The sequence below is a fragment of the Rhinoderma darwinii genome, chromosome 13 (genome assembly GCF_050947455.1).
Source record: "Rhinoderma darwinii isolate aRhiDar2 chromosome 13, aRhiDar2.hap1, whole genome shotgun sequence".
NCBI classification, from domain to species: domain Eukaryota; kingdom Metazoa; phylum Chordata; class Amphibia; order Anura; family Rhinodermatidae; genus Rhinoderma; species Rhinoderma darwinii.
The window spans coordinates 24,189,315-24,312,263 of NC_134699.1; the positions used below are offsets into that span (position 1 = coordinate 24,189,315).

A 122,949-nucleotide genomic window follows, 5' to 3' on the forward strand; every position below is an offset into this window, starting at 1 on the left:
AGTGCCACAGTGCCTATGTAGATAGCGCTACCCCCCCCCCCCCAGATAGCCCATTGGGCTCCCTCTAGGAGCATAAACCCCAGCCAGAGTGCCGGGAATTCCGCTCGAGGAGCCCCTGATGTCAATGTCCATATATGGATACTAACGTCAGGGGCTCCCTCTAGAAACTGAATCCACGGGCAGAGCATCCATATATGGCCAATGACATCAGGGGCTGCCTCTAGGCAATGCTCTGGCTGGGAATTCCGCTCCAGGAGGCTACCCTGACATCACTATCCATATAAGAACAGTGATGTTACGGGTTTGAACATGTCAGAATCTCCAGCTACAGCAATATTCTGGCCGGGGACTCCACTCCTGGATGAGCCACTGACGTTTCATCCGATGTGACCACTGCAGCCTGTGATTGGCTGCAGCAAATGGGATGAAACATCATCCCTGGAGGCTGGGCTGGACAGAGGAACAGAGAGGTCTGGGTAAGTATGAGAGCTTTTTTTTTTTTTCCCCGAGTTGCGATTTTAACGGCGGAATCACAGCTTTTCCACCACAAAAATCGCAACGTCTGCTATTTGTTGTGGGTTTTACCTTACCATTGAATTCAATGAGAAAAACACACAACAGAAAACACTTGATTTCGCTGCATCAATGGACAGGCTGCAGATTAAACAAAAACACACCACAGGTTAATTTATGAGCGGTTTTTCTGCTGTTTTTTTACGCAGTGTGTGTATGAGATTTGTTAAAATGCGGATTTTCCACAATGTTATCAGTTGTGGAAAATTCTCAGTATTTACGCTACGCGTGAACCCAGCCTTAGTTCAGAACCCAGCCTCAGTACGTGTGAATCCAGGCCACATTTATGGTGGTGTTTTCATTGGAGTCTTGGTTTGTAACATTTGTTAAATTTTTGGGGTCAGTTATTTTTTTCAAAAATACAGCCTGCTCTGATTCAAACTTTTTTACTCTTGTATTTTTCCCATAGGCTTCTTTATAGGACTTGGAGCCTGTTCACATCACACGTCGGGCTTCCATAAAAAAAAAATGTTTCCGCGAAACCAATAGTGTAGTTGAGTACGCTACGGTTTCCGCAAAAAAAAAAAAAGTTAACTTTACAGAATAGAAACCAACTGCAACGGGAGCATTACCATTGAAAGCAACAGTAATGCAAACGGAAGCTATGGTTTCCGTTTGGCTTTCCGTTCATCGGCTCCTCCAATGTAAAGATCTAACTGAACCGATGAACGGAAGCCCAACGCTGACGTGAATAGGCCCTAAAAATAAAAAAACTGAAAAAAAAAATGCATGTACAAAACGTGAATACAAAAACGCCAAAAAACGCTTACAAATTTATGGCGTTTCAAACACGCAGGAAAAAAAAAATAATGTGTGAAGGAGAACAAAAGGCCCTTTTACACGGGCAGATGATCAGCTGAATGAGCGCTCATACCCAGTCATTACCACGTATAAACAGGGCAATCAGCCGACAAACGAGCAAACATTCGTTTGCTGGCTGATCACATATTTATGGCCAAATATTGTTTGTCGTCAGCACATCTCCTGTGTAAACAAGCCGACAATATGCAAACTGGGGACAAATGACCCTATTAAGATTGTTTGTACCCATGCTCCCAATCATTGCTCCATGTAAAAGGAGTAAACGGGTGCCAATCTACATGCTGATATCGATTGGCGCTCTGGTTACTGGGCAGAAAACCTGTCTGTGTACAACTATCCTTATTACATGGGCCAACGATTGGGCAAATGAACGCTCATTGCACTGTGTAATAAGGGCAACGATCAGACGATGAACGAGCAGACGCTCGTTCATCGTCTGATCTGCTCTTTTATGCAGAATTAAAAATCATCATTGTCGGCAGATCTCCCTGTGTAAACTATCGTAGTAACGAGCGCTCGTCCCTATACACATCCAATCATTGCCATGTGATAGGACTGGAGCAGATAAGCGGTCTCGTTGATAAGCGCTCGTTTACACAGCCCACGTAATGGTACCTTAAAGAGACTCTGTCACCACATTATAAGTGGCCTATCTCCTACATAATGAGATCGGCGCTATAATGTAGGTGACAGCAGTGCTTTTTATTTAATAAAACGATCTGTTTTCACCAGTTTATTAGCGATTTTAGCTTTATGCTAATGAGTTGCTTAATGCCCAAGTGGGCGTGTTTTTACGTTAGACCAAGTGGGCGTTGTACAGAGGAGTGTATGACGCTGACCAATGAGCGTCATGCACTCCTCTCCATTCATTTAGACAGCGCATAGGGATCCTTTTAGATCGCTATGTGGTGTCTTATACTAACACATTAACAATACTGAAGTGTTTAGACAGTGAATAGACATTCCACGGGATGTCTATTCACAATCCCTGCACTTCGTTACTCTGTCTGTGGTAGTTACAGCGGAGGAAGCGTGATCTCGGGAGATCTCGCTGTAAATGACAGGTTACAACGAGATTACGCCTCCTCTGCTGTAACTACCATAGAAACAGTAACGAAGTGCAGGGATTGTGAATAGACATCCCGTGGAATGTCTATTCACTGTCTAAACACTTCAGTATTATTAATGTGTTCGTATAAGACAGCACATAGCGATCTAAAAGGATCCCTATGCGCTGTCTAAATGAATGGAGAGGAGTGCATGACGCTGATTGGTCAGCGTCATACACTCCTCTGTACAACGCCCACTTGGTCTAAAGTAAACACACGCCCACTTGGGCATTAAGCAACTCATTAGCATAAATGTAAAATCGCTAATAAAGTGGTGAAAATAGATCGTTTTATTAAATAAAAAGCATTACTGTCACCTACATTATAGCGCCGATCTCCTTATGTAGGAGACAGGACACTCATAATGTGGTGACAGAGCCTCTTTAAGAGAGACAACTAAAACATAACTTATACAGCACCAACATTTTCTGTAGCATTAACCATACAAAATAGCAGGTAATGAAAACAAGTCAGCAAACAAAGACGAAAGAGATGACCTTGTCCTAAAGAGCTTACCATCTAAAGCCATTGCGGATGCCAGAACATTCCTTGACTGGAGAGGAACGATATTAGAGTTGGGCAGACATAATTCCAGGACTCTCACCACAACTCTGGGGAGGGCGCTATTTAATCTTTTGCCTCGAGCAGCAAATTGGCGAGAAACATGTATCTCTTGTGCAGATACTGAACAAGTAGGAAGCTGCAGTACCATATGAGGCCCTGTAGCCTAAAACCTTAACATCTGTGATCCAAAAATGTTGTATTTTTTATGTAGCGAATGGTCACTGCAAGTGGGGTGTATAAACCTAAGATATGGACTATACACAGTGTAGCATGACAGTGGAAACCCACAAGAATACAAGATATCAAATCCTTAATGTACATGTAACGATCAGAAGACTGTCATGTGATAATTATAAGAAGGGGCGCCTGCAAATGGCAATGCGGTGTGGATGGACCCTATACAGCAGTGCACGGAGTACAACCAGGTCCATATTAAGGAGGGAGTCACTCCATGAGACACCTCCCTAATACAGTACAGAATGCTGCATGGCACGGGTTTCGTATTCAGATGTGCAAAATATGGACCCATTGCTTTCAACGGGCGTAGGGTTTTATTGCTATCACTTTATGAGCCACATTAGAAGATTTTTGAGACACTTACCTTACAAGGTTCCTCTGATGTAGATTAGAAGATGCGAAGACCTTTAATTTAATTACCTGAATAGTTATTTCGGCAGCTTCAATGATCATGTGAATGGTCCTTTAGGGATTCATTGGATGCGGTACTAAAGAATATAGTGAAACGGTAATATATTATGTTCACAATGACAGCAGTAAGTTTAAGGGCCCATTCACACGAATGTGAACGTTCGCGTGCTGCGCATGGAAATCACGCACAGCACACGGAACCATTGAATTCAATGGGGCCGTTCACACATGCGTGAGGTTTCACGCAGCGAGAGTCCGCTGTGTGACACTCACTGCATGTGCTATAGTGGAGCGTTTTCACACACCTATTGAAGTCAACGGCTGCGTAAAAACCACACACCGCACGCGGACGCACATTTCGATTGAAAAACAAAAAAACACAACTGTGCTTTGCGAGGGCGTGAATAACGCGTGCCACTCGCAAAGCACACTGACACATAACGAAACACATACGGACCAGATTCATGCGCGTGAATCTAATACGCTCGTGTGAATGTAGCCTTAGACCGAATTAAAGGGGTATTTCCATCATAGAATGTTATATTGCTAGAATAGGCGTTTTCTGTCCTGTGGGACCCCTGCTGATCTGGAAAACAAAGGGATTTTGGTCCCTATGGCTTATCCCCTGCACAGCGACACAGGTCTGCTGTAACGTGACAAGGTACTGGTGTTTAGATAGTAATATGAAGGCATTCCCAACATGTAAACATCCGCATTGCTATGGAATTCGCCTGACATTTAAAGTGACACTCCGAGCAAAACTGTTACACCATGTTGTGCCAGGTTCAAAGCATGAGGGGCAATGCATAATTCTCTCTAGAGTCCTCTGAATCCTTGTGGCATGCACTGCACCCTTAGGCCCCGTACTAGCTAGTTTTGCATAATCTTTTAAACTGTCAGTGCGCCAAAACAATACATTTAGAATTCATTTTTACCTCTTCCAGTTACACTTATGTCATAATACGGCTGCGTTTTGTAATAGGGCAGCCGTTACGAATACCTCCAACATAAAGCACCCAATGGAGCACTATATAGAAGCACGGAGAGTCCCTTAGTCTGCACTATGGAGTCACGGGGGACTCCGCATACTGCCATACAGGCTGCTGCACACTGCTTTGCCGTATGGATGAGGCCTGAAAGGGTTTGTCCAGGATTTAAAACAAAAAAAAACAGACATCGCCACAAGACTTGAACTCAACTGCAATACCAGAAACAGCCTATGTGCAGCCTATGTGCAGCCTATGTGCAGCCTATGTGCAGCCTATGTGCAGCCTATGTGCAGCCTATGTGCAGCCTATGTGCAGCCTATGTGCAGCCTATGTGCAGCCTATGTGCAGCCGTTTCGGGGAAAAATCCTGCCCTACACCTTTAAGGTGAGCTTTCAAGTCTTTATTGGATATTATTATGTAGATACTTGTGTAACCTCACAAGGGACAGGCCCATGATGCAAAAAAAATGCCACTCCAGCGCAAACAATTCATAGCATGACAACAGTAAAGCAGACAACAATCATACTCGAGGATGTAGTTATATCTAAATTGTTTATTTTAAACCCACTTCTGCACCCGTCTTGAAGTATTTAACATGGCAGGAAAAAAAATAAAAAAATTCTTCTGAATCAGAGACAGGAGCTGAAATCAAGACATATGTGAATGCTTTAATGTCTTGGGGTGGGAAGGGAGAGACAAAATAGATAGACTGATCACTAACACAAAACAATTTTTGCAGTTATCTCCTATTCAACGTCTACAAAGAAATAATTCTTGGGGGTTCCAAAAAAAATATGCTTAAAAAATAAAAAATTTAATTGGGAAGAACGTGTCCCTCTCATGCCTATAACACAGTATATATACAAACAGGGCTTGAAGGACACCTTAAACTTTTGTTTTTTTCTGACATCCCAATTTCGCACACAGGGCCAGTTCTGCAGCAGTTTTCATATATTAAAATCCAACAAGGAAGAAAAAGAGTCAAAAGACAATAAAATAAATTACACACAGACTATTTTCAATAAATTAAGCGCAGAAACAAAAATATACACAAAATTCAGTGAATTTAAGGAGGGGGGGGGGGGAGGGGCGGTTTACGGTTGTGCTGGAGATAATTTTCATAAGTTTCCTCCATGAGATTAATTTACATTTTCCCTGTTAAGGGCAAAAACTTTTTTTAAAAAAATCCTTATCCCTCAGGATAAATAATAATTACAATTTTTTTTAAATAAAATGAAAAAAAAAAAAAAAAAAAAAAAAAAGGAGAAACAGTTGCGGTTCCACAATCAATTCTGCGTGGGCTTATGGGTTGGCTACGACAGTCAGGTGGCACTCATCGTGGGTGCAACAATTACCGCTCTAGTTAACCTGTGTACCAGGCAGCCATAACCATCCTGTTAGAGATGTATGGATTATCTCCAGTGGTAACCTATTTCCAGTGTTATAAAGACCTGCGTTGAGACCAAAATGTGAGAAATCACACGACAGGACGGAAGGATATTCAGCACTCAAAAAGTAGAATTTCTCTTTTCCATCAGCAGTAAATTTCAATTGCGTCCTCCATTCAGCCGGTTCAGGGCGTTTCGTGGTTTATGGTCTGTCCACATTGTGACAATGGCCCAAGAGGACTTCCAGTTCTGTCCATGAGATGTATGGTCTCTGCAGACCTTTGCTAATAAAATAAATAACTGTCCATTCTGAAGGAATATCAAATGGTGCTCAACACACCGGAAGCCCCGTCCACAATTCAGTAGAGGGCGGCCCGTTGTTCAGTAGCTATGCCGGGGGCACGTACCCCCTGTTCAATTTCGTTTACGAGGAAATTTCATCAAAATACAATACTGTAACATAGTAAAGATGCTGGGAGAACCGTGTGACCAGCAACTTACATTCCAGTGGGGGCTCTTGGAAATCAGGGGGTACGTCAGCGTCCTGGCAGTTTGACAACCAATTCCAAGATGTATTATCACCCCTTAAGTCTTTATTGGGGGAAATGTGGAGGGAGACTTCGAAGTGGTCCACTGAAGGTCCGTCCCCCCATCATATTCCTCCATCCCCCAGGGTGGGTCCAGTGTACTCATACCAGCACAAAGTTTCCTAACAAGAGACCGGATGTAAATTAGTCCAGTGTGAGAAGGCATCCTGTAATGTTAAATGACATAAACCCAACACTTCACAGTATACAAGCTAGATTTAGGTCAGCCGAACCCACCGATTTCAGCCGACCATCTAATGTGTATGGTGTTGTCCCGACTCTCCCCCAACGGCAGATGCCAGAGAGAAGGAGTGGGCATGTGGAATTTCAACATGCCGGATCCTAAGATAAGCGGACGAGTGACAGCTGCTTTTTCCCTGAGCAAAGTGTGCATTTGTATGTGGGAGTGGGCAGGAATAGTCGTCACCTAAACAAGCATTCTGCCGACAGCTATCTAAAATGTATGGCCAGCTAACCGCTGCTCTGTGTAAAAGGAGTCTGGGAAGGAGTGCAGCAGGACATGGGTTGGGGGGAGAATGGTTGCGGTCTGGCTACTTCAAGGAAGAATTGCAATTTCAACAATTCGTCCTAGATTTTATATCAGTGATGTAAACATCGACTTCGATGCCAAGGACCCGAGCGGTCAAATGACGTCACGTTGTCTCTAATCAAATTTGCACAGGACCTTTACGGAAAGTGCTTAGGATTACGTCTCAATTTCTCCCCATACAACTACTAACAAACAGTATGTATACGCTTACCCCAAAATACATTTCTTCACTTTGGTCTTCCAAATACACTCAAAACAATTGTGTTATTAATCAATGGAGACACCTTTTAAAGGAGTTGTATGATGAAGACAATCCCTCTAACTGGATGCTGTCGTCTCTAACTTCCAATGATCAGCTGCTATCGCCAAGATAAGCCGCGTCTGACCAGGCACTAACCCCGCTGCGGTAGCTACAGGGAAAATTAAGCCTTACATGACGGCCATTCAAATGAAAGGCTGACCACATGATACATGGACAGGCAGGGTCCTCCAAAGGTGGATCTCTGTTATGGCTCATAGAGGTGAATCCTTAGCAAGGGGACCCCCCCCCTCTATTACATTCATACGTCCTAAGCTCTTAATGTTATAAAGATACATTGAAAAACTAATCCAGAGAGAATGTTGGGCCTAAATCAATCATGGTATTAAAAGATGGACATTCATTTTAAGCCCATGAACGTGGTTTTCTATTTTGAACTGTACTAGGGTTGTCACGATGCCAGAATTTAGACTTAGATACCGATACTTTGTGTAGTATTGCGACTTCGATACCAAAACGATACTTTGCCAACAGTAATAATAATAATAATAATAATAATAATAAAGTTCTTCCCTTTTCTGATGTGAGGCGCGAGGTGTGATGATGAATTTTGAATGTGCCTCACATCAATAGTAATTAACCCCATCATGTTTCTCAGTCATAATGGACAACTTTGGGTTAATGTGTAAGGTACATGATGGGGTTAATTACTATTAATGTGAGGCACATGGAGGTTAAATTCATCACACCTTGTGCCTCACAATAATAAGTGAAAGCAGTTTTTATTTTTTTATTTTTACAGCGTACACATCATAAATGACGCAAAAAAATTGTTGTGCAAGTTATTACGGCCGCGCCAAAACCGAATGTGTATATCTTATGTATTGAGACTTATTTTAAAAAAGGTGTATGTGTATTTGTTTTTAATTTAACATTACTTTATGTTTTTGCTTTATTTTTAAACTTTAACGTACTGGCATATATTTATATACTGATAGTAATGTACTGGCATATATTTATATACTGATAGTAATGTACTGGCATATATCTATATACTGATAGTAATGTACTGGCATATATCTATATACTGATAGTAATGCACTGGCATATATCTATATACTGATAGTAATGTACTGGCATATATCTATATACTGATAGTAATGTACTGGCATATATCTATATACTGATAGTAATGTACTGGCATATATCTATATACTGATAGTAATGTACTGGCATATATCTATATACTGATAGTAATGCACTGGCATATATCTATATACTGATAGTAATGTACTGGCATATATCTATATACTGATAGTAATGTACTGGCATATATCTATATACTGATAGTAATGTACTGGCATATATCTATATACTGATAGTAATGTACTGGCATATATCTATATACTGATAGTAATGTACTGGAATATATCTATATACTGATAGTAATGTACTGGCATATATCTATATACTGATAGTAATGTACTGGCATATATCTATATACTGATAGTAATGTACTGGCATATATCTATATACTGATAGTAATGCACTGGCATATATCTATATACTGATAGTAATGCACTGGCATATATCTATATACTGATAGTAATGCACTGGCATATATCTATATACTGATAGTAATGCACTGGCATATAGCTATATACTGATAGTAATGTACTGGCATATATCTATATACTGATAGTAATGTACTGGCATATATCTATATTACAGTATATTAGCCTGTGTAATGATAGTACACAGGCAGTTGTTAAGACATACCCGAGTATACTCTAACAGGAAATATGGCAAGACAGCCCTGGGGTCCTTCAATGGACCCTGGGCTGTCTGCCCATATATGGTATGTCCCTCAATCGCGTCCCAGGGATTCCCTGTGACACGATCCAAGGGGCATGCCCCCTTATCATTTTAGCCTTGAATGCTGCGGTCAGCTTTGATGGCAGCATTCAGGGGAATAGCGGCGGAGATGAGGTTTCTCTCATCTCTGCCGTTAGAGCGGTTCTGCGGTTGAGTAACACAGCCATTGCCCCGATCCTGACAACAAGTGTGTGCGCGGTCAGCATGAGGTGATGCGGCCGACGCTGCACTAACGAGAGGTGGTTCAGGCACGGAGAACAGAACATGGGGGTGTTTTGCAGTGCGCTTGCCATGTTCTGTCTTCAGTGCTGCCGCTCATTAGTGCAGCGCCGGCCGCATCGCATCATCCTGACCCCGTGCACATGTCAGGACTCAGGAGCGGGGCAATGACTGTATCACACAGCCGCAGTCCCGCTCTCATACACTCACGTGTTACAATGCTAAGCTGTGCGGCCGCACAGTTTAGGATCGAACCGTTTGAGGGTGCAGAGCATCGAAACAGTATCGACGTTTCGATGCATCCCTATACTGTGCTATCTGAGTATTAATACTACTGCAAGATAAAATAAAGATGTCCCCTACTATAAACCACGTAAAATTGTTATCACCCTTCAAGCGAAGACGAGGATTGTATTCTTAATTACCTGGTTCCAAGACAATAAGTTACATGTAGGAGCCTTGCTACGTGGAGCTCTCTGTCCCAGACTCCATTTTGGGGACATGACGGGACTCCTTTAAACACAGGTATATTTCCTCTTGTGGGTCATAGTAATAGAACTTGCGCAGGTATGAGATGAGAGGCCTGAAGAAGAAGAAAACGGGAAACCAGTAGAGCTTTAGTGTTTGTAAGAAGGTTGTCCAGGAATTTAGGTGAAATGTTACCACAAAATATCAGATTAACTAGAGAGGAGACATCTTCATTTTTAAAAGGTACTTTATTATGGGCACCTCAAACAAAGTAAATGGGATATAAAATAATCCATGTTCTTGTAAATTAACTATTTATAGTCCAGGACAAAGTAGTACAGTCTTAGGCCGGGTTCACACACAGCATGAATACTGTTGATTTTCCTTTAACGGATTTAGGATTTAGTTGTGGAAAATCCGCAGCATAATACAGTAGCAGCAAAGTGAATGAGATATGAACAATGATGAGAGGAAAAAACGCTCAGAAATGGACCTGCGGTGCGTTATTTTAAATCCGCAACATGACTATTGTATTTGTATAATCGCGGCTTTTTTGTTGAATTCAATGTGAGGTAAAACCCGCAACAAAGAGCAGATGTTGCTATTTTTGCATAGGAGAAGCTACGATTCTCAGGCTGCTGCAGTCACATGGGAGGAAACATCATCCCAGGAGGCCAGGCTGCAGGAAGCGTCGTCATGGCTACGGGTAAGTATAATTATTTTTTTACGTGCAGTTTTCCGCAGTGTATCTGCCTTGTGTGAACATAGCCTTACAGAACCAGAACACGTCTCCTGGGGTATTAAGACCAAGGTTGTATAATCTTGAATGATTACGCGGTAAAGTGATTTTAATGAGCCATTTCCATTACAAGCGTGCACAAACTATATACATATAAACCCAAAGCTTCAAAGAACCAGGATTCTGTTTTTCCCCCCAGAAATGGCACCTCTCTTGCCAATGGACTGTCTGGCATTGCAGCCCATCCCCTTTTTTTCAAACAGGGATTGTCCCAAAATTGACCATTATCAGCTATCCATAGTTTAGGTGATAATTGTCTCAATAATGGGACCCCCACCGATTGTGTGAACGGGGTCCCCGAACCCCCAGGTCGTCCTCACTGCACCACCCACAAACTTTGAATGGAGTAGCACTGCACATACTGGACCACTGCTCAATTCAATGTCGTTCTCACGGAGGAGAAACAGAGAGTTCGAGACCCCCGTTCTCACAACCGGCGGTGGTCCCAGCGTTTACACAATAGTCCCCTATCCCGTGGATAAGTGATAATTGTCAATTCTGATAAATTCCTTCAATATTTTATTCTGCTGTGAATTGGTTATATCTTTTTTGGATGAGCTGGGTGTACACCATTACCGTTCCCACAGGACAGTGGTCTCCAACATGTGGCTCTCCAGCTGATGTGTAACTACAACTCCCAGCATACCGTGACAGCCACAAGCTATTGTCGCATTCATGAAAGCGGGAGAACAAATTGAAGACCACTGTCCTAAAAAGGGGGTATTACACAGCTTTTCCCCAGATTTCTGCTTAGATGTGCAGCAATATAGACATAGGGAATCACTGTATAGATCTGCACATTGATCATTCAAATGTCCGCTTATAGAAGAGGACTTTTTCTAGTGACAATGAATTTTAGGGGTGAAATATTGTAATGATGTGACGCCACAAATCTCTGAGCAGTTTACATTTAATGTCATCTCTTCTCTAATTTTGCAAAAAAAATAAAAAAAATGAAGAAGAGGAATCTTGACTTAAAGCCAATAATTTCATTTCAATCATGGTAAATACAGAGCGGTATCTGTATATAGAAGTCCTTAGACTCCCATTCTATAATGTGGGTCACACGGCATTACACAAGAACACCGTAGTGCAATCAGCAATGTGGTCTATGTTCTGACAGGGGGTGAACAAGCCGTGAGACGGCAGCAGACGACAGCACAGCCCCCAGACCTCCCAGTGCAACATAAACAGCACTTAGCAGGGGCTCTGACTAATAATTAGTGTTGACGCTGGAAATGGTAATTATATAGGATGGAGAATTGTATTTACACACACAGAGTTCTGCACAGTAGATGGGAAGAGACGGCATGCCAGGCAGGGTTTCTGCATGTATATACATCTACACACACACACATATTATATATATATATATATATATATATATATATATATATATATATATATATATATATATATATATATATTACATACACACACGCACGTAGGATATGGAATAAGACGGAGAAAGACAAAGATGGATGAATTTGATGTAAAAAAGCAAAATGCACCACGGCTATTCTCCATAATGTGGGCTTCCCAGTGATCAACATATACATAATCCAACTACAACTGTAGGGATCGTTAAAGAAAAAGATTTTAATAGTGAACTCTCCTCTCCCCCTAGCCATGTAGAACCGTGCCTGCAATCCTACATAGTGAGGCGATGATCACTCGCTCCTAAGCCAGTCAGATGTACATTATGTTACTTGTCCTTTTCATGCCATTTCGTCCTCATAATCCCTATATAAATATTTCTATAAATTGTGTTTCCGAAAATTATTCACCTTTGAACACAGGATGAAAAGTGGCCATGCGTTACAATATAATCTATTCTAAAATTTGCAACGAGAGACTGTAAAAAAAAACAAAACACTATTTGAATATAGGAAAACATAAGATTAAAAATACTTAAAAAAATAATTTTTGGATTTAATTTTTTGAACGTTAATTGTGCCAATTGGCAAATCGGCCACAACAATTAGATCCAGTTTGCTATTCTTAATGTATAGCATGGTGCAGCCTGGGGCCACGAGACCTCAATACTCACTTGGGTAGAGGGAGCTCAGGAATGTGGTCTATCCGGACCAGTTGTCTAATACGGAAGCGACATAAATGTTGCAGAGATTTCACATTACTGAAGCGGGAAACAGGGTATAATAGTTGTACTGGGGTAGGTGGAAGACCTGAAAGAGAAAGGCGTCTGATGAATAAAATTCTATAAACCAAGTAAAACGACTGGCAGCGAAGGATAACAGCAGACAGCCTGAGAAGCCCTTATACAAGAAAGGAAGGGAGGAAGCATAAGAGAGTGGCACAGCACAATAAACGAAAGCAGCAAGGGAGGCAGAGGGATCATAAATGCAGGGACCGCTCAGGCAGTCAACCACAGCTTGTATAGCGATATACATGTATTCAGGTACTTACCCGGTACCCGTGAACGCAGGAAATACAGGAACTTTCCATTTTTGGAGTGCATGATGGCTCGTTTTATGAACTCCACTACAGACTGGCAACGATCTTCAAACTTAGGATGGCACCATAGACTGAATGTGCCTGAGAGGACAGAGAAACAAGGGTAAATATAACAGTCTGGTAAACACTTATATTATATAAACTGAAAACTCAAGTGACTCTGCTCATTTTCACACATGACGTATTTGTTGAGGATTTTCATTGAAAATTCAGAGCAAATTACATTGCAATGCTAGTGAGTTTGTAGCGAAAAAAAATTGGCGAAATCTCCGGTCATGCTGTGGCTTTTCATATCTGCAGCACGCATATTATGTTGTGGATTGCTGTGAAGTTTTCGTTGTAAGGGTTGAAATCTGCAGCAGAACTCACCTGTAACACGAGCAGAATTTGGTGGAGAAGTTCTGCTCCATCTGAAGTTACCCCTAAGGCTATATTCACACCACATAAACACAGTGCAATGAGATCGACGTGTGCAAGAGCGTCCCTTTCCCCGTGCGCTCACCTCGATAGTGCTCCATGCGCGTGTGGTGGGTGATGCCTTGTGAGCGGAAGCTGAGGCTCAGTATATAGCGGGGATCAGAGCTATCTCGTACAAGGAATGAACCATCTGGCTTCCCTTTCAGTTTCATTTCTGCGTCCTCCCAGTTCATGGGACCCCAGTACCAACCACACTGCAGGGAGAAAGGTATGCCAAGTAAAACCAAAAGCTCAAAAGACAGAAAAAAGTAGGATCTATATAAGTCAGTATTAACCTTTTCCAGTTCTCTCAAACTTGCAGCAAAACTACTGGGATCCTGCCGGAGAATGGGGCATTGTAAGGGCTGTACCAGTGGGACTGGCACACACTCAGGCGGCCGAAGGGGTACCACTCGAGGCAGGGGATCTGCAATAAGATTAAAGAGAAGCATTTTAGCATTTAGTCGATTTTAGTTGAAATCCTCCCTCCAGCTTTTCACTGCACTACGTTTCTATTTGCACACAGTAATATTCAAGTTCTGCAAGCTGCAATGTACTTGTAAAGCCTCCTACCTACTGTACTTTCAATTGCTCTATACCCCTATGCTTTACACTGCAGCTCTGCTAGGTCAGCTTGAATGCTGTGTATAACTACAGCCCACTAGGAAGTAACAGCAAGAAAGGTCTGATTTCCGTTATTGAATGAATAGACTTATAGGCGGCAAGTAACTAATCCATGATTGAAAATACAGAGGAAAGGCCAAGTATCTGGTAACGGCCATGCGTATACCGAGTCTATTCAGCATGAATATAGGGATTTCCTGGAGTTCTGCTTGACTATTAAGATATACAATACTTGCACAGTAATGTAAACCAAAAAAATAAGAAATTAAATGGTGCATTTCAAGATGTATAGTAAAGTCAATAAAATGGAAAATTGGATAACGTACTATATAGTAGTAAAGACTGACCCGGAGCATGTGGCGGGGGTGGTGGGGGCAGCGGGAATGACTGTAGTGAGGACCCCATAGGACCTACTAGAACAGACGCTGGTTGTATACCTCCAATATCATCTGGAAGAAAAAAATATTCACATTACCTAAAATCTGAGAAAAACAGACTAAAAAAAAAAAAAAAAAAAAAAAAAAAAAGTCAAAAATGTCTATACTATATATCAATACAAACAAAGGTCAGAGAGGAAAAAGTGGCATTGTTGCTCACAGGAACGCGTACGTTTCAATGATTTGAACATTTATTCTTTTTTTCAAATTTTTGATAAATGAGTGCACAAAATGGGACAATGGGAAGAGAATTACCTAGAAGGCTCAGACTCCTGCGAGGAGGTGGAGGAGGGGTAGGGGGGTGGGTAGAGCATGAACCTCGGTGAGATATGTCCACATCCACAAGAGATACGGTTTCACCTGCCATAAAGGAAAACACATTAGAAAATGTAGTGGGACCACCCAACATCAGGACCATTTATTGGACCACTTACCAGTAAAGAGGGGACTGAAGGAGACTGGAGAGAAGGCACTTTGAGTTCTGGTCAAACGGGGCTTCCTGGGAAAAGAAACACATTGATAAGTGAAATTATGGTGACGCAGAATACAGAACAGTTTTTGTTATACAGCATAAACAGACAACCCCTAAGGCTTCATGCACACGACTGTGCCTGTAATTACGGGCACGGCCGGCCATGGACAGCCGGCCATTTTTACGGGCCGTGCTCCCATTATAAATTATAGGAGCACGGTCCGTAAAATTAAAAAATAGGACATGTCCTATTTTTTTCGGCAGGATTCTACGGCACGGACACCCTCCCGTAGACATACGGAAGGTGTCCGGCGGCCCTAGAACTGAATGGGCCCGTAATACCAGTCCGTAATTACGGGTGATTTTACGGTCGTGTGCATATGGGGGCCTTACCCTGCCATCTCTACATTCTCTGCAGACAAGAAACACCAACATAGAGGGCAAAATGCTGGTTTAGCAGGTACCGCCATGAAAGGAAAACAGTGAAAGGGACAGAAGTCTAAACCAGAGCTGCGGCCCCTATATTTTCAGGACCCCCGCCGATTACAAAGTAATGAGATACCCTAGGATATGCTATCACTTTATTAGGTGGGAATGTCCTTTTAATTGCAAACTTGAATCATGGTTTATATATCAGGTACAGAAAATAAAAAATATATCAAATATATCCATCATTTATAGCGGAGTGACATATATCTCTATTGTTTAAAATACTCCGTGGCCCATTATAATGTCGTTAATATAATGACCAAAAAGTAGCATTTATTACATCATACAGTCCCATGGATTGAACAGGACCCAGGACTGCAATAATACCCAAAACCAGCTAACCAGAATACCACGTGGCTGAAACGGTCAAAACTGTGCCCACTACTTGTTTCATTTTAAACCCCCCCCCCCCCCCCAGTTGAATCTACTCAACATCCTGTGTGTCAAAATCCAAAGAAAACACAGAAAGTCTGCAGAGCTATGTGATGCCACCTAAACTGTGTACAGAGGATCCGAAGGAGGGCCTGGCACAATGTCACGAATCATGCAAGAAAATACAGAGTTCCCATGGCAAAGAAACTCAAAAACATCAAAACCTAAAGCAGTCATAACACTGCCCCCACGAATGACCTAGTGCTAGCGCCTCCCAGCCTCACGGATCAGAGCTTACAGTATAGTCACATATATCCACTGCTCCACAAGACGACATTACTCATAGATATAGATTTTATCTACAATGTCATCAATCAATTCACAATTGTTTCCATTCTTAAAGCTGCCAATAAGAGAAATCTCTGCTCTCTTGTTCGGCCAGCAGGTATGACCCCCAAAAAATACGGAAGTGCATGTTATTTCTATGGAGAGGAGGAGGAAGCGTGAGCAGCTGCCTGACATCTTTGATGCCGCTTATTTCAGGAGAAAACAAAAAGGGTAGAGCAAATTTAAAAAAAAAAAAAAAAAATCCAACTAGCTTCCTTACCACCTGAACCCAACCAAAAACAAATCGCCAATGGGGTCAGTACCAGAGATTCCGCCCAGCTTCACCGATGTGCAGGATCTGCCAGCAAAAATGACTATGCCTGGTATACCATTAGGGTGCATTGGTAAGGGTATGTTCACATGCAGAGTCTTCAGGCATATATTTTGTGAGGAGGTGGGGGGACGCTAAACGCCTACAAACATCTGCCCATTTAATTCAATGGGAAAAAACGCTGCGTAAGAACGAGGAGCGTGTCATTTCTTCAGACGTGTTTGAAGCTGTTCTCATTGCGTCAATGGAAAAACAGCTAAAAAAAAAAAAAAAAAACGCCTCAAAAAACATTTTTGGCTTAAAAAACGGCTGAAGATCAGAGGCTGTTTTCCCTTGAAAACAGCTCCGTCATTTTCAGCCATTTTTGATTTTGCGTGTGAACATACCCTAAGGCTGTGTTCACACTGAGTTTTATGCAGGAGGAAAATTCTGTTTGGGATTTTGAGGCAGATTTTGTCCTCCTTGCACGTCGTTCGCCGCGATTTTCGTGGCGTTTTTCACCCGCAGCCATTGAGAGGTCAGAGGTCAGAGGCGTAAACGCGCGAAGATAGGGCATGTCCCTTCTTTCTCCCGTGAGGCAGTTTTACCACTGGCGGGAGAAAACCGCCCCCGCCTCCCATTGAAATCGCGGTTTCCGCTCCAAAAAGCTCGTCAAAATCCTCCGTGTGAACAGGCCCTAACAAGTTGACAACGTAAAAACATCCAGGTAATATGTGCAAGTCGTCAAGTTGATGGCTGGATAAATATTTTATATTATATTTTTATTCATTATTTTAATTAGCCAAATTGCTCCAATTACAAGCAAATAGAGGAGGTCCAACCCCCGGTAACCCCATGCATGAATAGAACGGAGGAGTCAGGGCACCCCTTCACTGCAGTACCCAACAAAGGACAGGCCATCACGCTATATCATGTGGCCGGCCCGTGCTGCCGTTTTGTAGCGGAATCCTCTAATCAAATTATTAAGAAAAATTACTATTTTGCAAAGTCCTGCACAATAATAGTTTTTAATATCTAACTGGAGCTACAAACACCTTTCATATAAACTTGAAATGACTAACTATCCTCTATGTGGCTCACTCTAGATCAGGGGTGCACAACCTGTGGCCCGGGGGTCACATGTGGCCCACAATGCAGTTTCGCGGCCCTCAACCAATAAGGATACAGGAAGGATTGTCTGTGTTTCAATGGTTCTGAAACGACAGGGCTGTCCAGAGACCGCCACATCCTTCCAACGCAGAGAACCGTTCCGTCATTAGACAGCATGTCTGTTCTGCCCCAAATACCCCTTTAAGTTTTACTGCAGCCCTTGGGAGTGGTACATACTGGCAATTTGGCCTCGAACCAGAAAAGGTTGTGCACCCCTTGTAGTCATGTAGCCAAACTGGTTTTAATTTTAAAGTTTCCAGGAGACAACCTTATAGTCGCAGCAAGGAAAATGAAGGATTGCATGTCACCCATGGAAATCAATGACCACGCTACATAAGGGACAGCAGTGCTCCAGGGCAGGGCCATGTTTGCTGTCATTTTTGGCTGTACCCAATAGATGGCGTCATCTTGGTCTTTGTGGACTTGCTACAGTGATGACGTGCTGTTCTTGCTGGCATCACCATTGAGGTCAGTGTTTAGCTGCAGCGGTCACGTGTATGAACGAAAAGTTATTAAAGAAGGGAAGTCAACAAAAAACGGTGGAAACCGCTGAAGGATTGGGGGATAGAACAGGTGAGTATCTGTATTATTATTACATCCACTTTCCTACTTTCCAGATGAGTCCTGTGTACGTATCTTCATAGGGAACATATCAATACTGTATTTCCAATGGTACCTATGCAGGGCTCAGCTAGACGGGACCAGGTTGTTCTGCACAGGCAGAGGCTACTCCAGTATAAAGCCTCAGATAGACAATGGGCCACATTTATCTATACGAGGCGAGTTCTCCGGCATAATTGCATTGAATAATGCGGACCACCATATTTATCAAGTCCTCCACCGCTTTTTCCAACACCTACAAAATGTGCATTTTTTTTTTTTTTAAGGCTGGGTTCACACGACCTATTTTCAGAGGTAAACGAGGCGTATTATGCCTCGTTTTACGTCTGAAAATAGGGCTACAATACGTCGGCAAACATCTGCCCATTCATTTGAATGGGTTTGCCGACGTACTGTGCCGACAACCTGTCATTTACGCGTCGTCGTTTGACAGCTGTCAAACGACGACGCGTAAAAATACAGCCTCGTCAAAAGAAGTGCAGGACACTTGTACATTATATGCAGGACACTTCTTTCGGGCGTAATTTGAGCCGTTCTTCATTGAACTCAATGAAGCACGGCTCAAAATTTACGGCTGTCAGAGAAGCCTCGCAAAATGCGAGGAGGAGCATTTACGTGTGAAACGAGGCAGCTGTTTTCTCCTGAAAACAGTCTGTCTTTTCAGACGTAAATGCCTCTCATCGTGTGCACATACCCTTAGGAAAAAACATACAGATTTCTTGACGCACTGAAAGCCATCTATTGGGTACAGCTGAAAAGGACAACAAACACGGCCCTGTCCTGGAGATCTGCTGTCCATAAGGAAACCTGTTCATTCATTTCGATGAGTGCTATGTAAGGGCCTGTTCACATCTGCATCAGTGTTTTTGGTGCTTTGACATGTCAGAGGAGCAGAACAACAAAAATACCGGTAGCGCCATTTCCGTTGCATAACAGACACCTCCAAAGGAACCCATTGACTTTAATAGGTTCCATCGGGATTCCGCCATGGTATCAGTCGTTTTACCGAAAACAAGCGTGCTGCGTTATTGTTTTTGTGATTTTGGGTTGAATCTGTGACAGAGGCCTCTAGCTGAGCCTCCAACGCAGATGTGAACAGGCCCTAATCCTACGTGTGAGAAGATGACATTTGTGTAGTGTTTGATCACCACTGATTTCCAGAATGAGAGGGATCTAGAGGGAGAAAACCCCTTCGGCACTGCTTAGAGATTTGTCGCTGGAAATCTGACCCAACTCCAATACAAATATCCATTAAAATCTGCAGCCTTTTGCTTACAATGAGCAGTGCCAAAAGGGTTTGCTCTCTCTATAGAGCCCTTTTATTCTGGGTCAGTAGAAGTCTGAGATCACAGACTTCACTAATGTAATCTTACATGTATCCATGACACATCAAAAGAGGACTGTCTGGATTTTCCCTTTGAAGCAGATTTCTCCTGCTACACTATTCCTAGAATGGACACATCGCCTATCCTGCCGATAGGTGAGAAGTGTCTGATCACTGGGGGGCCCACTGCTAGGACCCCCACCACGCACTAGAACAGGGTCTCGAGGAGTGAGGAGCTTGAATGGTGCAGAATTTGAGCATGCGTGCTGCCGCTCCATTCAATGTCTATAGGACTGACGGAGACAGCCAAGCGCTGTACTCGGAGGTCACCATCAGTCTCATAGACTCAATGGAGGGAGCGACAGCGCACGTGCTCGTTCTGCACTCCATTCAAGGTTCTCGGGACCCACGTTCTAGTGATCTTTGGGGGGGGACCAGCGGTGGGGCAACTAGTGATTACACACTGATCACCTGTCCTGTGGATAGCCGATTCTGGAAATACCACTTTAAGGACAACATAGAATGGGGACGGGTCTGCAGCACTATTAGAAAAATTGGCAAAACAAAGTAATAAAATACGGTGTTGTTTGTCTAATAGCAATGAGCATAAAATACAATAAACTTTGTTATTTGAGTCCACTGTATTAATGGTGGCGCACTCTGCAGAAGGGATTCATGGCTGCCATGTATACATGCAGGTACACGGCCGCCTGTCACTCACTGGCGAGAGAGTTCGGAGGGAGCGCTGCTCTCGTGAATACAGCGGACTCTTAACTAATAGTCCACTGTATTCTTTGCGCAAAATGGCCCAATAATTTATTTATTTTTAAGTGCATCCAGCCTGTCCCCATACTACTGTGTGCTGCCTTTAAAGAGGACCTGTCACCTCTGACATATCTGTTTTAGTAAATACTTGTATTCCCCATGAAACAACAATTCTGAAGCATCTTTACTTAGAACTTTACATTGTGCTGTTCCTCAGTTATTACTCCTAGAAATGTATTAATAAATTGACAACTGGGTGTTACCATTCCCCTTGTCATAGTTGTGTGTTTCATTGTCAGTGCTGATTAGAGTGTCAGCCCGTGTAAGGACACCCCCCCCCCCAACTGGTATCACCCAATTATCAATTTATTCATCCATTTCTAGGAGGAATAACAGAGGAACGGCACAATGTAGAGTTCTAAGAAAAAATGCTCCAGAATCTTTATTTCATGCGGAATACAAATATTTACTATAGCAGACATGTCAGGAGAGGTGACCGGTACTCATTAAATAAAGTAGCATATCACAGGGACAGATCTGCTTTACAACCCTCTGATGTTGTAGGACAATTCACAAATATTTCAGTCAGGTACAGCGAACAAACCAGATGGATTTTCACCAGATCATAAAAACTCATATGTGAACCTTTGCAGCCATTCTTTTTTTCACATGACTGCAGGATCAGACTACACAGGGTTTGTTTGTAGTCTGTAACCATGGAGACACATAGGAACTACATACACAAAATTGTAGGAGATTTTTATTCAAGTCTATTTGCAAAATTGCTTCATTTTCTTTTAGCTGAAGTAGAGCAATAAAAACAATGGTTGTAAACGTGGACGTGGCTGTGTCTCACAGCTTTCTCTGACTCCAGAATGTCAAGCTTTGCAGCATTAGCAACCTTGTAAGTCAGGAGCCTGGGAAAGCTGGGGGACAGCACCTGTGATTTTGACTATAGGGACCAGACACTCACCTGCCCAGCTCCAGCTCCTTGTCCCTGGACATGTCAGTCAGGCTTCCCCCGGACCCCCCCAGCTCTCCGGCTCCTCTTCTGTCAGCAGCCCCCGCGGTGCCGGCGCAGCTCTTGGTGCGGAAGATTCTGGAGAGACGAATCCTCAGCGACCCCTTCCTCCCCGCACTCCTCCGGGCCGCCGCTCCGGCATGTCCGTCCCCTGCACCCTCACCGTCCTCTTCCTCCTCCAACCTCCGGGCCTCGGGGGCCTCCAGCACCAGTAGAGCATCACTGGTCTCCTCACACGGACAGCCGGCCCCCCGCAGCCCCAGCGCTCCCAGCTGCAGCTCCAGGCCTTCCCCAGGCTGCGTTGCTTTACGGTGACGGTTGCACAGCTCTGCCGGCTGTGGAGCCCCTTCTGCAGGCACCGCTTCTACTCCTGCCCCCGGCTCCTTGGAGGCCTCTGCATCCTCCACCTCTTCCCCTCGTAGCATATTCCGGAAAACCATGAGCCTGGGTCTGGCTGCCTCTTCCCCGGCCTCAGCTCCGCAGCCCAGCAGCCGGCTCAGCACCCGGTAGGACGCGGCCTCCTCCTCTGCCGCTGCGCCTCGCATGTCCCCGGTGGCTGTGCAGGCCCCGGCCCGAGCCTCGGCCTCTCCCAGCTCCGCTTCCCGAGCTCCGACAGCTCCCTCATCGGAGCCCGCCCTCCGTATCCGATACAGGACGACGTCACTTCCGGTTTTCTGACTGACAGTTGCCGGGCCTGTTTCCATGCAGGAGAATAACGCCCCGCCCAAGGACCTGTCAAATGCACAGATTTCGAGAAAAGTGTCGCAGGGCAGGCGAGCAGCCATTTTCTTGGTGGATAAGCTTGTGCGTTTAGAGAAACATGTTAAAGGAGGAGTATAACATCTGGTGCAAAGGAGCTGTCCAAAGCAACCAATCAGATAACTGCTTTCATTTTCTAACCTTTTTGTAGGAAATTAAACCTGTGATTTCATTGGTTGCTATGGGCAATACCAGTATTTTTATTTGCACCAGCTATAGCCTTTTGTATACCTTGTTTGTTTTTTTAAAGGGTATTTAAAGCCGATTCATATGAAGTCATTGTATTATGAAATGGTCTGCAAGTTTCTAATATACTGTGTTTATTATGTTTTATTTTTCAAGATATCTGCTTGCAGTTAGTGAACAAGATCCTTCATTGCTTGCTGCCGGAAGCTGACAATCTGTCAGGTTCGTCGTGTGATGATCCTTGTTATGAGAGAGAGCTCTGGTGACTGTATTATATCTGTAACAAGCACCAAGGCCTGGTTTCCTTCCTTCAGGTGGCAAACTGGGCAATTGCTTAGGGCCTCCGTTTTCTAGGGGGACCCTGGGGATGTGAATCTCAGGGAAAAAAATAAAGCCACCCAGTATTATTTAGCATTGTACGGTGGTATTATGGTATTATTAACCTTTTTCAAATTTGCCCCAAAAGCAATGTAAATAAATGAACATTCGTATTGTCCCGCAGAATAAAGTTAACATGTCCTTTATTACTGCACGGTGAATGCCGTAAAAACTACTAAACTCCAAAAACAATGGAGGAATCACACATTTTTTATCATTCTTCCCCACAAATATTTTTTTTCCAGTTTTCTAGTACATTATATGGTACAATAAGTTTTGCCATGAAAAACTACAACTCACCCCGCATAAAACAACCCCTCATACGGCTATATTGACAAGAATATGTAAAAAAAAGTAGTGGCTTTTGGAAGGTGGGGTGGAAAAAGTGGAAAAAAATCCAAAATGAAAAACAGCTGCGGCGGAAAGGGGTTAATATACAAGCTGCAGTGTTTACGCAGCAGTTTCGGTAAGAGTGACTTGAGACTTTTTCTCTTGAGACTCCGCTTGTTAATGATGGTTGTGAACTGTTTTACGGTAACATTTCTTATGTTCTTGCTCAAGACATTGTCTCATTCTTGCATCATGTGTGTTGAATATGTCGCTCTGAGTTTTCTACACCTAAGTGGACATTTCTTAACATTTTCTACCAGTGTGTACACTAATAACAATGACGTATATCGGCATTGATCCATCTCACTTAATATATGTAATATAAGATATTGTAAAAAGTGTTCTAAGATGAGATCACAAAAATACACTATGTTGGGTGAACAATTACTCACTCACTATGGTGGGCGGCCATGGCACGACCTGGTATTACATGATTGACCATTTATTTGATTGGGTGCCATGAATAATTGCCATATAATAACAGGTAAAATGTGTGGCAGCCTCCACCTTGCCTTGGCAATATGTCCTGATAACTGGGGATATTAGCAGCCATGTTTTATACGGAGAGGGGTTTTCCATTCGGGACAGCGCCTTTAATTAAACATTATGTCACGATAGTACAGCACACCTTAGCTAAACCAGAACAGGTACCTCAGAAAAATCATGTAGATGTAACCTGGGCTCTATTCACACCGTTATGTGGCTACGTTTGGCACATACATCTGGGAAATCTCCAGACATGTCATGTCATAGGCACTCATGCAAAAAAAATAACTGCTTGTGCTTGGTATATGTTTTTTGCAGTGGGTTTCCTATACAGTTTTTTTTAAAAAGATATGCCAATGTAAATCCACCCAGTGGATGCCATAAGGACATTCTTTTGCCATCTGTCAGGTCTATAGGGGTCTATGGAGCCATTTAGCATTTGTGCCGAGAGTATCCGCACACCGAATACGGCGTGAACATAACCTCAGACAAACATACTTGCCAACAGTCCCACAAACCGGCAGATTCCCTTAAAGCGTGCCTCGTCTTTCAGGTGACTTTTCAGAATAAGCTGTCATATGAGTGTACATGAGGATTAACACTATATCTGGCCGTTATATGACTTGTATGGTGCATTATTTAGCAGTTTTCCCTTCTGCAGGCTCTATCTCTAATTTTGAGTTTTCCAGAGCTATTGGGCTAACTGCTACCATGTTTTCTTTAACAAGCACACATAGAGAAGAGGAGAGCCTGCTCTCCTATCTCTATATATCACATATATTTATAGAAACAGCTGTATGGAGGACATCATACAGCAGTAATGAGCAGTGTAGCTGTGGGGTCAGATAGAATACTCACTAGAAGCTTCAGCAGCGTCTCTGTGTGTCTCTCTGCCTTTCTCTCACTCTGCTCCTGCTCACTGCTCCCCTCTCCATAGACCTCTATGGGCAACATGTAACCTGATCCCACAGTGAGCTGATGTGGAGAAAACATGTGATTTGAAGTAACCCCATAAATGATGTAACTTACACCCACTGTACCCTGTACCCATAAATCTGTGATCAAATATTAAATTTTATCTTGTTTTGTTTTTTGTAAAAATGACAAACAAATATGTTTTTCCTGTATTAAAAAAAACAAAAAAACAAAAAACAAAAACAGCACATATGAACAAAGGCGTAAAAGCCTTTTAGTGTAATCATCTGAATGTCTAAACTGGAACTTCAATGCCGCTCAGTGTGGACCCCTGGTTTATATTTGGAGGAAGTCCCTTCCATCTATTCACATCCACAGATTAGTCAATACCCTCTAATGGAGCAGCGGAACAGACGGCACAGACACTATCTCATCAGATCTTTCTTGTAATACCTCACATTATAATTTCACAAGCAATTACTCAATACCACACATTTTCCTGGTATTATAATTACAAGTCGAATGTCAGCAGCCTGGATGTTTCCATTATGTTAGTGATCTCTTACACAATTTGTTGTGGCCTATTTTTTTTGCATTTTCGAAGGCTACATTATTTACTACAATACATGGCAATAGACGTAACGATGTCACCTCGATCCGTCCAAAACTCCTTTTTTTTTTAACGGAACATTTGTCAGCAAGGGGTGACAAATAAAAATATATTTGCCACTATATGGTTGTTCGTATATCATGGAATTCATGTCTATTACGCTAATGCCTTTCCGCCGGCGATCAGTGATTGGCTCGGCTATCTCCGACAGCACCATAGAAAGTAAATGTAGAAGTGGCCGGTCATGCGCAGTCTCGCTCCATTCACGTAGGGCACTCCCGGACCCCTTTCTCTGTATAGGTGAAAAAATATCATAATGAAAAAACCCCTTTAAATGCAATATGAATTCCATTATATTTATAGAGTAGAGCCCCGATATTGACTATTTTTTAAGTAGTGAAACATTGAAGTCTTTTTGGTTTGCTGGTACAAAAAACCAAAAAAAATTTTCTCAAACCACTCTCCACCCAGGTATTTGTTCTGAATATCCATGCTCCACAAATGGAGGTATTCACATGGTGCGGTATTGCTGCATTTTTGTGCGTTTCCATGCTAACTACAAAACAGAAAAGAAATTGGTAAAAAACACATCCGTTTTTGCAGTGCGGTTTCCTTCTATGCAAAACCGCACCATATGAAGACACCCAAACTGAGACTTAAATGCTAGAAGTGAACTTGCAGGAAAACTTGATCTTCAACTTCAATCAGCCCAACAACCTCTTCTACTAAAGAAAACATATTTAGGCCTCCTTCTCACACATGTTTTTTACGTGACGTTTTTTATTTATATTTTTGGACATACATTTTTTTCCTGCCATCTTTGAAGTCCTAATTATAAGCCTATGAAAAAAAATGGCAGAAAAAGCGCCATACCCAGAGTATACTACATTTTGATAAAAACACCAATGACCCCAAAAATGCTCCAAAAACTGCACAATCCCGTGTTGTGTATGTAGGCATTCTCATATTTTACTACAGACTTTAAAGTCACATCTGGCCACAGCGTTTTTGGGCAAAACAACACTGCAAAGCCCTGAGGAAACCACAGCACGTGGATCTCTTGCCACTTTTTCCCATTAACGGTAATATTGTTCATGGATTTATTATTTTCTGTCTACTCTCATTTGGCATGAATGTTTTGTATTAGCCCAGGATCACACACACAGTTTTGATGTAGTTTTTAGCACCGTCACCCGGCCCCGCACCGATAAGCTGCCCCCGGGCGCCGGATGTTTTGAACGGTATGCAGTAGTTGGAGCCGGAAACAGATTGCTCCGACCACTGCGTAGCGGCCGTTCTGCAGAACTGCAGCAATGCTCCTATTCACTTGAATATTATAAACCAATCCAAAAGAGATCACGACCAAGTATTGAAAAAATAAAAAAAATACTTTATTGATGTACCATAAAAATACACATAGACATGAATTAAAAACAAGGACTCTGTTCAATCATCTGATCATCCGCTGCTTCATTGTTCTGACTCCATTTAAAACCTGCGAGGGTTTTTGTATTCCTTGTTTTTAATTCATGTCTATGTGTATTTTTATGGTACATCAATAAAGTATTTTTTGTATCTTTTCAATACGGTCGTGATCTCATTTGGGTTGGTTTATAATATACAGTCACGAGGACCACGTTACTATATAGGGCTGTTGCTCGGTTTTTCTATTCACTTGAATAGGAGCAGAGCTGCAGTTCTGCAGCTCGGTAGCTATGCCGTGACCGGAGCCATCTGCTTCCGGCATGGACGTCTGGTACCCGGAGACAGCCAGAGCAGCTGATCGGTGCAGGGTTCAGGTGTCGGACCCCCACCGATCTTATACTGATAACCTATCCTGGGGATAGGTCATCCGTTGTCACGTAGTGGACAACACCTTGAAGGACACTTACTAAGAGTTAATTCGATGAGTGCTTATTTGCCGCTTCTTATGTGTATAGTTGCAAAAACCGCTGCAAAAAACGCCACTGAAAACGTAAGGAAACGCTGTGGGTGCATCCAGTCTTACCCTTGAAAAACCCACCATCTTGGCCTACAACTCGTCATGGTCCTGTAGAAAACCCTTGCACCCTTGGTTGTGATGTCATCAACCACTGTTTATACTGATTGTAGATTATATTTTGAGATGACATAGAGTATAGGGAAAGGGTTCGTGTGTTTGACACTTTCTCCACACATCTGTGACACATCCACAACTCCCCAGGCTCACTACAGCCATCTGTCCTTCTGCTCTCTCCATTCACACAACACTAATTGGAAGTGACACAGGCAGAGAATCCATTATATATAGAGCCTTTGGGAGGGGGGGTGGATAGACATATGATTATCGCTAGGTGTCACCCTGTCCACTATATATACTGCATACCAGAGGAGAACAGGGGCAGGATGTGACTATCACCTCATTCTTGCTGTCCTTTGTGCCATGTGTCAAGCTGTCCACTTCCCTATGTAATATAATTATTATTTATAGCTGTTCTTACATAATACTGTTCCACTTATGTTTTATGCCTATATGTGATGAAAGAAATGATCTGTTACTATGTCTACAGCTTGCCATCATCATGACAATTCATCCCTTAGGCTGGATTCTTAGGGCTTGTCCACACGTAACGGTATACTTCCCAACTGATTGGTAGCTACGGGCAACAAGGCCAGATTTTCTATTAGAAAATTTTGATAATACCCATTGTGTCGATGGCTTTGTCTTTATATCTATTTCTTATGTCGGTATTTTGCTATTTGTCAAAATACCCTTGAGTGGTGTCGTCCATGAAACCTTGTGCCAGCTGTCACTGCCACCCTGTGTCAGCTTATTGCCCTCACCATCACACTTGTGGAAGACCTGTTGTCCTTGTACTAGAAATTGAGAATCATGTAGCTCAAAGAAATGATGTGTGCAGCAAAAGAAATGAAAATGATAGACATCTGAAACACACACTCATGTGACAGCTGTTTACCATCAAAGAATTACATAGAGCTGTCTGCCCATTAATCTACCTCCCCATCAATCTGTTCAGTAATATTATGTTATCATGTATTATATATATATATATATATATATATACACATATATATTTCTTCATGTTATCTGCATGTCTCTTCTGTTCATCTGTCTCGATTACAATTTTTACTCAATCTCTCGTCTATCAAAGGGAAGCCCCATGTTCATCTACTAGATCCTTTTTCACAGTAGACTGTCTGATGCCGCTGATGATGGGGGCAGAACTCAGCCTCAGTTGCCATGGAGTTTTAGCCAGGGTGTGACGACACATCTACCGTCTCCTAGCATAGGGAAAAGACAGAACAAACCCCCCTTTTCCCACAAGACTATCACCACAAAAACTGTCTGCATCCTACACAATCCCTCTACCATCTGCATCATAAAGTCATGCCATCATTTATACCATATCTCTATTTGACCTTTAAGTTGGTGGTATCTCCGTACCTCGGGTACTCTGCACTGGGCAACTGCAGCTGCCATTTCCTGCAAAATAGGGCAGTACACTGTTCATCCATATGCCAACTTGTTTTCTGTATTCCCCACAGAATGCAAAAAGGATGACTACCACAATAATTCATGCAAAAACAATTCTCTTCTTTTCCCCACGGCCATGCCTCTAAAACATCAGTCCTTTCCAGCGAGTCTGATAATATTGCCCCTAAATATAATGCCATCCTAATAAAAATGACCGATCATCTTTCTACACCACCGTCTCTGCCCACACTTCATATTCAGCATTTTGTCTAGATGAGGCACAGTACCCATGATAATCTGCCAGTTTTCCCCTAACATCTGCATCTCCCAGACTCTCCTCCCTCGCATTTGAGCCTTTTGATCGTCCCCCAGCATTCCTTGCACTCACACCTCCATCTATTAGCAAGCACAGGGATTAGGCAGCCCTGTCATGGGAAGCGGGCACAGGGCAGGGGGCAGTGCCAGGCACAGATTGGGGAACGAAGTGACGTACATATAACCGGAGCAAAATAGAAAGGGAGGGGGTACCAGGAGAGAGAGAGATAGAGGATAGAGAGAAGAGAGGCAGAATAGCAGGGAATAGATAATATAACAGAGAAGACCGATAAGAGAGAGAAAGAGTCTGAGGGAGAAAAAGTGGTGAGAGGATGTAACAGGATAGAGATATAGAGATACAGAGGGAGGGGTGAGATAGGAGGGAGTGGGAAGGAAGCATGGGAATCTTAGTGCAATAGAGAAGACTAGATACGTCCACAGTGCACGTGAGACCGGAGCAGATATCTGTTGCTCAGAGGTTCCTCTGTAGATGGCATCAGACAATTGGCGATTCATGCCCTGACCAGAATTTGGTCTTTCTGTGCGATGGGGTGTCCGTGTTCGCAAGAGAACTGGCCAAGACTCCTCCAACGATTGGCAAGGATGGGATCCCTGGCATGATTTCTTCCTCACGGAGAGATGGCGGTGCTATGGTGGGCACTGTTATGGTGCCATCATGCCCAGCATTTTCTCCATGCCAACGAGGATTTTCAAAGCCCTTCTTGGAATAATGCCATTGAAGAGTGGACACCGACTCCAACCCCACCTCCAACACCAACATCTTCATCACCGCTGCCAACTCCCTTAGTTCCTGTCTCTGTTTCCTTTTTTCCGGACTCTTCTCCCACTCCTCCGGTTTTATATTCCCTTCCATTTTCACTTTCTCCTACAACGCCAACTCAAACAACCCAATTTGAGCGCTCCACACCGGATCCAGACCAGCCTGATGAGGAGGGCAAGAAGGCAGCTGTACAGTTCCTACACTCAGGTGACCTTCTTTCTCTATCAGAAGCCAACTGCTCAAGGAGATTTGAGCTAACAGACCTGCAAGGATCTCCACCTGAGACACTACTCCATAATGTCAGAAGGCCACTGGACTTCTTGCTGCATGCTACCAACTTCCTTAACATGATATTCCAGGCTAGTGACATGCGAGAATCCAGCATAAGGGACGATATGGAATGGTATCATGCTTTGGTCCGAAGTCTGGCTGGAGGGGACCCACATATACACCGGGCCATGCTCTCCTTCACTGCACACCCCATGTCCTCCAAACCTCAGCTGCTTCTTCAAGCCACCAAGGTGGGTCATGAAATTCTTCTTGAGGACCTCTCTTTTTCCCTTCATCGTGTCAGACACAGAATAAACCTTGGTAACTGGAGCACATTTCAAACCAACCCCTCTCTTACCAAAGCAATTCTACTAAATGACCTCCAGAGCCTAGAAACTCCCAAGTGGAGCCGAGGTGACAGCTACATTGTGGACCCAAGCCATGTTCAGTGGTCTAAGCCATTTTTGGAGTGTGAGGGCAGTCGATTTGTACAAGGATGGATGATCTCACTGTCTACTGCATTTTATGGGCTGAAGCCTGATCTGAGTCCAGAGTTTAAGTAAGTGAACCTCCATATTAATGTGTGGGAAGAGGACAGATGGGATCTTTGAGGAGCTTGGAACATGGAGGAGGGAGAGAAAAGGGATGGGAGGGGGAAGAGAGTCTGACTGAAAATGTATCTGTAATGTCTCTGTTGATGATACAATATGATTATTATTCTCAGGGGAATGATACTTACTGGGTCATACTATAATGTGCTGGTTATTTATGCACAGTTGACATAATTATGACATTCTTTATTTTGCTTGCTATTTGGCTACTATTTTGCCTCTCACCTGTCCTTGTATTCTCCCTCCCCCCCCCCAGATTAGATCCCCCCCAGATTAGACTCTCACACACGCTGATTTCTGTATCACTCACATCCGCCCTCAAACTGAGCAGCTGTTAATCTGCAAATCTCCCATCCGCCAGCTCTCAGAGAGCAGATGGCCCAAGAATGGCAGGTTCTATCTGCCTGTGTATCCCCTGCCTTTCCATCCCAGTGTCCCATTATTCAGAAGTAAATCCATATAATAGTTTCCCTACCCATAGAATGCTAGTTTTAGGGCCCAAAACCAATATTCCACCTTCACCCATCATAATAAATGCTCACAAACTTATGTCTGTTAACCATTTTAGCTGTTTTTTGGGGGTTTTTCCACAGCTTTTTCTTTTTTTTCTTACTTTTTATTTTGCTGACATAACTTCATATATCATATTACCCATTTTTATTGTTTGTCCAATTCGTGGCCTCTCCATTGATAAAACCATGGCCCAACTGTGATGCCCCAGCGATATCTAGTTAAAGTTACTAGCTTAAAGGGGTATTCTGATTTCAGTAAATAAAGGTTATTTTTTGTATAATGAAAAGTTTTACAATTTTCCAATATACTTTCTGTATCAAATCCTCATGTTTTTTTAAATCTCATCTTGCTGGCATTCAACTTTTATTACTTTTTCCAGTGGATAAAAAAAAATCTGTCCTGGCCACATGATGAAATCAGAGGTGCACTGCCCATTACAAGACACAGCTCTGATAACTGTACTGTAAATGTAACGAGCCGTGCAGCTGTGTATCCATCACGTAACCAGAACTGATTTTCATCCACTAAATGATTAATTGACGAAAAAAGTTTTGTATTTGCATTCAAAGTATATTATTGTTTACTTAAAGGGGTTGCCTAGTTTATAAAAACCCATTTTCATATATCCTATTAGGAAATTCTGAGTTAATAGCGGAAGGTCCCCAATTCCGGATCCCCATATCTAGGCCATACAGGAGAGTGGTTACTAAGAGCGTCTCTCGATTTGAAGGACCTGCCTTGCACTGCACATACAACCTATTGATTTGAATGACCCCTGTGTAATGCTTAATTTCCCCTGTGGTGGCGCTGCAGTAAAATAGAACACTTAGGCTAGATTCAGACGGGCGTTGTGCATCTCGTATGTGAAAAACTAGCGTTTTTCACATCCAAGGTGCATCCGTGATCTGTGCTGCGGGACGCGATATCACGCATCCCCCATAGCCTATGGAGGGATGCGAGAAGCGTGAAAAATAGGACATGTCCATATTTCTCACAGACCCTTCACATGGTCCGTTGAAACAATCGCTGTGTGAATGGCCACATTGAATTATATAGATCCGTGTCACGGCCGTTGTTTCAACGTTCGGGTGAATAAGGTCTTACTGCCAAGTTTCCCTATAGATTACAGTTGATGGCTGGTGTTCCTAGAAGGGGACTTTTTGGGATTATTGTCAATGGACCCTTCTAACAAATAGGAATTGCCCAAAGCTGAGAACCCCTTTAAGTTGGCCATACACATAAGATTGCGTTCGTCTAAACACTCCTTCATCATCTGTTTACATGAAGAGCCTATTGTTACTCATTAGGTTCTTTGTTTAAATAGTAAACCTATTAGGACTTCTTAAAATGTTTGCTATACTTTGCCGTACCCTTTATAATTCTCATTTTATGCACTTACTAGTTAATACCTCTAGCTCCTGTACTTCTCTTTAAAGGGGCATTCTAGTTACTCTCTTATATAATGTTTCAATTTCTGTTTTCAAAATGTCTGCTTGCTGCCAGCAAATGGAATCATTCTTGTTAATATTCAGAGGCTGTCATAAACCACTGACACACCTCACTCTGAGGCCTTATTCCCACGAATGTGTAATACGTCAGTGTGACGGCTGTTAATGCACCGGCCGACACACGGACCTATGCAATTCAATGGGGCCATTCAGACATTCAGTGTTTTTCACGCAGCGTGTTTCCGTTGCGTGAAACTCACTGCATGTCCTATTCTTGTGCGTTTTTAGCGCATCACGCACCCATTGAAGTGAATGGGTGCGTGAAAATCACAAACAGCACACGGACGCACATCGATGAGAAATTTCTGCAACAAATTTGCTGTGTGTGAATATACAACAATGAGCCATGTTCCAATCAGGACAGATTTTCGGGCTTTAAAGAAGAATGCTTCAATTCACCTGGTAATTAAAGGGGTTATGCGGGAAGTATTTTTTATTAGGAGCTGCAAATGAAATAAATAAACCAAAAAATATCCTATCCTCGCCCCCGGCGATCCAGCGCTGATGCTCCGGCGGCACTTCAGGTGGTTGTTTACATACGTGTAGCATGTGACCGCTGCGGCCAATCAAAGGGCTCAGCGCCATATGTTGTACTTCTGGCATTATGCCAGAAATACGATTCATCATCACAGAGCCCCGCTGAGCGATTTGATTGGCTGCAGTGGTTACATGCTATGGTTGTTATTGAGGTGTTAATGTTAATATTCCTGGAGGTCTAGGGTGGTGAAGGAGTTAATGATGCAAAATAATACTTCCATACAGAGCCCATACTGTGGTTGTCTATGGCAGTGAAAGGGTTAAGCATTAACCCCTGGTGGTCTAGGGCAGTTAAGGGGTTAATGAAAAACATCCCTGGTGGTTTACGACAGTGAAGGGGCTAATGAATAAATCCATAGTGGTCTCGGGCAATGAAGGGATTAATGATCACATCCATGTTGGTATAGAGCATTGAAGGCATTAATGATTAAATCCCTGGTGATCTAGGGTAGTGAAGGGGTTACTGATACCTCAGATGAGGCTCCACTGATGTCCTGCTATAACAGGAAGCTGAAAGAGGTCAGCGTGAATCAGGATGATTGTTCAGTTTTTTGCCCTGGTCATACAGACAGACAGCGAGGATGGTGCAGATGTAATTTACCAGTCACACGGCTTTCTCTATAGTTGTCCAGAGCGTTCAGACCAACTACTTAAGCTGTCAGGGGAGCAAAATTATGCTCAGGGTCTTGTCCTTGGGGGCCCCTAAAAAAATAGAGGCCCTGGGCAATTGCCCAGTTTGCCATCTCCTAACACTGGCCCTTAGAAGGACCTGCAGAAATCATGTGTTATTGCTATATGTATCATAACCATCATCTATCAATATCACATACTCCATGTTTGCTATTAACTTTTCAGTAGTTATACACTGTGACAACCTGGGGACCACTTAGCTCACAGGATCGCCATCTCCCGGGTGAGATGGTTGGCACACATAGAAAGTTCATTCCAACTCCTTGTATAAAAGGTTTAAACCAGCCGCAGCTAGCTTTATTGTCTTTACCACAGCAGTCAGTGTTACAACAATAAACATACAAAATAAACCCTAGGCCATCCAGCCTCTAACTAACACATTCAGTGTCCCTCACTATGAGACACTGAGCCTTGTGCCCAGCACCTCAAAACCTTCACAGTTTTACCTCACACGGTGGTGACTCTCACAGGCTAGCATGCCTGTCTTCCCCAGACTGAGAGCCCTGTGTGAACTGCACACCCCTGAATTAAAGAGCCGTCTCAGGTGAAGCCTAACTAAGCTCATCAGACAGCCCAAGACATGGACTGTCTGTATGGAGTGGAAGCCCGCCCTTCTCCTTCACACTCCAGCAAACCAGGCCCTATTCCAGGCTTTACACCCAAGCAACAGCAGAGAAAACCCTCTCTGCTGTACATGCTCCCTGGTTGCTTAAAACCTGAGTTTCTGCACTGTCCAGTAGCTGCACTGCTACAACACTTAGTTCAATGTATGTTTCTTCAAAATTGATATAAACATTCAGTAATATTAATATTATATTGTAATAGTAGTACATTCTATTATAGTAGTAGTAGTAGTAGTAGTAGTAATAGTGTAGTAGTAGTAGTAGTAGTAGTAGTAGTAGTAGTAGTAGTAGTAGTAGTAGTATTAGTGTAGTAGTAGTGGTAGTAGTAGTAGTGAATTAGTGGCCTCACATCATATCAATTGGGTAAGCATAACATGGTATTTTAGTTGAAACATTTGACTAACTTTTATAAAACTTCTGACATGTCACAGTGACATGTCAGAAGTCTTGATAGGAGGGGGTCTGAGTAATGAGACCACCACCAATCGCTAAAACGAAGTGGCAGAAGCGCTCGGGTGAGTGCTGTGCAGAGCCGCTTTATTTCTGATTGGCTTTCCTAGGAGCGGTGTACGGGCTCAATAGAAAGTCTATGAGACCGTACACTGTTTCTGAGGAAAGCAGATCAGAAACAAAGCAGCATAGCGCTCATCCGAGCCCTTCTGCAGCTTCGTTTTAATGCTCGGACCGACCAATCAAAACTTCTGACATGTCAAAAGATTTTTAAAAGTTTAGTTACCCTTAAAAGAGGCTATCCCATAAAAAAAGATTACTAATCAATGGACAGAACATGTAAAATAAATCAATTTGCAATTTAATTAAAATATTGTATATTCTTCCTCTCTAAAATAATCTAGGGGGCTGTATCCCTGGCACCAATGTAAGTTACGTCAAAACACACAAATTATTGTTTTCAGGGGCGGATTAAGGGTACCATGGGCCCCGGGCACTTTTTCAGGTCTGCCCCCCCCCCCCCGAACTCTGAAGACAGAGCTTTGAAGACGCTGTAACGTATATATTTGCAGATTTCTGTTTAGGCGGCCACAGATCTGGAACGGTTTTGAATTAGCTGTAAAAGCAGAATGAGCCATAGAGAAGAGAACAAGCAGAATACTTTGAGACACTGAAGTGGTCAGGAGCTTTATAACTTTTTTATTTTTATGTCAATGGAGTGGTGTGTGAAGGATTATTTTTTTGCGGGAGGAGTTGTAGTTTTTATTGCCACCATGTAAAGTACCATATAATGGGTGAATTGGAAAAAACTGAGATTCCTCCATGGTTTTTTAGGTTTAGTTTTTACTGTATATATTTATCTTCTCTTAAGGTAAAAGTAGATTTTAACATCTACTTTTACCTTAAGAGAATGTAAATATATACAGCCCCAGAACCAAGCTCAGTACATATATAACACAACAGAACCAAGCTCAGTACATATATACCACAACAGAACCAAGCTCAGTACATATATACAGCCCCAAAACCAAGCTCAGTACATATATACAGCCCCAAAACCAAGCTCAGTACATATATACAGCCCCAGAACCAAGCTGAATACAAATATACAGACCCAGAACCAAGCACAGTACATATATGCAGCAACAGAACCGAGCTCAGTACATATATACAGCATCAGAACAAATACAGTTCAGTACAGAGATCATTTACAAATTCAGTTTAACCCCTGCTGTACAAATTTGTACGACATAAATCAACAGCTCCCAGTATAGCCTGAACAATGGTTAGGTTATACTGGGAGTTGCTATTTAACATAAAAGAATGGTACCATCCGTCATCTTGCTGCAGATCATACAGTGACTACAGTACTGATCAGTCACAGGGAAAATAAATATTTACATTGAGTGACTCACAGGTGATGTCTCAGATTCCTTTTCAATCTTTTTTCTCTTTTTTTCTCCATCCGGTCCAGACTTCTTCCGGGCACGGACCATTTCTTCAGCTCCTCACTTTTCCAGCATTTCCGCAGCTATAAATGAAGATAAAATTTCTCATGATGCCACACTCTATGCTTCTAAATATAATAGTATCATAAACTGTGCCCCTGAATATAATAGTACTATACACTGTACTCCTGAATATAATAGTACTATACACTGTGCTCCTGAATATAATAGTACTATACACTGTACTCCTGAATATAATAGTACTATACACTGTGCTCCTGAATATAATAGTATACACTGTGCCCCTGAATATAATAGTACTATACACTGTACTCCTGAATATAATAGTATACACTGTGCTGAATATAATAGTACTATACACTGCACTCCTGAATATAATAGTACTATACACTGTGCTCCTGAATATAATAGTACTATACACTGTGCTCCTGAATATAATAGTACTATACACTGCACTCCTGAAAATAATAGTACTATACACCGTGCTCCTGAATATAATAGTACTATTCACTGTGCTCCTGAATATAATAGTACTATACACTGCACTCCTGAATATAATAGTACTATACACTGTGCTCCTGAATATAATAGTATCATACACTGTGCTCCTGAATATAATAGTACTATACACTGTGCTCCTGAATATAATAGTACTATACACTGCACTCCTGAATATAATAGTACTATACACCGTGCTCCTGAATATAATAGTACTATTCACTGTGCTCCTGAATATAATAGTACTATACACTGCACTCCTGAATATAATCGTACCACACACTGCGCCCCTGAATATAATAGCACTATACACTGTGCCCCTGAATATAATACTACCTTACACTGCACCCCTGAATATACTACCATACACTGCGCCCCTGAATATAATACTACCTTACACTGCACCCCTGAATATACTACCATACACTGCGCCCCTGAATATAATAGTACTATACACTGCACCCCTGAATATAATAGTACTATACACTGCGCCCCTGAATATAATAGTACTATACACTGTGCTCCTGAATATAATAGTACTATACACTGTGCTCCTGAATATAATAGTACTATACACTGTGCTCCTGAATATAATAGTACTATACACTGCACTCCTGAATATAATAGTACTATACACCGTGCTCCTGAATATAATAGTACTATTCACTGTGCTCCTGAATATAATAGTACTATACACTGCACTCCTGAATATAATCGTACCACACACTGCGCCCCTGAATATAATAGCACTATACACTGTGCCCCTGAATATAATACTACCTTACACTGCACCCCTGAATATACTACCATACACTGCGCCCCTGAATATAATACTACCTTACACTGCACCCCTGAATATACTACCATACACTGCGCCCCTGAATATAATAGTACTATATACTGCACCCCTGAATATAATAGTACTATACACTGCGCCCCTGAATATAATAGTACTATACACTGCACTCCTGAATATAATAGTACTATACACTGTGCTCAAGAATATAATAGTACTATACACTGCACCCCTGAATATAATAGTACTATACACTGCGCCCCTGAATATAATAGTACTATACACTGCACCCCTAAATATAATAGTACTATACACGGCGCCCCTGAATATAATAGTACTATACACTGCACTCCTGAATATAATAGTACTATACACTGTGCTCCTGAATAAAATAGTACTATACACTGCACTCCTGAATATAATAGTATCATACACTGCGCCCCTGAATATAATAATACTATACACTGTGCTCCTGAATATAATAGTACTATACACTGCACTCCTGAATATAATAGTACTATACACCGTGCTCCTGAATATAATAGTACTATTCACTGTGCTCCTGAATATAATAGTACTATACACTGCACTCCTGAATATAATCGTACCACACACTGCGCCCCTGAATATAATAGCACTATACACTGTGCCCCTGAATATAATACTACCTTACACTGCACCCCTGAATATACTACCATACACTGCGCCCCAGAATATAATACTACCTTACACTGCACCCCTGAATATACTACCATACACTGCGCCCCTGAATATAATAGTACTATACACTGCACCCCTGAATATAATAGTACTATACACTGCGCCCCTGAATATAATAGTACTATACACTGCGCCCCTGAATATAATAGTACTATACACTGCACTCCTGAATATAATAGTACTATACACTGTGCTCAAGAATATAATAGTACTATACACTGCACCCCTGAATATAATAGTACTATACACTGCGCCCCTGAATATAATAGTACTATACACTGCACCCCTAAATATAATAGTACTATACACGGCGCCCCTGAATATAATAGTACTATACACTGCACTCCTGAATATAATAGTACTATACACTGTGCTCCTGAATAAAATAGTACTATACACTGCACTCCTGAATATAATAGTATCATACACTGCGCCCCTGAATATAATAATACTATACACTGTGCCCCTGAATATAATAGTACTATACAATGCGCCCCTGAATTAAATTGTGTCAAACACTGTAAATGAAAACACCACACACACTAACAATGCCCCCTGTAGATAGCGACAGTCACAATGCCCCCTGTAGATTGTACCAGTTACAATGCCCTCTGTAGAAAATGTAGCATGTATTATAGACCAGAGCTGCATTCACAATTCTGCTGGCTTCAAAACTGCAGTTTGCTCTGGTGATTTGTGTTCTGGTACTTTACACCAGACACTGTACAGTTATCAGATTAAAGAAAAACTAAAGCTGGGCATTTGCATTTGAGATTTGAAGTGGCTGACAGATGGACGTCAAGGATTGCTCGTCTGATTGTACTTTTGGCCACTGCAAGCACAGACATACATGAAAAGATTGTGACATTCTGCAGGAAAATACAGGACAATTGATGGCCGATAATATAGGGAATATAGGGAAAAGTGAAATTTATCTTGCGTATATGGTCATCTTAAGGCCTTATTCAGACTAGCGTATATTTCACGTCTGTGTGCTGTCAGTTTTTTTCACGGACAGCACACGGACCTATGAAATTTAATGGGGCTATTCAGACATGCGTTGTTTTTCACGCAGTGTTTGTCCGTTGCGTGAAACTGTTAGGAAACGTCCATTCCTTTACTACTAGTCTAGCTTCAGGGCGGCTCTGGTTTTAGTTGCAGAGCCTATCTCACTTCTCTGTCTTTCTTCAGATTGAAGGGTGGAGTATTTAAATCTGGGTTAGTTCTGTCTTCTTTGCTTGTGATTCTCCTTGTTTGCATGTGTTTGATCAAGCTTCTGATTATAGCCTGTACCTATTTGGACTTTTGGATCTGGACATTGGCTTGTCTCTGGATTTACCCCATGGCTTACTGATTTGGAAATTCTTCTCCCAGCTGGTTTTGACATCTGCACTTCCTGATATCCTCTAGCTTTGTGATTTGGGCTTTCTGATTTCCCTCTGGCTGTCTTGTTATCTGTTCTGGTATTGCCTGCATTGCACCTCTTGTCTAACACCTTACACTGTTAAAGCAACCTGAGTTCTATGCAGCCAATTCCAACCTGCCTTGCGGTGGGCTCTGGTGAAGACCATGGAGTAGCCTTAGACTCTGCTGATCAGAATTGTGATGGATTTGAGGTAGCGGATTTACTTGCACTCTTGTTCCGGACAGTCTCCAGCTGCCTTTGAGGTATCGCTCACATAGCAATTCCATCGACTTTCACTCTGGTAATTGCTCAACTAGTGATTCCATAACAGAATCTCACTGCATGTCCTACTTTGGTGCGTTTTTGCGCACCAGGCACCCATTGAAGTCAATAGGTGCGTGAAAATCACGGACAGCAGACGGACGTCTTCCGTGTACTGTCCGTGATTCACGCACCAGTTGCTAAAGAAATGCAGACAAAAAAATACATTTTATTAAAAAATGTGCACCAACACTGCTACCAAACGGAACACACACTGATGGCACACGGAGCTGCAAAGCAGGAAAAACGCTGTGTTTTCTACGTGCACAAAACGGACATGCTCCTGTGAATCTAGCCTAACTGTCCCTAGTTTCCATTAGGCACAAGAGGCCCGTGCCTAGGAGTGGCACCTGCAGGAAGGAAGGGCACCTACTATTCCGTGTCTTTGCCATATTATAGATAATGAAGTGGTAGTTGGTGCAGTTTTCTCCATTCAATACAAGTGATGAAGCTCTGATGGTTCATGATCAATAGTATCGATTTATTTCAGATCAATTTATTCCAGATCAAATGCACTTGTTGATTTACACAAGGGTTGTGGTTTTCGATATAATCTGGTTGTGACTGCCCCACTATATTATAGCAGGTCAGCTAAATAACAAGCTTGTTGACTGTTTCCAATGACGACCAGCAGAACTTCGAATGCAGCTCCAGGCTCTAATACAGGTTGTAATTCAGGATTAGTGCAAACTAACTAATGCAATGCATTTACAAAGTTACTTATATTTTCAAATATAGAATATATCTATATATAATCTGTAAATTTGTGAACATACCCTTTTAAAATTCTAAGTTTAAGTAACATTCATGCTTTTCTGCCTTTCACAGGGGAACATTGCATGTGGATATCCGATTATTGAGTCTGGGGATAGACCAGTGCTCCCAAGACTCGGCCTGGTTTGCCAACACTCACAGCTGTGATGAGAACAGCACACAGGTAATGGTGTATACCACTGGGGACTGGAGATTTTAATTACGTAGGCATAGTACTACCAGAATATTTAATGCATTTTGCTATATTAGAGGGGAAAATGTTAATAGAATTAAAGGGGTTGTAGAGGATTAAAAACACATGGCTGCTTTTTCCCCCAAAACAGTGCCACACTTGTTCAAAGTTTGTATGTGGTATTGCAACTCAGCCCTATTAACAGACACAACCGTGTGTGCTGTTTTTTGAGGAAAAAAACATATATGTTTCTAATCCTAGACAATCCCTTTAAGTAATGTGTTCCTTCCGCTTGATATGTTATATAAAAACATTTAGCAAAAGACAAGTTCATTATGCCTTTTGTCAGATATTTTAGTATGTCAGTCAGTTTGGTAGGTCAATGTAGTCCACTGTGCTATTGAATTATTAAAGGAGTTGTCCAGGATTAGAAAAACATGGCTGAGCTCTTCCAGAAACAGTGCCATGCCTTGGATTGTGTCTGGTTTTGCAGTTCAGCTCCATTTAGGTGATTTTGGCTAAATTGCAATACCTATCACAACCTGTGGACAGGTGTGGCACTGTTTTTGGAAAAAAAAATTCTAATCCTGGACAACTCCTTTAAGGTATGCATGCATTTTTAAGATTCCAATTAGATATTGACACTAGGGTCAAGATACGAGTTTTCATTGGCTGTTAATGTATGGATTATTAATCCCTTGGATTGGATGAATACTAAAAATGACCAGTATTCATAGTATTATATAGTTGGCATGTTCTGAGCTGCATATCGCCCCCTTAGTGCGTGTCGGATGAAAGAGACGGCTCCATCTTGGGCAGGTACCGATGCGTGTGCCAGTCTGGCTATTACAGGAGACAGCCTGAGGGTAATGTAACACTGTGTGCAACTATGTGTATACGTACATAGATGTGTATTCTTAAATATAGACTTAGGCCTTATTCGCACGAATTTGTGTCAAATCGGCCATGAAAAACTGCCCTTTTTTCACGGCTGATTTGCATCCGTGCTGACCCGTTCTCACAGATCCCTCATAGACTTAAGTCTGTTGAGGGATCTGTGAAAATAGGCAGAAATAGGACATGTCCTATTTAATCACGGGCCGATCTCACAGTCCGTATAAGAAACGGTTGCGTGATTAGCCCCATAGAAATGCATTGATTTTTATGCAGCTGTGTGACGGCCTTTAAAAAAGACGACGGCCGGTTTTAACGTTTGTGTGAATAAGGCCTTATAGCGGTCTACGAAGGCTTCGTTCACATCTGCGTCAGGACTCCGTTCTGTCGCAACGGAGCCTTGACTGACACAAACGGAAACCATAGGTTTCCATAACCATCGATTTCAATGGTGACGGATCCAGTGCCAATGGTTTCCCTTTTTTTTCCGTTGTGCAAGGGTTCCGTAGTTTTGACGGAATCAATAGCGTAGTCGACAACGGAAAGCTCAGACGGAACGGAGCCCTGACGCAGATGTGAACGAAGCCTTATAGTTTCTGTCTTATCTTGTGGGTGTAACAATAAGTGTTTACAAACAAAAGTACTTGATGTGTGTCCATATCACTCCATATATATATATATACCCTGCAGGTCCAGACAATTCTTACCTTGGGGCCACTTCCTGTCTACCTTGTAGTAAAGGCTGTGCCACTTGTGTGGATAGCTCACCCTGCATGGTAAAAGAAGACTGGGCTCTGCGTGTTACTGTGTTATCATTACAAGCTACTGGGATGTTGGGAGTCTTCTTAAGTATGTTGGTGTCCTACAGTTACCGAGAGAGCAAAGTGAGTATGTAAATAACGGACTGAAAATGTGTTTCCATCATCATAAAATTGTGACATTTTATTAAAAAGAACAGAATTAATTGCATGACGAAAATCACCACGCCCGACGGAAACATTGACTTTAATGGGTTCTGTCAGGTTTCTGTCATGGTGTCCAGCAAAAATGACAAAATCTGCAAAGGACGCCACTAACGGAGATGGCGAACAGAGCCTAAAGTTATGACGTAACTGTACGACACAGCCAGGAATGTGGAATATGGAGCAGGCTCACGGCCTGAGCTTGCTCCGTACCCAATGGGTGTTGGCTGTACAGTACAGCCAACATCTCACTGTAATTGCTAGGATCGGAGATAACTCCGAACCCTGACATTTAACCACTTAGATGCCACTGTCAATAGCAACCACAATTTCTAGACCTTAAGAAAGAGGGGTGCCTCCTCCGTCACCCCATCAGCGATGTAATTTCAGGGTGCCGAAGGTCGTCCTCATATTATGCCCTGCCTCTGGAGAGCGGTAAAAGTACAATAAACGTAAAAAGTATTGCATTGTATTGTACAAGCGATTGTCCTTGTGGAACTATAAAAAGTGTAGAAATTAGTTAAAGTTTTTACATGGATAGGGAAAAAAAAATTTTCCCTTTTTTACCCTAAAATAATGTAAAAAATCACCATAATTGGTATCACTGCGTTCATAAAAGTATAAAATCTAGCTCGCCCTTCAAAAATCAAGTCCTTACACAGAGATTCATCAATAAAAACATAAAATGGTTATGCCTCTCAGAATATGGAAACACAATTTTTATTTTATTTTTTTTAAACAAAAGCTTTTTTTGTAAAAGTAGTAAAACATAAATTGCACTATATACACTTTGTATCGCTGTAATCGTATCGACCCTCAGAATAAAGTTAGCATGTCATTTTTACCGCACGGTGAACGCCATAAAAGCAAAACCCAAAATAGTTGCTGTATTTTTTTTCCGCTTACCTATTTTTTTTTAGGACATTATATGGTACATTAAAAACGACAACTCGTCCCACGAAAAACAAGCCCTCATACAGATATGTCAAGGTAAAAATAAAAAAAGTCATGGCTCTTCGAGTGCGAAGAGGAAAAAACAAAAGCGAAAAAACTAAAAATGTCTGCGGTGGAAGGGGTTAAACATGGCTACAATCCTATTATTAAAGCATATCCTCACCATAGCTGACGGCTAAATGTTGATTATAATTAGTACTGAAGGGGTTTTCATTTTGGACTATGGATCGTCATACGTAGAATGTTGTTAAGGAACAGCTGGATTGCCAAAAGGTTGCTCATCCATGTCCTAAGACATCTTCTTCCTGCGTAACACCTGCATCTTGTCTCTTCCCATTCAGAGGATTCGAGCCTCAGGTCTTCTACTCCTGGAGACGATCCTTTTCGGATCACTGCTGCTCTACTTTCCAGTGAGTTCAAAACAAATGTTCGATCTGCCACAATACATAAGCCCATGGAGATTTCTTGTCTTTCCTAAAAAATACTTTCGTATTGCAGGTATTTATCGTGTATTTTAAACCAGGTGTGTTCCGTTGTATGGCTCTTCGCTGGGTCCGTCTACTTGGTTTCTCTATTGTATATGGGACCATTGTATTGAAATTGTACAGGTAAGATTGTAGATGATATTCCTCCAGTTGGGCATGTATGGTTTCATGGACTAATATAATATCATTTATAATACAGGGTAATGAAAATTTTCTTGTCGAGGACTGCCCAGCGTGTGCCCTACATGACAAGTGTGCGATTATTACGTATGTTGTGTATCATCTTGGCGGTTTGTATCTGGTTCCTGGTGGGGTGGACTGTAGGGACACTGGAGAATTTCCAAAGAGGTGTTCCTGTGTTCATCCGCACACAAACACAAGAAGGGCTGATCTTTTACACATGTGATTATGATCGTTGGGACTACATGATGTCTCTGGGTGAGTCCTTAATACTGGAGCATATTTTAATTTTAGATTGCAATATGTGACAACGGGCAATAATCCAGAAGATCGAAGAGGGCACTTATGAAAAAAGAAGTGCGATGTGATATAAAGTGCTCAGACCTCGATAATTGACTCAATGCGACGCTGTTCTCTCTTTGCAGCCGAGTTGCTCTTTCTCTGTTGGGGCAGTTACCTGTGTTATGGAGCTCGTTCAGTGCCCTCTGCTTTCCACGAGCCACGTTATATGGGACTGGCAATACATAATGAGATGCTTATATCAGCTGCATTCCATATTCTCAGGTAAGGTGAACACCAAAGTGCAAGTAAATGTGGTTGTTTTGGAAGATGATCCTTGTTAGAACTAAAAGGTAGTTTTGGTTGTGTATCCAGAATGCATGTTTTGTTTGGCAAAAGTTAAACCGTTAGAATTATGCACTCCATTAGCACCATCCAACTCCAAATTTGTCTCGTAGCATGATATACAATGTAAAATTCCCAACCCTGTGAGAGTCTGTCACACTGTCTTCTTCACTCTAGGTTTGTTATGGTCCCATCACTTCATCCGGATTGGACACTGCTTCTCTTCTTCATTCACACACATGGAACAGTCACCATGACACTCACCTTGATGTTTGTGCCCAAGGTAATTCATATTTTTTGTGTTCATCCATTTATGTAGATGTTCTCTCGCCAGATCCCAATGTAAGCGGCTGTGTTAGTTCTTGCATGCAGGAGGTCCTCCGAGAGAAGAGATCGCTGAGGTTTATGAAGATGAATTGGACCTTAGACGTTCTAGATCCAACCTAAATAGCAGCATCACATCAGCCTGGAGTGAGCACAGCCTGGACCCTGATGACATCAGAGTGAGTGAGACCTGGATTAATATCTATGGACGTTAGGCGTTAGAATAAAAGTTTGGATCCATAGCTTTTTACAGAGAAAAGATTGCTGTGTGCAGTACATTTTAACATTGGGTTCTGGGGATTAGGAAAATTCTATCATAAAGTAAATCTCATGCACAGGATAGAAAACGAATGTATTCCTCAATATTTGTTCCGCCAATTTATACAGCTTTCAGTTCGGATACATAACAAAGCAATTGGAGGGCAACAATATCAATACATAACTTTCACTAAGTCTATTAACCCCTTAGTGACCAGCCCATTTTAGGCCCTAATGACCAAGCTATTTTATTCGTTTTTCTATAGTCGCATTCAAAGAGCTATAACTTTTTTATTTTTTCGTCTACATAGCTGTATGAGGACTTGTTTTTTGCGGGATTAGTTGTGCTTTTTAATAGCACCATTTTTGGGTACATATAATTTTTAGATTAACTTTTATTAACCTTTTTTGGGGGGATTATAAAAAAAACCTGAAATTCCGCCATTGTTCTATGCGTTTTTAAATTGACGCCGTTCACTGTGCGACGTAAATAACATGTTACCTTTATTCTATGGGTCGGTACGATTACGGCGATACCACATATGTAGAGGTTTTTTTATGTTTTACGACTTTTGCACAATAAAAACACTTTTGAACTAAAATTATTTGCTTTTGCATCGTCGCTTTCCAAGAGCCGTAATTTTTTTATTTTTCCATCAATGTAGTGATTTTTTGGGCTTGTTTTCTGCGGGACAAGACATAGTTTTGAATGGTACTGTTTTGGGGTGCATGGGACTTATTGATTCATTTTTATTATGACTTTTTGGGGGGGCAATGGAAAAAAATTGCAATTTTGCCATGTTTTTTTTGCGTTTTTTTTTTACGGTGTTCACTTTGCGGTTTAAATTACATATTAACTTTATTAATGGAGTCATTACGGTCGCAGCGATACCAGATATGTGTACTTTTATTTATTTTTTTACTGTACTTTTTATTAATAATCTTTATTTCACTTTGATGACTGATTTTATTAGTCCCACTAGGGGACTTTACTGTGCGATATTCCGATCGCTGCTATAATGCTCTGGTATACTTCGTATACCAGAGCATTATTGCCTGTCAGTGTAAATCTGACAGGCAATCTGTTAGGACGTGCCTCCGGCGCGTCCTAACAGGCATATGTCCAAGGCAGACCTGGGGGCTTTTATCAGGCCCCTGGCTGCCATGACACCCCATCGGAGACCCGCGATTGCATTCGCGGGCCGCCGATGGGTGACAGAGGGAGCGCACTCCCTCTGTAAACAAAGTTAAATGCCGCGGTCGCTATTGACGGCGGCATTTAACGGGTTAAACGGCCGCGATCGAAGTAAACTTCGATCGCGGGCGTTGGAGCAGGAGCTCAGCTGTCATCAGACAGCAGAGCCCCGGCTCCTGCCTGCACGGGAGACCCGTGCAGGACTTAGCCTAGCCTAAAGCCCATTAGTGACCGACGTAAAAAGGCGTATTAGTGGTCACTAAGGGGTTAAGATACATTCAAAGTGGCAACAAAGTGTAGATACACACGATAACAATTAATATCTAAAAGATTCTCCGCTAGTCATCTTGTGGCTGTGCCTATAATCATGACTCAGTTGCCATATGTTCATCAACACATATATAGCTCCGGCTGAGTAGCACATATACATGTAACTTGTCAAGTGCAAGGCCATAGACCAGTGCTCAGCCAGTAAAAAAGAAATGCCCTCCTGGTCAGATGGCTATAGAGTTGTTTTGGTACTTGATGATGAATCCATGAGTATAAACCGACAGGGACACGCAGGGATGTTAGTAACCCTATTTCCTAGTGTTGGGCTAGACGTCCCTAATGGCCTAACCTCAGCGTCACAGAGCTGTACTTAGCCATTTCCGTCAATTCCATAAAGAATGAATGGAGCGGTAGCGCGCACACGTATCCACCGCTCCATTCAAACGGGGCATATGGGACTTCATACTTGTGATTGCTGGGGGTCCCAGTGGTTGGACCCGCAGCATACATACATTTATTACCTATCCTGTGGATAAGTGATAAATTATTTTCACTGGACAACCCCTTTAAGTGACCAAGACCCAACATTACTAGGTAAATATAGATTTCTACATGTTGTGTACTGCTTAGAACAGAACTTCAATCCAGAAACCTGCCGATGAAGGTGTCAAGCAACTCAGAAGATCATTGTGCAAATATCACTTCATAATTCCATTAAAACATGGAGAAACATAATCCTGCTGCTTTGTGATGCCTCTTAATTTACGATCCGTATAAAATGCAGGACACACTTAGACAATGTATTGTATAAGTAGAAAATACTGAATAATAATGTCACATATTTGTGATTAACAATTTGTCACCTCTCATATCCCTGTCTGCAGGATGAGCTGAAGAAACTTTACGCTCAATTGGAAGTCCACAAAACAAAGAAGATGACTCTAAACAATCCCCACTTGCAGAAGAAACGCAGCTCCCGAAGGGGACTTGGTCGATCCATTATTCGACGCATCACTGAAATCCCAGATTCTGTTTCAAAGCAAAGTGGACGTGAGGAACGTGAGGGATCACCAGGTTCAGCCGGCGGACAGAGGCGAAAGCAACAGGATAGTGGAAGTGTTAAATTACGTGAGGAGACTTTAAGGCAGAGAGTTCTTTCCTTAAGAAAGTCACACAGCACTTATGACCACATGCAAGAAACCAAGGATGCGGGAGCTACCTCCCCACGTTTGGAAAGCTCAGCTCGGGATGCCTCCTTGCGAGACTCCCTGATGAGACGTAATCTTGCTCGGAATGTATCACTACGTTCACGTGGTGATTCACTTCGTCAGGCACCTTTAGTTTGTAAATCTCTTAGTGCCCACAATCTACTAGCTGATAAAAAGCCATTGAGTGTACAGCCTGGGACTCTACAGAAATCCCATAGCATGATGGGATGTGCTATAGGAAAGGGACCGCTATCAGACATTCCCACTGAGCGAACAATGGAAGGAAGCCGAAACCCTTTATTGGGTGGCAGCTTTGATAAAGCAGAAGTATGTCCTTGGGAAGTCCAAGAACTACCAACACAATCTGAAAATCGGTTACAGAAGCATGTCACCTATGCACCAGGAAAATGCAGCAGCTTGGACAGCTCTCATTCATCAGGAAAGCCACATTTGTCACATGTAAAGAAGGAAGAGGTAGGAGTGAAGCACCGCAGTTTGGAGAGTAGTGAAGAACCCAAGAGTCCAGAGGAGGGTCAGCGATGTGGGACACAAAATGAAAATTGGTGCTCTACTCTAACCATTAAGCCTGGAACAGTTCAAATTGAGGAAGGGGGAGCATCCAAAGGAACGGGCAGGGAGACAACAGGTACAGTGGTGAAGAAAACAGATCCAGTAGACACCACAAGACCACCATACAAGAGTACACTAAAAAGTTTGGTTTTTGCTGTTAGAGCATTTAAAGGAGCAGCTGCGTTAAGAGAGAACAAGGAAAGGATGAAACAAGGTGCGGAGGGAACAGTGGATACGGATAAACATTTGCTTGAAGAGGTTTGCCCTTGGGAAACGGAATCCAATTATACAGTGGACAAGAAACAAAACACCCCAGCTCTCAACATAGTGGATAATAGAGGGCCGATTTGCTCCCCTCCACAGCCAGGTAAAAATATAGAGACCACAATGGAACAACAGGAGACATACTCTACTCCAAAAGCCTCCAAACATACTCCTCAAGCCAGCAGGTTAGAAAGAATGAGCCAGCTAAGAGAAGCAGTTTGTCCCTGGGAAAGCATGGATGATCCGAGGGGTGTTCCCCAAAAATCAAATAGTGTCGAAAGTAGAAGAAGTGAAATTTGCCCATGGGAGAGTACAGACAGTGAGGGTCCAGGGGGTGCACTTAGTCAGTCAGGTAGCAACCTTTCTTTCCACAGCCCTTTAGCAGAAGCAAAAATGGGTCATAATGATAATGTATGGGAAGGCGAGGAGAAAAATATAAAAATAGGGATCTGTCCCTGGGAAGGGAAGGACACAGGACGAGCAAGACCAGATATATGTCCATGGGAAACAAATGATGAAGTATTGGAAATGGGTGGTTTAAGTGGTAACAAACTAGCCATGAAGCTTGAAGTTCTTGGAAAGCAAAGAGATGCAGTGTGTCCTTGGGAGAGTGAAGAATCTGGAGGTTCCCCTGGTGTCATCAGCCAGTCACAGAGCAAGACATTTGATGGGTGTCCTGTTCAGTCTAAAACCTCAGATAGTTTAGATTTGGAAGCCAGGAGGGGTGATATATGTCCTTGGGAAAGCCTAGACTCTGAAGGAACTCCTGCAACCATGAGTCAATCCCAAAGTCACAGCTGGGAACCCCCTTCAAAGGCAATGGATGAAACATCTACCTGGGAGTCATCCCAAACTAGCAGGCCTTCTAAGAGTCCACTAGTGAAGTCACAAAGTAAACAGGATTCCTTGAGCAGCTGGACAAGTGAGGATCATCGACCACTGACCAAAATCATGAGCAAGAGTGAGAGCCGAATTGGTGAGCTTTATGCCTCAGAAACCAATGCAAAGCATGGTAGGCGTTGTCACTACTCTCTGGTGGAAAAAAGTAAGAGGTGTTCTGATGAGCAGGAGAGCAGTGAAAACAACACACTCGATACAAGTCAACAAAATGCAGGGGCTGTAGGGGTCGAAAAGTCAAACAAACTGGCACAGATCTGTCCTTGGGAGGTGTGTGAAGAGCCTACTGAAATCAAAGAGACCGAGATCCCAGTCAAAGCGGACGTGTGCCCATGGGACTATCAGTAAAATTAGAGATGTCCCACACCAGCTCGGATATAAAACGAAATAGCCTAGGTTATGAACGTGAAAGTTTCAATAGGGACAAACTGTGTGAGAGGTAGACTTTAAAGATGAGAGCGATGAAGCAGAATTAAGCACGGCAGTTTTTCTCAGAAACACATGTGTGAGTATAGGAGTAATGGATAATATTACTATAAACTTTTGATTTTAAAATATCAGCAAAATGTAAATTGTTCTGCCCGACAAAGTTATGTCGTAAATTTTATCCTTTGTCTGTGCCCAACTCTACAAATAAAAAGTCTTTCTTTTCTTTCCTAGCCTCCTGGTTTGTATATACAGTAATTTATTTACAAGCATATAGCTGGGAAAAAAAAATATTTCATACATCTTTTTGTTAAAGTGGAGCGGTCATCTGGCCTTGTATTAGATGAGGCTGTTACTAATGTGTGATCCTATTCATATGTGACGAGATTGCCTTATCCTCCATAGAATGATGGATTCTATAGCAAATTGCATTTGGGAAGCAAATCTTTGAGCCATGCCTAATAGATTTATCAGCATCAGTGGCAGGGAAGATAGCTCCACCCTGTTGGCTAACTACAGTAAATAGGGAGTCATCACAACAGTGGGCTATATCTCTGGAACAGCCGGGGGGGGTCTGAAAAAAACAAAACACAGAACTGGAATCAGGGAGACAGAACTATTCAGGTCAATTAACCAGTTCAACTTCTGTGAATTAGAGACAGGTCATAAAACGTACCAGAATTTGTAATACCGTGCACCATTTTTTTGGGCACAAAGCATTGGTGTAAATTAAGCCAAGCAGAGGGTGACGCAAGCATAAGGAAGATGCTCCAAATTCATGACACAGCATGCGCCGCTGTGATAAATTGGGCACAGTTTCTGCCCATCTCGTCTAGTTTTATGCTGTATAATTTTAAGACCGTATTAATAATTCTGCCCCACAGTGTATTGCCTAATGCAGTGTCTAAGGGGTCGTTGCATAATAAAGCAATTATCCCAGAGTGTTTCTTTAATGTATTCATATAAACAGAATAGAGCATCAGTCCCTCTATTTAAAAAAAAATTAAAAGGGGATCGGTCGGTGCTTGTGATGCTGAGTAAACACCACAACCCTTTCAGCTCTGTAGTGTGAACCCATCAGATTTCTGCTCTTGTTGCTAGTTTCCCAATTAGCACACTGCCTAAAAAGCATAGTACTTGCATGAAATTCATTCAAGAGTCCTTAGGACACTGTAGAGGGGTATTTCCTTCTCAGACATATCCTGTGGTTTTCCAATAGATGCGGGACCCACACTTATATCTTGAACGGGGTCACCTGACCCCGGTCCTACTTTCTGTCGTTGACTGAAGAGGTGGATAGGTTTTGCGGAAACAGTCCAGAGCGTTTTGCTACACTACTTCTGGAAATTTACTATGGGAGTTCCCAAAACAGAGTAGCAAAAGACTCTTGGCTGTTTCCGGACTCGTCAGTCAGTGGCCAGAGTTCAGTGACAGCAGGTAGGACCGGGGTCAGGGAACCCTGTACTAGAGACAGCAGCAGGTCCCCTTATCAAGTGGACAATCATGGCATATCCACCATAACCCCATCCACCACATCGTCTATCAAGCTCTGGACTTCTTATATTATATATATTAGTATATTGTACTTATTTCCCTGCAATCCAGTGTCCTGTATGCTTTTGATCAAATACAATCTTGGATTTTATTCTGATTTATTTTCCTCTGTGCTCCTCAATAAGATAAAAGATTATAAGTACAGCACCAAGGAGACTAAGCTGTGATCTTCTTCATTATACCGGACAGGAGCATGTCTAATCAGGAACTGTGATAGGAGTTTTGTGTCTCCTTCCCTCCTTATGGCGAGCCTGCGTGGAACATTCAGTGCAAATTCATCCAACAGGAAGTTCTGGTGCCTGTATGAGTGACACCGGCTTATCCCTGTTGACACAAGTGTAAAAAAAAAAAAGTGGGTCGCATACCGGATTCAGTATATTTCGTGAAATTCCTTAACGCCTTCCCTCCGTAGCCATTTTTTCATTTTCGTTTTTTTCCTTCCTACCTTCTAAAAAGCCATATCTTTCTTATTTTTCCGTCAATATAGCCGTATCAGGACTTGTTTTGTGCGGACAAGTGGTAGTTTTTCACAAGTGATTTTGTTTTTTTTATTTGTTTCGTTCTTACCATGCGGTAAAAACGACATGTTAACTTTATTCTGCGGTTCAATATGCTTATGTGTTTTTACAAGTAAAGAAAGAAGTGTTAAAAATAAAATTTGTTTTGTGTCACCATATTCTGAGAGCCATAGCTGTTTGTTTTTCGGTCGATGGAGCGGCGTGAGGGCTTGGTTTTTGCAGAGCAAGCTGTCGTTTTTGGGGTACATGAGACCAAAAACAGCGATTCTGGCGGTTTACAATTTTTTTTTTACTCAGTTTCTCTTTCATGTCCAATGCTTAAGGCCATATTACAGCTCCATACGGTACGGAGCTGTAATAGGGCTCCCATTCAAGTGCATTGTTCCTCCGTATGCTTCCATTTTCATCCAGGTTACTTGTCAGATTTTGCTGCAAAAAAATATTGTGGCATGCTCCATTATATGCCGTATCTATAGATCTTATCTCCTATAGAAGGATTGCATAGCTTCTAGGGGAAAGGATCACTCCTTACATTCAGCATCAGACAGAGCCCATACAGTGGAACACAGTATGGGCCCCCATACAAAGTATGGGGGCACGGCCCATAAAAAACAAAATATAGGACATGTCCTATCTTTCTACAGCCTGGACACCTTCCCGTAAATATTAGAAGGAACACCAATTCAACAGTATCCAGGTATAGAATAAATGCCCCTCAAAACTTGCCAAATCAAAGGAGTGCCTCAAAAATATTGTGATGCATCTCTCCAACTTTATTCGCAGCATACAATAATTTTGCATTAATATTACCCGCTTCTTATCAATTCCTGCAAAATCTGTGTGAGGTGAACATACTCACTGAGTAAAAAACACAAAAAACATACCAAGCACTCTGAGGTAAGTCTCGAAATAAGGCAAAACTTTATTTTACTACAAAAGTACCAGATACCAGGGCATATACTCTTGTACACAGCACGGGGGTCACAAATGACAGTACATTGTACATGAGCCAAGGCGGCTTCTGCAATATTGTCCTTGGTAGAAAGTCCTAGATTCGAGAATGTGACCGCTTCAATGAGTAAGACAGGAAGGTGCGTATGTCTTATTTATACCACTGTGGTGGTGCGAGGTCCTGTTTCTCCACTGCTACATCTTCTAGCTCCTGCCAGGGCTTTAATGCTGGACCTGGTAACATCACAGTCTACAAAACAAGAACAGGCACAATGGTACATGTGATATAGCAATGGCTCCTGAAACACGATGAGGCAAGATATGGTTTTGGACCACTTACCTTAACAATGGGCTCTTTTGGTGGTGCCCAGGAAGGCACTATCTTGCCGTGCAACCTCCATGACCCATATGGGTTCACCAAGTGACGCTCAAATACCAAGTACTCTAAAACATCCCGTGGCTCTTCACTCCCACATACCATTCGACCAAAGCGATCATAGATGATTAAGGTCTGTAAGCAATTGATACACACAGTGACTACACGGTGAAAAGGGTATGTCTCACAATGGATTCCAAAGTAAAATGTTGGTGACGCAAGCTATATGACAAAATTCTGCTATGCCCAGAACATAGGGCTGGGCAATTTCACAGTACAATGCCCCCATAGCTGCCCCCCCCCCCCCACACAGTATAATACCCCTATAGGTCCCCCCGCACAGTCTAATGCCCCAATGGTGCCTACTAAAAATAAAATAAATACTCACCTATTCTAGTACCCATGATTAGTGGAGGAGATCCGTCTTCTCCTTAGGCCTGTGCAGCTCGGCGCAGACAGGCGCCATGACGTCATTACATCACACCTGTCTGCACCGAGCCTCTTGCTCTGGCAGACCAGAAAGACATTTGAATGGCCAGTATGTAATACTACATTTTACCGCAGTGATAAGCTAATCATTGAGCAAGCTTTGATTTAAAAAAGGAGTTAACCCCTTTAAGTCCAAAAGTATAGTGGATTACTGAACCTTTATCCATGCTAAAATGTACTAAGAAGAATGAAAAATAAAAGGGCAGCCACGGTGCATGTATGTGGCCCTGGCCATTTCTGTGCAGAAGACGAAAGAAACCTCCTAGATTTGGCCATCAGTGTTGATGACTAAATCTGCAATGGATCATGTCACCCCATGCTGAGAGAATGAGGTTGGGGGCATCCTATCGTGTGTATGACCACATGTAGTCGGAGAGGGCAAACTATACTAAACGTATGACACTTATTAAGAAGTTGGAGGAAAGCTTGGTATATCAGTACCCTACAATAACGGGAATGCATGGATTCTTTTCTGGCCCTCACCTGTTTGCTGTGCATGCGAACAGTCACTTGCCCATACAGGTTTCCTTTCGTAACCATTTCTGGACACCGGACCTGCACAATTCTGGGTGGCTCTAAAGACTCCACAAAAGACCAGCGTATTGTACGATACCTGTTACCCCGCACCATTTCCTACAACATAAAAATTAGAAAATAAGAGTAATGTTCTGATAAGAACAACATACATCTGAGACATACAGGCGAACTGGATACTTACGGGATAGCACCGCTCTGTCACCAGTAAGTGTAACTTATGACGATTAAACCTTGAATAGAAGAAAGTTTTCACTAATAGATCAGGTCAGCCAAAAATGTGCTTTAAAAGGGTTATCCGGCCATTAGGTTGCCTGGTTTCAGCAAATTAAGGTTATTTTTTTGCATAATTTAAAGTAACACTAGTTTCCAATATATTTTCTGAATTAATTCCTCACGGTTTTTAAGATCTCTGCTTGTTGTTATTTAGTGGAAACATTCATTGTTTACATCCAGTGTATAAAATTCTGTCCATAGAGCGATGACGTTCTTTACCGGCTCCAGCCAATCATTGGCCATTGGCTATGCTCACTGAGATGACCGCTGTGGCCAATGTCTGGCTGGAGCGGTCACTTCCGATTTTGAATTTCACAGCTCCAACTAATGTAAACAAAGACCGGCAGGGACCACTTATCACTATCACAGCTAAATCATACTGGGGAAAAAATTGGGTACTGGAGTATGTCAGACTAATACCCCCCTCCTCAAGCAATGGCATCAGTTACTGTCAAATAGTGACAGGGAGTAGGTTGTCACCCTGAACGCTTTCCTCTACCACTTTATTTAAGTGTAACTAAACTTTTAAAAAACTTTTGACATGTCAAGTGTATTGATCAGTGGGGGTCCAAGCACTAAGACCCCCATCGATCGCTAAAACAAAGTGGCAGAAGCGCTCCGGAGAGCACTGTGCAGCTTAGTTTATGATCGGATAGGAAGACCGATCAGAAACAAAGCGGCAAAGCGCTCATCCGCGCACATCTACCGCTTCATTTTAGCGATCGAAACTTCTGACATGTCATTATGACCTGTCAAAAGTTTTTTAAAAGTTTAGTCACCCTTTAAGTAAAAAAAATAACCAGTTCTTTAGAATCAGAAGACTTCTCCGTATCTCACACTTTCCCCCATCAGATCATGGTCAGCTAAAAAAAATTCAGGCTAAAAGAAATGCAAAGCTCCTTACTGCGTCAGGCAGCTGTGTGCTTCAATGAAGATTTCCTGAGCTTTCTCTGAAAATGTCTTGGTGCTAAAATCTTCATCATAATTTTTGACCTTTCGAATCCTGGATAAAAAAAAACAAAAACATAACAAAACTGGCTACTAATATATTGGACAAGATGTGTATGCAATATCTGGGAACCATTCATGGGTACGATGAAAAGAACAGAAAGGAAAAACCATACATCACTCCTAAAACTTCTGCAGCAATACAGCACCATGTAAATGGACACCATATCCCATATACAACTAGTTCTAATATGCAATCATGGAGGAATGTGACTGGACTGCATTAGGAAGATCAGAAGAGAAAGGGCAGTAATTGTCATAGGGGGTTTTATGATGCTGGGCAAGAAAGACAATTTTGCCATGATTTTAATGTCAGGACATACGCCAACTGGGAGGTTGCGGTCTGTTTTAGTTGCTCTGCTCTCTGCTTCAAACCATCCTTGGAAAGAGTGGACAGACGGGCATCACCTTCTGGGGGCACATATGGATCAAGTATTGCAGCTAGGGCCAAAGAAGAGAAGAGTGAACGGGAGAATTAATCTTAACGTGTAAAACACATACTGCTGAATATAACAAAGACAGTGATATCTTATGCCGATACATTTTATAATGCTGTGGCTACTAGGGTCACTGCTCTATTTAACCCTCATGACAGATGCCCAGGCTCAGGGTCATGATCAGAGATGGCATTAGGGGGTGCAAACTGGGCAATTACCCAGGGCCCCCATTCTCTTAGGGCCCCCTGCCGACTAAAGCAGCCATAGTGGCTGCTATGGAGACCCGAGGCATGAGGGGGCCCGCGCCGCCCAGCACATAACATTTATGGGCCAGGCGGCATGGGCCCCCTTATGCCTGGTGGCTTCGTATTCACAGGGGGGTGGCCTTGGTGTTAGCGACAGCCACATTACATTTTATCTGCGTCCTCAGGACGCAGGTACAATTCAATACTATAGGCTGCAGGCCCCGTTAGGCCTGCAGCCTATAAGGCGCTGGGAAGTATCCCTGCGAAGGCTGGCTTGATGAAGTCACTGCATCACGCTGGCCTATGCAAGGGTCCCGCCCGGAGGCTGCGAAACACCCCATCCATTATGAGAACAGGGCAAGGTAAGTACAATTTTAACAAAAAATATTGATTTGGGTCTGCGTGGCACTATACACAAGGGGGAGGGCTGTGTGGCACTATACACAAGGGGAGGGCTGCGTGGCACTATACACAAGGGGAGGGCTGTGTGGCACTATACACAAGGGGGAGGGCTGCGTGGCACTATACACAAGGGGAGGGCTGCGTGGCACTATACACAAGGGGGAGGGCTGCGTGGCACTATACACAAGGGGAGGGCTGCGTGGCACTATACACAAGGGGGAGGGCTGCGTGGCACTATACACAAGGGGAGGGCTGTGTGGCACTATACACAAGGGGGAGGGCTGCGTGGCACTATACACAAGGGGGAGGGCTGCGTGGCACTATACACAACGGGGAGGGCTGTGTGGCATTATACACAAGGAGGGAGGGCTGTGTGGCACTAGAAACAAGGGGGGGGTTTGGGATGTCCCAGCAGGGGCCGTATTTTCATACCGATGACCTATCCACCAGATAGGTCATCAGTATATGATCGTGGGGGCCCGACACCCGGACCCAATACCGATCAGTTGTTCCGGCTGCCTCCAGAAGCTATGCAGGGTCGGTGCCGGAAACAGAAGGCTCCAACCACTGTATAGAAGTGTGTGCTGCAGTATTGTGGCTCTGATCCTATTGAAGAAGTGATAAGAAGCAGAGCTGCAGTAACGCAGCAGAGCTACTAAACAGTATACAGAGCTATCTGCTTCCAGCTAAAAAACGCTGTATAACTCCCGGTGCCAGAGGCAGCTGATCGGTGCAAGGTCCAGGTGTCGGACCCCCATCACTCCTACTGATGATTTCTGTGGATAGCTCATCCGTATGAAAAACAGATCCCTTGCTTGAACAACCCCTTCAAAGAACCAGTGTATGGAAAAAAAATATTTATACTGTGTTCCTTTAACATACATTTTTGAAATACAGAGACAATGACGGTCTTTGAGTTCCCCTTTAAACATGTACTGCACGGAGTGTCACTACAGGAGCAGTGTCCTCACCTGTACACGAGACATTAATTGGACGTTCCAAGATTTCTTGCGGCACCACAATCCCAGCAGCCTTTGCTTTCTTCATCATCTCATCCACAGTATTCTTATGTCCCAAATATGGCGGCATAAATATTCTCTTCTTGGTTCGTACAGGTATAACTGTGATAGGTGAAAGCAACCGTGTAGGACTGAGAATGGCAGCCAGTCCCTAAAAGATAACAGACGATACTGAAGTCAAACTGGAAAACGTGTCTAATCTGTGTCTTCTATTAAATAAGAAGTCGGCCTGGTGATCTGCTGATCGCTGCAGATCAAGATTTAGAAACCTGGCAAACATTATGGTAATGTAGGGGAATGCATGCAAGTTATTAAAATAAAACAGCTATCTATGATACATGGATGGACCAGGTCTTCCAGATCAAGAGTTAGACCTCATGCACACGACCGTAGTGGTGCATACCGGCCGTGATTTGCGGCTCGTACGGCCACGGAGTGCCACCCACGGGTCGTGCATATTGCCACGTGCATTAACTTCAACGAGGCTGGACCGCAAAATGTGGCCGCAGTAAGACATGTCCTATCTTTTTGCGGTCAAAGCTCCGGAGCAATGCACAATCCGTGGATACCATGGTCGTGTGCCTGGGCACATTGAAATGAATGGGGCCGCATTTCAACCGCAGATTTGCGGCCGCAAAAATGTTTGTGTGAGTGGGGCCTTACGGTCTGCCGCTGCTCGGGCTCATATAGGGGGGCTACCACAATTTACCTACGCTGAGACATTGCTGCTGAGGATTGCCTAGACCGGAATAGGTGCAAGACCAAGGATGAGACAACTTCCTACCATCCTCTGCATGCCCTCACAAAGTCAAGTCGCTTATTAAACCACTGAGCGGCCCCCTAAACTCCTGTTCAGGTTGTTGCTGTAAGGGTATATTCAGACGAGGCAGATTTTTTGCAGAAATGTCTGAGACTGGAAATCTATTCTATTCATCTGAATGGGGTTGTTTCTGGAGGAGGTGCCTGGATTTTTGCAGTTTCCGTTCAGAAGTTTGGACAAACGCAAATTTCTGCATCAATTCTGCCGATTGGGCATAAACCCTCAAGTGCCCCTGTATGGTAACTGGCCCCTTCACATATGAACGGGACATGGATGCCGCCGCATGGTCCTGCTCATTCATACAGCTCTATTACTATTCCAGGGACAGGATCCCTATAATCATTGCATAATAAAAAGCTATGCAACTATCCATGTTAGTTTGTAATTTGATTTGACACTATTTTTGGGATCTCTGCTTGGTGTCATTCATTGGAATAATTTCTGCTTACATTCAGAGGCTGGAAACCTGTCACAAATAGTTTGTTACAGTGTATCAGTTAAGAGGTAATCAGACTTTAGTGCAGGACAGATAGATTTGCGCCACTGCTGTGTTTAGATTCTATACAGTAGAGTATTAATTAGATTGATACATTGTAACAAACCATCACCTGTACGAGCAGGAGATTAGAATATGAGCTCAACCAGTGAAAGTGAACATGAATGGCCAATTCAGTGACATAAAGCAGACCTTGGAAATGGTGAGGAACTGAAGTAGAGTATATTAGAAAGTTATCTGTATCTCTAGCTGTGAATACAACGCCCAGCATGCTGGGAGTTGTAGCTCCACAACACCAGGGAGTCATAGAGCGCTTGACTGTGGTAGAACTACAAGCTCCAGCAGTAAGTCCTCAGTATCGAGGAACTTATAGCGCCCATTCACTCACAGTCACCTTCGCCGCTGCGTATGTACCAGTCACCCTGTACCCAGCGAGCCGTGCTCTGTAATGATTCCCCCGTACGTATCACACTGTAATTGTCACTTCTCATGTACTTACAGGCTCACCCAGCGCCCTTACAACCCTCATGGAGGCCGCCATTTTGAGCTCGCACGGAACGCTGGGAAACATCACACTCACATGACCGGAGCTGTCACCGCGGGCCGCAGTGTGGGCGGGGCTTCCAGCAGACCTCTGGCGACATGTGATTGGCTGTTATATTAGATAGATAGATAGATAGATTAGATAGATAGATAGATAGATAGATAGATAGATAGATAGATAGATAGATAGATAGATAGATAGATAGATAGATAGATAGATTAGATCTGTATTTATACACATTCGTTATATTGATTAGGTCACAGGTTGATTTGCACTAATATCCTATTATCTATTCTAGTCCTATTATTCTGTGATGTTAAAATCTCGGCATTTGGGCTCAAACTGTAAAAATATCAAACAGTGCAATATACTTACATTACTACATTACGAGACATGGTGTGCGTGCGGCGGGCAATCACTGCAGAACATTTGCGCGCATTGAAAAATCCCAGAAAATCCCTTTACATCTTTTACTTGCGTTTTCTGTGTTATGTTCTGCAGCGGTCCGTGGTGTAGTGGTAAGGCTATGTCCACACCTCTGGTGCTCCTCTTCCATCAGGTTTCCATTGCTCTATGATGGTATGCAGCGTGCAGCACTATTCTATTTAGTAAAAAAGACTGAAATCGGTTGAATAAGTCAATGGGTATATGTCATGGCTCCTGTAAAAATGGAACACATGATGCCAATGTGAACAGGACCAAAGTAATTCTGGAGCTGTTAATGCAGTCAGCTTCCTATCCCCTGCCATAGCACGTACACGGTCTCTGCTGATGAAGTCACTACTATACGGGGTATGTCCACATGGGTCAGATTTGTTGCAGAAACACCCCCACCCCATTAGCTTAAAATACATTTTGGCCGCTACGAAGTTGTTGGAGCCATCTGCTTCCAGCTCCAACTCCTGCATACTGTTCAAAACATCTGGTGCATGGGGGCAGCAAGAACAGATGATCGGTGCGGGGTCCGGGTGTCAGACCTGCACCGATCATATACTGATGACCTATCCTGTGGATAGGTCATCAGTTGTCTGGTCGTTGACAACCCCTTTAAGGACATTTCAAATGGGACAATTGTCATGGTCTGTGGACACACTAGGCCGCACCGCCGTAGCGGGGAGGCAGCTGGCCAAACAACAGAGCACCCAATCAATACAATGTCCCGCTCTAGGGTACCTGAATAGTCCAGACAGTGGCCGTGGCTTTAGCACGGATGGAAATGGGGGCAGCAGGTTACACCAGACGCGGCGGATAACACTGGATGTGGTAGATAACACTGGACATGGCAGATGACACTGGACATGGCAGATGACACTGGACATGGCAGATGACACTGGACATGGCAGATGACACTGGACATGGCAGATGACAGCAGGTGCAATAGGACACGACTCCAACACTAACAGGCTCAGGAACGAGGGGACAGCACGGGATACAGGTAGTAGGGCACGGGAAACAACGGGAACAGGATAATACTAAGGGTCCATTTGCAAGACTGACATAGGAATACTAACAACGCTCAGGCAATGAGCAAAGGGGCAGGGCCCTTCTTATAGTCCAGGGAATCATGGGCTAATTAGTGATGATGATTCCCATGTGCACGCACTGGCCCTTTAAGGCCGGGCATGAGCGTGCGCGCGCACCCTACAGGTCTGAGCGGACCGGAGCGGAAGTGAGCGCTGGCGTCTCCTGGGAAGGAGATGCGAGCCCGTGCTCACAGATCCATGGCTGTGGCCGCCGGGGGATGAGTAAACCGGGCGGTCTGCGGCCATGGACGCTACAACAATTATCACATTAAAAAATTGTAATATCAAGTAAAAGTTTGCAATCATTAGCCAGTGTAAATATCTGCAGCAATTGCGTGATCAGGGAGAAATTGCTTGTTTGTTGTTGATCGAATCTTTTATGATGGCCTAAAAATTATTGTTTGTCGGCGGTACATTTCCTGGTGCAAACAGCATCGACTAGTCGTTTGCAGAGGAGACAGGAGGGGGGAATTGTTGGATGGATAGACAAGCGATTTCAAAAGAGATCAAATTAACGCAAAAAACATAATTTTTCTTACAAATAAATGCATATCTTTTCAACGTTAATAACTCGCTATATCGTCGATTGGCGCTAGTTTTTACAATTTTATCTTTAGATGTAAAAGGACCCTTAGGCCACATGCACACGATGCGTATTACGTATGAATTTGCCGCACAAATTTTCCTGCAGCAAATCCGCAGCATAATAGAGAACCAGCAAAGTAAACGAGTCTTCAAATAATCTCGTCTACACATTCTATAGAATTTCTTTGGATGCAAATTAACCTGAGGTGCGGATGTTAAAATCTGCAGCATGTCAATATATCTTGCGTTTCCGTCTCAGAATTGTATCTGACGAGTTTATAGAAAAAGGCACCAAAATCGGCAGCATAAAACCCAACCGCTTTCTGCATCAAAATGTAAAATCCACATCTAAAAACAAATAAAAAAAATGCCCACCAGCTCCTAACATCCAATTATCATATATTACCGTTAGGCTGCATCTATGCTGTTTCCAGCGCTATTTATCTTTTTGTTCTTCTCCTCCCCATTCCTGAGTAATGATGCTCTGTACTTTAGGCGCCCGATATGAGAATTCACTATAGTTAGCCAACTGAGCGTGAACTACAGAGATGGAATGGATGGAACCATCTTAACTGCCTCTGACACTGTCCAATCCTTTTTTAAGTGCGTATTTCACCTACGGAATTACCTGCACTGAGCTACGTTCTCTCCATAACTCCCATAGAAGTGAATGGCAGTTACGGAAGCAGCGTAACATGCGAGCTACGCTGTTTCTGTAACTACCATTCAGTTCTATGGGACTTACGAAAACAGTGTAGCTCAGCGAGATACGCTGTTTCCGTAATTCATGGTCGGGAATCACACACGTCAGCCACAACACAGGGCAGTACAACGCAGTTTAGGGGGCCACATTCTAGAGATAGGTGTGGGTCCCAGAGGTGGGACCTGATATCTCTGATGGGAAAACCCCTTTAAGGCTACATGCACACGTTGCGGAATTTCATGCAGAAAATCTGCATTAAAACCACAGATAAACGCAGGTAATTCCGCAGATAAAATCCGCACTTAATATTGAATTTTAGATACTTTTTTAGGTGCAGATTTTATATTTTGATGCAGAAACATGATGCATATTTTGGTGCATTTTTTTTAAAGAATCTTGTTAGATACAATTCTGAGACGGAAACGCAAGATACGATTTACGTGTGAAAAAAATCGGCATTGTGTAGATGAAATTACTTGAAATCGCAATTATTTAGCTAAACTGTATTACGCTGCGGATTTTCCGCAAGAGATCTGCGCGAAAAATCCACACGTAATATGAATCGTGGGCATCTGGCCTAAGGCTAAGTCCTTCCCCAGCAACTCCCTAAAAATGGCCAAGGGGAAATGGACTCCTGGTTTGTCTGATTTTTGCAGAACTATTTTGGCAGGTTACGCAATGTCTATCAGACTGACAGGTAAGTGTTTGCTGCCATTGACTTAGTCACTTCTAGCTTCTGTGTCCTTTTAATATCTGCACTTTCTATGAATCCCAACTGCTGTTATCTTAGTATTTATGTAAGTACATATTTTGATAATGGACAACATAGACAAGAGAATGACCAGAAGATATACTGCAGAAAACACAGGGTTCATCATACCACATTCCGCTAACGTGACATCATATGATTTAAGAAAGACCAAAAGTTAGATGTAACACAGACTCCTCCATGTGTCCAGCAATAGCCACAAAGGCCAATCACCCTACACAGTCAACAGTCAAAGCCGACTGTGCTACAGTAACTATGTCATATAATAAACAGCCGTATACCAACATTTAATAAGGCTGCAGCTATACTGTAACATCTGCAGAACTGTCACATTGTGCCAGTATATTCCAAGACATACCCATTCTATCTTCGGCAGGCTCATAGAAATGAATGAAGCATGCGCAGTACCACTCTATTCCTATGGGGCTCCCAGGTCCAGCAAAGTAAGCCCATTCTTGTGATCGGTGGAGGTCTCAGCGGTCGGAGCCCCGCCGATCACATATTTATCACCTATCCTGTGGTTAGGTGATAAATAATGATTATGGCAAAACCTCTTTAAGTGATAACCAAAGGTGTGAATAACACAAAGAAGCTATGGAGCTTATGTAGGGGGGAAAGTCTAGCTGTGGTGGTCCCATCCCTGTTCCCTGTGGGCATTGTAAGAGTGTTTTGTGTATACGTACACATCAATATTAGCAAACAAAAAAAACAGCCAAGGATTATGCCTCTGTTCCGAAGTAAGGAGAGTGATGTGGCAGCACGATCCAGGGTTGGAAAAAGGGGAGCATTTTGACTTTTTCCATAGGGAACCCTCTATGTACAGTATGTTGTCATTGTTTATACCCATATTTAATGCAATGCAATGCAGGAATAATATGATGGAGATGATGGTGCGATAATATGGGTATACAATATATGTGCTTTGACTTCAGAAGATCTCATAAATCTATGTACTGGCAGCATAGCATCGCAGATAGTTGCCTCTTTGATGCAGAACATCTCACAGATAAGCAACTTTCTAATTACAGAACCCCAAATATCTGTATTGTGGCTGTAAAGCTTTCAACCTCTCCTTCATTACATGGGGGGGGCACCGTTGGCCACAGGCCATCCACCGACCCTTTTCTAAAGTCCATGACCTAGCGGTCATCGTTACATTCTGACACTCGTAATACTAACATCCTGTCATTTCCTCTGAAGTAAGAAGAAGGGAGGGATGCAGGGTGCCAGAATGGAAAAAAAATGAAAGGATGGAGACCGATATTTGACATCTGACGAAGTTATTAGTAAAAACAGAGGAAGTGTGAAGAGCAGCGACTGAGCGCGAGGAGACGTGAAGCAGCATAGAACAGAAGGACGGGATGGTAGGTCCTTGAAGGAACAAGCTATTCTATAGACTGACCACACTTACATTCTGTTTTATCATACGAAGATATTCCTGACAGACTAAGAAGGCAGCAAGAGGAAAAATATTGCAGCTGACTGTATACACTAAGGATGAATCCTGCAAAAAGCCAATGAACAGAGAGGAAGGAGCTGGAAAACCGCAAGAAAAATATCATAAGGATGAACAAAGCTAAGCATGCCTCCTCTTTGATCTATGAACCACAATAACCATTGACCTCCACATATGCGTAAGCCAAACCTAACCGAGATCTAAGGGACATACCCCTATTAGATTTCTCTATGCACTCCCACCTTATTGAAGGCTTTACTTTTAATGTAACTACTGTTAGACGTGAACTTGGCGCACCAATGCCCCCCGTGACTGAAACCCCTGAGACACCTGTCAAGCTCGGTGTTTGTGCCAAGTCTTTAGTGTCTTTGGCCTACATTCTTCTTCTTTTGGCTGGAATATTGGGGAATACTTTGGTTATAAAGGTACTGAGCAGCCTCCGTGATGGACGAAGCGTTCAGGCTTCTCTTAGTCACCACATGCGTAGCCTGGCATGCTGTGACATTTTGCAGCTGGTACTGGGCATACCCACTGAGTTGTATGCCAGTATCTGGAGTCCTTTTCCTTGGCCGTTGGGAGCTGCTGGATGCAGTGGCTACTATTACCTATGGGAAGTGCTTTGCTATGCTGCCATTTTTAATGTATTGTCGTTGAGCTATGATAGACACCGTGCCACCTGTCAGCCTTTGAGTCTTCACGTACGTCAGTCCTCAGGGGTGCGCTTACGGATTTGTTTGCTGTGGATAGCTTCGCTGCTTGCTGGTCTCCCAGTGCTTTTTTCCATAGGTCTGGAAAACATCAGTGTTAAGGCTGTTGAGGATAAGTACTTATTGGTGTGTACACCACTTAGCCCATGGATATGGCTGTTTAAGGCCAGTGTCTGGGCATCCTTCCTTACATACCTGGGTGTGTTGTTGGCGGTTGCCATAACCTGCTGGAACATCAGGAGAACTCTGCGGGGAAACAGAAATAACAGTTTGGAAATTAGAACACCTAATGGATCTATACAGTTATTGGGCAGGTTCTGTGGTGGACATGTGGCTGTACGCAGGCAAAATGCCAGGCTATTGGGTAAGTTTAGAGCTACTAAAACATTGTAAGCCATTTTTTTTTATTTCAATAAGTATTAACTAATAGCCAATGTTGAAGGAGTTATCTGATGATGTAAAAAAAAAATCATATTAAAGTATTTTATAAGGGAAAAAGTGGGTTTTTCGTTTTTTTAGTTTGGGATTTTTATTTATTTACTATTAACTTTATTAAAAAATTTTGATCACTTTATTTATAGTCCCACTGGGGGACTTCACTATGTGATCTTCTGATCGCTTTTATAATACACTGCAATAATTCTGTATTGCAGCATATTATTGCCTGTCAGTGTAAAACGGACAGGCATCTGTTAGGTCATTCCTCAGGCATGGCCTAGCAGGTATCCACTACAGGCAGACCTGGGGGCCTTTGTTAGACCCCCGGCCGCCATGGTAGCCATCGGCACCCTGCGATTGCAATTGTAGGGTGCCGATGGGGTGAGTGAGAGAGCACCCTCCCTCCAAAACCACTTGGATGCAGCGCTCGCTATTGAGCGCCTCATCTAAGGGGTTAAACGGGTGAGATCGATGTTGATATCGATCCCGCCCGTTAGAGCAGGTGCCCGGCTGTCTATAGACCGCCCAACACCTGCCCAACACCTGCTTTAACCGGCACAGGACACCCGTGCCGGGCTTATGTCAGAGCGCCGAGAAAAGGCTGCGCTCTCGCATAAATACCCTTAACGGCCACCATGAAAAGGCGTATTGGCGGTCGTTAAGGGGTTAAATATTTTTCATATATATATATATATCTCCCTACCCCAATGTGTTCAAAGGTATAGAAATGGGCTGATGTAAATATAGGCTCATATCAAATTCCATATTTTTCATGCATTAAGAACATTATATAAAGCATTCACGGATCTATGTAAGCAACAAGTCTAAATTCAATTCCTGGTACCAGAAACCAACACAATTATAGCAGACATGAATGTTTATCTTGCATTTTTGTGTGTCTGGATTGCATTTTCAATACTATATTTCTTGATTGTTACTTAACCCCTTCCCTCCGCAGCCATTTTTCGGATTTTCACATTTGTTTTTTCCTCCCCACCTTCCAAAAGCCATAACTTTTTATTTTTCCATCAATATTGCCGTATGGCTTGTTTTTTGCAGACGAGTTGTAGATTTTCACAGCACCATTTTTTGTACCATATAATGTAGTGGGAAACGAGCAAAAAAATATATGTGGGGTGGAATAGGAAAAAAACTGTGACTCCTCAATATTATGGGTGGTTTTCTTTTTACGGCGTCCACCGTGTGGTAAAAACGGCATGTTAACTTTATTCTGCGGGTCAATACGATTACAGCGATACCAAATTTATATAGTTTTCTTTATGTTTTACTACTTTTACAACGAAAAAACTGATTGTTAAAAATAAAAACTGAGTTTGATCGCCATCATTTTTTTATTTTTCTGTCGATTTAGCGGTATGAGGGCTTATTTTTTGTGGGGCGAGCCTTAGTTTATACTGGTACTATTTTGGGGTACATGAGACTTTTTGATCACTTTTTCTTTAATTTTTTTGTGGGAGATGAAGTGACCAAAAAACAGCAATTCCGATGTTTTTAATTTTTTATTTTTTACAACGTTCACTGGACTAAATAATAATATATATTGTAATAGTTCAGACTTTTACGGACTCGTCGATACCAGTTATGTTAACTTTTTATTTTCTTTACATTGCGCTTATGGTAAAAGTTTTTTTTTTAACTTTTAATTTTTTATTTTTTTTTAATTTATTAAAAAAAACTTTTGTTTACTGTTTTTTACTTTTTTTTTACTTGTCCCCCTAGGGTACTTTAACCAGCGATCGTTAGATCGTTTGCACTATATACTGCAATACTAATGTATTGCAGTATATCGTGATTCTGATAGGAGTACAAAGATGGCAGACCTCCAGGCTGCCATGCCAACCAACGGCACCCCCTGATCTCGCCGAGGGGGTGCCGTTGGAACGTTACAGGGGGTCGCCCCCCTGTTTTTAGTCATTTAAATGCCGCGGTCGCTATTGACAGCGGCATTTAACGGGTTAAACAAGCGGGATCGCTCTCAAGTGGAATCCTGCTCGTTACCCGGAAGTGTCGTCTGTAACACACAGCCGACACACTCGCTCTATAGAGCGGGCTCAGCCCGTGAGAACGCTCCATACTCCCCCACCCGGCGTGCGCTGTATATAGTGGATGTCGGGAAGGGGTTAAAGAAGCACTTCCATGCAAATTTGTATTGCTTTGCCTGTTTGTAAGGGGCATCTTGTACATGTATATGATAATTATTTGCTCGCCGAGTTTCTATTTTTCAAAACACAGGCTCCGTTCGGCTGCCCCGTGTGGTCACATGATCTCTAATCTGACTCGTCGATTCACACAGCGTCTGTGTGGACCAGAAGCCGGTTTCTCTATGTAAGCCGAGTATGCGGCGTACGGGCTCATAGACTTTCTATTAAGTCCGTACACTGCTTGCTCGGCTTTCCTAAAAAAGCAGATCAGAAACAAAGAGGCACAGCGCTCACCCGAACGCTTCCTCTGCTTGGTTTTAGTGATTGGTGGGGGGTCTCAGTGCCCGGACCCCACCAATCAAAACTTATGACATGTCAAAAAATTTGAATAAATAAATAATTTTAAATAATGTATTACATGCACATTGTCCTAGGTTCATTTTTCATCTGTATGGTCACATTTGGTAGGGGAACAATGGTGAATCCTAAGGTCATGTGACACATACCCCAAAGTCTTACGATATATAATAAATCCTTTTGTCAGAACTGCTCCCAAAATTTCAGTAAGAAGTGGGTATCTGCATGTATTTCTGTTTACAAAAAAAAAAGGGAGCACCCCCCATCATCACACAGGGTCCTGCTGCTTCCGGTAATGTGTTTGCTATAAATAAACCCAAACCTTCTCTTAACCTTCCATTTTTACCCTGCACAGCAGCTCTCTGGTCCACCCGCCGTGCAGGGACCTGCATCACAGCTCTATTTAAGCGCTGTGGTCCTTTTTTTCTGAGGATCAGTGGGGGTCCCGGAAGTCAGACACTTTTTGTAGTGGAAAACCCCTTTGAGCATTGTTCTATCAGCACTTACCTCATAAAGCTTCATTGTATGCGTAAGGCCAGGGCTACACCGCTACTTTGGCCACAACACAGTCGCACTGCCAAAGATCGCTGTGTGACGCAGGCTGTTATGCAGTAATGAAAGTGAATGTGGCCGCGTTGCGAACCGCAGGTTCCATCAACTTTGAGGTTTTTTTGTGACTGATGTGTCGCGGCAACTCATGGCTCGCAATGCGACCACATTCACTTTCATGAATTGCGATGCAGGTAGGCGACACTACGATCTTTGGCCGTGTGACCTGAGTTGTCCTGTAGCCCTAGTCTAAAATTATTGAACGGATACTACCGCATCTCCCACTACATGAGCTATAATCCGGCCCAAAACCTCTGGACCGTGCACCCTTCCCACGTCCATGGTCCATTTTATGCCGAATGTAAAATTTGTCATTGTTTCTCATCGTTTTTATTTTTATATATTTGTGTGTTTAGTTGTCTAGTGGTTTTGTACATGAAAAAACAGGAACCTTGCATAGAGAACATTTTTGGACATCTGTTGTAATAAAACCTCTCTCATTCCAGGCTGCATTGTGGGCGTGCTAGCTGTGTGCTGGCTACCATTCCAATCGCGGAGGCTCATGACTGTATTGCGGAGTAAAGATCAATGGACATCGACCTATTACCGCTCTTATATCACCTTGCAACCTATCACAAATTGTTTCTACTACCTCAGTTCTTGTCTCACCCCTCTGCTATACAACCTGACATCCCGCAACTTTCGCAGAGCTTTTCTGCATAGCATCGCACCCTGCACAAAAGGGCCTGAATCCTGGGAGACACAAGCAAGAGATCAAGGAATCAGGCTTTCTACAATAGGACAAGAATGAAGTCATCTTATAGATTCACATTTTGTCCTATGAATCAGGACGGGTCTTGTTTCTTTTTTATTGCTGCCATTGACAATACCTCTTTCTTATATGTGCCCGATTTGTTTTAATATCAGCCATAACTATTGTATTAGGGGATATATTGACCAATGGGAAAAAAAAATTTGTGATCACTCCTTCTCGTGGTGCTCCTGTAGTCCTTATTTCAAACTCATGATGTTCCTTTCATTTAAGAGGAAATACTCCATAGTCCTGTCCTCTGATTCCTCTATTGCCGCTGACTGGAGGATTCCATATCTTGCTTCTCTTCCCTTATAGACACTTTTTTGTCAAACGTAAGCCATACATTTCGAATTGTCTGAAGTGTCCGTTGCTATATGTGGTGTGACAGAAAGGAACATTATGAGTTTGAAATAAGGACTACAGGAGCGCCACGAGAAGGAGTGATAAGACATTTTTTTCCCATTGGTCACTATTTTTCACCGGACATCTTGGTGGCTACCGGTCACCGGTGCACACTCCAGAGGCTTGCACACTGTTACAATACGAAGCAATCAAGTTGAGTTGTGCCGACCTTTCTGCACAACCCTAGAGGGTGAGTACGACTCAATACCATTGACTCACCCATATCCAAAAGTCCTATACAACACCTTCTGCATTACTTTGTTCATGCAATATTGCCTATGGGGTGCGCCTGGTTCTTTTTGTCTTTCCCTCTCTGCATCCCTTTTCCCCGTCCCCGTTTTTTTCAAGGAAACATTAGGGGATATATAACAAGGTATCGGGTACAAAGCAACTCCAACAATGAAAACTCAATAACTGATCAAGCAAACCAAATGTTTAATGCAATAATACTAAGTGTGTACCATAGCCATATCTGTTGCCCCATGTCCTTTTGCCATAGTTCACCTATTTGTGAGAATATTAAACTCCCAGAACAAGACTTAGATGATGCCAGTGTGCACAGGGTCCTTAGCAGTGATACCCAACTGGCAGGCCGGGAGCCTCATGTGGTTTTCATTCACCTGATGTGTGGCCCCCGGAGAAGGCAAATACATATGGTTCAGCTACAATCCCCAGAATAATGGTCAGGCATGAGCGCTCCTGTAAGCCAAACATAAAAAATAGAATAGCTACTGTGTTTTCTCCTCTGTTATGGTGGCACTGTGGTATTTTCATCTTTAAAAGTTGTAATTTGTTTTTGTTTGGCTTTTTAATTGCTTGTGTTCTTTCCTATCTTGCCAAAAACAGATAAGATTTTAAAAAAATTATTTCTTTTTTCTGTCCAACCAGTTTTAACATATAAATATATAGAAAAGCTGTGTAGAACAATCATACGTGTGTGTCTACCGCCGGCCCCGAATTAATGTGATGTTCGGCCCTTTTGAAGAGGTCAAGGGCCACAATAGAGGCAACCACACTAGGCAGAGTTGACCACTACTGTTGTACAGAAATAAAGTCATGGAGACGTTGGCTTATCATTATGTTATGTTGCAAAATAATATGAGTATTACTTCTTTAACTGTTTCTTATTTCAAATTCTTCTTTGTTTTATCCTCCTTAATCCTTACATTAATGACTAATAAACCTTTAAATAATAAATTTAATTATATTTTAATGTATTTAAATCACATGTAACAGTGGTATGTAGGTTTTGACCACAGTCTGCAATGTTAATAGGAATTTTAGACAACTACTGAAACAAAATAGAAAATAATACAAAAAATTACCCCTCATCCTCAATTTTCAGCTATGTTGAAAAAAAATCTGATAATTTGAAAAGCTGGTCATAGCCTGTACTACCACATTGTGGGCCGCTTATCTCTGTTTCACGGAATTCAATGTTTCAAGGAGCAGAAGCGTAGCTAGGTTCTCCAGCACCCTAGGGGGAAAGATTAAGTTTGGTGGCCCCACCCCCGAACCTCTTTCCAGACATCTCCTTCCCCCTCGCCATGTTTGTTTTCTCTACCAATCAATGAGGTGTCATTTTTTCCCCACATTTTTTTATGTAGCTTTAGCATAAAGCCATTTGTACATTGTACAAGCAATATAGTTCTATATGCAGCACCAGAATCAAGCTCATTACATATATACAGAACAAAGCTCATTACATATATACAACACCAGAACCAAGCTCATTACATATATACAATACCAGAACAAAACTCAGTACATATATACAGCACCAGACAAAGATCATTATATATATACAGCACCAGAACAAAGCTTAGTACATAAATACAGAACCAGAACAAAGCTCAGTGCATAAATACAGCACCAGAACAAAGCTTAATACATATATACAAACACCACAACCAAGCTCAGTACATATATACAACACCATAACAAAGCTCATTACATATATACAACACCAGAACAAAACTCAGTATATATATACAGCACCAGAACAAAGATCATTACATATATACAGCACCAAAACAAAGCTCAGTACTTATATACAGCACAGGAACAAAGCTCAGTACATATATACAACATCAGAACAAAGATCAGTACATATATACAATGCCAGAACCAAGCTCAGTACATATATACAGCACCACAACCAAGCTCAGTGCATATATACCGCATCAGAACGAAGATCAGTACACATATACAGCACCAGAACCAAGCTCAATACATATATACAGCACCAGAACAAAGCTTAGTACATAAATACAGCACCAGAACAAAGCTGAGTGCATAAATACAGCACAAGAACAAAGCTCAATACATATATACAAACACCAGAACCAAGCTCAGTACATATATACAAACACCAGAACCAAGCTCAGCACATAAATACAGCACCAGAACAAAGCTCAGTACATAAATACAACACTAGGACAAATACAGCTCAATTTAGTGCAACCCCTCCCATATAGGTTTGCACTAAATTGTATACAGCTCCCAGCATGACCCGAACAGTGGTAAGGATATACTGGGAGTTGCTGTTTCACAAAAAACAATTATAGCACACATCATCTCGCTGCAGATCATATAGTGACAACAGTGCTGATTAGAGGCAGAATAAACATTTACGTTAAGTTACTCACAGGTGACGTCAGATTCTAGTTGTTATTTTTCTCTTTTCTTCTCCATCCGGTCCAGACCTCTATGATGGCTTCTCTCGGCCACAGCCCATTTCTACAGTTTGCAACTCAGATGTCTTCAGCTTCTCGCTTTTCAAACATTTCTGCACCTATAAACAAAGATAAAGTTCTCATGGTGCCAGACACTGTGCCCCTAAATATAAAAGCAAATACACTGCACCTCTAACTATAATAGCACCGTACGCTGTGTCCCACCCACACACACACACGGAGCCCCCTGTAGATAGTGCCCCCCATAGAGCTGATTATAGGCAGAATAAACATTTACGTTAGGTTGCTGATTAGAGGCAGAATAAACATTTACGTTAAGTTACTCACAGGTGATGTCAGATTCTAGTTGTTCTTTTTCTCTTTTTCTTCTCCATCCGGTCCAAACCTCTATGACGGCTTCTCTCGGCCACAGCCCATTTCTGCAGTTTGCAATTCAGATGCCTTCAGTTTCTTGCTTTTCAAACATTTCTGCACCTATAAACAAAGATAAAGTTCTCATGGTGCCAGACACTGTGTCCATAATAGCACATACACTGCACCTCTAACTATAATAGCATTGTACACTGTGTCCCACACACACACACCGAGCCCCCTGTAGATAGTGCCCCTCATAGAGCCCCATGTAGATAGTGCCCTACATAGATTCCCCTGTAGATAGTGACTCTCATAGAGCCCCTGTAGATAGTGTCCCACATACAGCCCCCTGTAGATAGTGTCCCACATATAGCCACCCCTGTAGATGTTTCCCACATATAGCCATCCCTGTAGATAGTGCCCTACATATAGTCCCCCTGTATATAGTGCCCCACATGTAGCCCCCCTGTAGATAGTGCTCCACATATAGCCCACCCCTGTATATAGTTTCCAACATATAGCCCACCCCTGTAGATAGTGCCCTACATATTTTGCTCCCTATAAATAGTGCTCCATATATAGCTCAACCCCGTATATAGTGCCTCACATATAGCTCCACCTATAGTGCTTCATATATAGCCAACCCCTGTATATAGCCCCCTGTATATATGGTCCATCCCTGTATATAGTGTCCAATATATAGCCCACCCCTGTAGATAGTGCCCTGCATATATCTCCCCCTATAAATACCGCTCCACATATAGCCCACCCCTGTATATAGTGCCTCCACGGTATATAGAGCTGACGCCTGTATATAGAGCCGCCCCTGTAGATAATGTCACTCACATTTTTATTAATCGCCTATAGTGCAGGAGGGGGTGACGGCTGCTGGTTTCAGTGGCACCGCCACCACTCTCAGAGAGGCAGCAGGCCGCCGTCATGGACGGTGCGGCCCTGGTGCCCCCCACCTTACCTCTTAGATGCGTCCGTTGCACATGCCCCATCTGCCCTCCCCTAGCTACACCCCTGTCTAGGGGAGAACTCGGTCGATTATACCTAATGTAAGAGGGCATCCAGACATTTTTTATTTTTTTTCAATGTGGACTGCAGGCCTTTACCAATATCTTTTTTATCAATTGTATAGATGACCCCATTGAAATTCAGAAACACCATATTCAGGATTCGTGTGCTACGAATCTAAAGTATGAGTGTGTGCATAAGTCCTAACACTGAACCGCACAATGTATTCTGCTCTTGAATGGGTCATGGAAATGGTAAAAGTGCTCCATGTCCCTCGTGTGGTGCCCAGGGGTGAATATCTCTGTAATACACCATCTGATGCAACATTGCATTCCTTTTGAATCTGAGAGACTCGAATGCTGGAGCTTGTATTTGTATGAGAAGCTGGCTCAAAGGGGTTGTCCCACAAGAATGATTTATCACCTATCCACAGTCACCTATCCAGCGATCCGGAGGGTCAGGTATCCCCTTGGAATGGGGCGGTGGAGGTGCATGAACACTATTGCTCCATTTAGTCTATATGGGACTGACAGAAATTGCCAAGCTCGGCTATCCCAGTCAGGGCCACAGAGAATTCATGAGGCTATAGTGCGCACACAAGTCCATTGCTCCATCAAACGGGGGACATGGAACCCGTAAACACTTTCTATTCATGGGACAATCCCTTTAATTTTTTTTTAAAAAAGGGACAACTCCTTTAATGAAGACATGTCAGCAAAACAAACATCTCCAACGTGTTTTTTTTACCTGATTTAGGCCTTCTTCACACACACAATTTTTCTGGTAGTTTTAACTGCAGTAAAAAAAAGGGCTCCTAAAAACGCTAGCATTAATAAAATCTTAAATGGGTTTTTTAAGGTGTTTTTAGTGGCTTTTTTTATGGTTTCTTTTTTTGTGTCATCTTCCACATGCTTTGTTTTAATGTTTTTAAGTTCTATAGATAAGCCTAAAGGAAAAACGACTTAAAAAAAACGCCATACCCAGAGCATCATGTTTGGGGGAAAAAAAAAACACTGACTGCAAAATTGCCTCAAAAACACCCCAAACCAAAACGCAGTTGCGTGTAGTGCATTTATGCAGATTAGGAAGAAAAAGCTGCTCCTCTGAACGGGCGCTCAGGTGTGGTTTGTACTGGTATCTTCACAAAATCGTCAGGGTGTATTTTCAACGATTTTATTATTAAAAAAGAACAATATAAAATTTGATTGCTGCAACGCGTTTCAACCACGCACTGTGGTCTTCATCAGGCATATAAATTTGGTTACAATACATCATCTTATATACTTGTATCATATGCTTCACTTCCAGGTTAAACTGGCAAGGTGAAGGTTCATCATGGGTGTTTCAGCACAGGTGTGTGTATGTTTTTTCCTCAGACTGATTTTCTCTTAATTGCTATTTCTCCTCTTTTCTACCTTTTAACCAACTATTTTCTGCCAAATGGTAGATATTCTTAGCTTTAGTGTAAAAGAGGATTGATTTTTTGTATACATATATATATATATATATATATACACACACATATATATATATATATATATATATACACATGTCCACATGCAGGTGACCGTATATTTCAAAGAAATCATCATCGTCCGCGTATTCTCGCCGCTGACAGACAGTGTGAGTACTCTTAGTTTCTTTGATAATTGTGTTTATTCTTTTTGATAGTTTTGATGCTATCCTTTATTCTAACTAAGATTATTGTATTACTGGTAAAAAATACTTCTAGTTTCATTGCTGTTCGTTTGAATCTAATTGTCGGGAGCCAGGCGCTCCTGTTTTTTATGTATATATATATATATTTAATTTTAAGAAGAGAAATATTCCCATTATTATTTATTCTTTGTAGGTGTATCACACTCAATCTTATCCTATCATTTTTAATACAGATGTCATTGTATTTTAATAGATCGTTCAAACTACACTTGATCAATTTTTTCATTGAGTCCGTTTGGGCTCAAGGTCCCAAATTTAAATATCCAGAAGGACTCCCTTTTATTCAGGGTAGAGATTCTGTTGTGTGTTTTAACATTTACTTGTTCGATTGGGGAAATTTTTATTTTAGAAAAATCAGATGAATGGTTATATAGTAAATGCCTTGATAAGCTATGTTTGAGAAAACCGTTTTTTGCATTAAAGCGGTGACCATTTAATCTCTTTCTTAGTGTCTGGGTTGTTCTTCCAATATATTGCAATCCGCACTCACATTCAATCATATAAATTACATAATCAGTTTCACAGTTCATATAAGTATTAATTTCAAATATTTCTTGTGTTACATTTGATGTAACTTGAGTTTTTCCTTTGTTAATATTAAAACAACACAAACAGTTTCTTTTTCCACATTTATGGATCCCTGCCGGTTTATAATAATGATCTTGGGTAGAGGTGGGGATATTCGTTTTCAACCTACTAGGTGCTAATATATTTTTAATAGTTCTCCCCCGACGGAATGTTATCCCTGGTTTTATAGGGATAATTTTATTTAAAATCGGATCGTTTAAAAGTACATTCCAGTGTTTTTGCAATGCACTTCTAATAACATTATGATCTTTATTAAATGTTGTAATAAAATTGTTTGAATGTCTTTTCTTTAAAATATCTTTGTTATGTGCTATATGTACTTTTTCTACAAGGCATGCTTCTTGAGATGTATCTAAATTTTTTTGATACGCATGTTTAAGGAGATCTTGAGGATATTTTTTCTCCTCAAACTTTGCTTTGAGGATTTTGGATTGTTCTTTGTATCCATTCACTGAGGAGCAATTTTTTCTTATTCTCCTATACTGACTGTGTGGGATATTTGTTATCCATTTTTTATAGTGTGCACTTTTGAAATTTAAAAAACTATTTTTATCTGTGTCTTTAAAATGTGTTTTTGTTAAAAATTTATTATCAGAATGACTGATTTCTAAATCTAAAAATATTATTTTTTCTTTTGATATATTTTGTGTAAATTGTATTCCCCACGTATTCTTATTTAAAATATTTATGAAGCTGTTCGCTTCCTCCCTAGTACCAGACCAGATTAAAAAAAGATCGTCAATATACCTTTTATAATAGACAATTTTATTCCGATATATATGAGCATTCTCTATATGTATTGATTCAAAATGCCCCATGAATAGGTTGGCATAGCTAGGGGCAACTCGTGTCCCCATAGCTGTGCCCCTTATCTGTTTATATAATTTAGAATTATGTTTAAAAATATTGTGGGTGAGAATAAAATGTAATCCTTCTAATAGAAAATCATTTTGTTTTTTCGGGAGTATACCTCCATGTTCTAAAAAAAAATGTATGGCCTTTAATCCAAGAGTATGATCGATATTCGAATATAAGGAAGTCACATCCAATGTTATCAATACGTAATTTTCATTCCAGCTGTATCCTTGTAATTCTCTGATCAGACTCGTAGAGTCTTTCAGATACGATGGTAATTTTTTCACTAGATTTTGCAAATGTAAATCTATATAATGTGAAAGCTGACTTGTCAGGGAATTGATACCAGATATTATTGGTCTACCTGGAGGATTCGTTTGATTTTTATGAATTTTAGGTAGATGGTAAAAAAAAGGGGTTTCCGGATTTGCTGTCATTAAAAATGATTTTTCTTTTTTATTTATAATGCCCTCTTCGAAGTTAATTTTTATAAAATCTGAAAATTCTTTTTCATATTGATCTGATGGATCAGAGGTTATTGTTTCGTAATATTTTTTATCAGAAAGTATTCTCTCAGCTTCTTGGATATAAGTTTCTCTATCTTGTATTATAATTCCTCCTCCTTTATCCGCTGATCTTATTACAATATTTTTATTATTTTGAAGGTCTTTGAGTGATTTTTTCTCTCTTTTATTAAGATTACATTGGCTAGGTACGCTTTTTTTCTTATTGATTATTTTCAATTCATTTGACACTAATATATAAAAAGTTTCTAAAAAATTGCCCTTATGATGCAGTGGGTAGAAGCTCGATTTTCCATTGACTTCAAGATGTGTATATGGGTCTTCTACACTATTATCTTTTTCCGTTTGTTTGGATTTCCCTGTTTCTATAGAAAAATGACGTTGCAATGTGAGTTTTCTAATAAAATTATTTAAATCTAAAAAAAGTTGAAATTCATCAGCTGATTGTGTGGGACAAAACGACAAGCCTTTAGATAGTAACTCTATTTCTCCTTTTTTGAGTATATATTGTGATAAATTAAACACATTACTGGATTTTTCATGTATATTCTCAATTTCAATAGATTCTTGCAAGTCGGTTTCTAATCCTCCCTGCTTTTTTTGTGGGTTTCTTTTTTTCCCCCCTCTGCATCCTCTGATCTTTCTTTTCTTTTCGTAGATCTGGATAGATGCATTTGATTTGGGAGGGCTTGAAAATATTTTGTGATTACATGATTCCCTATAGGGGGTGATGTCTTGGATTTTTGTGTTTGAGGACTGATGTTCGAACTTGGGGGGAACTCTAAAAAAGATATATTGGTTAGTGTGCTATTTATTGTAGAGTTCGATGTCTCTATTTCAGGAGTGATAGGATCTGCGGTGGGTCTATCCATGTCATTGAGATATAGTATCAAAGGTGATGAAAAAGTCGGTTCTGGGCGACTACCTGTGTGGACCGGAGTGCCTATCCAACGGAAAGTGGTATTTATACCGTCAGGTGAGTCATGTGTGGTAAAAAATGTGTTATCTATTGAATTAGAATGATGTGACATATCTATATGCGCTGTTTCCATAGTAGCTTTAGGAAATAGTGGGGGTAAATTAATATTGGGTGGAATCCATGGTTCCGTATTCTTTATTGTTTGGTGATGATCTGTTTGCCTTACTATGTTCTGATGACTATAATCCTTCATTTTGTTTTCATTATATTTTTTATAGATTCTATTGGTCTCTACATTTTCCTGTTGAGGTGTATTAGTATTTCTTCTGTAGGTGTACCTACTATATCTTTTTGTATTTGTACTTATGTTTTTATTAATCCTAGGATTTCCATATGGTCGATTATGATGATATAGAGTTGACTGTTTGTTTTGTTCTTTGTCTAGGGATTCTGTTGTGGGTTTGTCAATTGATTGACATGCAAAATCCTGTCTATCACGTTTAAATTTAGTTGCTTTTTTTTCGATTACATCTCTCTCCAATTTCAACAATCTATTCTTAATAGATAATTCTATTTTTTGGAAATCTTGGTGTTTTTTGTATAATTCTAACTTGACCCACGTGATATTGAGAAGTTTGGAAAAATGGTCAGATAGCGATGTTCTTTTATTATATAGTCGCTCCATCATACCTCTAGAGCATGTGGACATGTATTCTTTCCATTCTAAGGAAAAGAGTGTATCATCAGGGAATGCTGATAAAAAGGGTAATCTTAAACCTCTAGGGGTGAGATTCTCTGTGATATACATTTTTAAAAAAGTGGCATCTAGATTATGCATCAGTTCCGCTTTACTAAAATCTTCAAATTCTAAAAATAAGTCAGTCATGTATTTCGTTTCTTCAGTAGTATATATTTTTGTTGCGATCCTCCTTGTAGGGCTTCTTTTCTCAGTTGGAATGGTATTAGTAAGTAATAAGATCAATTTGTTACGATTGTCTAAACGATGTTGATAATATTCCATTTTGTTGAATGAAGAGTGGTTGGGCTGAACTTTTAACCACCTCTAGTATGCTTGCCGTACTCTTGAGGACGTATTTTTTCCTGGAATGGAATCGTCCACCTATTGAATCCGGTATATCCTGGTTGACAACCGTATTGAAGATTCTTAAGATAAAAAGGGGGGATAAAAAAGAGAAAAAAAAACGGCGCTCCTCTAAGGTGATATCGTTCTGGTATTTGTAAGATATTGAGTAACTTAATGAATGGAGCTCACCTTGGTGAGTTGTGCAATGTCGCCAGCACAACTTAACTTTGTAGCTTGTACACGCTTGATCACACTGTGCTTGCCTCTGGAGCCATAACCGCATGGGGTGAATTCGTGTCAGGAACTCCTCTCCTTGCGGTTTTGAAGTAATGCAGATTAGGAAGAAAAAGCTGCTCCTCTGAACGGGCGCTCAGGTGTGGTTTGTACTGGTATCTTCACAAAATCGTCAGGGTGTATTTTCAACGATTTTATTATTAAAAAAGAACAATATAAAATTTGATTGCTGCAACGCGTTTCAACTTTTCTTCTCCATCCGGTCCAGACCTCTATGATGGCTTCTCTCGGCCACAGCCCATTTCTACAGTTTGCAACTCAGATGTCTTCAGCTTCTCGCTTTTCAAACATTTCTGCACCTATAAACAAAGATAAAGTTCTCATGGTGCCAGACACTGTGCCCCTAAATATAAAAGCAAATACACTGCACCTCTAACTATAATAGCACCGTACGCTGTGTCCCACCCACACACACACACGGAGCCCCCTGTAGATAGTGCCCCCCATAGAGCTGATTATAGGCAGAATAAACATTTACGTTAGGTTGCTGATTAGAGGCAGAATAAACATTTACGTTAAGTTACTCACAGGTGATGTCAGATTCTAGTTGTTCTTTTTCTCTTTTTCTTCTCCATCCGGTCCAAACCTCTATGACGGCTTCTCTCGACCACAGCCCATTTCTGCAGTTTGCAATTCAGATGCCTTCAGTTTCTTGCTTTTCAAACATTTCTGCACCTATAAACAAAGATAAAGTTCTCATGGTGCCAGACACTGTGTCCATAATAGCACATACACTGCACCTCTAACTATAATAGCATTGTACACTGTGTCCCACACACACACCGAGCCCCCTGTAGATAGTGCCCCTCATAGAGCCCCATGTAGATAGTGCCCTACATAGATTCCCCTGTAGATAGTGACTCTCATAGAGCCCCTGTAGATAGTGTCCCACATACAGCCCCCTGTAGATAGTGTCCCACATATAGCCACCCCTGTAGATGTTTCCCACATATAGCCATCCCTGTAGATAGTGCCCTACATATAGTCCCCCTGTATATAGTGCCCCACATGTAGCCCCCCTGTAGATAGTGCTCCACATATAGCCCACCCCTGTATATAGTTTCCAACATATAGCCCACCCCTGTAGATAGTGCCCTACATATTTTGCTCCCTATAAATAGTGCTCCATATATAGCTCAACCCCGTATATAGTGCCTCACATATAGCTCCACCTATAGTGCTTCATATATAGCCAACCCCTGTATATAGCCCCCTGTATATATGGTCCATCCCTGTATATAGTGTCCAATATATAGCCCACCCCTGTAGATAGTGCCCTGCATATATCTCCCCCTATAAATACCGCTCCACATATAGCCCACCCCTGTATATAGTGCCTCCACGGTATATAGAGCTGACGCCTGTATATAGAGCCGCCCCTGTAGATAATGTCACTCACATTTTTATTAATCGCCTATAGTGCAGGAGGGGGTGACGGCTGCTGGTTTCAGTGGCACCGCCACCACTCTCAGAGAGGCAGCAGGCCGCCGTCATGGACGGTGCGGCCCTGGTGCCCCCCACCTTACCTCTTAGATGCGTCCGTTGCACATGCCCCATCTGCCCTCCCCTAGCTACACCCCTGTCTAGGGGAGAACTCGGTCGATTATACCTAATGTAAGAGGGCATCCAGACATTTTTTTTTTTTTTTCAATGTGGACTGCAGGCCTTTACCAATATCTTTTTTATCAATTGTATAGATGACCCCATTGAAATTCAGAAACACCATATTCAGGATTCGTGTGCTACGAATCTAAAGTATGAGTGTGTGCATAAGTCCTAACACTGAACCGCACAATGTATTCTGCTCTTGAATGGGTCATGGAAATGGTAAAAGTGCTCCATGTCCCTCGTGTGGTGCCCAGGGGTGAATATCTCTGTAATACACCATCTGATGCAACATTGCATTCCTTTTGAATCTGAGAGACTCGAATGCTGGAGCTTGTATTTGTATGAGAAGCTGGCTCAAAGGGGTTGTCCCACAAGAATGATTTATCACCTATCCACAGTCACCTATCCAGCGATCCGGAGGGTCAGGTATCCCCTTGGAATGGGGCGGTGGAGGTGCATGAACACTATTGCTCCATTTAGTCTATATGGGACTGACAGAAATTGCCAAGCTCGGCTATCCCAGTCAGGGCCACAGAGAATTCATGAGGCTATAGTGCGCACACAAGTCCATTGCTCCATCAAACGGGGGACATGGAACCCGTAAACACTTTCTATTCATGGGACAATCCCTTTAATTTTTTTTTAAAAAAGGGACAACTCCTTTAATGAAGACATGTCAGCAAAACAAACATCTCCAACGTGTTTTTTTTACCTGATTTAGGCCTTCTTCACACACACAATTTTTCTGGTAGTTTTAACTGCAGTAAAAAAAAGGGCTCCTAAAAACGCTAGCATTAATAAAATCTTAAATGGGTTTTTTAAGGTGTTTTTAGTGGCTTTTTTTATGGTTTCTTTTTTTGTGTCATCTTCCACATGCTTTGTTTTAATGTTTTTAAGTTCTATAGATAAGCCTAAAGGAAAAACGACTTAAAAAAAACGCCATACCCAGAGCATCATGTTTGGGGGAAAAAAAAAACACTGACTGCAAAATTGCCTCAAAAACACCCCAAACCAAAACGCAGTTGCGTGTAGTGCATTTGATATTTTACTGTAGACTTTAATATAATATGTAACTGCACTGAAAAAAATTCAACAAAAAACGCCTGAAAAATTCTATAAAACGCACAAAAATGCAGTAAAACTCTGTGCGTCAATTCAGCCTTATGGTGCATGATCCTTACAGTTTTAAACAGCACCTGAAACGCTCAGCGATGTGTGAACGAGGCCTCAAGGCTTTATGACACCAACAAAAAAATCATATAGACCAAAAGAAAGTGTCTCTCCCGTCACATGTTGCTGAGCTTAATCTGAACTCCCTGCTGTCTGCCTCTTCTCACTCTCTCCTAGAATAACATGTAATTTACACAGTGAGATACCACCTCTGACTAAAATACATACACCCCCCGGGAGACAGCCAAGCCAGTGCTAAGCACCACGTACAATGTCATTGAGATACACTGTGACAGGAGAAAGGGTAATGATGGACTGGACAATTGGATACTAAGGATATCCTTTTATCAGTCAGTTGTCTCAATGGAAACTTGTTTAGGGTATATTCACACAGTGCAGTTTTGGTGCAGTGTTTTGGTGCAGTTTCAGAAGCCACAAGTGGGAGTGGATTAAAAGAAGAGGAGAGTAGAATCTTTCCTATATACTTACCCTTTTACGAGCCACTAATGTTTGTAGCTTCAAAAATTGCATGAAAAAATTGCACAAAAACGGCAGTGTGTGAATATACCCTTAGGCCTCCTTCACATAATTTTTTTCTGCCAATTTAGGCTATGTTCACACGGAGTATTTTGGGGGAGGAATATCTGCCTCAAAATTCCGTTTGGAACTTTGAGGCAGATATTCCTCTCCCTGCACGCCGATTTTCGCGGCAATTATCGTGCCGTTTTTCGCCCGCGGCCATTGAGCGCCGCGGGCATAAAACAGCGAGAAATACGCTTTCTCCTGCCTCCCATTGAAGTCAATGGGAGGTTAGAGGCGGAAGCGCCCGAAGATAGGGCATGTCGCTTCTTTTTCCCGCGAGGCAGTTTTACTGCTCGCGGGAAAAAGACGCCGACGCCTCCCATTGAAATCAATGGGAGGCGTTCTCGGGCCGTTTTTGCCGAGTTTTGCGACGCGGTTTCCGCGTCAAAAAACTCGGCAAAATACCCCGTGTGAACATAGCCTTAAACTGCATCAAAAAACACTACTTAAAACGCTGGCATTATTAAAATGTAACATGCTTTTTTATGGCGTTTTTAATGTAGTGTCATTTTGTACGTTCTGCCTGTTCTTCTATAGAGAAGCCTATGTCAAAAACGGCTGAAAAAAACACCATACCCAAAGCATGCTGCATTTGAGAAAGAACGCCACAAACACCACAATGGCCCTTACACCTTCAGCAGAACTAAATGTATTGAGGCCATGGGCTGCAGTCTTCATTATCAAAGGGATTATCCAACCCCAAAATTCTGTCGGCAATCTAAAAATAAAAAAATGATACTAATTCAGTCCTTGTCCCCTGCTACGGGGCGCCGGTCTTCCACCTCTGGCCTACTGTTTTGGATAAAAAGCAGTGATGTGAAGCTCCATAGTACGGCTGGGTTCACACGAGCACGTTACGTCCGTAAAGGACGGAACGTATTTCGGCCGCAAGTCCCGGACCGAACACACTGCAGGGAGCCGGGCTCCTAGCATCATAGTTATGTATGACGCTAGGAGTCCCTGCCTCTCCGTGGAACTACTGTCCCGTACTGAAAACATGATTACAGTACGGGACAGTTGTCCCGCAGCGAGGCAGGGACTCCGAGCGTCGTACATAACTATGATGCTAGGAGCCCGGCTCCCTGCACTGTGTTCGGTCCAGGACTTGCGGCCGAAATACGTTCCGTCCTTTACGGACGTAACATGCTCGTGTGAACCCAGCCTAACATTTAACGAGTGCCAATCGCAGTACACCATGTGATGTTTCGTCCACCACGTCGTGCAGCGATTGTCCTACACTATGGATGTCATGCCACTGTTTTTCAATCAAAACATAGCATTGGTGCTGAGTGTAAAGTTGCTGCTTGTGTGGGGGAGGTTTGACTGTTATTTATGAGGGGCAGTGTATCAGTGCCACTATTATGAGGGGGCACATTTGTGCCTTGGTTGCCAAAAGAACTTCTCCAGCCCCTGTACCTGCTTTGTTCTTTTTCTTTACACCTGCATCTGAATATACTATAGGTTCTGGAGAACCCTGTTTTAGGCCCCATGCACACGGTCAAGTCCGTAATCACGGCCCGCGATTGCGGGCACGGCCGGCCGCCTGTATTTTTGGCCCGAGCTCCCATACATAGTATGGGAGCACAGACCGTAAAAAGCAAAAGATAGGACATGTCCTATCTTTTGCAGTACACTTCTACGGCTCGGACACCTTCCCGTAAATATACGGGAAGGTGTCCATGGACAATTGAAGTGAATGCGTCCATAATTGCGGTCCACAATTACGGACGATTTTTATGGTCGCGTGCATGGGGCCTTAGTCAATAATGAAACAGAGGTGTAAGTTGAAGCTCCTGGGGCCCAATGCAAAATCCATGACAGGGCCCCCACCTACCATGTGCTATTTATAATACTGGTGTATTTTTATTTATATGGCAGAAGGGCATTTGGCCCCCCTGAGGCACCACGGCCCGGGTAGGACTGCTACCCCTGCATCCCCTATTGCTATTCCCCTACTCTGAAAGGCCAAAACCCAAGACAGGTGGGTGTAGAAACAGGCTCCAGCAGACCGGCGCATCAGAAAGGAATATAATTATTTCACCTAGGTCTGTTACCACCAAAATTCCTGGCACTGATTTTGTTACGGTTTACTTCAATTCACCCAAACTGCTCTCAGGTCCATTCGCTTCATCCGATAATCTTATATGAGGCACGATAGCAAAGACCAGTCCCAGGCAAGAGGTAGACACGAGCAGGATTTATATGGAGGGATCTGTGGTAGGCACTTATGGGGGCACACCTATGGCTGGCAAGCATAAAGTGCTACTTCAAAAATAGCTGCGCTCCGCATTACTTCAGCTATATATTTTCTTGCCGACTCATTTTCAGTCAACTCATTTATCAAAGATTACCGACAATCTTCTAACTAAAAACGTGTCAGAAAACAAAGGCAGCTACGACCTGGTGTTATTTTAAGACACCTGCAGATTAATCAATAGGGCGTGCGCCCTGTTGTGTCTGTCGCCCAAGAGGCCAGCTCACCGTATGTCTGTTGCGCCAGTATTGAGAAATCTCCCTCAATGTTTTTAAAGTCACTTCTATGGAAAACTGCATGACGATACCGCATACACAAACCACAATGGCAGATTTACTAAGTAAAATGCGTTCGAATTTTAACTCAAATTGTGCCACAAAAGTGTTGTACATTATGAGAGGTTTATCAAAACTGGTGCAAAGTCATGTGGAGCAAATGCGTATTTAAACCAATCAGATTGCTTCTTTTATTTTAAAGGAGTCCTCTGAAAAATGAGAGCTTGAACCTGATTGGTTACTATGGGCAACTTTTTATTTGCACCAGTTTTGATATATCTCCCCCTAATGAGCTTTAAATACTTTTTGCACCTTCTTCAAAAGTTTTGAAAAGTGTCTAGAAAGAGGCGATGTGGCTAAAAATAGTAAAAAATGTTATTGTTTATTAACTTTTGTGCACCTTTTTTTTTGCGCAAACTAGTGCTGTCAAGTATGGCAGCCATGAGAAAATTGTCTAACATGCCTAGTAAGATGCGCTAGTATTGAGAAATCTCCCTCAATGTTTTTAAAGTCACTTCTATGGAAAATGCGTTAGAATTGTAACTCAAATTGTGCCACAAAAGTGTTGTACATTATGAGAGGTTTATCAAAACTGGTGCAAAGTCATGTGGAGCAAAGGCGTATTTAAGCCAATCAGATAGCTTCTTTTATTTTAAAAGGGTCCTCTGAAAAATGAGAGCTTGAACCTGATTGGTTACTATGGGCAACTTTTTATTTGCACCAGTTTTGATATATCTCCCCCTAATGAGCTTTAAATACTTTTTGCACCTTCCTCAAAAGTTTTTAAAAGTGTCTAGAAAGAGGCGATGTGGCTAAAAATAGTAAAAATTTTTATTGTTTATTAACTTTTTTGCACCTTTTTTTTGCGCAAACTAGTGCTGTCAAGTATGCCAGCCATGAGAAAATTGTCTAACATGCCTAGTAAGATGCGCCAAATTGATCAGTGTGTGAGAAAATTGGCGCAGTTTCTGCCTGTCTGGTGTATACAGACAGAATTAATAAATCTGCCCCAATGTTATTTGTTACATTCTTTCTGTAGTAAAAAGGTTATAGTCGGAAAATCAGTGTAAACTACTGTGCAGTGCCCGGATTATGGTGCCCCTGCCTGTACGACTACAAGCTTTCTAGCTAACCCCCCTCTTCCTCATGGTGGTGACAACCACATCTGTCACTGAGCTTTGAGGGATAAAAGCGGGAATATAAGCATGTGGCTCTAACATGTGACATAACGTATTGGAGGGCGTGGCACATGTCTACGGAGAACGAATGAGGGGCGTGGTATTGTGTTTAGGGCGGGGAGTGTCTAGCGCAGTGGGCGGAGTTACATCCCCTGCTCTCGAGTCGCAACATGTCCTTCCCTGGGCGGGGCTCGGATTCGCGGGGTGTGCCTCGCGTGGTGGGCGGGGCGTTTTGCGGTTGGAGCTTGGACGGTTGACGCGGTTACGTCGTGTCTTTGCGCGGTCCCGCCCCCGTTCGTTCAGTCAGTCAGTCGGTGATCGCTTGGAGGCTTGCTGTGGTTTGTTCGGTCTTCTAGTCAGCAGTTTTTTTTTTTCCCTCAATTTGTGACAGGCCACGGGGCTTCTATTCCGATCATGACGGACCGCAGACCCTTCGAGCGGCTCCCCGCCGACGTGAGGCCCATCAACTATGGGCTGTGTCTCAAGCCCGATCTCGTAGACTTCACCTTCGAGGGTAAACTGGAGGCCGCTGTGGAGGTATTAATTCTGGAGACGGGAGTCTGGGCGCAGGTGGAGTGTGCAGTTGCTGGCGATGTCTACAGGCACACGCACTTATATACGTGTTATATATATATATATATATATATATATATACATATATATATTTCCGTAGTTGTGAAATGCATTTATGCTTGGTGTGAAAAATGAGAGTACTTGTTTTTATCTCTGTAGCTATACATTAGAGTGCGGTCTATCTTCCAGCGCTATCAGCCATATCTGTCTGGAGAGGCCGGCTGGATACATTAGAGGCTGGCCCTTTAATACTAATGCTCTGTCAGTGCAGTGACCCTCGGTAGTGGGGGCCCCGTCATATACGCTACGTTATTCCGTCACTAGAGCTCTGGGTGAATTACTAAGCACATGGCGTCTGCGGTGTGTGGTGGTGTCCATGGCGGGTGTGTGGCGGTATACAGCGGCGCTGTGTGTGGTGGTATACAGGGGCGCTGTGTGTGGTGGTATACAGGGGCGCTGTGTGTGGTGGTATACAGGGGCGCTGTGTGGCGGTATACAGGGGCGCTGTAGTGTTCGGCACCTCCTTGCTGCTGTCTCCTTACAGAAAATCACGGGTTTTACCTCGGACTTTAACACATGCACAAGTTTGCAGTCAGGATAGGGAGTCGCCCTGTATCAGGAGATCTATCTCCTCACGGAGTCCTCTAGTATTGTGCATTGCGTGCTGTAAAGATGGACATACATTAGGGGGGGCTTCAGACGGACGTTTTCTGAATGACTTGTCGGTCTTTGATAACGCCACAAGTTAAAGAAGCACTCCGGAGGTATTTTTTTCTCTTATCGGTTAAGTTATCCATTGTGTTCGGTGTCTCCGTTAGATCACGTGATCCGCACGGTGACTTCCTGAATCCTACAGCGTCTGTTGCGTGGAATGGAGGTCGGTGTCTATGAGAGCGTCAATGTGCGTCTCGGAGGCTGACGTAGAGACTGACCACGGTCCACACAGCAGACTCGTAGTTGGGTGCGGGTCACGTGACCGATTAGCAAAATGGGGCAAAGCGGCTAACTTTAAAATAAAGCCACCAGTAAGGCCTCGTGCACACGGATGTGATATACGGACCGCATGTTGGCTGCGTTTCCCAGACGCAGTTCAGGGAGCCGGGCTCCTATCATCATGCGGGGAGACAAGGACACCTAGCGTCATAGATAACTATGTTCGGTCCGAGAAATGTGTCCGACATGCGGTTCGTATATCGCGGGCGGAACACGGCTGTGTACATGAGGCCTTAGAGATTAATCGTCACTACCTTTCAGGTAACTTAAGTTACGAATGGAGGGGGGACGATTTCCCCGGAGTGCTTTAAAACGACATATCCTCTATCAATCTCTGCCTTGATCTGTGGCCTGGTCTGGGCTTCTGTTGATGGGATGCAGATCTGTCATTTGGCATGAACGATTTTACAAGACTGCAGCCGCGGCAATTCTTTTCCATTGATATTGGTCTTAAAGCAAATGCATTAAATACATCATAGGTGGCATACAGTATGCATCATATATACATGATTTTGATGTGACAATGCTGACCATACTCTAATGGCTATCTTCTCCATAAGGCTGGGTTCACACGACCTATTTTCAGGCGTAAACGAGGCGTATTATGCCTCGATTTACGCCTGAAAATACGGCTCCAATACGTCGGCAAACATCTGCCCATTCATTTGAATGGGTTTGCCGACGTACTGTGCCGACGACCAGTAATTTACGCATCGTCGTTTGACAGCTGTCAAACGACGACGCGTACAATGACTGCCTCGTCAAAGAAGTGCAGGACACTTTTATATACATTATATGCAGGGCACTTCTTTGCAACGTAATTTGAGCCGTTTTTCATTGAAGTCAATGAAGAACGGCTCAAGATTACGGGCGTCAAAGATGCCTCGCAAAATGCGAGGAGGAGCTTTTACGTCAAACGACGCAGCTGGTTTCTCCTGAAAACAGTCTCTTTTCAGTCGTAAAAGGAAGCTAGCGTGTGCACATGCCCTAAAGGTGCACGCTCCGATCATCCATGTGTACGTGTTTGCTTCTATAGGGATAGGGTAATAAGCTTCTGTTACACATCTGGCAGCAGATTATATACCGGGGAAAGGGATCTGGTCTGTTAAAGGTGTTAGCCACTTTACAGGACTATTTCCTAAAAGGCCATAAACTTAATTACAACTATACCTGTATTTATATCTTATGCCAGCTCTGCAGCTCATGGCTCCCTGCTGTCTATATATATATATATATATATATATATATATATATATATATATATATATATATATATATATATATATATATTATATTTAAAAGGGCGGAAGTCACGTGACTTATCCATGTGATCACTTTCTCTGCTGTCCCTGGCTGTCTGCTTTCTTACAGGCGCTTAAAGGGTTTTCACCACCTTCTGACAACTTATCCACCGGATTGGTCATCAGTACATGATCTGTGGGGGTCCGAGACCTGGACCCCCCACAGATCAGCTGACCCGGTGCCTCTGTGCAACGGACGTACATGCCAGAAGCAGTTGGCTCCGTACATAGCATAGTGGCTGAGTTGCAGTACTGCAGCTACTCCTATTCAAGTGAATAGGAGCAGATCTGCAATTCTGCAGCACGGCTGCTATTCTATGTACGGAGCCAACTGCCTCCGGCTCCGTACATGGCATTATATACAATAACATCCCGTGCCCACAGGCCACCGGAGCAGCTTATCGGTGTTGGACCTGCACCGATGATATACTGATGACCTATCCGGTGGATAGGTCATCAGTTGTCAGAAGGTGGAAAACCCCTTTAACTATAGCCAAACGCATCCAGCACATGTGCAGATACGGAAAGCAAAATCTCCTCTATCTGCCCGTGCCACTGTCATCATATTATATCTTGGACGCTGAGACACCCTATTTCCAAAGCTTACACAATGCATACACAAGCAACAGGGGGCATTTAATTGCAGGTCTGGCACAAGATACAGGTAAAGTGGTAAGTGCTGAATTCAGTTTTGTTTTTTTGCCATACTAAAATCATACAGCTCATCTGCGTAGCCATTCATTCCTGCAGAAGAACTGCCAGCGCTTCATGAGTGACAGGCAGAATTGGGGGTGACCGCGCAGAGTGATTCTTCTCTTGACAACAAGCAGAATTTTGAAGCTTATGAAAGAACGGCTACTACTGGGGGGTGTGAAGCAGAAAAGGTTGGCAAACACTTTCCATAGCTGTCAGCAAAAATCTTGTTCGGCTAACAGCTGTGCCAAACAATCTACCCATACACATGCATGATCGGCATTAAAATTCAACATGCCCCATCCTTGTTTCCCCTGAAATCATCCGTCGGGAGAGCTGGGAAGCCCCAATCACATTAGATGGTCATCTGCTATCGCCGAAGTCTGCCGAGGATACAGCCGAAATGAAAGAGCCTGTCGCCTCTCCTGACATTTTCTGTTTTAGTAAATACTTATTTCCTCATTAAATAACAATTCTGAACCATATTTTGTTTAGAACTCCTCATTATACCGTTTCTCTATTATTCCTCCTAGAAATTTATGAATAAAATGACAACTAGGTGTTACCATTTGCCTTGTCAAAGGAGCGTGTCCCTACAGTCTCTTCTATCAACACTGATTGGACAGTGTCAGTCTGTGGAGGAACACCCAGTTGTCCATTTATTCATGCATTTCTAGGAGAAATAACAGAGGAATGGCGCAATGTAGAGTTCTAACAAAATAATTATTTCATGGGGAATACAATTTACTAAGACAGACAAGTCAGGGGAGGTGACCGTTCCTCCAAACATCTGCCCATTTAACGACAACGCGTTTCCGGACTGGTCCGGTCCAGAAACGCCTTGTCATTACAATAAAAGAGTACATTGAACAATTAAACCAGAGAATTTGTTCTTTACCTTCCGAGCCTGGCGCCGACACCCGATACGAAGCTGCTACTTTTCTGCTTATCATTCCCCTGTTCTTAGATCTTACAACCTAAGGGCTTGTTCACACATAACGCATTTGCTGCAGAAAATTTCTGCAGCATTTCTGCATAAACTAGCAGACAATCCGCTGCGAAAAATGTGCACCTTTTTCATGCGGTTTTTTTTAACTACAGAAAATAGTGCGTATTTCTGCGGCTTTTTTTTTTTTTTCAAGGCTGTGTGATGGTATTTCTTCAGGAAACTGCAGGAAATCTGTCCACTTTCTGCAGCAGTAATTGACATGCTGCGGAACCAAAATTACGCACCGCAGGTGAATTTCTGGACCGAATTTTTCTCCAGCGTGTGAATGACATTTGTTCAATCACGCCCACTTTGCTGATACTGTATTCCACTGCGTAGTTTCAGTCGGCAATTCCGGACAGAAAATACACAGCAAATCCGCTACTTGTGGACAAGCCTGAGGGCTCCTTGACACCCCCCCCCCCCGTGTGGTAGTTCGGTACACCATATTCGTAATACACTGTTTGATGAAGCATGCCACCATTTTTTTCTGCCCGCTCTGAAGATTTGTGGGACGGGCAGCGTCACGAGGTGTCTGCTCTTGGCCAGGAATATAATTAGCAGTTCATGTACCAGTTCATCATAGGTGTGTCAATATATTTACAGACCCTAATACTAGGATGGCAGAGCTTCTTCCAAGTAATGATATGCGGCAACTCGGGTTGATTTCTTTCTTTTTTTTTTTTATGCCACAGCTTGTCATGTGGAAAGTAATCCTAAAACCCAACCCCGTTTTGCATCCTCACTGAACAACTGATTCTTGTATATCTCATAACCTCCGGTCCATGTATCTAAGTATAATAAAACTGTTTCCAAATGTATATACTATATATCTATCTCTGTCAAATAACATGGTTCCTGCATAGTGTATCTGCTGTTATATACAGTGATGGCCTATGAGACCGAAAACAATAACTGCAATAAAGTGTTTTCTGGAAACCCTTTTTTGATCTGGTGCCTGCTCCTGAAACTTACAGCGATTTAGCTGGGGATTGTATAAATGGAGCAGGAGTGGGATACCGCAATAAGGTCTCATTCACATCTGCGTTGGAGGCTCATTTTGGGGGCTCTGTCAAAGATCCGGACGAAAACGATAGCGCAGGATGCCGCGCTATTGTTTCCGGTAAAACCACAGACACCTCGACGGAACCCGTTAAATTTAATGGGTTGTGAGGGCCACCGGTGGTGTCTGGAACCGACGCTTTCAGTATTTCTGTTCTGCTTCTCTGACGGAGCAGAACACCGGAAACACGGAATTAGGTGTGAATACAAAGTGTGAATGAGCGAGTGAATCATTAATGTGCATGTAGTATCTGTCTAGTTTTGCTTCAACAAAATGTGGTAGAAAAATGCAACAAATGTCACGTGTGAACTTGACCTTTAGATAAGGGTGTGTTTACCCTATCCATATATTCCTAGTTATTCCCTTTAGGGTATGTTCAGATTTGACAGATTTGTTGCAGAATTTTCTGTGACTGCAAATCCTGTTTGGTCGTTTCTCTAGACCATTCAGATCTATTGGTGAAACGTGTGAACGTACCCTTAGGCTGGGTTCACACGACCATGTTACGTCCGTAATGGACGGAACGTATTTCGTCCGGAAGTTCCGGCACGAACACACTGCAGGGAGCCGGGCTCCTAGCATCATAGTTATGTACGACGCCAGGAGTCCCTGCCTCGCTGCCGGACAACTGTCCCGTACTGTAATCATGTTTTCAGTACAGGACAGTAGTTCCATGGAGAGGCAGGGACTCCTAGCGTCGTACATCACTATGATGCTAGGAGCCCGGCTCCCTGCAGTGTGTTCGGTCCGGGACTTCCGGCTGAAATACGTTCCGTCCATTACGGACGTAACATGGTCGTGTGAACCCAGCCTTATAGGGGCTGTTCAGGATTAGAAAATGAGTGTTTCCTTCAAGAAACAGCGCCCCCACGCCTGTCCGTGGGTTGTTTCTGATATTGAAAGTGAATACCACATACAACCTGTGGTCAGGTGTGGCAGTGCTTCCGGAAGAAAGCAGCCATGTTTATCTAATCCTGGACAACCCATTTAATGCAAATTCTTCACATTGAGGAAGAGTGTCCGGGCTTGTGTCCTGAGGGCGGTCTCGCTCAGTAATTGACAGCCTTCGTTCTATGTGCATGCTGGGAATGCTGTGTATCCGCCCTCTGGACTCAACCTTAGAATAAGTAGGAAAAACTGTAAGATGCTTTCACGAGACTGGAATACGAGTGCTTTTTTGCGCCCATAGTATGGACGCAACACCCGGACCTCCCGCCATTAATGCGACCCGGCGTTAGAGCACCATATGTTTCCATGGTGTTCTCATACTGCCCTAACTTGCTCAGTGTGATGGATCCACATTAATAGGTAGTGCCTCCTTGTCTGGTGTCCCAATTGTTGGTTAAAGATATGAGGATTAATAAACCAGTCCATAGGGTTTCTGTGAAACTGGCAGTATCCACCACGAAAAATCAAATGCCCATGACCAGCTTAACCTGGAGGATTATCTAAGGTTGTCCTGGTCTGTTATTTGTCCTGCTATCATGTGGAAACTTTACCCTTTTGTCTAATAAGCTTTTTCCTCCTTGACTTGAGTCTATTGATCTTCCAGGGTGTAAAGTACAAGGCTCCATCTGCATGTTTAGTTCACCGCTACAGTATATGGACAAATGTATTGGGACACCTACACATTACACCTACATCCAATTCCTGATCCATAGGCATTAATATGAGGTTGGTCCTCTCTTTGCAGCTAAAACAGCTTCCACTATTCTGGGAAGGATTTCTACAAGATTTTTGAGTTTCTGTGGGAATTTTTGGCCTTTTATCCAGAAGATCATTTGTGAGGTCAGACACTGATGTTGGGGGAGGTGGCCGGGTTCGCAATCTCTGTTCTAGTTCATCCCAAAGGTGTTGGATGGGGTTGAGGTCAGGGCTCTGTGCAGCCAGTCAAGTTCTTCCACACCAAACTCACCCCACCATGTCTTTTATGGACCTTGTGAACTGGGGTGTAGTCGTAAGGGGACAGAAAAGGGCCGAACCCCAAACTATTCCCACAAAGTTGGAAGCTACAATTGTCCAAAATGTAATGATGCGCTGAAGCATTAAAATTTCCCTTCACTGGATCTAGGGGCCCTAGGATGACCCCTGAAAAACAGCCCCTTAGCGTAATCCCACCTCCACCAAACATTACACACAATGCAGTCAGGCAGGTAACGTTCTCCTGACATTCACCAAACCCAGACTCATCCATCAGACTGGCAGATAGAGAAGTGTGATTCATCACTCCACAACATTTTTCCAGAGTCCAGTGGCGGCAGCTTTACACCACTCCATCTGACGCTTGGCGTTGATTGGTTATGTAAGGCTGGCATGCAGCTGCCCGGCTATGGAAACCCATGCCCTGACTGAATGAAGTGGCAATGGGACCAGATTAAGCACCAGAATTCAATTATAAAACTGTCCCAATACTTTTGTCCATATTGATATGTGAGCGATCATAAACTGGTTAAAAGAATGCCCATGACCAGTTTAGCCAGGTGGATTGTACCCCAGGTTGTCCTGCTGTCACGCGGAAGCTTTCTCCCTCCTGACTGGTCTATTGATCTTCTTCCAGGGTGTAAAGTACAAGGCTTCATGTACATGTTTAGTTCACTGCCGTCTTCATGTTTTCTTCCCATGTAACTCGCATGCTATAGATTTCTACTCCACACACTTATAGGCCCGGAACAATGATTTGCTTCTCTGGGTGTGATATCTGGGCTTGTTCCCTGTGCATTAGACTTTATTTTAAGAAATAAGTCAGAATTTTTTTCTTTTTAAAGTTGACATTGATTTCAATTAATGTTTTTGTTCCCTTAGTTGGCTTTTTACCTCTCAGGTTTCCATTGAAGCGCAGTTTGCTACCCTGTTATACCACTGATAATTTTTTTATTTTTTTAAAATACAGATCTGTCAGAAAGTGGCCTTGACGCCAGTGAGGACAGAGATATAGAAAATAATTTTTGGGCAGTTTTGTAAGTCTGACATTAAATCTCTATCTGAGAGGTATAATCATTGGCCAGCGTATCCTATGTGATGGAGAGCTGAGTGTCTTCATTCCCGCAGAGAGTGTCTTGCCAATGAAGTGAGGAAGTGGTTCCACTTATTGTACGGACTAAATTGCAAACCATAGGAAATCCTATTATCTGCAGAAACCAAGTTGGCATAGTTCCATGGGATGCATTATCACTGCCAACAGATGCCATTCAGGATATATTTTTTTCCTAAATTTAGGGAAAGTTGTTCTGGTTTTATTCACAAAATAACCGCATGAAGCCCCCTGTACCTTCTAACCAGAATCTTTCTGCGTTATGTAATATATACGTCCTTAGAGATCGCCCAGTGCCTCAAAGACGTAGCTCTGGGGAATACCCATAAAAGACCTTCTATGGAAAACTGCATCATGTTACTTTGTGTGAAAAAAAACTTAAACGTTCACTTCCATTGAATCCAGTGGCTTAAAAATATGCAGTGCCCCATAAAAAATGTACTCCTCTACTGCACTGTGAATGATACATGGGTGTAAAGTGCTGTCGTAATAACGCACAAGGGGTTATTGAGAACGTTTTCCTGGATAAGTAGAAATCCTGTTTGTCTCTGGAAATTTCCGTAATGACACAGCCTGAACTCGGTGGTTGAATCTAATGAATGGCTGACTTAAATATTCTAAGATGACATGCTGGCCGTGCTTGCCCTCAGAAGCTGGAGCAAAGCTGCTAGATCAATTGCCGTCTCCTTTCAACTCTTTTTCTAGTTGACTCGGCACTTTGTCAAGGAGATGATGGGTCTTTTGCCAGTCGCCCAGCCCTCTAATAACCAGAATAAAAAGTAGAAACCTCACCCTGCAGTTCATGATCTGGATCTGGGAGCCAACTCATCAAGAAGTGCTGGTGGTGCCCTTTTAATAAGATCCACCAGCCCCTAATAAAAAAATAAAAGTAATTAATGAATCGCTAGTAAATAAAGTCCATGGGTTGTATTCTTCAGTCTCGTCAACCATTTGTTAGCGGAGTTGTGTGGTGCTCAGGTCACCACTACGAAACACACATGGGCTTGCTACCCAGCTTTCCTAGAGTACTGCATAACAAATGTGTATATAAAGGATGTAATATTGCAGATATGCCACCGAAAAGTGTAAACCTGCATTCACTGCCAATACATTAAACTTTGTAATGTTTTATATATTTTGTTTTAATTTTTTTTCTGTGCAGGTGAAGAATTCCACAAATCAGATTGTTATGAACTGTGCAGACATTGACATCATCACTGCCTCGTATGCTCCAGAAGGAGATGAAGGTAAGTTACGATATTTGTATAAGGGATACTACACTTGAGTCTGCACTCCTCCTATAGATGCGGAGTTAATAGATTAGTTATGTCTAAGACGGACAAATGTGTCTAAACGTAGTCTTAATCTGTATGGCCGCTTTTAGACGCGGGGCTTTATTTTATTACGGACGTAACTCCCGGATCGCCGCATCTCATCAGACCTAGAGTTAAAGCACCATGGAAAACTTTGAAGCTCTAACTTTAGTTCTGATGAGCCATGGGAGGTCTGTATGTTGAGTCCATAATATAGGCTTAAAAAGGCCCCCGTATTACGTCCGTCTAAAAGTGCCCTTAATGCTGTGTTTACATCGATGTTGGAAGATTCTTTAGAAATCTCCGTTGCAGATTCTGTCAAATATGCCAGAAAAAATAGCGCAGTATGCAGCCTTTTTTCAGCTAAAATGCCAGGCACCATGATGGAAACTTGACAACTCATTAAAGTCAATGGGGTCTTTTGGTTTTAGTTATGGGACGAATCTGTCCAAATTGCATTGAATTCCATTTTGCTGCTCCTATGATGGAATAGAAAAATGTAGTTCCTAGCAGAGATATGAACAGAGCCTTACTGGGATGTAGGGATGCAGGATGCATCGAAACTTCGATACTCTGCATCCCCAAACGGTTCGATACCGTTATTTCATGTATTTCGATACTTAGCTGTGTGGCCGCACACCTCAGTATTGTAATAAATGAGTGTATGAGAGCGGGGCAGCGACTGTGTAATACAGCCATTGCCCTGCTCCTGAGTCCTGAGAAGTGCGCGGCGTCAGGATGATGCAATGTGGCCGGCGCTGCACTAATGAGTGGCGGCATTGAAGACAGAACATGGTGGGCACACTGCAAAACATCCCCATGTTCTGTCTTCCTGCCTGAACCGCCGCTCATTAGTGCAGCGCCAGCCGCATCACCTCATGCAGATGGCGCACTTAATGTCAGGAGCGGGGCAATGGCTGTATTACACAGCCGCAGCCCCGCTCTATAACGGTGGAGAGCAGGGAAACCTCATCGCCGCCGCCATTCTCCTGAATGCTGTGATTAAAGCTGACTGTAGCATTCAGAGGTAAATTATTGAGGGGGATGGCCCTTTGGATCGCGTCACAGGTAATTCCTGTGATGCGATCGAGGGCCATACCATGTATTGGCAAACAGCCCAGGGTCCATTGAAGGACCCCAGGGCTGTCTTACCACATTTCCTGTTAGGGCATACTTGGGTATGTCCTAACTGCCTGTGTACCATCAGTATATAGATATATACCAGTACATGAAAGTAAAAATATAAAGTAATATTAAATTTAAAAAAATACACATACGCCTTTTTTACAATAAACATTAAAATAAGTCTCAATACATAAAATACACACATTTGGTATTGTCACGGCCGTAAGAACCTGCACAACAATTTTTTTGCCTCATTTATGATGTGTACGCCGTGAAAAAATAACTGCTTTCTATCACTTATTGTGAGGCACGAGGTGTGATGAATTTAACCTTCATGTGCCTCACATTAATAGTAATTAACCCCATCATGTACGTTTCACATTAACCCGTTATGACTGAGAAACATGATGGGGTTAATTACTATTAATGTGAGGCACATGAAGGTTAAATTCATCATCACACCTCGCGCCTCACATCAGAAAATGGAAGAACTTTTTTTTTTTTTATTACTGTTGCCAAAGTATCGTTTTGGTATCGAAATCGCAATACTACACAAAGTATCAGTATCGAAGTCCAAATTGTGGTATCGTGACCACCCTACTGGGATGTGCTCATAGTAACCCTTTTGCCTGAATTGAGTGGGAAATTTTGGGAGAAGTGGGATAGTGGCTGCTGACTGTTCCTCTGTATTGTATATAAGCAACCAGTGTGACACACCAGAAATAGGCTGAACTGGACCCTACAGCGGTCTCGTAGCGGTAGCTTAATTCTTCGCTATGGCTTTATTTATTTATTTTCTGCGAGATTGGCTCAGGGGAAGGGAATGGTGTATTTGTCCAGCATACCCCCCTCTCACATTGCCATGTGGTCTCCTGAGACCCGATACTTGTATATGAAAGCTACTGCACAGATCGTTCTTTATTGTGCAGCGGCATTGCCAGCAGAAGTGTATAATACCTGGCAAACATTAACCAATGAGGATCCGTAATGTGTAAGACGGTGTAAAGAAAAATCTTACATTTATGCTTTAGTGATCTAAAAGTAACCATAGTATGACCAAAAAAAGAGAAGACAAACTTTTTTTTATCTATAAACATTGGGGAAGTCCACCGAGCCGTTTAATAAAGTTTCAGAAGGAAGTGCAGGGCTGATCGTGACATACAGGACTTTGGTTGAGTACGGCAAATGACAAATTAGATTGCAGGGGAAGACGTGAAGAGGAAGCAAATCAAGTGACTACTTCTTCTGTTGACTTATTAAATATAAGTCGCCCTCTTTCCTTCCGAACTTAAGGTCAGGTGGGACAATTGATGCTATTGGATGGAGAAGAAACTGGATACAGCGTAAGAATATTGCACGGAGAATGAAGCCTATGATTTATTAATAGCACGATGTGCGAAAGCATATCGACCTGAAGAGGATTCCCATGTAGTGAAATACAAGGTGTACATCTAGCCGTGGCATCTTTTGGTTTGTGCACTGGAAGAAACTGAATTTGCAGATCTGGTATATAGGACAGGATAGGGATAAATCAGTGTGACCGGATGCAATCTAGTAGAAGAGAATTCTAAGTATAAAGCAAGAGAAAGGAGGAAGTTCTAGACAAACAAATGTTAAGAGTGAGATTTCCTTGCAATTGGGCTTCATGTCAGCACAGATTAACCCATTCCTGAATGCACGGCTCTCTGTAACCAAGCCAGTTGTCATCTGTGAATATTGTTTTTATTTGGGAGGCTATTTAGAAGAGCTAGGAAATTGACTCCACATAATTGTAAGGCTGGGTTCACACGACCTATTTTCAGGCGTAAACGAGGCGTATTATGCCTCGATTTACACCTGAAAATAGGGCTACAATACGTCGGCAAACATCTGCCCATTCATTTGAATGGGTTTGCCGACGACCTGTAATTTACGCGTCGTCGTTTAACAGCTGTCAAACGACGACGCGTAAAATGACTGCCTCGTCAAAGAAGTGCAGGACACTTCTTTGGACGTAATTTGAGCCGTTTTTCATTGAATTCAATGAACGGCTCTAAATTACGGCCGTCAATGACACCTCGCAAAATGCGAGGACGAGCAATTACGTCTGAAATTACGGAGCTGTTTTCTCCTGAAAACAGCTCCGTAAATTCAGCGGTATCGGACGCTGCCATGTGCACATACCCTAATGGTCTCTCTTCTAACATGTCGCCCTGTAATCTATCCTCCAATTCTGTGAAGTTGGAGGTACTGTATGGGCCCATAGACTTTTATGGGTATCGTGTTACTGCTAAAATTGAATGAAACCTTAGGCGTAAAGGGTAACTAAAGGTTCAAAAAACTTCTGACCTGTCATAGTGACATGTCAGAAGTTTTGATCGGTGGTCTGCGCGCTGCGACCCCCACCGATCACTAAACCGCAGCTGCAGAATTGCTTGGGTAAACGCTGAGCCGCTTAGTTTTTTCTCGGAAAGCTTAGTAATTGGTGTCCAGGCTCAATAGAAAGTCTGACTCCGTACACCAATTGCTTGGCTTTCTGAGAAAAGCCGATCAGAAACGAAGCGGCCATTTAAAAGTGTAGCCGGCTGCTGCTTTACCTAGCGATCGCCGCACTAGCTTAATTTGAAAAATGATTGTCTTCATGAGACATCCCCTTTAAGGCTAGAAATGATCTGATGAGTGGGCAATAACTAGATAACTATTTACAATGATCTTTATAAAAGCATGTGTCAAACACATATTTCCTGTGCTCCTCACCCTGAAAACCGAATCCTATAGTGCGTCGGAGAACATAGTGATGTCAATGAAACGCTTATGAACGGGGTTGAAAATATCCGTGCCCTTTCACGCTTCTAGGACCGGTATGTCGCCTAGCCAGAGGTTTTATACTTTTGGATTGTTGGTTGCTTGTACTTTGGGCCTCTATATTGCTTTACTAGGGTTAGTTGCATTGCAGTTCTGATTTATATATGAGCTGTTACTTTATCTGCTGTAGTAAGGAGAACTGTGCTGAGGATGTTATCCAAAGTTGTCACTGTACATAAATGGAGGAACTCCGCTCAATAAGAGTCGGACCCCCACTATAGCTGGGAATAGAAGGGGGGGGGGGGTGTGTGGTGATCATCCTTCTGTTTGCACCCATTTTTCCACACAAACTACGAATCTAACACAATAACAAAACTGTTAATTTTCAGCAAGCTGTTAGATATTCTCTAGCGGTTTATACCCTCCCCCCTGAGGTGTAATCGCTCCAAAGACCAGGTAGGTTGCACAAGAAATGGCAGTCAGTGAAAAGTAACATCTTTATGATGCGGGTTTCCTACAAGTGCACTTTAACCATTGACTCCAACATTTGTTCTTTGCTGAGGTCTTGAGATATTCAGATTTGGTAGATGTTTACCGGCTGCGATGCCGTTCTTAGTGTTTCTCTAGACTCCTTAGTGATACCTTTTAGGATACACACAGATCTCGTTGTGTCTGGGAGCAGGGGAAATGCCGAATGCTCTCCTGAGATCAGAGGGATAGTAGATTAACCTCTACAGATCAAGTACTGTGTAAATCACTGCAGAGTATTAAACCATGATTCAGCAAACCTGTTCATCACGTCCAAACAGGCAGGCCCATACTAGTATATATCGAATGAAATCTGCATCCCCTCCTTTATAGGGCTAATGCGTCACAAGATTGAGAATGTATGGACAAACGAAATGTCCGCCAAATGTTGCTGGAATAGGAAATGCAACGTGTCCTATGTGGGAGTGGAATGAGATGAACAGGTGAAAGGCAGCAAAATTCTTTCTATAGTTGATGATAAAAGCGCATACAAGAGCTGAGCAGTAATGGCTTAGAATGACCAAAGCTGGCGGTAACGATTAGAAGTACAAATGGGCAAGAAATCCTGTGTTTGGATCATTTAATATCAATTATCGATTTAATAATAATAAGGCCTATACAGTAGAATGGGACTGCCCTTTTATTTAGGAACCATCAAAGATCTTCCCTATCTCTTATACCAACATCTATGATCAGGAGGTGAGCGGTTCAGAGTTGGATTATTTTGGTCTGAGAGATGATGTAATTTTCAAGCCATTAGTGCATCAGGTTATTAAGGAGACCAATGCACTAATGGAGCTTTCTGGCCATGCCAGAGCGCAGAGCTAAGCTGGATTTATATGGTTAGTGATGGGGGGAGGAGAGTTCAGTGTCAGATCTGCAGCATCTTCTGCTCAGAACCGCTGGTGGGTCACTATCGTTCTAGTTCGTGGGTAGATGTAACATATGGCACACACCGGCATCCTCCAGTGACTGCTGGTTATTGGGGATGAGCATCACTTCAGGTTTACTGTCTGAATTGTTCCAAGCTCCATTAACCCACAGTCCTCAATGCTCCTTTTCTACCAGCACATCACAAGTCTAGTCTTGCCACAGACATTCCTTGGTTGGCTGCCAAATGACTTGGACTTGTCAGTGTAAAAATTCCAGCATGCTACACTAACCTGATGGATTTGCTAACCCTTGTTATGTGGGCACCCCTGCATGGATTTGGAACTGTGCCACTTTAAATGCCTGCAGTAACATCCCTAGATGCCTTTCACTTGCAGCAGCGTCTGCCGGTAATGATGCACTAGCAGGGGTTCTGTAATGTCGTACTGATATTGGTGTTTTGTGTCGCTTTCCACGCTTCACTAGCTGTCTATGCCATCATGTCACTTCTATACCCAGTTAGCTCTCAGAGAAGTCAATCATCCTGCTGTATAGCAGAAAGAGTGAGCAAATTCCCACTGCCAGTGACATGAGGATTAAAGTTTCCTGCTGCATCTGCCTAGTGGGAGCAGACTGGCACCATGTGAAGGTGAGCAGGGAAGCGACCACAGACAGGGACGGCCTGCGGATTACATCATATACATTACTTCCCACTGTGCACTGCTTTCATCACTATCTGACTCCGTGTCCAAATGCCATCCGCTGTCCCCTACAGATAGTCAGGAGCTGTCTAGCAATGATGTGCTCTAAAGATGTTCTAAGGCCCCATTCACACTCATAGAATATAATGGGATATATTTAACATGTACGTCATGAAAAGCTCATGGCGTGTACGCTTAACGGATGCCTGTGACGCTTCGACGTCATAAAAAATAATGTATACCGCACACTGTAAGGAATAGCGTAGTCTAATATGCTAGTACATACTTTTATATATTTTTTAAAAGAAGGTATAATGACCTATACCAGCCTGGCGGTGGAACACTCTTGTTCTCCGTCGGCTAATGGAGCCTTATGAAGGCCAATATTGCAGAAAGGGATTATTTACAAAATATTGGATCACAACAGAAGAAAGAAGGAAACCAATTCCTTACGAGAGAAAAAAGAAAATATTAATAATGAACTTAAAAAAATAAATCTGTAATACTGACCTGATATATTTGTGTAAATGCACCCAGAAAAGCTCCTTTTAATTAGCAGTTTCTGCCGTTTCCCACTATGGGCAGAGATTAATCGTGTGCACTTGCCAATTGACTCTCATAGCGAGAGGTAATTATTATATGGCTGCCACGTTTCCTGGCCTGGAAACGTGTCATGGAAAGTCACTTAATCCTGCAATGTAGAAAATATGTGGTAATCAGAAATAACAAGCAGCACAAAGTAAAGGTAAGGGACATGTATAAACAGCGGACGTTTCAGCTTTCCCATAAGATGATGATTTGTAGCTTGTTGCTCGGCTAGCCTCCAGTGCTGACATTTCTGTATAGGGAGGTTTCCGCTGCACAGCGGTGCCATCACAGCTGCCTTGGCCGCTTAGCTGTGCTGACACAATTGCTCTACCAACGAAGACTATTTCATGCACAGCTTAGATGACAATGTCAGCAAAGAGCAGTGTGAAGGGCATGGTCTCACTCAGGATATCTGTCGTATTGTGCTGACATGAGTCTAGAGTATTTCCTAGTGTGCCAGGTATGATCTCAGCGATTCTTTTGATGCCAGCTTAGGCTACAATCACCAGTAGGCTTGGTGCCAGTCTTTTCAGCAGGATTATGCTGCCAATACTGACAATGTCCCTATTGCAGAGGTTCTTGCTTGAAGTCAACACAGAGAGAATCCATTTAGTCTGCAGTAAGGTTGGGGACACATGGGTGCAAGGTCTTAATGGCTTTTTTTTTTTTCTAAAGCAATTGATGTCTGGTGACTTGTTGGGTTTGGAGAGAGCCTCATAATAGAAGCAGATAATTTTGCGCTGTAATAAGGTTGGAATGAGGCCCCTGCCAGCAGTATTATTCGTACGATTGTTCTTTCTTAGCTGCGCTATTTTCTTCTTTAATGGTTCTCCCTTTAAACTTGTTAGAGGTATGCGCTTAGAATAATTCCTTGGACTTTGCGACTGTAAAATTGAAGCTTGTTCCAGAGTTTAAAGGGACAGTCCATGTAAGATAAATACGATCACCATGTATAGCAAGATCATCTTTGTTACGGTTTGTCTTGTTTTTCACACTTCGGATTGAAAAATAACTATCCCAGGGGATGTTTACAGTACGATGCATGTGAATGGGGTTATCATACTTGTGGCATGTAGCTACTTGTCAGAGGTGATGGCAGGGGTAAAGGTATGACTGCGCTCATGGGGTACGTGGTCTGAATAGAGCTACCTAAGATGGGACAATAAACCTGGCACAAGACTTGTACAATTTGTGAATGTAAAACATTAACCTAGATAAATTTGAATATATTATCGAAATCTATGCCTGAAAATTAAATTAAAAGGAAGATGTTGCTTCATGTTCTCATAATCTGGCTTTCTTTTCTCTATTGCAGAAATTCATGCCACAGGATTTAACTATCAAAATGAAGATGAGAAAGTAACTCTGTCCTTCCCCAGTACTTTACAAAAGGGTGAGTATAACATGCTCGCGACAGAGGGTTCTATTGCAGCACTGTAATGATTGGCTGACAGGCACCATGTGGTCACGGCTGCGAGGCTCCATGATTCGAATACAGCGCAAGCTTTTGAATAGTTTTATTTACGAGCTATGGTTTTGCCTATATGTGCCAGCTACTATATAAAGCTACCTATAGACCTTCTGTCACAGATCAGACAATCCGGCAGATTCATGTTCTTGGGTGCTGTCAAATGCTCATAGCTGTCTTTTAGACTGACCATTGAATTGCCAGAATCTCCTATTGCCATGGCACCAAATAACGAATATTTTTTGTCTACCTCTGGGGCTCCATGCCTTTTGGTCAGGTTGCAGACGGGTTGTCCACTTTAAACAATCCCTATGTGTAAAGGCCCTTTTACACTGGGCAATTATCGGGCAGACAAACGTTCATAGAACATTGCAGCGATCAGCAGATGAACGAGCAGCTTCAAAAACGGCTGAAAATCAGATGCTGTTTTCTCAGAAAACCGCTCTAATTTTCATCCGTTTTTGACTCCGCGTGTGAACATACCCTAAGAATGTTTCCTCAGAGATAAGCTGATTACAGGTTGTCCTGCTGCTGAGCCCCAGGCAATCAGCAATAACTTGCGATGGAACCTCCCAGCAGCAAGTGTTCATTTTCCCTGCAGCGCCATCACAGGGAAAATGAAGCATTGCACAGTTCCCATTGAAATCAATTGGCTGTCCATGCAATACATGGACAGGATTGGTCCTCCAGAGATACTATTTTTAACCACTCTGCCCTGGCTAGAAGGTCTGGATCCCAAAACAGGCGACCCCATCTATTTATTCGGAGTTCCCAAATAGCATATTTTGTTTTGTTTTTTTTCTAAATTGGATAACTCCTTAGAGTACTAAATATAAGTCCCCAGACATGTGGTTGTCGTTGTCTTATAGTGTGCACCAGCATCCAATAATATAAATGACACCGTATAGGGATCTCCTCTGTAACTCCGCCTCTGCTCTAACGTTGCTTATTTTGTTTCTGTGTATATGTGTAGGTACTGGGATGCTGAAGATTGATTTTGTTGGGGAGCTAAATGATAAAATGAAAGGATTCTATCGCAGTAAATATGCTACAGCTTCTGGAGAAGTGCGCTATGCTGCAGTCACTCAGTTTGAGGTAAGGAACTGTGGATCCTGCGATTCATTAGAGGGGTCACAGGGTGGTTCTCAAAAGTTAAAGGGGTTTTCAGGCAAGTGAAGTTTTTTTTGTTTTTTTTTAGAAAGGGCTGCAAATGAAATAAACCAAAAAAAGCAGTACTTATCTTTGCCCCTGGCGATCCAGTGCTGTCACCTTCGGTGGTACTCCAGGTGGTTTACATGTATGTAGTATGTAACCGGTGCAGCCAATCAGGGGGGCTCAGTGTTGATAAATCATATTTCCCGCATAATGCCAGGAATTAGACATATGGATGTTGTGCCCTCTGATTGGCTGCAGTGGTCACATGCTACGTGCATGTAAAGAACAACCAGGAGTGCTGCCGGAGCCTCGGCACTGGATCCCGGGGGCAAGGATAAGTAAGTATTACTTTTTTGGTCTATTTTATTTGGACCCTCTAATGAAAAACTTCCCGGTTGACCCCTTTAAATGCCCATTTGTACGGATTTGTGAAGGTTGTCCCATTAGCAACAACCCCTATTCATATGCCCTTTTAGAACTGATGTAACATTACTTTACTCCTGCAGCAGCCCCTGCTGGGGAACTTTAGGGGTGGCAGTTGCTTCCCCCCAGGAAATAATGTCTAACACTTCTAACAGTATTATTTGAAGACATACAGGGAATCCATTACATTGTCACATATGTATGGCTGAAGGAAACTATGTTGGGGGTCCGGCTACTGGAACCCCTGGCATCCAGCTTTTTTTTTCTTTTTTGCACCAGGGATTTCGGGAGTCAGACCTGCAATGATCTGCTTATCACTGGGGTGGCTCTTTAGTAAAGAGATCTCTTCATGATACAATCCCTTTGAAGATCTGAGACCTTTATGTTTATTCAGGCCACTCTAGTTGTTATAATCCTGTGACGTGGAATCTGTCTGTTTTATTTACAGGCCACAGACGCACGCAGAGCTTTCCCCTGCTGGGATGAACCTGCTATCAAGGCAACCTTTGATGTTATTCTGATTGTCCCCAAAGACAGAGTAGCTTTGTCAAACATGGTAAATGTTATGTTGAGTCCTCTTCTGTCTATAGTGCATATTGTAAGCTAATATCTTATTCTTCCTATTAGAGTTTATCCGCTTTCATTTTTCTCATATCTGTACTATGAAATGGTTACCTTCACCCATAACGAGGGATTAGTTGAACAAGAAAAGATTTTGTAACCCTACTCCCCCGATGCTTTGTCCTTATCAGAACACAGCTCAACATAGACTACTCACGTGCGAGAGTGCCAGCACACACACATGTGAAAGTTAAAGGGGTTTTCCCAACTTGGTCATTTGTGGCATATCCACAGGATATGCCATGAATGACCAATAGATGCAGGTCCCACCTCTGGGACCCGCACCTATCTCTAGAAAGGGGCCCCTATTTATGGAAATCCAATAGAAGGGAATGGGAATTATGGAAACCGCATAGCACGGCGAACTACGATATTTCCTTAGCTCCCAACTATCTATTCAGGATGTGGCCAGGGAGCCGAGCAAGGCAGAACCGGTTTAGGGGGCCCCGTTCTAGAGATAAAAGTGGCACCCGCATCTATCAGACCTTTATGGCATATCCCATAGAATTCCCCTAATATTGAGCACTAGTAGTCATTTGCCATTTGTTACACAAACCATAATTTCTGACCAATGAAAATGAGAAACATTGGTCAAAAAGTTGATTTGTCAATGCATTATTTTTTTATTTATTTTTTTACTGGCTGAAGAGGTAACATCTGTGACATTTTATTCGGGCAGTAATCTGCTAGTACAGACATTTTTATTTCAATTTATTTTACTTTAACTGTTATAGTTTCTTTTTTCTCTTACTCTGCATCGTTTTATATTACATTATTTAGAACCTAATTGAGCGCAAGCCATACCCAGAAGACGAGAACCTGGTGGAAATTAAGTTTGCACGCACCCCTGTAATGTCAACCTATCTTGTGGCCTTTGTTGTGGGAGAATATGACTTCGTGGAGACGCGGTCTGCTGATGGAGTGCTGGTCCGAGTTTATACACCAGTTGGAAAAGCAGAGCAAGGAAAATTCGCCTTAGAGGTAAATTTCCATTGGCTACGTTTATGTATTCATTAACTAATATTCAGTCTTTCGCCAACAATTTTTCTCTCTCATTTTAGGTTGCTGCTAAAACTCTGCCTTTCTATAAGGATTACTTCAATGTTCCTTATCCTCTTCCCAAGATTGACCTCATCGCAATTGCAGACTTTGCAGCTGGTAAAGTTTCCACTCACTGGGCTGTGGTACAGATGACGCTGTCATTGTTGTTGTTCCATCGCTCACCTTCTATTTGTTTTTTCACAGGAGCCATGGAGAACTGGGGCCTGGTCACCTACCGGTACGTTTACTGCTTTCCTAGCCTTCTTTCCTGGTAGTGAGGTCAAAGGATCTCCATTGCACAATGGTAACGTTACAGCTGCTCATGATCTAAGCTATATTAAGCTTCCTTAGGATTTAAAGACAACCATACAACTTGGAGAAATGCTGTTTTGCCTCTCCTAGAAAGGTGTGCTGTATTTATTTTATTGACGTGCGCACATTTCTGTGAAGATATTGTACAATACTGCAGGTGACATGCAGTGGTCCGCCTGCAAATGAGTGTGATATAATACAACAGAAAAGCAGCACTGTCGGTCACGTTTCATTCCATCCGACATTCGGCTGCTGTCATTATAAACACTAGGGACCGTACGGGATAAGTAACTGTATGAAGAGTTATAAGATTGACATTGGAGCGCTTGGATGGCTTTTCAACCCCTTTAATACATTGCATTTGGTGGACACTCCTTTAAGAGTTTCTATAGACGTCTAGGCTCGCTAAAGTCCGCTTACTTTAGACGTTGATTTGTGTTTACAATACTTAAGATATTTCCGTTTTATTTTTCTTCTTAGGGAGACTGCACTGCTTATTGATCCTAAGAACTCATGCTCTTCCTCTCGCCAGTGGGTGGCACTAGTGGTGGGACATGAACTGGCACACCAGTGGTTTGGGAATCTAGTTACTATGGTATGTGCTCATTTCATTTTTATTTCCTGTAAAGCTCACTCCATGTCAATCAAAACATAATAAATATAGTAGCCCGTGGGGAGGAACACTCGCTGCAGTTTTATAGTAATGTATGTATACTTGGAGGTGAGTGACTGTATCCAATGTTGGGCGATCAACTTTCTAGCCTGGTATAATATTCTAAGAATTCCTATCGGAATTCCCTCAGTGACCTCACTGTCTTCCATCAGTCCCAAAATACAGAGCTTGATCTGCCTGGACCGAGATAACATACACTCTCTGTATCAAAGCTAATATTCACGATGTGGGAATGTGCCCTATTGGGTCCTTTCTGGAATATGTAGGAGGTGGGCATTCTCCATCACAGCGAGGACAGTTTGCATTTCCTCTAAATCCAACTCTGTGTAACCAGACAGGTGTTCTATATACTCTATGAATTAACAGCATCTGAGAATATCTTTGGGCCTCATTCAAGGATAATCCGGGTGTATTCGCTAATATATCTCCCCCATTGTTCATCAGTTAAAGGCCTCACATCTATCTCCCATTTTGCTCATATATGCAATGAATCTAGGAGGCGCCTATAGATCTTAGAGAATTCCTTTTGTAGTCCCTGTGAGAAGTATCAAGTATAGGATGAGGGGAAACTGTAATATGAGTCATTGTAGCCTGCACCTCCAGGGCATGGCGCAGCTGGAGATACTGGTAGAACAATTTAACGCTGTCCTCGGAGAACAGCTGTGACACTATGAACGTCTGACCGCTCCCAATGGAGAAATCCCTCTAAGGCTTGAACTTCCCCAAGTTTCGGATTTTTCCACTAAGGCGTTAATAAGTTGTTACAAGTTTTCAAGCCCTGCATGTTGCTCTTATGCTACAATTTGAATAACACTAATAACATTGGTATCTCATCTGGAGGTCTGCCCTGAGCCCCAATTTCCAGCAGATACAGAGGTGGCCTCTCCCCATGTCACGCTAACTGTTTCTCCGCTATGTAGGAACTTGTTTCCCATCCCTTCAACTGTGCTGCTAGAAAATAAAGCCAAGGATTGGGCACCGCCAGGCCTCCCTGATCTTTGGCTCGACTCTGATATGCCTTTGTTGTAAATGGAATGTGGCTTCTTCCTCATCTTCCTGCAGCCTCTCTGTAAATATTCACAAACCTCCTCAGCACCCAATAAATTTGTCTACCGTGAATTGAGAGGAGTGGGTGGAGAGCTGCGTCACCGGCAGGGAGAGTGAAAATATTTCTTTTTAACAGACTTTCAGGGAGCCTGAAAGAGCAAAAAAACCGCAGGTATGACCTCATTCACAGCAACATCCGGTACTCCGTTGCTCTGCTCAGTCATCGAAACAGAACAACGAAGATACTACAAGCACCGGATCTATTGCATTACGGACACCATCGGTGCCTGATGGAACCCCTTGACTTTAAGGGATTCTGCTGGGTTTTCTCCGTGGTGTGATTTACTCTATTTTGTCTGGCATTTTTTACCGTTTCTGTGACGGAGGCCCCTAACGGAGGCCCCTAACGGAGGCCCCTAACGGAGGCCCCTGAAACCATTTCTGGCTTCAGTACACTAGGTATGCTTAATTCTCTAATGGTTTCTCGGAACAGCAAAAATAACGTCCGTAAATTAGTATATTCTGCAGTGGTCCTGTCCTGTAAAGGTTAACCGTTTTACATCCTATTATATTTTGTCTCTGGCAGGAATGGTGGACCCACTTGTGGCTAAATGAAGGCTTTGCCTCTTGGATTGAATACCTCTGTGTGGATCATTGCTTCCCAGAATATGATATATGGACGCAGTTTGTCTCTGCCGATTACACTCGCGCTCAAGAACTGGACGCACTGGAAAATAGTCACCCGATTGAGGTACTGGCATTGATGTTAAATAATAATTTTTTTGGGGCTTTTGATATAGATAAACAATGGCTTCACCCAAAACTAATTTAACATCCTACTTTCTTTATTACAGTTTCTGCCTTAATGTATCCTCAACTTCATATTTTGTGCAACTTTCTAACAGAATGGGGCACATTAGTGTCACGCTTCACATAGAAAAGAGTCTTGAATTTTGCCACAATTTGTGTCACGATTAGGAAACAAATGCATGATATATTTGGAATTACTTGTGACAGACATTTTACATAACTCTCTTCGTTATGCCAAGTATTGGATGTAGTGAAGTAACATTTGAAAGTTGTTTTTTATGCTCCTTTTGGGTGCCTTTTTTTTTTTTTTTTTTTTTTTCAAATGTCAAATTTATAACCGGTACTGTGCTATAATCCCAATCATAAGGTTCGCTCCAATCCAGGAGGGAGAGCCACAATATAAGAAGCGTTTTACCATACCGGGAAAAACACTTAAAAATGGCACTGTGAAATTACTACACCCTAGTGGTTGAATGTGACGATAGTACCCTTATGTAGTAGAGATTAGGTAACTGTATGTATTATTTTTGTGTTTGTTTTTTTTTAATTTATTTTTTTAAATAAAGCAACGAAGTGTGTTTTTTTTATTTCTATTTAGGTCAATGTGGGCCATCCCTCTGAAGTGGATGAAATATTTGATGCCATATCCTACAGCAAAGGAGCATCTGTTATTCGTATGCTACATGATTATATTGGAGATGAGGTGAGTCTTTTTTTTTTTTTTTTTTTGGAAAGTTATCTGGTATTGGAGTGGATAGAAACCCCTTGCTTTAAAAAATCTTTTAAATCGCTTTGGCAAAGTAACATGGTTCTATCTTTTTTTAATGAACTTCTAGTTTAATGGACATTAAAAATCAACTAGAGGAACAGAAGTGAAATAAATTTAAAGGGATTCTCCAGGACTTTTTTTTTAATGGCCTATCCTTAGGATAGGTCTTCAATATCAGATCGGTGGGGGTCCGAGTCCCGACACGCCTGCCTATCCGCTGACTGATAATCCTCTCCGCCTCTTCGTAGTTTACCATGCACATCGCCGTGCACTTTTGTAGTTGTGCCTGGGATTTAAGTCCCAGTCCCATTCAAGTTAATGGAACTGAGCTGCAATCCCAGGGACAGCTTCTACGGAAGTGTACGGCGCTACGCCTTGTAAACATTGAAGAGGCAATAGCGTCCATCACTGCGGCCCCTTAAGTCTGCTGATCGGCGAAGATGCTGTGACCTATCCTAAAGATAAGCCATCAATAAAAAAAGTTCCAGGGAATCCCTTTAATGTTTTTCAGGGGTCAGCAACCTTAGGCACACCTTAGGCTGTTGTATAAAAAAACAAAAATAACTACGACTCCTAGCATGAACTGGCGGCCAAAGCCTTTATTGTTACAGCCAAAGGCATGCCCGGGCATGCTGGGAGTTGTAGTTTCACAACAGCTGGAGTGCCAAAAGTTGCCGACCCCTGGTTTATTTTGTTAGCCATAATCCACATACATCGCAATATTTTTAACAATTCACTAAATAGCTGGAACGCTTCCCCCAGCACTGACTGCTGATCACAAAGGATTCCGCTAGCAGCATCACCTTTGATCTGAACTTTAATATGAGAGAGGGTTATTCAAAAACATTTTTTTTTCCATCACTGCTTGTAGAATTCACTTTTTTTTTTTTTTTTTTTTTTTTTACGAACGTAGGACTTCCGTAAAGGCATGAACCAATACCTCATCAAATTCCAGGAGAAGAATGCTGCTACAGGTATTTCATGGCCCTGCATGTTGCTAACCATTTCTTAAATTATAGTGATGCCTCCACCCAAACCTACCTTCCCTTTTCCACTCAGCTCCCCTCGCACAGCTGTAAAATGAGTGCTCTTTTCTGCAGAGGACCTATGGGAGTCTCTTGAGCAAGCCAGTGGGAAGCCAATTGCTGCTGTTATGAGTACATGGACCAAGCAGATGGGTTTCCCATTAATCTATATGGAATCAGAGCAGGTAACTAGACCTTTAGGAATGTGTTGTGCCGCATGAAGCTCCCTGTTGTATGTCCGTCATCGCTCTCCAGTGAACCTGCTTTGCTCAATGATATATATGTAATGGTTGTAATAGGGGAGGTGGGAGAAGGGCATGATAATAATTCTTTGTTTTTCAGAAAGACGACACACGGATATTAAAGCTGTCACAAAAGAAGTTCTGTGCCAGTGGGCCGCATAATGGTAAGACTTTCCAGGCTTTTTTTTTTCTTTTGCCCCTTCTGGTCCATGAGCGGCCCTAAACATGGCTACAGTAGCAGTCTCACCTGATCACATTTTGCAGACAATACTGCACACCTGTACAGTACTGTCATTGTAGTCTCACGTGTGCTTTTCTGGAGCTGCTCAAAGCTATCCTACCTTTCTTTCTTCCTATTTCTCTTATCTCCTTTATTCTCCCGATGATAGGTTGGCTGGTAAGCCTCCAGCCCCTCTCTCCATATAACATCCTCCTATTGCCCTCGCTCAGGTGAGGAGAGCCCCCTTTGGATGGTACCGATCAGCATCTGCACCAGTGAATCCCCAGCCTCCGCTAAATTGAGATTACTAATGGACAAGCCAGAGATGACTGTTGTTCTAGAAGGTGTGACCTCAGACGAGTGGGTTAAGGTGAGCCTAAATGTCTTGCATAACTGGAACATTGTATGTCTTAGCCGCAGGTCGTGAAAGCCGCCTCCTACTGGTGATGTCATCTACAAGGTGGGAACAATACTGTCCTCTGATGGTATGACTTATAAATGATACTTTGCCAACTGAGGTTTTTTTTCACCATCTTTCTCAAATTGCACTCCTCAGAAAGAACATACCTGTAGCTTGAAATTGTTAATGTTCCTCATTTGCTAACTGGATTATATCTCAAGTCCCTTCAGAATTTCTCAAATCTCCTTTACATGCTTCACTCTGCTCTAATCCAACCTAGCTAAATCCGGGCACCGTTGGTTTCTACCGCACTCAGTACAGCCCTTCTATGCTGGAATGTTTGTTGCCTGGTATTCGAGATCTCTCCCTTCAGCCAGTGGACAGGCTAGGCCTGCAGAATGATCTGTTTTCCTTGGTGAGTATGGTGGTGAAATTACAGTATTGTTTTTGCAATATTTGCCCTCTGTCTTTGTGTTGCTACAATAGGTGAAACCGTCTACTTTCCCAGTATCATTTGTGTGTGTCCCTCCTTCAGGCGCGAGCCGGCATCATCAGCACGGTTGAAGTCCTTAAAGTCATGGAGGCCTTTGTGAATGAACCTAATTACACTGTATGGAGCGACTTGAGCTGTAATCTAGGGATCCTGTCCACACTCTTATCTCACACAGAGTTCCACGAGGAGATTCAAGGTTTCATCAGAGAGATCTTCTCACCGATTGGGCAACGTTTAGGCTGGGACCCCAAACCTGGGGAGGGTAGGTTATAAATATTTTTAGTTCTGCAAAGCATTAGAGTTCAGGCCCTTTTACACGGGCCAATGATCAGGCAAACGAGTGTTCATAACGCTCGTTCCCGATCATTGCCCTATGTATACAGGCCAACTATCAGTCGACCGACCAAACGCTCATTCATCGGCTGATCGTATAGTTTATGCAGCAATAAATATTATGATTGTCCGCAGCACAATCCCTGTGTAGACATGATGCCAATGTATGGGGACGAACGACCGTAATAACGATCGCTTGACTCCATACATTACGAAGCATTGTTCCTTGTGAAAGAGCAAATGAGCGCCGATCAACTAGCTGCTTTGATAGGCGCTCGTTTTCACTGTCTATATCAAGACATGTAATAGGACCCTTATTCTTCTAATACACCATAGTTTAAAGGGGTTGTTCAGGACTGTTTTTCTCAACTATTGAGCTGAGCTGCAAGACATAAGCCATGTTTCTCTAATCCTGTACAACCCTCAACTATTTTCTTGCGGCAGCCTATAAGCTGCTGCCAATTGTCCATTAAAATAAATATGCATGATCATTCCAGTAACGCTTGCATGTTTATGAGAAGGTGGAAGATGGCTGTCTGTACCGACTGCTTTTTAATGTGTATGGCCTACTTTTATAATGTGTAGCTGTCAAAATAAATTATGAAAAACAGCAGTTTGTGCTGACATCTAGTGGCCAAGCAGGCTTCATTGCAGATGGGTTAAAGAAAAAAATAAACTTTTCTTTTTCAGTCTACAGTGAAATTGAATGTCATGACTTCATTATTACTAGTAGGCAAAATAAGTAATGAGATCTATTGTGCAAAATGCTATATGTAGAGAATATGTGGGGGGAGGAAGATGTTAACCGGGTGAGGGATAAGGAAGGAGGGGGCGCACAACAGATCAAATATGCACGCAGCGGCTGCAATATCAAGCATAAGGAACTGACCACTTGTAAGGGTAGAAGGACCTCAATAAAAGGTATATTGTATTGATCGAAACTTTTTTGCAGGCTGAAGAAATCTACTTCAGAGTTCCTTCAGGAATTTTGAGGCCGACTTTGAACTGTCTGCGTTTTTTTTTTTCGGCGTTTTTCGCCGCGGCCGTTGTAGCGAATGCAAGAACCACAGGCAAAAAACGCTGCGAAATATGCTCAAACAATGACGTGCCGTTTTTTTGTGTTTTTACACCTCAAGCGATGAAAAGCCGCCCGAGGGGGAAAAAACGCCTCTGCCTCTCATGGAAATCAATGGGGGGGGGGGGGCGATTTTGGACATATTTTGGCGCGGTTTCCGCATCAAAATTAGCACCAGAAAACTGTGAACAGGGCCTTAAAGCGCTCCTTGTCTGCTTTTAAGAGATGGTAAGGGGAGATTTCTAGGAGCGAAACAAAGCATAATACAAAATGAATGTACAGTTATTGAATTGGAAGGGTAAGCTAAACATCATTTTTGGCGATGCTGTCCCTACTGTAGCAGTTTTATTCATGTTAATATTACTTTCCTCCATAGGACACTTGGACGCACTGTTGAGGGGGCTTGTTTTAGGAAAGCTGGGAAAAGCTGGACATAAACCTACCCTGGATGAAGCACGTAGCAGATTTAAGGACCATGTAGAAGGAAAGAACACTCTGAGTGCTGACCTTAGGAGCCCGGTTAGTTATTTTTTATTACTGCACCTTTTTCTCCAAAATCACAACACCTACTTACACCAGGATCTATATTCACAGGTTTATGTGACTGTGCTAAAGCATGGAGACACCACAACATTGGATACCATGCTGAAGGTGTGTTTTAATAAAGTCATTACTATAATGTAACCTTAAGGATCTGTTCACACAACATTTAAGGCAGACGTAGTGGGTGTGTGTGTGGGTGTGTCACAGCGCACAGATCATCACTCACAATCTAAATTCCCTATATCAAACACACTAGGGACAATTTAATCGGAGTCTGATTACCCTTTTTTTGTAATAGGAGGAAACTGAAAATTATGATACTAACATTCTCGCGAACATGAAGCAAACCAGATCACGATCAGAAGTAGAGCTAGACTAGGAAGAGCCAAGATACGAGTAGTGCATCAGTGCGCAATCAAAGGGGTTGCCCAGGACTAGAAAACATGGCTGCTTTCTTCTAGAAACACTGCCACACTTGTTCATGGGTTGTATCTGTTGCTGCAGCTCAGCTCTATTAAAGTGAATAGGGATGATCTGCAATACCCCACACAACCTGCAGACAGGTGTGGAGCTGTTTTTAGGAAGAAATCATCATGTTTTTCTAATCCTGGACAACCTTGGAAACGGACATTGAAGGAGTCCTCCGCATCCATCACACGGCTGGACACGCAGGGGGGGCCAAGCTGCTCAGAACAGTTTATTATTGATCTTCTTCGATATTGCCACCATAGAATTTGCTATTGGCATGATCAGTATATGTTGCTAAGCATCATTTACGTTCACACAAGGCATTGCTGTCTAGCTCGTGGCCCTTGCTACTGCCAAAACAAATATACTGTAAGGGTTTGTTCACATGGCATGAATTCTTCCTAGGTAAATCTGCAGTGGATTTATTTTTAGTAAATGTGCGTTTGAAACTCCTGATTTCTGCAGCAGAATAGCCCCATTCAGTAGAACTAATCCACAACTTTCCTATCCATGATGAACATGCTGGAATCTGTCCCTAAATTTGGAAAGAATCCTCAACGTGTAAACCTTGCCTTAGAGATCTGAGAGGAGTCACTGGATGGTTATGTGGTATTGGCCAAATACAACTTCTGAATTCTACTTAAAATGTTTGCTGCCCCATGTGACCTCTAAAACCTGTTAAGTTAAACTAAAATATTCCATAATGGTGGAGAAATCTTGGCTTAACATGTGTTACTACGGCTTCTAATCCGACTGTTAGCTCCACAAACAAGCTGACATGCAGGAGGAAAAAAACAGGATCGAGAGAGTTCTTGGAGCCATTTCTTCTCCGGAGTTAATCCAGAAGGTGCTAAGTTTTTCACTTTCGGTAAGTTTATCGTTTCTGTTCTCCCCCCCCCCCCCCCCCCCCCACAGCAGCAGCTGCTTCATGGTTTTTAGAGCACATCCGATTTCGAGGATAGAATATTGGTGACCAGCAAGGTCCTTATTTTTGCTTTCTAGGAAGAGGTACGTCCTCAGGACACAGTGTCTGTAATTGGAGGTGTCGCTGGAGCCAGCAAGCAAGGCAGAAAATCTGCATGGACCTTTGTGAAGGAAAACTGGGAGGAATTGTATAACCGGTACCAAGGTGGCTTCCTTATCTCCCGACTCATAAAAGTATGAACATTTCTTGCTTTCATAGTGGCTTATTGCTTCATTACAAGCAGGTGGCATAGGTAGTGTTTTCTGGCTAACAAATTTTTGTTCTTCTCCTTTAGGTATCTCTGGATGGCTTTGCTAGTGAAAAAATGGCGGCAGAGATCAAGGTAAGCGGTTCATGTAATCTGGTGATTAAAAGAGGCTCTGTCACCACATTATAAGTGCCCTATCTCCTACATAATCTGATTGGCGCTGTAATGTAGAGAACAGCAGTGGTTTTTATTTTGAAAAACGATTATTTTTGAGCAAGTTATGAGCTAGTTTAGATTTATGCTAATGAGTTTCTCAATGGACAACTGGGTGTGTTTTTACTTTTTACCAACTGGGTGTTGTACAGAAAAGTGTATGACGCTGACCAATCAGCGTCCTGCACTTCTCATTGTTCCAGCCCAGCATGATCCACAGCACAGTGTGATTGTGCAGTGAAAGAAGTAAACGCGCCCAGATGTTACAAACACAATACACGCCCAGTTGTCCATTAGAAAGGCTCATTTGCATAAATATAAAATTGCTCACAACTTAGCCAAAAATTATTATTTTTTAAAAAACACGTTACTGTTACCTACATTGCAGCGCCGATCACATGCAATAGGAGATGGGGGATTTGATAATCTGGTGACAGAGCCTTTTTAACATGAACTAACTGAGGTCATCTTCCTTGTGTGCTGAATTATTTGACTTGGGAAAAAATTTAATATTTAGGGTAGGATAAAATAATATAGTGCTTTAAGACCTGTAAGTCTGCTGTAGATTAAATTGCGTTCCATAGCGTCCATTTTTTTAAAATCCAATAATGCAATTGTTCAGTAGTACAGTGCTTGGTAGGAGAGGTACATTTTTCTGTCTGTACAGTGACTCTTGTAAACACTACATCTTACACAATGCACCACATCAAAGAATGGACTTTGCAGGGGTCCGTAACATTTGGCACTCCAGCTGTTTTGAAGCTACAATTCCCAGCATGCCCTGACAGCCAAATGCTTATTTATTCCTGCCAAAAGCTATCGTGGCATGCTGGGAGTTGTAGTTTCACAGCAGCTGGAGTATTTACAAACAACTGGTATAGATGCTTGGCTTTCAGGTTAACCTATACTCTAAGACCTACTGTGTAATAGAATAGTAGCAACATTTTTAAACAAATTTTGAATGCTCGCCCCCCCCCACCCCCCCCAGGTGTGTGTGTTCTCGCAGCCAATGCCTTGTGCAGGTAGAAGACACAAGTGGTTGTTTTTAGTAAAAGATTGGACTGACGCCTTGTCCTCTCAAAGTGACAGCTAAAATTCTCTTCAGTCACAAAAAATGGTAAACACTGCACATTGCTCAAAATGGTCACGAGCCTGTCGCATGGGGAGAGTGAACTGTGTCCTTCCAGCATTCTTCTGTATGCAGATCACTCTTAGGCTACTTCCACATCTGCATCAGTGCTCCGTTCCGTCAGTTTTTCGTCAGAACGGGACCCGGACTGACGGAAACCATAGGTTTCAGTTTCCGTCACCATTGATTTCAAATAGTCTACTACGCTATTGATTCCGTCAAAACGACGGAACCCTTGCACAACGAAGACTATTGGAATCCATTGGCACCGGGTCTGTCACCTTTGAATTCAATGGTGATGGAAACGGAAACCTATGGTTTCTGTTTGTCAGTCAGGGTCCCGTTCTGATGGAACTTCGGAACGGAGCCCTGACGCAGATGTGAAGGAAGCCTTAGTTATCCAATGGCCTGCATCCATACTATTATCCATACAAAAATAATCTTTGAATGCTTTGCCTTAAATTATTTATTTATTTTTTTTCAGGCGTTCTTCGATGCTCATCCAGCGCCCTCTGCTGAGCGTACAGTGCAACAGTGCTGTGAAAATATCCTACTGAATTCTGCCTGGCTGAAGAGAGATGCAGATGCTATGCATCAGTATCTACTGCTGCGCAAGTCGCCCTCCTCTACAGTGTGATTGCGCACAGTGATTCCCATCCGCCTGCTCTTTCACCGCCCCAACAGGCTAAACCCTAGGCCCCCTGCTATGGGAGGCTATGTACCCGTCCTCCCTTATCCCTCAACACCCTTACCACCCACTGGGAAGCTGGTGCAAAAAAAACGATAAAATGTAAAAAAAAAAAAATACGAAAGCTCCCATCGAATCCAGCTCCGTTCCCAATCCACTCCTTAGGGGTTTTATTAAATTGCTAAGTCGAATCTGTATATATGATAGAAGTAGCATCAAGCTGCTAACTGTGAATCTCCCAGGTGCCCTTTCCATGGATATTCGGAGAGTAGACGGGGGAGAAGAAAGTTTCTGTAGACTCCTGTGAGGTAGAGGTATCAAACACCAGTGTAGAGGGTTATTTTTCAGTAAGCGGGCCGCAACTTGACGAGTTATCACAGTGTGCATTAGCCAAGGCCATTAATGGAAGGTGGCTGGGTATAGACGGAACTTTTTTTTTATTTTTTCTTTATTTTCTGGTGAGGGCTTTTCACTTCATGTTTGGTCCTAAATTACCTCTTGTATCCTCCCACATCAGAAAATTGTACTTGTTTGCTGCCTGTTGTCTGTTCTGACGTTATACCCCTTGTTCTGGAAGGAGTAATTAATGCGGGACTGTGTGCACTCACACTGATCTCCTGCCCACCACCCTGTACTTCTGTGGCCTGGGCCGGTACTGGAGAGTCCTGCATTGTGGAGGTCTGTTTAGTACTGTACTGATCTATACTGTAGACTTCTTTTCCTACCTGTGCTGGAAATATTAAGGTGCAGGCACTGTGCCCATGTTCTTGATGTTTTCTCCCAGCTTTCCGCCCTAATTAATTTCTAGGTTATACCCACATTCTGGGTTTGTGCAGTCTAATGGCATAGTGGCAGGGCCGTGGGCCTTGCTTCTGGGACATGCTTACCGGAGTCTTCTCTTGTGCTATTGTTTTAAAACAAAAAGGAGTAATTAAAAAAAAAAAAATATGTAAAAAAAAGACAAAAAAAAAGTTGGCGTTAATAAAAACAATGTGAGTGTGTAATGAAAGAGTGGTCGTGACTTTCTGTTATCAGTATTTTATTGTCCATGATAAATAGATGCACGTATATTTGTGCATTTTGGCTCGTTCATTTTGATCCTAATTCACTCTCGATATGTATGACTTCGTTGCTGTTACAAATAACACACCACAAATAAACCAATGGTTCAATGAATGCGGAATGAATCAAGAGCCCCCCCCAAAAACAATATCTGGAAGCTGTGACTGCATAGTTTCCTGTACTGTACCTTTTTAATTTGACAATGTGCCAGTTTCACTATCTGATCCAGGTCAAAAAATGGTGGCAGACTGGTAAGTAAAAGTTGTCCTGATTTGTAATACGGCACCCATTGTCTTTGGGGCCAAACTGTACATCCCCCTATGTCTTCAATTTCATAGAGGTTTTTTCTTTTGTATTCATATGGAATCCGACCCAAAAAAGGTGGCTTGTTCCAGCTGTGGGGACTCCATATACCGTGACATAGGCTCTGTGTACACAGCTGTGCACATGTGCCCTTACAATGTTTTTGGCGATTTAAGATGTAAGGGCCTGTTCACATCAGTGTTGGCTTTCCGTTCCGGGGTTCCGTCTGAGGTTTCCGTCGTGGAACCCTGCAACGGAAAGTCAAACGGAAACCACAGCTTCCGTCTGCATCACCATTGATATCAATGGTGATGGAAACCTTGCTAATGGTTTCCGTTTGTCCCCGTTCCAGCAGGTTTCTGTTTTTTTGACTGAATCAATAGCGCAGTCGATTACAGGGTTGCATGAACGGAAAGCGATCAGTGATGTGAACAGGCCCTAAGAAGAACCGTGTGGGGGTCTGGGTGTTGCAGTCGAATGTTTCCTTCTAATGGAAACTGATCCACGTTTTTGGCACAAAACAAATTGACCTTAGGGCGGAAGGTGCTAACAAGAACACTGATATACTGTTCGTCAATGTATT

The 122,949-nt window shown here is 42.5% G+C and overlaps 5 protein-coding genes across 6 annotated transcripts; 3 read left to right on the forward strand and 2 right to left on the reverse strand.

Moving 5' to 3' along the window:
• Window positions 1-5,238: 5,238 nt before the first annotated feature.
• SOCS7 (suppressor of cytokine signaling 7) lies at window positions 5,239-22,432 on the reverse strand. Of its 2 annotated transcripts, none has more exons than XM_075845693.1 (10): window positions 21,666-22,432; window positions 15,277-15,341; window positions 15,098-15,202; window positions 14,753-14,854; window positions 14,078-14,208; window positions 13,828-13,996; window positions 13,278-13,406; window positions 12,901-13,036; window positions 10,009-10,166; window positions 5,239-6,802 (listed from the first exon to the last, which is right to left on the reverse strand). In XM_075845693.1, the coding sequence occupies exons 1-9, from the start codon at window positions 22,415-22,417 to the stop codon at window positions 10,046-10,048; spliced, it is 1,710 nt and encodes a 569-aa protein (XP_075701808.1). In that variant the 5' UTR covers window positions 22,418-22,432; the 3' UTR covers window positions 5,239-6,802; window positions 10,009-10,045. The 2 variants fall into 2 exon arrangements, with proteins under 2 accessions (XP_075701808.1, XP_075701807.1); XM_075845692.1 differs by having other exon boundaries at window positions 14,732-14,854.
• Window positions 22,433-29,278: 6,846 nt separating this feature from the next.
• GPR179 (G protein-coupled receptor 179) lies at window positions 29,279-51,102 on the forward strand. The gene is made up of 11 exons (XM_075845691.1): window positions 29,279-30,837; window positions 41,248-41,356; window positions 42,147-42,231; window positions 42,950-43,143; window positions 44,517-44,585; window positions 44,674-44,783; window positions 44,860-45,098; window positions 45,266-45,404; window positions 45,642-45,747; window positions 45,824-45,967; window positions 48,396-51,102. The coding sequence occupies exons 1-11, from the start codon at window positions 29,867-29,869 to the stop codon at window positions 50,796-50,798; spliced, it is 4,569 nt and encodes a 1,522-aa protein (XP_075701806.1). The 5' UTR covers window positions 29,279-29,866; the 3' UTR covers window positions 50,799-51,102.
• A 2,744-nt stretch (window positions 51,103-53,846) lies between these two features.
• Window positions 53,847-60,603, reverse strand: MRPL45 (mitochondrial ribosomal protein L45). The gene is made up of 8 exons (XM_075846551.1): window positions 60,501-60,603; window positions 58,638-58,836; window positions 56,906-57,023; window positions 56,479-56,577; window positions 55,483-55,531; window positions 55,248-55,397; window positions 54,240-54,410; window positions 53,847-54,149 (listed from the first exon to the last, which is right to left on the reverse strand). The coding sequence occupies exons 1-8, from the start codon at window positions 60,570-60,572 to the stop codon at window positions 54,051-54,053; spliced, it is 957 nt and encodes a 318-aa protein (XP_075702666.1). The 5' UTR covers window positions 60,573-60,603; the 3' UTR covers window positions 53,847-54,050.
• Window positions 60,604-65,880: 5,277 nt separating this feature from the next.
• On the forward strand, window positions 65,881-70,701 carry LOC142665850 (G-protein coupled receptor 39-like). The gene is made up of 2 exons (XM_075845626.1): window positions 65,881-66,652; window positions 70,301-70,701. Exons 1-2 carry the CDS (start codon window positions 65,881-65,883, stop codon window positions 70,603-70,605), a joined length of 1,077 nt encoding a protein of 358 aa, XP_075701741.1. The 3' UTR covers window positions 70,606-70,701.
• Window positions 70,702-88,346: 17,645 nt separating this feature from the next.
• On the forward strand, window positions 88,347-122,010 carry NPEPPS (aminopeptidase puromycin sensitive). Its single transcript, XM_075845588.1, has 23 exons — window positions 88,347-88,667; window positions 97,935-98,019; window positions 105,997-106,074; window positions 107,123-107,244; window positions 108,176-108,283; window positions 109,129-109,329; window positions 109,410-109,506; window positions 109,594-109,627; window positions 110,182-110,296; window positions 112,008-112,172; window positions 112,830-112,934; window positions 113,914-113,974; window positions 114,101-114,210; window positions 114,368-114,431; window positions 114,718-114,857; window positions 115,168-115,302; window positions 115,423-115,642; window positions 117,165-117,307; window positions 117,383-117,439; window positions 118,560-118,667; window positions 118,802-118,957; window positions 119,059-119,106; window positions 120,798-122,010. The coding sequence occupies exons 1-23, from the start codon at window positions 88,545-88,547 to the stop codon at window positions 120,948-120,950; spliced, it is 2,628 nt and encodes an 875-aa protein (XP_075701703.1). The 5' UTR covers window positions 88,347-88,544; the 3' UTR covers window positions 120,951-122,010.
• The last annotated feature ends 939 nt before the right edge of the window (window positions 122,011-122,949 follow it).

Coding starts and splice junctions, on each gene's coding strand:
- NPEPPS (XM_075845588.1), top strand. CDS start 88,545: ATGACGGACCGCAGACCCTTCGAGCGGCTCCCCGCCGACGTGAGGCCC. Junction 113,975..114,100: donor GGAGAAGAATGCTGCTACAG/GTATTTCATGGC, acceptor TCTTTTCTGCAG/AGGACCTATGGGAGTCTCTT. Junction 115,643..117,164: donor GGACCCCAAACCTGGGGAGG/GTAGGTTATAAA, acceptor TTTCCTCCATAG/GACACTTGGACGCACTGTTG.
- GPR179 (XM_075845691.1), top strand. CDS start 29,867: ATGGCGGTGCTATGGTGGGCACTGTTATGGTGCCATCATGCCCAGCAT. Junction 41,357..42,146: donor GTGATGAGAACAGCACACAG/GTAATGGTGTAT, acceptor TCGCCCCCTTAG/TGCGTGTCGGATGAAAGAGA. Junction 43,144..44,516: donor ACAGTTACCGAGAGAGCAAA/GTGAGTATGTAA, acceptor CTTCCCATTCAG/AGGATTCGAGCCTCAGGTCT.
- SOCS7 (XM_075845692.1), bottom strand. CDS start 22,417: ATGGAAACAGGCCCGGCAACTGTCAGTCAGAAAACCGGAAGTGACGTC. Junction 14,855..15,097: donor CAGGAGTCTGAGCCTTCTAG/GTAATTCTCTTC, acceptor TTTTTCTTCCAG/ATGATATTGGAGGTATACAA. Junction 13,037..13,277: donor CCTGCGTTCACGGGTACCGG/GTAAGTACCTGA, acceptor TTTCTCTTTCAG/GTCTTCCACCTACCCCAGTA.
- LOC142665850 (XM_075845626.1), top strand. CDS start 65,881: ATGCCCCCCGTGACTGAAACCCCTGAGACACCTGTCAAGCTCGGTGTT. Junction 66,653..70,300: donor GCAAAATGCCAGGCTATTGG/GTAAGTTTAGAG, acceptor CTCTCATTCCAG/GCTGCATTGTGGGCGTGCTA.
- MRPL45 (XM_075846551.1), bottom strand. CDS start 60,572: ATGTTTCCCAGCGTTCCGTGCGAGCTCAAAATGGCGGCCTCCATGAGG. Junction 58,837..60,500: donor TAAGGGCGCTGGGTGAGCCT/GTAAGTACATGA, acceptor GTTATCTTTTAG/GGACTGGCTGCCATTCTCAG. Junction 57,024..58,637: donor AATTAATGTCTCGTGTACAG/GTGAGGACACTG, acceptor CTTTGGCCCTAG/CTGCAATACTTGATCCATAT.